The following is a 144,179-nucleotide window of genomic DNA, read 5'->3' as shown; positions in this document are numbered from 1 at the left end:
GGACATTTAATATCAATATGAAACAGGGAAAAATTAAAAGAATGCACTAAGGCTTTCAAAATTATATTTAACACTGTCAAAATCTTTTCACTATCATTAAGAGCCTGATGAAATTATTCTAGGCTAAGCCTTTTACTTGGGGAGGAAATAAACCTTTGCTTTGGCCTCCGTCTGCCCATTCACTGGATTTGGAAACTTTAATGTTATGGAGAAAAAAAACAGAAGGCAAAGATCCATATTAAATTAATTACTTCTGTCTTATCACATTTACAAAAATAAAGTATATTGTGGAGAAAATCATCTGAAATGTTTTGAAGATTTTCTGTGGATTATGATTACTAATACTGTCACTTTTCCATTATCACACATGGAAAGCATTTTTCAGAAATAAATAAGAAAAATGAAGATCATAGACTTTTAATTTACAGTGAAGAGATAGATTTGGCCAATGTTTTCATCATTGATACTCATATTTCTCATTTAAATAACTTATCAGTCCTTATATTATAAACATCAGTTTTTCAAAGTGTTGAGTAGGGAAACGTCATGATTCTAATTACTTGTATTTAAAAAATGTGGAAGAATGAGAATTCTGTATTTTAAAATAGAATTTCAGTCCTTTTCAATGTCTTCTAAGGGAGACCAACATCCTGAAATGGAAATTTTCAAAAGTCTGCTTTAAAGAATAATATTTGTTTAAATAAACATAATTACCACTAACTAACTGAGTAGTGATCACAAAAACATAAAACTTTCTTTAAAGAAATAAAGAACATCTACATCCAAATGCAGTTATTCTTCAAAACAGCTCAGAAATAGGTAATATTATCAACATAACACATTTGTGTTTTTATTTTACAAGGCACTTTCTCGCATATCCTCTTATTTAAATCTTGTTGTAATCCTGTGGGGTAGGTTATAATAACCTTCATTTTAAAGATGAAGAAAAGGAAATTTCGAGCAAGCAAATTGCTTAAGGCTTCACAGAAAGTAGCAGCAGAGCCGTGACTTTTAAAATGTTCTTACACACCAAGACCAGAATTATTTCACCTATTCACAGCAAATCCTTGGTCACTATAGTAGTATTGTTAATGCACAAAAGATTAGTAGGATGTTGTTTTTAGAATCGCCTTTGGAACCCATGTATGAATCACAGAGAAAATAGATTTCATTATTCTAGAGTTGCAACTTGTTATTAATCAGTTAAAAGTCCCCAAATGAACAACCACATCATCAAATCATACCCCCAAATCAGAGCCACTCTCAAATCATGAACATTTTTTCCCCTCAGAGGATTTTTTAAAAGACTATTACTTGATCTTAGCAAAAAAAAAAAAAAAAAAAAAAACTTTGAAAACTGAAATTCCTAAACTGTTTTAATGAATGCAGGGTGTTTGAAATGAATATATATATTCATTTTTATACCTTTTATAAAACGTACCCTTTTATAATGGGTACGTTTGAGTTACTTAGAACATTTTAGGCTCTTCGACGAGAATAAATAAACCCTGTTATTTCACCTGTATTATTTGTATTTTAAATGTAATGTGTGACACACACAGACAGAAATAGATCTTGTTCAGGCAAATTCTACCAGAGCAGAGTATCATTTTCTTGTTCTGAACACTCCAGAAACTGGAACTTTGAAAAACAATTAATCAAATCCAGTGGATTAAAATATCTCTTTTTAACAACACTTGAAACTGTTTTAACCAGACCTTTAAAAAAGAGAGTGGGAGAGATCAACTAAAAGGGACTGAACTCAACAGAAATGGATAGTTATTCTAAGTATATATACTAAACTACACAATTACTAAGCAACTTTTACTACAAAGTTCATCTGATCTTAATCTTAATTCTATGTCCCCATTAGAGAACTGATTATATCTGGATCATTTTCCTCTGATTCTTTTTTTCATTGGTTGTAATTTCTGATTGTTCAAAAGCTAAAAATATTAAGGCAAAGAGTTTGGGATCTTTCTGTGTGCAGTTACTTAAAGCTGAGTTGTTAACATGGGGGGATTCACCACCTATAGTTTCTATAATTCTAGCTTACATTTTGTTTCAGTGTATAGTTAGCAAAGTGACTATATGAGAAGAGTGACTATATGCTCAGTCACTCAGTGGTATCTGACTCTTTGCTATCCCATGACTGTAGCCCACCAGGCTCCTCTGTCCCTGGGATTCTGCAGGCAAGAATACTGAAGTGAGTTGCCATTCCCGTCTCCAGGGGATCTTCCAGACCCAGGGTCAAACCCGGGTCTCCTGCATTGCTATATGCAAAGACTATATGACAAAATGAGAAGAGGATACAAGGCTTAACACCTTCTGACCCATTCTATTCTATATTCTGTAAGTAGACCCAAGATGCATACAGAAAATTCAGCTAGGGATCATGTTAAAAATGCAGCTTTTGGGCCTTACTCCCACAGACCTTGCTACAGTGGGTTTAGAGTTAAGCCCAGGGATTTACATAGCTCAGTCAGTAAATCATCTGCCTGCAATGCAGGAGACCTGGGTTTGATTCCTGGGTCAGGAAGATCCCCTGGAGAAGGAAATGGCAACCCACTCCAGTATTCTTGCCTGGAGAAGCTCATGGACAGGGGAGCCTGGCGGACTATAGTCAGTGGGGTCACAAGAGTGGGACATGACTTAGCGACTAAAAACCACCAGGCACTTTCCAGCCCATGTAGCCAGTCCCTGGACCACCTTTTAAAAGATACCGAATATAAACTTCTACTTACAATGTGTTGGTAAGCAGTTTAATTAACTCCCCTGGCTTTTCTCAGGAAAATAATTTCTAGATAAATGCAATCCCAAAGCCCTTTCCCAATAATTCTTAACTTTCTATATCCCATAACCAACTACCATATCCCAATTACCAAAACCTGAGATTTTTCTGTGTTATCTGCTCTTGCTTTTTTTCCCTTTTTTAGTTTATTTTTAATTGGAAGATAATTACCAATTGTGTTGGTTTCTGCCATACATCAACATGCATCACCCAAAAGTATACATATACCTCCTCTGTCTTGAAACTCCCTCCCACCCACCACCCCTATACCTCCCCGTACATTGTCACAGGGCTCCAGGCTGAGCTCCCTGTGCTATACAGCAACTTCTCACTAGCTATCTATTTTACACCTGGTAATGTGTACGTTTCAATGCTACTCTCTCAATTCATCCCACCTTCTGCTTCCTCAGCTGTATCCATAAGTCCATCATCTACATCCACATCTCTATTCTGGGCCTGAAAATAGGTTCATGCTCTTGCTTTATGGAGCAAAAATATTTTAGGCCAGTCTCTGATTATTAACAAGAGTTGTTAGTTGGGTTTCTGTGGTGGCTCAAGCGGTAGAAGAATCCACCTGCAATGCAGGAGACCCGGGTTTGACCCTGGGTCTGGAAGATCCCCTGGAGACGGGAATGGCAACTCACTTCAGTATTCTTGCCTGCAGAATCCCAGGGACAGAGGAGCCTGGTGGGCTACAGTCATGGGATAGCAAAGAGTCAGATACCACTGAGTGACTGAGCATGCATGTTATATTAGTTAAGGACCTCTAACTGGAGGTGACTATGATGTTTTCCTATGCAAACGTCTTTGAAAAGTTTATCTACACTTTACTGTAACAGTGGCGGAATTCAACAATTATTCTAAGTCTAGAGATATACATGGTGTGGTTTAGTCGCTAAGTCGTGTTCGACCCTTGCAAATCAATGGACTGGAGCTGTCCATGGGATTCTACAGGAAAGAATACTAGAGTGGTTTGCCATTTCCTTCTCCAAAGGATCTTCCGACCCAGGAATCGAACCCAGGTCTCCTACATTGCAGACGTATTCTTTACCGACTGAGCTATGAGAGAAGCCCCTAGAGAGACACATAGGATACTTCTTTTGTGGTTTGATAAAAGCATGTAGATATATACCTGACAGACTAATGCAAATGGTAGGGAAACTGAATTTTAGCCACAGGAAAGTTACTGTATACGGCTTCATAGTTTTAATAAAGACATCATTAATATATATTGATATTACATTCTTCCTCTTTTATAAAATAATAGAAATTGGACAATTGATTACTTGGAGACTTAACCTCTGAAAATTATTTTTCTGGTACTATCTGGGCAGCTGAGTGAGAATCTCTTTGGACCTGCTCCTTTCTTTCCTGTTCATTACTGAGGTTAATCAAACCCTAGAACTTCCTCTTGTCTCAAACATAACTGCATGAGAAAACTGACAGGCATAAGGTTTTCTTTGATTATCCAGGCTGTCGGTGTTTGGTAAAAAGCAAGATACAGAAGACAAAGACATTATGAATGAGAGCTACTTGCAGGCCTATCAATCTTGCGCAAGATTCAACTCAAGAATTTGCACAGTCTTAAAGACAAGAATGCATAGTTACTGAAGGTCAAGTGCTTGCTCCAACAAGCTACCCCTTTGGTGACGCTCTCTCTGCCCCACATTCTAGAGACATGTCTTTCAGCCTCTTGGCCGTCTCTCAAAGGAAGGCCTCTCTAGATAAGAATGCTGGATTCGTGTGGTCTTGTTGTGAGAGCTACATTTTGGCTGTCTACCTCTTGACTGTGCTAAAAGTAAAAATATTTGAAAGTCCATGAAAGAAAAATAAACCCCAAACCATGCCAGGTAAGCCCCATTTTTCTATCATTATAATTAAAAGTCCAGCACAATGCAGTTTCACATTCTTGTCACCTACCTAGTTTAAAATTTTCCTATGTAATATTCACTGTTTAAAGCATTTGCCAGAGATCCAAAAGACATTTCCCTTTGTATGATGCTTTGAGTTTCAATCTGCCAAAATACCCACACAAAAAAATTCTCTGTACTTTCAACTGTTTTTATAAACCTAAAACTGCTCTAAAAACTAGTCTGTTCAATCTTTTAAAATCTACCATTACATTGACATAGTATTTATGAATATGCTAAACTGTATCTTGAAATTTTATCTAATGAATTATTTAATTGTATCTGTACAGACATGCTGCTCTTGAACCAAAATTTGTCAGGAAGAATTCTCTGCAAAAGCTTGTGGGCATGTAAATAAAGTAGATCTTTATAGGGTTGACAAGTGCTAGAGAAATAAATGAATGGAAACAAAAGTAGAAGGGAAATTATGATTTATTTTATTCTCAGGCACTTGGAAAGATTTAGAATGACATACTTATACATGAGCTCACTATAAAATTGAGAAGTTAGAAAACCGAGAGGTCAGACACATGATACAATTCCTTCAAGGCTTCTAGAAACTCTGGCCAAAAAATCATTCAATGAGTAGTGACCTGGAAAAGTTTGAAGTACCAATATAAAGTACACATAAATAATAGTAGCAGGAAGCTGTGAGACAATGATCCCTGGAGATACTTTGAGATATGAGTTGAGGAAAAGATAAGTATTGGGTGGGCCAAGAAGTTTGCTCGGGTTTTTCTGTAAGCTGTTATGGAAAAACCTGAACGAACTTCTTGGCCCGCCTAATACTACAGCATTTATTTTTTCATTCACCTGCCAAATGTTTACTAAGCATGTGTTGTTGAGGGCTGTGATTCTCAAACTTTGTTACACATTAGAATCACCTGGGGAGTTTTAAAAAATTCTGATGGCCCGCTCCTATCCCATCCCATCCCAAGGTACTTAGAGTGCCTGGGGATGGGGGTCAGGCATGAGTATTTTCTAAAGATCACTGGTAAACGCCAATGTGCAGTCAAGGTTGAAGACGCTTACCCATTCAAGAGAAGTCAATTGTGCATGTATTTTCCTCCTAAGAAACTTGAAATCTAGGAAGGAGATTAGTCATGTTGACAAGCAAATAGAAAGCAGAATTCAACAACACATGCTTTCAACGTGCCATCTCATTTTGAGGCTGGCTCAATGCTCTATCATCCCTCTAAGCAAACAGCTCTGGGACTCCAGAGGACTCTGCTAGCGAATATATTTGTAGTGATGCAGTCATTTTGGGGAACCTCAATTCCAGACACAGGCAGACAAACTGGAAAGGTCTCAAAGAAGAATAACAAAATGATTACAGGCCTGGGGGGATGAACTTGTGGGGAAAGATAAAAAGAACTAAATATGTAAAACCTGGCTAAGTGATGATTAAAGCAGGGCAGAGGGAGGGGGGGAGTTGCAGCGGAGGTGGGGGGGGGGGTTGTGATAACAGTCCACTAATACCTGAAGGCTGCAAACATCAAGAAAAGAAGTGAATTGCTTTGGATAATGCAGAACACGTTAGTTAAAAGTAACAGGGTAGTATGAAAGAGAACATGAAGACACCATATTCGATAATCCGTGCCAACTGAGCAAGCTACTGAGCCATGGAGCTGGCTCCCAAAGGAGGGGTAGGAGCCACATCATCTGAGCTCCCATAAAACAAGTTTGGACAAAAACTTAGGAGATAGAAGAGCAATTCTGTATGACCTGCACCATGGCAGGCAGCGGGGGCAACTGAAGGGAGGCGAGAGAATGACTCAAAGCTTTTTTGACTCTAGTACCAAAATGATGGGAGAAGGCAATGGCACCCCACTCCAGTACTGTTGCCCGGAAAATCCCATGGATGGAGGAGCCTGGTGGGCTGCAGTCCATGGGGTTGCTAAGAGTCAGACACGACTGAGTGACTTCACTTTCACTTTCCACTTTCATGCATTGGAGAAGGAAATGGCAACCCACTCCAGTGTTCTTGCCTGGAGAATCCCAGGGACAGAGAAGCCTGGTGGGCTGCCGTCTATGGGGTCGCACAGAGTCGGACACGACTGAAGTGACTTGGCAGCGGCAGCACCAAAATGATATTATTAAAATTTCACCAAAAAACAGAAATGGAGAAGAGTCTTTCTCTTTAAATGTCATTACAAATGAGGTTGACCCATTAGTTCTTATTAATGTATTCATTATATATTCAGAAATTACACCCTGAGCTACAATTTGTATATGTTTTACGTGATACCTTGTCAGCTTTTCCGTTTATTTTGTTCTAATATAAATATAGCCATTAGTGTATGAACAGTTGCTTCAAAGACATTTAAGTATAGACATTTCTGCTATAGTTTTATGATGTTCCTAAACTGGGACATCTTGTTCCCTTTCACCAAGCACAGAACATTTTGTTATTTATGCGCTGCTCCTAAATGTTACAAAACTGAGGGCGGTCATCATAACTAATATTTTCGGAGCATTTCTCTGTGCCAGACACTGTGTTACAATAATTTTATACCCACCATTTAATCTAAATTAGTGAGCACCACAACCCTGCGGGTAAGCACTGCTGCTTTTCCCATTATTTACATGAAGAAAACAGTTTTTAAGGAGGTTAGGTAATATATTCAAGGTCACACTGCAAGTGATGGTGCCATGAGAAGTGAAAACCCAAGCCTGCATGGCTCCAGAACCCACACCCTCTTTCTCCTATTTTTACAAAGTGTGTTTAAATAACATAAAACTGGAAACCAAATGAAAGTTGCCATCTTACAAATGGCCCTCATATATCTTATCATAATAATAATATATCTACTTTCTAGAGTTATTGTGATGAGTATGTATTTGTTAAAAATAGTTAGCACCACCTGGCACATAGTAAGTTCTTTAGAAAATGGAAAAGAAACAAATTAAAACCTAAAACCCACAAAACCATCCATTTTGATGCCAATTTCTTTTCTCATACCTTTTACATAAATCTAGTCATCATTCTTTTCTCTCCCTTTTACTCCCTGAGTTTGTACTATTTTCAGACAACCAGGAGGAAAACAAACTGATATATTAATTTTCAGTAGGCTTTCATGTCTTAACATTTGTGCCTTGATGTTTAAAAGAAGAATCATAAACTCGTAGAAACAGTAGATTGGTGGTTGTCAGGGGCTGGTGGGTGGGGAGATGTGATGGTAGTCAAAGGTTACAAACTTCTACTTCTAAGATGAGTAAGTTCTGGGGATCTACTTTACAGAATGTTATACTGTATGCTTGAAAGTGACTAAGGAGTAAATCTTACATGCCCTCACCATATATACACACACAGACACACACACAGTGGTAATTATCTGCAATGGTAGATGTATTAACCAACCTTATTGTGGTAATCTTTTCACAGTATATGCCTATATAAAACTATCATGTTGTATATCTTAAACTTAATTTTAAATGCCAATCATATATCAATAAAGTTGAAAAGAAGAAGAATCATAAGAAAAGACATGGTCTGTCTAAATAATTCATTCATCTAGGAAATACTCACCAGGACATGTGACTGCCAGACCTCCTGGAGGCTGCATTCATGCAGAAAAGACACCGTAAACAATGAACTAACAGTGACTAGACAACCAACCATCAATACAACACTATAACATAAAGAACCTGATGTTATGATTGGTGTGGAGGACAGAGAAGCAGACTGTGGTTAGAGAGGATGACAGGGAAGTCTGCTTTAAGGAGATGATTGTTAAGCCCACAGCTAAAGGACAAGAAGAAACCAGATGTACACAAAGTCTAGGGAAAAAAAAACTTTCACATACAGTTTAACAGTGACTGCCAAATTCCTGAGGTAGGAAAGAGTTTAGAATATTCTAGAAACAAAAAAGCTTCGAAGAGTAGTGAGTGAGGGTGAAGATGGCATGAAAAGAAGTTAGAAAGCTTAGAGTGAGGTCACATCCTGCAGGAACTCCAGCCCAAGGTCAGGAACTGGGCCTCATTCTGAGCATGAGTGAAATCTTACAACCCAAAGATTTTTAAGTAAGGGAGTGATATACTCTGCTTAATATTTTGAAAAGTTTACTTTAGCACAGACTGGATAATAGGTAGTGTCCTGTGTTGCAGGACAGTGATGGCAAAAGATTGAGGAGAATGAGAAAATCGAAAAGTAGAGGACGTATAGTTTGTAGCTTTTATATTCACTTGTTGATTTTTCTGTTTCTTTAAGTGTGGTCTTTTTGATTGTCGATTGTATCATCTCCATATTGAAATAAGAAGTATTGCTTTAGACTAGCACTGCAGCAGTGGCTATGACAAGAGATGTATAAATGTGATATATATTATAGAACTAAAAATGAAAGCAGCGGCAGATGGATTGGACATGGGACGCAAAGGGGACAAAAGGCGCTATCCAGGTTTCTAGCTTTATTTTTAGAGGCAGTATTTACTGAGACGGTGAAGCCTGGAAGGGCCAGGTTTACAGATAGATGGGTATACTTTGTTTTAGGCAGGTTAATTCTGAAATGCCCTACGGCATCTAAGTGATGATGCCAAGCAGCAGCTGGATAGATGAATATGCATGAAAAGGAGGTCTGGGCAGCAAATCCCAACGCAGGGGATTGTGTGTATGAACTATGTTTTCTTATTTTCTGTACTCTTGATGATCTGCCATCTGAGGCTTCACTGACCAGGGACAGACTGCCCTCCCAGGGCGAGGCAATCCTACAGACAGCTACCTAACATCTCCCCTGTGAGCACATCTTTCATACGCAGACCAAGTAATCAAGAGCTCACACCCCAGTGACCTCCTTATCAGGCGCTCATGTATCAAACCACCATCACCAGGACTTCCCCGGTGGTCCAGTGGTTAGGAATCCACTTTCTGATGCAGCGGACACGGGTTCAATCCCTGGCCAGGGAACTAAGATAGCACATGCTATGGGGCAACTAAGCCCGCAGAGCAACTTCCAGGCCTGCCTGCAGCAAGCTACAGACCCCGCACGCACCACGAGAGAGCCCAGATGCCACCACTGGAGAATCTGCACGCCACAACAAAGATCCTGCAGGCTGCAGCTAAGACCTAAGGAAGCCAAAAATGAATACATAAAAACCCACCATTCTCTGCCCTAATCAACCCACAGTTAGGTACCAGGCAACTAGGGCCCACCTCTAAAGCTCAGAGCCCACCTAAATTATTCAAACTATCCAATCATAAGCCTGCTAAGTTGCCTTCCTGCCTCCTCCAGTCCTTCCTAGGAAAACCACAAAAAAGCCCTCTGCCTACACGTTTTCCTTGCTTCTTCTGCCTCCTGACTGACCCGGTGCTCTCCAGGTAACCTTTCCAGGTAACAACGACACGCCCTTTCTCTTGGGAACAATGAGTGACAAACAATGTTCTAACGCCCATTGTCTTCTCATCTACTGACCTGACCATATATGTAATAAAAAAAAATACTGGGTACATTTTAAAACAGGTTGTCAGCATAACAATGATATATAAAGCCTTTAGAATGATGGTGATGTCTTACGCGGAGAGTGTAGGTGGGCAAGAAGAGACAAGAGGAACCTTCAGGGAGTCCAAAAGAATAAATATCCATATTTGGGGGTTTCAGGCTGTGTAGCAACTGAGTGGAAGAGTTATTTCCAAGCTTTCTCAGCACTCACAAATCAGGCCATATAAGCCACTGCCTACTCCATATAAGTGTAAGATTGATCCCGTTTCACTATGAGAAATCTTCACTAAGCCCACAGGCACAGTGGAGTTTTCCTCCCAGAAAAATAACATGAAGTTAAAAGCCATCTACAAGAGTCTGTACCCATTAGGCAGAATTCTCCAGATAGAAAGCAACTATCCCTATGTGCTGATAAAAGGGGGAAAACACATCATCTAAACTCCTACACTGATACACATCTGTGGTCTGTATTGTCAAAATATAAGGCATCCAGACAAAAGCTGAGCTATGTCCCCAAATTAAGTCTCAGACAGGTTGAGCTAGAAAACAGTGTTCTCACAGTTCTGATGTGAAATGAGAAAAATAGGCGGTGTGTTTTCAGCGAAGTATAATGGATTCATTTAAAAGAATTCTCTTTTAATCTTAGATATGACCCTTTTTTGATACATATGGATCTTCTCATTTATAAAGTGACTGCAAAAGCAAGCAGAGTTTGGTCCTTTTTTAACTGGCAAAAGTAAAAATAGGCAGTCCTACAGAAGCCAGTCACATTTTTCACTCAATTAGACTTACTGGACCATGAATTTGAGAATTTGGGGACTATGATGTCAATCTCCAGATATTTGAAAAAATATCTCATCATTTATAATCATCCAGATTTTCACTTTCCATTTTCATCTTGACTGGAGTCACAGGGAAGCAATGTCAGTGAGATTTCCCAATCCCAGTGTTTCCATTCTGCCAGATTGGCCATGAATAAGGAAAATCTTATCACAGTGATGGAGAAAATGAGTAGACACCATGAACTGAAGTGTACGTTTTCTCAGAGACTAACAAGTAACGACAAAGGTTCAACAGTGACTAATGGATAAAATGTTAAGGTGGAGACAGCTCGTAATTGTTCAAATGCAGTCACAGGAGTCATGGAGCAGCCTTCACTTTGAAACCCAACCAAGTTACTGATGATGTGGAAAGGAAATACATATTTTTGTTCATTTAAACAAACAAACAAACAAAAAACCTTAATGCTTAATCAAAGGCCAGTCACTGCTTCTACCTCGAACAGCTGCTAAAAGAGGGTGTAGGACGAACATGTTTGATAGTTTTAGGAGTAATTACAGGATCAGATTTCTGGGCATGTTCTTCAATAAATAGGTCTGACTCAAAAACGTTTGGAAGGAGAAGCTGGTCCTGAGGAGGTTGGCAAGAGGGGGCAGAGGGAGGCAGAGCCAGAAGCAGAAACAAATGATGAGCTATGCAATAATCAAGCCATCCCGCCCTCTTCCTATTGTGGTTAAGAGACTGAAATATTAATCTCACACTGGGCATTTTATCAGAGGAGAAGCAGTGAGAAAGGATATCTTCTGCTGTTTCCTGTGGAGGAAGTGATACAAAGTTTGAGGAGTTGATTCCAGAATTCCCTCCTGTCGCTTCTGCATTCACCCAAAGTGACCACTGCGAACCAAGACTATCAGAGTGAAAGGCAAGCCATTTGTCCCTGGGATCTAGACTTCTGACTTCCCTCATGTCCTCATGGGCCAGTATGGAGACTGCAGACAGAGTTACCAGAGTAGGTCTACTGATTCTTTATAAAGAAGGACAACACTCTGTGATCCTGTTGGGGTTTTTTCAATTGTAGTTACAAAATACTGATATCACACTAAAGAAAAATCACATGTTTTATGTGAGTACAAGCATATTTGTAAAGGCATGTAAAAATAATATTTACATAGACATGTAAATGTATTTATTTTTAGAGAGGGGCATGGGAAGAAGAAAAAACATAATCTCACTAGAAATCTGGAGTAAAAATTATTCTGTTTAGTTATAAGAAATAAAAGGCTCATACAGAATTGGTTCACAAACTAAATGGTACTTCAGCTTAAAGACAGCAGTTAACCATTCACTTCCTAAGATAACTGTCTTGTCTTCCATAAAATCTGAATGAGAAATGTTTAATTCTTAAGGCTATAAAATCTTGTCATTTGATCTCATCATATTCTTTGCTTTCAAATCTGTTGTTGATTCTATTTATTTTATTTTTATATAATTTTCAAGGTTATTTTTTCATTTACACTTATTACAAAATATTAGCCATATTCCCTGTATTATATCCTTGAACCTTTCTCATACCCAATAGTTCATGTCTCCCATATCCCAAACCCCTACACTGCCCCACCCCTTGCTCCACTGGTAACCACTAGTTTATTTCTTATGTTTGTGAGTCTGCTTCTATTTTGTTATATTCCTTAGTTTGTTATGTTATTTAGATTCCACATAAAACAATATGGAGGTTTCTCAAAAAAACTAAAAATAGAATTTCCATATGACTAAAAATAGAACTTCCACATGACCTAGCAATTCCACTCCTGAGCATATATCCAAAAAAAAAAAACCCAATAATTTGAAAAGATAAATGCTCATAGCAGCATTACATACAATTGTCAATATATGGAAGCAACTTAAAAGTCCATCAACAGATGAATGAATAATCATGGAAACACACACACACACACACACACACACACACACACATGCAGTGGACTACTACTAAGCCATAAAAAATGTTTGCCATTTGCAGCAACATGGATAGACTTGGAGGGCATCATCATATATTTTAAACAGAATTATACAGAAAGAAAAAACTCAATTTTACCACCCAAAACCTCAATCCTGACTGAATCCTTCTTTAGTTTTGAATCATCTCTCTTTTCTTACAATCCCCCTCTCTCTTCCACTCACCTATATCTTATATAATTTCAAGTGCCACACTCAGGAGACCTAAAAGGAAAGAAGTCACTGTTGGTATACATTTCTCCCCAGAGCTGAACTAAAGCTCTGGTAGTGTGGAATGGGGATCTGCTATAGAAAAAAAAATAAATAAATAAACTGTTCCACTCACTGAGGAAGAGGTAGAGAAGAAGTAATGAAGGTGCAGAATTCAAGTTAAAACTGAAATCTCCACCAGGCACATCCTAATTTAGAAGTCCATATATGCAGAATACCAGCAAAAGAAAGAACAAACAAGAGTAAATGCTATCTCTTCTGGCAAACTCCTGGGGGCCTAAAGGATTTATTATGATCAATTAAGGATGTGGTGACCTGGAAGAACAGAAGTTGTAGTTTTGGCTACCCAGACACAGAACCGAACGTAACAAAACACCTCATGTTTAGAACCCCTCAAGACAAAACAGCCTGTGAGTGCATTTAAGCATGTATCTGTATATCCAAAAGACTTCAATTCTCTCATCTCAGAATTAGAAATAAAAGTTTCTTTACAAAGGGAGGGTTAGGATAAAGCAGGAACTAGTTATGATTAACACTTAGAAAATAAAAACATTAATGCAATTTTAGTTCCCAAAGAGATAAAAGTCATTATTCCCACTTAACTGTGACAAGATAAGTTTTACAGAAGTAATTGAGAAGTCCAGAGGGATCTCAAAAGAGTCGTCAGGCATATGGGGTTTCAGTAACAAATCATTTTCAGAATATTCTTGCTATGTAGAATCTTTGAGAATTAGACCCATCCCACCTCATTTATCATTTTAAATCTGCCTAAATTAATCTCAACTAGATATTTCAGATTATTTTAGAATTGCTCTGGAGTTCTAAGAGTTTACCTTGTTCTTACATCATTAGAAAATGTATGATTCTCTTTTTCTGCCTCTTAAAAATGTGAAGGTTCCGCCAACACTCCCCACTGAAGCAAGTACAGTTTCTGCCCCATGTCCAGGTATCCCCAAGTAATTCTGCCACTGATGCTCCACAGACCAGTCAGATAAAGGGCTCCACTGTTTCTGAGCACCACTCCTCACACTGGATGCTGGCTGGCTGCTAAGTGCCAAGTAAGGAGCAATGAGGGCTTCCCTGGTGTCTCAGTGGTAAAGAATCTGCCTGCAATGCAGGAGCCACAGGAGATTCAGGTTCTATCCTTGGATCAGGAACATCCCCTGAAGTAGGAAATGGCAATCCACTTCAGTAATCTTGGCTGGAGAATATCATGGACAGAGGAGCCTGGCAGGTTACATTCCAGTCCATGGGGTCTCAAAGAGTTGGACATGACTGAAGCAACTTAGCAGCAGCAGCAGCAGCAAGGAGCAATGAAGAGGGATTCCCTTGTCCCTCAAAAAAATCAGAAAGCTCTAAGCAGAATGGGCTGACTCTTGCAGAGAGATTGGGAAGTAGACAGAAAAATAAATATCTTCTAAATATATATATATATACATATATATAAAGAGTAAACCTCCCATCATCTTAAAAACAGCAACACATAAGCACAGTCAACATGTCAGATACCACATGAAGCATTTTGTCAGTGTCATCTAACTGAATCCTCAAAACCCACCTAAGGAAACTGAAGATTCAACTATGACAATGAACAGATGCATTCTAACCTAATACCTAGATTCAAATCCTAGTTAACCAGACCCAAGTTGTTTAGAGGTGTTACTTTATTTCTCATTTTAATACATTTACCTTTGAATAAAATTATCTTAAAGCATTTATTCTGCCTTCAAAACCCACCCTAAATCTCTCCACTTTTCTCCATTTCACAGCCACCATCTAAGTCAGAGAGAAATCCAGGTCTTATAGGGTCCAAGGCTTATCCAAAGTGCGAGGCCATATTTAAAGAAAAGGCATACAAAGCTATGAATACAAAATCATAGGGAAAATAAACATGTGTTTAGAATGAGCACAGAAATCACACGTGAAGCTGTGGTACATATACACAATGGAATATTAGTCAGCTATTAAAAAGAACGCATTTGAATCAGTTCTAATGAGATGGATGGAACTGGAGCCTATTATAGAGAGTGAAGTAAGTCAGAAAGAAAAACACCAATACAGGATATTAACACATATATATGGAATTTAGAAAGATGGTAATGATGACCCTATATGCTAGACAGCAAAAGAGACACAGATGTAAAGAACAGACTTTTGGACTTGGGAGAAGGCCAGGGTGGGATGATTTGAGAGAATAGCATTGAAACATATATATTACCATATGTGAAATAGATCGCCAATCCAAGTTCAATACATGAATCAGGGGACTCAAAGCCAGTACACTGGGACAATCTGAGGGATGGGAAGGGGAGGTAGGTGGTGGGGGAGGTTCAAGATGGAAGACACATGTACACCCATGGCTGATTAACATCAATATATGGCAAAACCACTACAATATTGTAAAGTAATTAGCCTCCAATTAAAATAAACAAGTTTTTTTAAAAAATCACACATGAAATAAATTTTAATATTGAAAAACACTACAAACTTTATAAAACTCAGAAAAATGATGTACTGCTTTTACTGGTATGTTCACACACTTGCCTAATTTTCCATGTTTTTAGCTCCATACTCTCTGATCACCTCTTCACATGAAAACAATTTTTGGAATATTTCTTCATAAAGACAGTGGATAATCTAGCTTTTCCTCTAGCGAGCAGAGGATCATTCAGATCAGATCAGTCGCTCAGTCGTGTCCGACTCTCTGCGACCCCATGAATCGCAGCACGCCAGGCCTCCCTGTCCATCACCAACTCCTGGAGTTCACTCAGACTCACGTCCATCAAGTCAGTGATGCCATCCAGCCATCTCATCCTGTGTTGTCCCCTTCTCCTCCTGCCCCCAATCCCTCCCAGCATCAGAGTTTTTTCCAATGAGTCAACTCTTCGCATGAGGTGGCCAAAGTACTGGAGTTTCAACTGTAGCATCATTCCTTTCAAAGAAATCCCAGGGCTGATCTCCTTCAGAATGGACTGGTTGGATCTCCTTGCAGTCCAAGGGACTCTCAAGAGTCTTCTCCAACGCCACAGTTCAAAAGCATCAATTCGTTTTTTGGGCGGAAGCGGCTGTGAAGCCTAAGAGCAGAAACATGGGGGTGAAGCTTGAGGTGTTTCGGATGACCATCTACCTCACCTTCCCTGTGGCTATGTTCTGGATTGCCAATCAGGCCGAGTGGTTTGAGGACTATGTCATACAGCGCAAGAGGGAGCTGTGGCCCCCTGAGAAGGAGGACCAGCACCGGGAGCTAGAAGAATTCAAAGAGAGGAGACGGAAGCAGCGGCAGGAGAAACTCCCTCGTGTGCCCAGCAGAGCCCCTGAGGTCTCTCCGTGCCGGAATTCCAGCCTGCCCTGAAGAATAACACACACACGGTTCTTTGTTTTTTAAAAAAAAAAAAACAAAAAACAAAAGCATCAATTCTCCGGTGCTCAGCCTTCTTCACAGTCCAACTCTCACATCCATACATGACCACAGGAAAAACCATAGCCTTGACTAGACGGACCTTTGTTGGCAAAGTAATGTCTCTGCTTTTGAATATGCTATCTAGGTTGGTCATAACTTTCCTTCCAAGGAGTAAGCGCCTTTTAATTTCATGGCTGCAGTCACCATCTGCAGTGATTTTGGAGCCCAGAAAAATAAAGTCTGACACTGTTTCCACTGTTTCCCCATCTATTTCCCATGAAGTGATGGGACCATTACTGAGAGCTTAAAATTTCTATTTCAGCATTACCACACTTTATTGCAGTGCTCCATAAATAAGGTCTCTGTCAAATTTGGAAAAATCACTTTCTACTTTCTTCTGTAGGTGAGGTATAAGATTTCAGAGCATTTCAAGTTTTTCTATGTAGATGACTAATCTTAAATACGCTTTGAATCAGCAAAACTCACTGAACAGTCTGCTGTTGATTTTTTTTTCTTTTTTAATTTTTATTGGAGTATAGTTGACTTACAATGTCACATTAGTTTCAGGTGGACAGCAAAGAGAATCGATTATACATAAACATATGTCAATTCTTTTTTCAGATTCTTTTCCATATAAGCCACCCTGTGCTTTACAGCAGGTTACTAGTGGTTATCCATTTTATATATAGTAATGTGTATGTTGCTGATGCTCTAACTGAGAATGGTGGAATGGTGTACTATGAGTTTTATGTATCTTCGCCTTGTCAAAACAGCAAGAAATTTAAATATTTTCCTAATATGTCATATGACTCATTCATCTCAGTTAGGTTATCAAACAATCAACAAACTCTCAACTCCACTCATAATATGTCTCCTTAATAAATTAATGAAATTTGAAAATATGAGGGTTATACAGTTCACTTCCAGATGTCATAAAAATTTCTAGTGAATTTACAGTTAATCTTTATCACTTTGATTTCATGTCTCATTAGTTTTTAATCTGTATTTCTTTAGCTCTCCAATAAGTGTAAAGATTATGAAAGAAGTAGGCTTCATTTGTGTGATGCAACCACTGCAAAACACCTTTCCAAACTCTAGTTAAAATGACATAAGCCCAACTCAACTTCTCCCTGACAGACCCTAAAAATGCACACCATCACACCTCTATCACCCCACCCAAGTGGAAACACGGTGAAAGGAGTGGAAAGAAACAGCTGTCTTAACAGTTAACAGGCAAAATACGCTATGTCTGCAAATATCACAAATACATAAGGACATCATGAATACATTGTGCAGGTTCTTACCCAGCTGAAAAGGGGCTCCTATGAGCAAGGGGCCCTGAAGCGAAAGCTTCACTAGCTTCAGGGTGAGCCCACCCCAGGCCACCACCACCTCTCACCCAGGCAACTTTAGTAACTTTCTGACACCCTGTCCTCCTAGAATCTATTTCCATGTGGCAACCTACGAAACTTTCAGAAATAGAGATGAATTCATGTCACTCTCTTGTTTAAAACCTTTCAGAGGCTTCCCATTGCATTTATGATAAAGGCCAAACACCTCATCCCCAAATACTTGTCCTACGACCTAGATGCTGTCCAGCTCAGACTCAACCCATACCTCCCCCAACCATTACTCACACACTATCGTTACCCTGGCCTTGTTCCCACAGTTAACTGTCTCACAGTCCCAGTGGAAATTATGCAACGGTGTTTCATAAACTCAAAGCACTATATCCATGTTAACTATTCCTACCAGTAGAGTCAGGGGTAGAACGCATGTGATTAGGATGGTTGAGGGAGAAAATTTGTAGATTTTGATTCTCGCCAAAGCTATTCCTGCTCTTATCTTTCTTACTCCTATAAACACTGTTCTGAACCTCCACAAATGGAACTGCTACGAATACAGATCCAAGTTTTACAGCCACATAGAGAGTCACCATATGTGTGCATATGGTCCACACGTATACATACAATATGTATAAGCACATGGCAGGGGTATTTAGCTATACTAGCTTGCCTACATTACAGATATTTTATCAAATTACAGTCTACATTTAGAAACCTAGCTAGTAATTAAAATACAACGTATGGCACAGTGTTGCTTAAATTAAAATGGCAATGGAAAGTTTTAAGATTTTAGTCAGTGATTTCTAACAAGCCTCCTTTATCAGAGAGAGTCACTGTTTCTCAACATTATCTAGCAGTAATGTGGCTGCTCTCTTCAGGTCAGAGATGAAAAGACTGAGGAATAAAGAGCTGATTCAGGTCATGTGTAATCAATAGAGCGACCACACACATAAAAAAAGGTCTTGTTATTCCAGGTTTTAAGTGTGTTTGCTCCCTCACCACACTGGATTTATTCCCTGGAGACAGCAACATCAAGCATTTTTCAGCAACATGAAACAACTCAAAGACATACAGGAAAATTTAGTGACCAGATGAATATAAAGAGAACTGATAAGAAGAAGAGGGGGAAAAAATGGCAGAAGACCACACAGACAGGAGATCATTATAGCTGTTCTGTTATCTGCCCGAAGATGAAGGCTGGTGGGGGCGGGTCACAGGATGCAACCGACATGAAGTTTGAAAACATCTAAAACATCTTTCATTTCATATATCATATGTAACAGGCTTATCACTTTTCAAATGTGGTGTCTACAACATCAAACCACTTTGCATTGTCTGATGATTATTTCTTTAGATGATTCAACACTTTTACAGCACTGTTCTGGTTTGCCCAAACTGGTTTCTCTCTCTCAGTTTTGAGGCTCATCTCAAACTTAATATTCAAGTATTTCCACAGTCTCATCCAAAATTGGGTGCTGCCTGACTCACACTTCCCCTATGTACGTAAGTTCAGTAAGTTTCATTACGGTCCCTTTTCATAGGTCATGATCATCCTGTCTTTCTCCTATTGTTCATATGTCCACTGAAACACCCTTCTACTACCTGTTAATTCAAAGTCTGCTCATCTTCCAAGACATACCCAAATCCTTTTCTTCCATGTCCCCAAACAACTCACTCCATAATGTCATTGTCTAGAAGCACCTAGAACTCTGAAAGCACCAATTTGTGCTGTAAGGTATATATTTCTCATGTTCCTAAAACCTTTTATTCTCACAAGAGTCTAAATGCCAAAAGAATACAGCCTTTTTAAATTCTCTGTTCAGTTCAGTTGCTCAGTCGTGTCCAACTCTTTGCGAACCCATGGACTATAGCAAGCCAGGCCTCCCTGTCCATCACCAATTCCCGGAGTTTACCCGAACTCATGTCCATTGAGTTGGTGATGCCATACAACCATCTCATCCTCCGTCGTCCCCTTCTCCTCCTACCTTCAATCTTTCCCAGCATCAGGGTCTTTTCCAATGAGCTAGTTCTTCTCATCAGATGGCCAAAGTATTGGAGTTTTTCAGCTTCAGCATCAGTCCTTCCAATGAATATTCAGGACTAATTTCCTTTAAGATTGACTGGTTTGATCTCCTTGCAGTCCAAGGGACTCTCAAAAGTCTTCTCCAACACCACAGTTCAAAAGCATCAATTCTTTGGCGCTTTGATAAATCCTCTGTATCGAGTCTTAAACTAAGCTTATACTAGGGAGAAGACTCTTGAGAGTCAATCCTAAAGTAAATCAACCCTGAATAGTCATTAGAAGTACTGATACTGAAGCTGAAACTCCAATACTTTGGCCTCCTGATGCAAAGAGCCGATTCACTGGAAAAGACCCTGATGCTGGAAAAGATTGAAGGCGGGAGGAGAAGGGGACATCAGAGGACGAGATGGTTGGATGGCATCATCGACTCAATGGGCACTAAGTTTGAGCAAACTCTGGGAGATGGTCAAGGACAGGGAAGCCTGGTGTGCTGCAGTCCATGGGTCGCAAAGAGTTAGTAGGGACTGTTTAAATATTAGTGCATCTAATACACTAATACCTAATGCCTTGGCAAAGTTATGCCCATCTCTACATTTTTATTTTCTAAATTTAGATACCTCATTTTCTCACTCAGTCTCTGGAGTCAGATTGCAAGGTTTAGAGTCAGATTGCAAGGTTGTTCAGGTTTCTCCATCATTTCCTAACTTTGTTACCTTAGACAAAATACTTTACTTTTACATGCCTCAATTTTGTTAACTACAAAAAGAATGATACTGAGAGTATTTATGTTACAAGTTTAAAAATAATTAAATGATTTTTGTTACTGTTTTTTAGTTGCTCAGTCATGCCCGATTCTTTGCGACCCCATGGACTGTAGCCTGCCACGCTCCTCTGTCCATGGGATTTCCCAGGCAAGAATACTGGAGTGGGGATTGCCTTCTCCAGGGAATCTTCCCAAATTAGGAATCAAACCCACCTTTCCTGCATTGGCTGGCAGATTTTTTTACCACTGAGCCACCAGGGAAGCCCTACCAAGCGATATATCTGTGATCTCAAAACTATTTTCATAAGAGCTCTGGAAATTTGGCCTTTTTCATTCTCACTCTCTCAGTGGAGTCTTCCAGAAGCTACATGGCATGGGTTATTAAGAGAGATTGAATGAGAAGATACGAGAATCCAACTGTCTACTATTAAGCCAGACAAAGTTGCTCAAATGTAAAACAATGCCTTTACTGTTTCACTTCAACTGTTCTTTCTCTCTAGTTAATTTAAAAATCTTTATGGTCTTGATGTTCTGCAATTTCACACCATGTCTAAGCATGAATTTCTTTTTCTTTATCCTGCTTAGGGAACAGGGTGGTTCCAAAATCTTAGGGATTTATGGTTTTTCATCAGTTCTAGAAAATTCACATCCACTATATCTTTAAACAGTACCCCTCTTCCATTCTCTGTTAGACCTTTTCTTTCTAGCCTTGGCTCTAATATGCTATCTAGCAATCTTTTGAGTTTCACTTCATCATCTCAACAATGTTTTTCATATTTAGTATTTTTCCTTCTACATTTTTACTTGTTCTTTCTAATGTGTTTTTAATTGGCAAATGTTTTGCATCCTTTACATCTTTAGTCATTATATGTAGAGTTGCCACATGTAACATTTTATGTAATATTCTGTGTATATTCTGTATTTGAAAAGTGTAAATATCTCAAGGTTCTAACTCTATCATCTTTTGGCCCTAGATCTCTAAGTCAAAGTGGCTAGTTCCTCATATATATAGGGATCTTTGTGAGATTAGGGTTTCCCAGGTGGCTCAGTGGTAAAGAACCCACCTGCCAATCCAGGAGATGTGAGTTCAATCCCTGGGTCGGGAAGATCCCCTGGAGGAGGAAATGGCAACCCCCTCCATCCAGTATTCTCGCCTGGGAAATGCCATGGACAGAGGTGCCTGGCAGGCTACAGTCCGTAGGACTGCAGAGTTGAACATGACTGAACGATGTGCACCCACGCACGTGAGACTACTCCTTGATCTTAACTGCAAAAGTTCTGTAATCCTTTTTAAGAACTGGGGAAACTTTTCTGCAGAGAAGATTTGCTCCTGCAAATAGACAAGGAATGCCACTAAACTGGGTTTGCTTCAGGCCCCTTGAGCATTTCGTCTCATCACGGGAGATCCAAGTTCTCTCATTATGTATCATGATGCCTGGAAATTCACCATCAGAAAACTACATCCAAGCATTCTGAAGACATGTATTTTTAGGAAGTCTGTTAAAATGCAGATACTTCTGGGAGGGACAATACCTTTGAGTTATGAGGTGCCTTTCAAAAAAGGACAAGTTGAAAGATTAATCAGAGCAATGTCCTGCTGTTAAGGCTTCTTAAAGCTGATTTTCAGAGGACTTCTCTCATGACAGTAGAAAAAAAAAGATCTTTTATGACTATATAGAATACAGATGATAAATTGATTTCAACTCACATGCTGCTCCAGTTTGGTGATAGGGGTTATCTGGAATGCTATATTAAGAAGGATTCAAAGTGAGATATACTTTCTCTCTCTCTCTCTCTCTCTCTCTCACACACACACACACACACACACACACAGAGTTTGACTGATTCGGTTTAACAAGTTATTAAAACAAGCTCCCAGGATAAAAGGAAGGGGAAAACTGCAGGGACAAGATGATTTCCTCCAACTGATTCTTCACCACTTCAGAAGTATTTTACATTTGCAATTCATACTTAATTTTGAGAAATTTAAAACAACATAATTTCTTTTTTAAGCAACTTCTTTTTTATTGCTACTTAGATGTAATATTGTCTTTAGGAGCTATTTTTTAACTTTAATTTTATATTGGAGAATACTTGATTAACAATGTTGTGTGAGTTTCAGGTGTACAGCAAAGTGATTCAGTTATATTTGTGTGTATACACACACACACACACACACACACACACACGTATCTATTCTTTTTCAAATTCTTTCTCATTTAGGTTGTTACATAATATTGAGTAGAGTTCCTTGTGCTATACAGCAGATCCTTGTTGGTTCTTCATTTTAAATACAGCAGTGTGTGCATGTCAATGCAAAACCCCCTAACTGTCCCTCCCAGTCAACCCAACCTTCCCCCTGGTGACCATAAGTTCATTCTCTAAATATAAAAAAATATATATTTATTGGCCACACCACACACCTTCAGGATCTTAGTTCCCTGATCAGGGACTGAACCCATGCTCCTTGCAGTGGGAACACTGAGTTCTAGCCCCTGGTCCTCTAGGAATTTCCCTGCCGCTGCTGCTGCTGCTAAGTCACTTCAGTCGTGTCCAACTCTGTGCGACCCCATAGATGGCAGCCCACCAGGCTCCCTGTCCATGGGATTCTCCAGGCAAGAACGCTGGAGTGGGTTGCCATTTCCTTCTCCAATGCATGAAAGTGAAAAGTGAAAGTGAAGTCACTCAGTCATGTCCGACTCTTTGCAACCCCACGGATTGCAGCCCACCAGGCTCCTCTGCCCATGGGATTTTCCAGGCAAGAGTACTCGAGTGGGGTGTCATTGCCTTCTCCAGGGATTTCTCTAAAACAGCATAATTTCTTGTTTAAAATTGTATAACTATGTGGCGGGATATAGTCATCTTGTTTAAACTTTTTTTTTAAGAGCCTGGGATCATTAAAGCGCACACGCACACACACACACGCAACTTAAAAATGGAGAAATGCACACACATCTTTGGGTTTCCAGCATCACAAAAAGCAGCCACGTGCTTCTCTGATGTGTCATGTTAAATCTCCAGGGACATATGTGGTATGTTTCCCACACTTACAGCACCTCTCTTCAAGTTATTCATCGGGTTTTTCTATATGTAGGATACATATTTATAGCTCTGCATATCCATTCATATCATTTATTCATATATATCTTGAATAATAAATTGGCAAGTATTTTGTTTTTCTCATTCATATGGTGCTTGCATTATGGCATGTTCCCCTTTGGCAGAAGTTTCACAATTACAGGCCCTCAAAGATATAAACAAAAAAAATAATACATTTATAAAATATATACTATATATAAAATATATATAAAAACAAAAGTATATTTATAATAAATACATACATATATGTATACACAGTTTTTTCCCACCCTTATGTCACTTGAAGATGTACATAAAATTCAATTATCCAGTCACAAGAAAATTAGTGATCTTGATAAAAACTGGACAACTAATGAAAATTTTAGCTAATAAAAAACCATGTTTTTAGAAGTACTTATGTTACTTCCTGCCCCCTAAAACTGATTCTGGTGGACATAATTTAATCTTCTGTTTGTAAACTTTAAAAGAAGACTGCTTACTCCTCAGTCACCCATGACCTAATTTACTTATTCAATAACTGTCTATTGATTGTCTCTTGTGTTCAGTGGACAAAGTTAGACTCATTATAAACCATCCCTGGCTCAAACATCTCACAATCCAGCAAGGAACAGAGCTATGCCTCCCTAGTTATTTGTGATATGAATACAATAGACCATACATTAAAGAAAAAATTTAGAAGATAATTCTCCATTTCACCTGATCCTCAAAAAAAAAAAAAAAAAAAAAATCCAGAAGATAGAGGCTTCCCTTGTAGCTCAATTGGTAAAGAATCTGCTTGCAATGCAGAAGACCCAGGTTCAATTCCTGGATTGGGAAGATCCCCTGGAGAAGGAAACAGCAACCCACTCCAGTATTCGTGCCTGGAGAATTCCATGGACAGGGGAGCCTGGTAAGGCTACAGTCCATGGGGTCACACAGAGCAGGACACGACTGAGCAACTAAGTTTCACTTTCAATGAACGTGATGCCTAGAGTTGAGGTCTCAGAACCCAGTGAAGAATATCTGAGGCTACTGTTATTGATGCATTATTTATGTTGCCATTGTAAGAAATGACCCATAGCAGTGTCTCCAGGGAGAGGTCTCCAAAGTCAGTATCTCAGAGACAGCTCTCTTGCCCCAAAGGAAACTTTTTCCACTCTTGCCCACCCACCACCAGTACAATGGGTCCCCCTACCAATGCCTATTAGGCCTAAACACTGCTGAATCAAATACTGACCTAACTTCTATTTTGTCAAGGCTCTACTTTCAAAGAAAAAGTGACAAAATTAGAAAATAATGAAAACCTATTTATGTTAGAGTAAAAATAGGTTTCAATTGAATTCACTGTTCCTATAAGAAATACCCTTGTAGGATATTTCTACACATTTGAAACGTACTTTTACTGAAATGACGTCTTAGACAAGAATTTGCTGTAATGGTGAGACTTTCAGATACAACGGCAGGCCTGAGGGAGAAATAAGATTTCCACATGGACATTTCCAGGCCCCTCTAATGAATGATGAGTAGATGGCTTCCTCTACCTACTGAACAGCCATCCCTGCACACAGTGCTGCAGCTGGGCTCCGGTTTTGCATTCCATGCATTTCCAGTTACGTGGGTGGAAGATTTCTTGGCACCGTCCAGTTTATTCTTAGCATGTGCGGGTCATGCCTTATTCAGCATGATGAGACATCTCATTGAATAATAAGGTGAAGATTATTTTTAAGGCCACGGCTAGCAAAACTGTAAATATTATCTAAAAGACAGAGCAGATGAAGCCATAATTACTCACAAAACACAAGCAACAAAGTCAAGACATTTTTATAAGGGAGCTAAAAAGAGCCAAGGGCTTCCTCAGTAGCACTAAGTGGTTAAAAAAAAAAAAACAAAAAAAAAAAACCCACCTGCCAATGCAAGAGACATAAGAGACACAGATTCGATCCCTGGGTTAGGAAGATCTCTTGGAGGAGAGCATAGCAAACCACTCCAGTATTCTTGCCTAGAGACAGAGAAGCCTGGCAGGCTACTGTCTATAGAGTCGCATCACAAAGAGTTGGACGTGACTGTAGTGACCTAACACGCACACAAGAAGAGCCGAACTGGTTCCTCCAATCTGGGAAATTCCAGATCTCGTTGCACCTGAAGGCCTTGGAGGGCCCTGTTGTTGCCAATACATCCTTCTGCAGAATTTCGGAGGCACGCCAGGTGCCTATACTTGATTCTTTATTAGCAACATCTCCAAACAACATAGGAGTTTTCTAAGATCAGATAAATGTGTACACATGTATGCATAAATATGAACTTCTTAATATGATTATGGGTCTTGCTTGGAGAGAGGAAGGGATGCAATTGAGTGATCCTCAGCCTGCTCATTAAACTAAGTCAGCTGCACATTGCTTAATATAGGAGACTGCTCCCCCACAATCTCTCCAAAGGAAGACTGGGCAGCCAGAGATGGTGGCTGATTAATAACGTGACAGGTGTGGCTGGCTGTCTCTGTGCTTTCACAAAATATGTGTTTGTGCTAAAGTCACTATTCATTATAAGTTAACACAAGGGTGTGGTGTTTCAATGTTTCCATGTTTAGCAATTATAAGCTGAAACTATTAAGTGTTTTGAAAACTTGCCAGAGAGCAGACACACTGAAAAATCCTAGCTACACCTCTCTTTATGGACATTCTTTTTGCTGATCTTCTGTTACAGCAAAAAATAACTCCAATCCCTCTCGCCACTGACACATTGTAATTTAACTTGTAAACCCTAAGCAAAAATAAATACTAAGTTTGATAACCTCTACTTCAAATAGAAAAGAGTGGTATTGAGGTGTTTTTTTTTTTTTTTTTAAGTAAACTGTTAAAAGTAAAATTAAATCTCTCCAGGAACATTTATTTTAGAAAGGTTGGTATTCAAATTTTGATTCCTCATGTTGAAACAGATGGGCAGAGCAGGAATAATCTTTACTGTATATTACTGAAAAATTCACTATTTGTGTGAAGGATTTATGTTTCTAACATACCAGCAAAATGTCTTCACTCTTCTTTTCCCACATGTCTTTGAACATTTCAACCCCTTTTGTGGCCTGAACCATCACCCCAAGGTGAATTATTTCTATTTCCACATTTCCTCTCCCGCTCACTTCAGTTTAACAATGTTTCTGCCTACTGGCTCTGCCAGCTGTCTCTCTCACATTAACCTCAAGCTCAAGCTGGTTGGAATGATTCATCCCCTTATCCAATAATTCAGCAAAACTTCTGGGCTTCTAATTGCTCTCGATGAAATCTCCATGTCTACAGTCACAGAGACTCAGATTTGCCAAGTCACCTTTTCTCTCCCTTTTCCCTTGTTTCTTTACAGAGGAATTTCTTCAACATCTGAATTGTTGGCATTCTGAGCATGAAAATTATTTGTCCAGAGAGGGAGGTTAGAAGTGTTTTGTGCATTTTGCAATGTTTGGCAGTCTCCCTGGCTTGGTCCTATGAGTTGCCAGCAGCAGCGCCCTCTCCTCAAGCTCTAACAACCAAAAGCGCCTCCAAACTTTATCAAATAACTGCTGAGAAGAGGGAGGCAAAACCATTCCCCTCCTCTAGCCAATTATGGGTAACTTAGAGCCCATTCGTTCTATCTATTCTTCTCTTATAGGCCCCGTGCATCATTTCTTTCTATCTCACTTTCATTTCAAGCCCTCACATGGACAGTCAAGATGTGTGCTGTTTTTTTTACAGGAATTCTTTAAGATGAACCAGATGTGACTTGACCCAAGACATGTCAAACTCAACAACCAGCAACCAATCCAGCAGGCAAGAAAATCTAAAGAAAATAAGTCTGAGAAATAGTTCTGGTGACTCCAAAAAGGTGGGAGTCTGAGGGCTTCAATGTTGATTTCACCTCTCACAGTTTAAGTTACAGGATTATTTTAGAATAGGAAAGACCCGAAAAAGAACTCATCACTTAACTACTAATATGCAGACAATCTTGAACCATGGTGTTGTGAACAGGGACACTGGGTTGTAGCAAAGGATGTAAGTATGTGCAGTGGAAAGAACATAGGATTAGGGCATTCAGGGGGACCTGGTGTGAATCCTGCCTTTGATAACGTGATGCTAGGAGATAAGAATATCTAACTTAGAAGATTAAGGACTAGTCTTAGTTGTAAGAACTTAGACTAGTCTAGTTGTAAGGACTAGAACAAGCAGTTGTTAGTTGTTATTTCCATATTATATCTTTAGCCGGAAGGGAGTTGACATAATTAGAAATCTCAAATACCTGGCACATAGCAAGTGCTCAAGAAACGTAAGCTGATCATGACAATGGATACTTCACACCGATGCTATTACAATACCTTTAAATGACATTAAGGGTGATATTGTGACGGTTCCATGAAGAATCCCACTTAGACAAAAACAACAGAGGATACATTCAGAATTTCCTGGGGAAAAAAAACAGGGACAAGAGTAAACCCAGAGTCAAGTGATAGACCCTTCTAGGTCTACCACTATAAAGTAATGATAATAATAAGATAGCTTTAAAATAGATGGTATGGGGAAGGAGGTGGGAGGGGGGTTCAGGATGGGGAACATGTGTATACCCGTGGCAGATTCACGTTGATGTATGGCAAAACCAATACAATATTATAAAGTAATTAGCCTCCAATTAAAATAAATAAATTTAAATTAAAAAAAAATTTTTTTTAATAAAATGATGCTCAAAAGTTTATCATCCCATAGATATGCACTGATAGTCTTTTAATCTTTTTATTGTGAACATAAAATTAAAACCATTACACTGGATCTTTGACAATCAGCCTGAATTATCTTTCTAAATGCAACAAAGACCAAGAAGGACAGGTTTCTTGGGAGAGTCAGAAAACCCCAACAGCAGAGTGATGTCACAGACACCTAGGGAGGAGTTACCTCAGACAGAACAGTCTGTAAGATTAAGTGGTGCTGAATGATCAAATAAGTATTCAATGTGTCTGGCTGGATTAGGAGTCATGGAACTCATTAGTAAGAGCAATTTCAGTCTAATGATCATGGTGGATATCAGACTCCAGTGCGCGGAGGACAGAATGGGAAGGAAAGTAGTAAATGTCAGGTATGAGCATTCAAATGAGTTTGATAGTGAAAGATAAGAGAGAGTTGAAAGATACTGTGGGATTGAGGGAGGTTTTCATGTAAGTTGGAGGCTTTCCTGGTGGCTCAGACGGTAAAGAATTTTCCCACAGTGCGGGAGATCCAGGTTCAATCCCTGAGTCAGGAAGATCCCCTGGAGAAGGAAATGGCTACCCACTCCAGTATTCTTGCCTGGAGAATCCCATGGACAGAGAAGCCTGGGGGGCTACAGTCCATGGGTCGCAAAGAGTCAGACATGACTGAGCCACTAACAACTTTCACTTTCCTACAAGTTGAGAAAGACTCATGTGCTCAGCTGTTCAGTCGTGTCTGAGTCTTTGTGACTCATGGACTGTAGCCCATCAGGCTCCTTTGTCCATGGGATTTCCTAAGCAAGAACACTGGACTGGGTGCCATTTCCTTCTCCAGGGGATCTTCCTGACCCAGGGATTAAACCTGAGTCTCAAGCATCTCCTACGCTGGCTGGCAGGCGGAATCTTCACCACTGAGCCACCTAGAAAACCCTGTGAAAGGTTCGATCACATTTAAATATGAAAGGGAAGAAGCTTGTTGAATTACAAAAGAGGAACCCTGTAATAGAATATGGTTCCTGAAGAGGTAAAAGGGTACCTGACCTAGAAGAAAGGCAGAAGAGTTAGGCTGAGATGACAGAAGAAGAGGGCAGGTTCATCTTTCATAAGAGCAAGTGGGAGGGGGAAAGGGTGGCTCCTTGGGCACTGAGTCAGCCACGGGAAGTTGAAAAAGTTCCCATCTGATGACTTCCATTTTAACAAATAAAAGAAGTTGCTATGTCATCCTTGCCTCTGACTCTATTATAAGTTAGATAGTATTTTTTTCTTTTATCCATTTTTCACTTGAAAGAATAGAGGGACTAAAATGGCCAATGGTTAAATAATATTATTGGTGGTATCCTTTAGATAATTCATAGTTCTTTTTTTTTAATCTAAGAGCCCTCCATCTCACACACACACACACACACACCAATCTGTACACAAAACAATGTCTAAGCTGTGTTGTGACTCACCGGTATTTTCTCAAATTGATAACATGTATATTTTAGTTACAAGTTGGTACAGGATCCGCTTAAATAATACGTGATCTCAGAGTTGAAGTGTTGAAATAAACGCCTCATGCAAAGATTTAGAGCTTTCTCATCAGGACACGGGGTACTGGAAAATCACCTGCTAAAATGTGGCCATTACTGTAGGTTTTGTGTGCAAAACAAAGGTGGGTGATACTGTACCTTGGCAGAGCTGCCTGCCTGCCTGACTGCCGGGTGTTTCCCATACCCGTGGAGGACTCAGGAGGTGGAGGAGCCTGCCAGACCAGTTGCAAAGTGCAGAACAAGCCTCGGGGCCTCCATAGACAATCCAATTTGCCTAGAGTGACTGTGCCCAGCCTTCGCACCGCAAAGCTGACCTTTCGACACAGGTAAGTTCAGCAACAATCACTTGGCCGCAGTCATCGATTCTGGCTCGTGCCAGAAATTCTACAGTCTCCTGGGCAGCGGCCACTTGGCAGCAATTTTCAGGAACTTTGCTCTGGGTGTGTGTGTGTATGTGTGCGCACACACACGTGCACTCTGGTTGCGTGTGGGTGTGTGCTCTGGGTGTGTGTGTGGGTGTTTGTATGTGTGTGTTCTTCATAGTTAACGTGATGTTTGCAGGAAGGGAGGAGGAGAAAAGAGGTTTGAAAGCATCTCTGTTTCCTCTTTCTGGCCATTGTCATGACACATTAGCTGCAACCCAACTTCAACAAGGGTATCTACAGATGAGGAAAAGGAAGGAAGGGGAAAAGAGAAAAGGAAGAAAGAAGAGAGAGAATGCAAAAACTGGGAAGCAAGGAAAGGCAGAAATGAGAGACTGAGTTAAAATCATCCTGGAGGGGAATTTTTGCCAGTCTAGCAGTTAGGACTCCAAGCTTGCACTGCAGGAAGCCCAGGTTCAATCACTGGCCAGGGAACTCAGATCCCTTAAGCTGCACAGCACAGATAAAATGAAAAAAAAAAAAATCATCCTGGAATGTACCTTTATATGAAACATCATTTCTTTTTTCCACCTTTACTTTCTTCAATTCAAACTTTGAACTTATTTAAGTGGATACAAAGAAACCTCTTTTTGTTATATTTTCTTATGTATTACATTATATTAAAATATATGTTGATATGTTACATAAACAATTATGTGTTATACTATTTGTTCTATATTTTGTTTCATAACTTTCAAAACTTCTGTATTTATGATATTTACATTCCTGTAATAAATTTCCCTATACCAATGGGATAACAAGGATGCTTGGTGGCATTTTCAAAGATACTTTTTTACTCAGGTCTACACAACACAAGGATAATTCCTTATTTAATATTACCAATGTGGACAGATAAGTGGCTAACTTGGGCCAAAATCTTTATCAGATGACCAGAACTTCACTTAGCATTGGGCTGGGAAAGAAACAAAGAGACAAGTACAACAGTCAGAAGCATCTTCTTTGAAAACATGCTCCTTCCTCATAATCTCCAAACGTGGTTCTACAGGAAAGACCATATCCACTGTACTTAATTGAAATGACTGTCTCCGTGAAAACAAGTTCCTCTGCTCTTTTTTCATGTTAGGGAACTGCACCTGCCACTGGTTTCAAGATGGAAGAGGATAAAGTTAACTCCCGTCACCCAAGCCCAGCACTGAAGGAGCCCTTGCTCTAAACTGGGAGAGAAAACTTGAAATAGCATCTACTGATGCTTTTAGTGCAGTCTCTGGCACAGACTAAATGGTCACTAGCTTTTAGCTATTGCTATTTAATTGGAAGAAAAAGTCAACTGTTACTAAACGAAACCAAAGGCTTGTGAATGTGGGGGTAAAAAAGTAGAGGGATAAAGGAAAGGCCAATGGCTATTTGTAAGTAATGAAGATTTCTTAAAGCCACTAATGAATCCTGGAAAATGGAATCCAAATACCAGAGAATTAAATAGCAGTAAACATCCTAGAGTCGGACATGACTGAGCGACTTCACTTTCACTTTTCACTTTCATGCATTGGAGAAGGAAATGGCAACCCACTCCAGTGTTCTTGTCTGGAGAATCCCAGGGACGGGGGAGCCTGGTGGGCTGCCGTCTATGGGGTTGCACAGAGTCGGACACGACTGAAGCAACTTAGCAGCAGCAGCAGCATATACACATACACACACACATATATATAAATATACCCCATCTTCTTTGTCCATTCATCTGTTTATGGACACTTATGTTATTTCCATGTCTTGGCTATTATAAATAGTGCTGTCATTAACACTGGAGTGAATGAACCTTTTCAAATGGGAGTTTTCACCTTGTCCAGATATATGCCCAGGAACAAGATTACTAAATCATATAGGAGCTCTATTTAGTTTAGCTCTATGAGTTTTTAAGGCACTTCCATACTGTTTTTCATAGTGGTTGCACCAATTTACATTCCCACCAATGGTGTAGGAGAGTTTCCTTTTCTCCATGCCATTTCCAGCATTTCTTATTTGCAGACTTTTCGATGACAGCCATTCTGATTGGTGTGAAGTGATACCTCACTGTGGTTTTTATCTGCATTTCCCTAAAAATTATCAATGTTGAGCATCTTTTCATGTGCCTGTTGGCCATCTCTATGTCTTCTTTAGAAAATAACAAAAGCGTTTTTCATGCTGATAGACTCCATAATTATGAATTTAATAGTTATGTAATGTGCCATAATATCAGCTACCTTATTTCTGGACATTTAATTTATTTCCAATTACTTACTAGTATAAACAATGCTGCTAGGCATATACTGGAAGGTACAGCTTTTCTTCATATATATTGGACTATTTTCTTAAGATAACATCCCAGCAGTGGAATTAATTGGATACAAACACATATTTCCAAATTATCTTCCAAAAGTTGTATGATCTGGCTACCATTATGTGAGTTTACTAGTTTATCTACAAGAGCATATAATAAATTAATGTGTAATTAATTAATTAATGTCTAATATATTCATATTGTACTCCATAGTTTTTTGAGCTAAATTTATCAATCTGATGAAATTTCAAAATTTTTCCATGTTCATTTCAACATCTTACAAACTCACATTCAGGATGTTTGCCCTAACTAAGTAATGATGTCAAAGAAAAGAGATAAAATCAATAAAGTGTTATTGCTTTATTACAGTTTTTAAAAACTTCAAGATATGGTCTTGCTTATCACCTATGTATAGAGCAGGGACCTTGTTATTCGTATTTTCTCTTCTATGCAGCTATTATCAGGTGTAAAGCTCCATTTAACTAACCTGAGTAATTAAAGCTTTATCAGTTAGAAATGACAGATATGATATGTTTAGTATAAAGACACTATAAAACCCAATACCCCTCAGTCTATCATAATGTTTTATTACATGAAACACCTCAGTAGATGAACCAAATCTTTTCATTGTTCTTCAGGTACTTAAAGGTGATTAAATCACATAAATGTGATATTTCAAATTGTGGCTATTCATTAGCCCCGTCAGTGGTCACTCACATGCCAGCTAATGGCCAGTAGTAGTAGGCACCAGCCCTCAGTGGTCTTCATGTTGTATTTGTAATCTCATAGCAATATCTGAATCAACATACAAAAACTTATTTTCTGTATCTCCTTATGTATTAACATGAGAGAGTTAAGTCTATTAACTCTCTTTCTTCTAGACATGATCCTACTTAAATCATTCTAGAAAGAGTTATCCCATTCTCCAGGGGAGTGAATTTCATACTGTATTTAGAAGAATATGACCATCATATAAGTAACAAGATAGACTGACACAGGCCACTTTGGAGATTACAAAATCCCTGACATTTCTTAAAGCTGAATTACTATAGGAAAACAATTTGAATGAATTCATTGACATTACCACTTTGAATCACCTACACAATTTCAGTATTTGAATGACAACTACAATAGTTTCAGACTCTTGTAGTTTCTGGAAAGAAATACCATTTTTTGCACTTTATTACGGAGAAGGCGATGGCACCCCACTCCAGTACTCTTGCCTGGAAAATCCCATGGACGAAGGAGCCTGGTAGGCTGCAGTCCATGGGGTCGAGAAGAGTCGGACACGACTGAGCGACTTCACTTTCACTTTTCACTTTCATGCATTGGAGAAGGAAATGGCAACCCACTCCAGTGTTCTTGCCTGGAGAATCCCAGGGACAGGGGAGCCTGGTGGGCTGCCGTCTATGGGGTCGCACAGAGTCGGACACGACTGAAGCGACTTAGCAGCAGCAGCAGCACTTTATTAACCTCTTGATTTGTACACACATGTAACAGTCTTCAATTTCTCCAATACATTGCTTGACAATCTCTCCCACTTCTCACAAAAGGCTAAGGCTATTTTCCTTTTAGTTTCTGGAAGGAGAAGATTTCTTGACAACATATAATACCTATTGAATAACTCACTTGGTCACCTGGTCTGATACCAGAGTTTCCTCCATATCTTCTTTTCTTTCATAGGCCTCATTTTTAGGCAGAGAGTATACAGCTGTTCTCTGGTGTTTCTTTCACTAAAGAAAGAGTTGCCATAGAAATGCATAGATAAATAGAATTCTTATTCTCAATTTGACTAATACCTTCATTGTTACCCTGTCATTGACTCTGCCATATTTCTTTGAAGGGTGTTTCATGGTCAAGTGAGCTAGTAAGTCTAAGACATATCCATAGGAATAGAAGAGCAAATACAGGAATCAGTGACTTCTACTGGCCAATTGTTTCTGCATCAAGACCATCATTCAAGACTTCCAGGTCCTCAACACATTTTCACAGATAGACTGGTGCATGAAATGAGAAGAAGCAAAATTCCTAACTTTGTAAACAGTGTTGGATCAGTTGATTTAACATTCCTTGGACTTCCCTGGTGGTCCAGTGGTTAAGAAGCACCTGCCAGTGGGGGACACAGGTTCGATCCCTGATCAGGGAAGGTTCCACACACCACAGGGCAACTAAGCCTGTGTGCGACTACTGAGCCTGCACTCTAGAGCCCAAAGCCACAGCCACTGAGCCCACGCATCACAACCACTGAAGCCCACATGCTCTAGAGCCCAAGCTCTGCAACAAGAGAAGCTACCACAGTGAGAAGCCCACGTACCACGATAAAGAAAAGCTCCCAGTTGCCACAACTAGAGAAAAACCCACACGCAGCAATGAAGACCCAGCAACACCAAAGATAGAAACGCATAAATAAGTAAATAACATTCCTTGGTGGTCAGGAAGGGGGAAAACTCCAAAAGAGCTCCTTCACTGGGTATAGAGATTTAATTATCATGTGCATATTTATTATATTCTCAAATCTTAGTAATAGAGCCAAGGATATCCCCATTTAAAGAGCTATAAACTGAAACTCAAAGAGATAGAGCCTCGTATCCCATAGAAAGTCATCCGGGGGAACACATGGACCATGATTTCTTATTTTGCAACTCACTAGATTATTTTCCTTCCCATATGGCTGACTTGGTTGCTATCCAAATGAAGCAGAATCTTTTACCTAAAAAACAGCCTTTTCCAATTAACCAAATATATAAGAGAGGGAAGAGATTCTTTTGAGGAGTCAAGGACTGATCTCTCCTGGAGGCAAGCTACTGGATTTGATGGACCAGAGGCCAAATGGGTAATGACAAGTTCCAGGTTTTCATGTTTTGGTTCCTTGAGTGCCTGAAAGCATATGGAATGAGATTCTTTTCTGAGATGCTGCAGTGATGACAGGGAGAACAGAAATGTTCAAACTCACAGGATTTTAAGGAATGAAATGTATAGGGAGCTTTCTGGAGAACAATGGTAGAAAAAAAAAAGTAATGTAAGATCTGTCAGAAAATATCCTCAACTTTTACTATACAAATTGCCTTCTAGGAAAAATAGTCTTGACTCACACAAGATGGCTCATAGAAAAGAATAACTGGTATGTAGAACTGATAAAGGAAAAATTGTAAACAAGTACACTAAAATGAAAGGGGAAATTAAGATAAAGAAAGAAGGCAAGGTTTAAAGGAAGTGTATTGGTTTCCAAAATAGATTAGAGGAGATCAGCCCTGGGATTTCTTTGGAAGGAATGATGCTACAGCTGAAACTCCAGTAGTTTGGCCACCTCATGCGAAGAGTTGACTCATTGGAGAAGACTCTGATGCTGGGAGGGATTGGGGGCAGGAGGAGAAGGGGAGGAGAGAGGATGAGATGGCTGGATGGCATCACTGACTCGACGGATGTGAGTCTCAGTGAACTCCGGGAGTTGGTGATGGACAGGGAGGCCTGGCGTGCTGTGATTCATGGGGTCGCAGAGAGTCGGACACGACTGAGCGACTGAACTGATCTGATCTGACAGCACTCCTAGTTTTCTGTGTGTGAGGATTTTGGATAAATCACTTAACTTTCACTAGTGTCCTTCTACCCAAGGTGAAAATTAGGTTAGTTGGGGAGATGATGGGAGGTGATTTTGACAACCACTTAGCACAGTGCTTACAATATATTTAGTGGCCAAAAAGTATTAATTTCTCCTATGATGTGAGTCTAAACTATAACCTCGTTTAATAAAATGACATATCTTATACACATTGTCCATTGAAGCATGTATCTGAAATTTAAAATGCACTAATAAAGATGAGACAATCTTTAAATAATTATGAAATTCACTAAATAAAATAATAAATTGATTCCAGGTTTTAGTTCTTACAATAAAAAGCTTGAAACGTAATATAGTTATTTTAAATGCAAAAACATTTTTGGATACAATTCTGGATCTCTTACAGCATATTCTTTTCTTCTATTACGGTAGGTATAGGAATGCATGCACACATGCTCAGTCACTCCAGTTGTGTCCCACACTTTGCGACCCTATGGACTGTAACCCGCCTGGCTCCTCTGTCCGTGGGATTCTCCAGGCAAGAATACTGGAGTGGGTTGCCGTGTCCTCCTCCAGGGGATCTTCTTGACCCAAGAATCAAACCTGTGTCTCCTGTGTCTCCTGCATTGCAGACAGACTCTTTACTGCTGAGCCACCAGGGAAGCCTAGGTATAGGAATGGGCCTACTTCAGTTGGACCTACTGATCTTTGAAAAGTATCAGATTAATTCAGTCATTTAAGAACTTACAGGTAGAACAAACGAGACTGGTTGGAATTAACCAGACTTCAATTTGAAACTGCATTTGGCCAAGGGAATGTGGATTGATTATTTCTAGATTACTCAACTTTTTTGGAATACGACAAAAATCCTTATTATTAGCCTTAAAATTCTTGAATCAGTAAAATCCACTGATTTAAATGATTTCTCAAATTTTTTTTAACAGTCTGTGGTATGAAATACGCCAAGCAGTGTACTGAATTTAGTTGATGCATCACTGCTTTGAAATCTATGGTGTGATGTGATTCAAGGAAGGATGAGTTGTGTGGAGGTGCAGTGAAACTCTAAGGTTCTGAATCACTACCATAGATAGGACATGAAGTTTAGCAGCCTTTGAAAATGAAGAGTTAACATCACAAATGGTTTGGTTACCCTTGAAAGGAAATCTCGGTAATTCAGTTTGCTTTAGTAACTCAGCATTTGATTCCTGGGTCGGGAAGATCCGCTGGAGAAGGGATAGGCTACCCACTCCAGTATTCTTGGGCTTCCCTTGTGGCTCACCTGGTAAAGAATCTGCCTGCAATGTGGGAGACCTGGGTTCAAACCCTGGGTTGGCAAGATCCCCTGGAGAAGGGAACGACTTCCCACTCTAGTATTCTGGCCTGGTGAATTCCTTGGACTGTAGAGTCCATGGGGTCACAAAGAGTCAGACACAGTGAGCAACTTACTCTTTCACTCAGTAACTCAGAATTTAACTTTCACTCAGTAAGTCATCTTGTTAACTATGTGAACCTTTCTTATTGCCAAGGATCCTATGATCCACATACCTAAGAACCTATGGTTTGTCTTAATTACTCTTAAAACTATTAAATTATTAAACTATAGTTACTTCTCACAAAGAGATAGTTGGCATATTTCAATACTAATCATTTATACATATTGAATATTTAAGAAAGTATTTTTAAACAGAAAATTGCTATAAAAATATTAAGTATTCAGATGCAGGTTCGATCCCTGGGTCAGGAAGATTCCCTGGAGTAGCAAATGGCAACCCACTCCAGTATTCTTGCCTGGAAAATTCCATGGACAGAGGAGCATGGTGGGCCACAGTCCATGGGGTCGCAAAGAGTTGGACACAACTGAGCACTCACACACATGCTATTATATTTCAATGGCCATTCAAAAAGAATTGAGGATATCAGAGCACAGCTCCAAATTTTTCCACCCAGTTTTCCCTGTTAATTCTATTGATTTAACAGTTCTAGGACAACTCAGCAAACATCAGCTGGCCAAAATCCAATTCACCAAAAAGCAATGGGCTGAATGAATACTTTTTTAAATTTATGATCTAGATAGAGTGAGCACACTTTTCCCTAATCCTCCCACAACCACAATAACAACAGAATACAACATATATGTGTGTGTGTGTATACATACACACACATATATATAACATAAGAAAACAGTGACAGATAGAAGTAGGCTGAATAGCTAAGGACTCTGAAATTGCATAGTGGTGAGCTCCCTATGCTTTCTTTTGCCTCATATACCCAGATTTGGAACTGAAGATGCTAACAATCTAGAAACACCAATAAGTGCAGATAATTTTTTTTTTAAAGAAAGTCTCTTCTACTAGACCACCATCACCCTGATACCAAAAACAAACAAAGATGTCACAACAAAAAGAAAATTACAGGCCAATATCACCGATGAACATAGTTGCAAAAATCCTCAACAAAAAGTTCTAGCAAACAGAATTCAATAACACATTAAAGGAACCATACACTATGATCAAGTGGGGTTTATTCCAGGGATGCAAGGGTTCTTCAGTGTACATGAATCAATCAATGTGATATACCATATGAACAAATGGAAAGAAAAACCATATGATCATCTCAATTAGATGCAGAAAAAGCTTTTGACAAAGTTTAACACCCATTTATGATAAAACTCTCCAGAAAACTGGCAGAGAAGAAACCTACCTCCACACAATAAAGGCAATATATGACAAACCCACAGCAAGCATTATTCTCATGATGAAAAACTGATAGCATTTCTTCTAAGATCAGGAACAAGACAAGAGTGTTCATTTTCACCACTATTATTCAATATTGTTTTAGAATTCCTAGCCACAGCAAAAAGAGAAGAAAAAAAAAAAAGAAAAGGAATTCAGACTGGAAAAAAAGAAGCAAAAATTTCACTGTTTCCAAATAACATGATACTATACATAGTATACCTTAAAAACACCACAAAAAATTAGTAGAGCTAATCAATGAATTTAGTAAAGTCACAGGATATAAAATTAATACACAAAAATCCTTTGCATTCCTATATACTAAAATGAAAAATCAGAAAGATAAATTAGGGAAACAATCCCATTTACCACTACAACAAAAAGTAATAAAATACCTAGGAATAAACCTACCTAAAGAGACAAATGACCTATAAGCAGAAAAATATAAGATACTGATGAAAGAAATCAAAGATAACACAAAAAGATGGAAAGATATACACCATGTTCTCAGATTGGAAGAATTAATATTGTGAAAATGACTATTATACTACCCAATCTACAGATTCAATGTAATCCCTATCAAATTACCAATGGCATTTTTCACAGAACTAGAACAAAAAAGTTCACAATTTGTATGGAAACACAAATGACCCTGAATAGTCAAAGCAATCTTGAGAAAGAAAAAGAGAGGAATCAACCTCCCTGACTTCAAATTATACTACAGAACTACAGTCATCAAGACAGTATGATACTGTCCAAAAACAGAAATGTAGACAAATGGAACAAGGTAGAAATTCAATTCAGTTCAGTCACTCAGTCATGTCTGACTCTGCGACCCCATGGACTGCAGCACACCAGGCCTCCCTGTCCATACCTACTCCCAGAGTTTACTCAAACTCATGTCCATTGAGTCGGTGATGCCATCCAATCATCTCATCCTCTGTCGTCCCCATCTCCTCTTGCCTTCAATCTTTCCCAGCATCGGGGTCTTTTCCAATGAGTCAGTTCTTTGCATCAGGTGGCCAAAGTATTGGAGTTTCAGATTCAACATCAGTCCTTCCAATGAACATTCAGTACTGATTTCCTTTAAGATGAACTGGTTGGATCTGCTTGCAGTCCAAGGGACTCTCAAGAGTCTTCTCCAACACCACAGTTCAAAAGCATCAATTCTTCGGTGCTCAGCCTTCTTCACAGTCCAACTCTCACATCCATACATGACCAGTGGAAAAACCATAGCCTTGACTAGACAGACCTTTGTTGGCAAAGTAATGACTCTGCTTTTGAATATGCTGTCTAAGTTGGTCATAACTTTTCTCCCAAGGAGTAAGTGTCTTTTAATTTCATGGCTGCAGTCATCATCTGCAGTGATTTTAGAGCCCCCCAAAAAATAAAGTCTGTCACCATTTCCACTGTTTCCCCATCTACTTGCCATGAAGTGATGGGTCTGGATGCCATGATCTTTGTTTTCTGAATGTTGAGCTTTAAGCCAACTTTTTCACTCTCCTCTTTCACTTTCATCAAGAGGCTTTTTAGTTCTTCTTCACTTTGCCAAAAGGGTGGTGTCATCTGCATATCTGAGGTTCTTGAAATTTCTCCCAGCAATCTTGATTCCAGCTTGTGTTTCATGCAGCCCACCATTTTTCATTATGTACTCTGCATATAAGTTAAATAAGCATGGTGACAATATACAGCCTTGACACACTCCTTTTCCTATTTGGAACCAGTCTGTTGTTCCATGTCCAGTTCTAACTGCTGCTTCCTGACCTGCACACAGATTTCTCAAAAGGCAGGTCAGGTGGTCTGGTATTCCCATCTCTTTCAGAACAAGGTAGAAAGCCCAGAGATAAACTTACTCACCTATGGACAACTTATATGACAAAGGAGGCAAGAATATACAATGCAGAAAAGACAATCTCTTCAATAAGTGGTGCTGAGAGAACTGGACAGCTACATGTAAATGAATGAAACTAGAACAATTCTTAAGACCACACACAAAAATAAACTCAAAATGGATTAAAGACCTAAATGTAAGGTCAGAGATTATAAAGTTCTCAGAGGAAAACACAGGCAGTACACTCTGATGTAAATTGCAGCAAGATTCTCTCTGACCCACCTCCTAGTGTAATGGAATAAAAACAAAAATAAACAAGTGGGACCTAATAAAACTTAAAAGTTTTTGCACAGCAAAGGAAACTATAAATAAGATGAAAAGACAACCTTCAGAAGGGGAGAAAATGATTGCAAACAAAGCAACTAACAAAGGGTTAATCTCCAAAATAAACAAGCAGCTCATGCAGCTTAATATCAGAAAAATAACCCTATCAAAAAATGGGCAGAAGATTTAAACAAACATTTCTTCAAAGAAGACATATAGATGGCCAATAAACACAGGAAAAGATGATCAACACTGCTCATTATTCTTTACCAGCTGAGCCACAAGGGAAGCCCAAGAACACTGAAGTGGGTACCTATCCCTTCTCCAGTGGATCTTCCCGGCCCAGGAATCAAACCAGGGTCTCCTGCATTGCAGGCAGATTCTTTGCCAACTGAGCTATCAGGAAGCTCATTATTAGAGAAATGCAAATCAAAACTACGAGTATCACCCCACACCAGTCAGAATGGTCATCATCAAAAAATTCTACAAACAATAAACACTGAAGATGTAGAGAAACAGGAACCATCCTGCGCTGTTGGTAGGAATGCAAACTGATGCAGCCATTATGGAAAACAGTATGGAGATTCCTTAGAAAGCTAGGAATAAATCTACCATATGAGCCAGCAATCCCACTACTGGGCATATACCTTGAGAAAATCACAATTCTAAGAGACACATGTACCCAGTGTTCACTGCAGCAATATTTACAATAGCCAGGACATAAAAGCAACTTCAACGTCCATTGACAGATGAATGGATAAAGAAGTTCTGGTATATTTATAAATGAAATATTACTCAGCTATAAAGAGGAACAAATCTGAGTCAGTTGTAGTGAGCTGGGTGAACCTAGAGCCTCCTACACAGAATGAAGTAAGTCAGAAAGAGAAAAATATATATAAGGAATCTAGAAAATGCATATTAATGAGCCTAGTAGAAAACATATTTGTGGACACAGCAGGGGAAGGTGAGGGTGGGACAAATCGAGAAAGTAGCATTGACATATATACACTGTCACGTGTGAAATAGATAGATAGTGGGAAGGTGCTAAATAACTCAGGGAGCCCAGCCTGGCACTCTGTGATGACCCAGAGTGGTGCGATAAGGGGAGGGGAGGGAGGCTCAAGAGGGACGGGATATATATATATCCTCAGATCATTATGATATGCATATATCATTATGACTGAGTCATGTTGTTACACAGCAGAAACCAACACAACATTGTTAAGCAATTTTCTACCAATTAAAAAATAAAATTTTTTTTTTTTTTTTTAAAGAAAGCCTCAACAAAGCCAACTCTCTCTCTAGCCAAAGGGGCAGCCTAGAGATAAACGTTGTAACTTTTAGACAACAGTCTCTCTACTTCTGCTGAACACCACAGGGGGAAAAATTGTGCCCACATCCCCACCCAAACTAGAAAAGGCCTAGAAACGAGTCTGTTTCCATCCCAACCTGAGAGTAAGGAGGCACCCTGCCTCTTTCCCATTGAAGTGGTGTCGCAACACACGGGATGACTAGTAGAATCAGGACTTTGACCACCACCCAGTGGTAATGAGGCCACTGCCTATCCAGTGGTGTCAGTGGAAACCATGTGGCAAGAAATCATGAGGAACTCTGACCTCTGCTGGCCAGGGAATTATCATGGAAGTCTAGTGTGCAACAGGAACTCCCAATCCTTTTCACTTGTATCCAGGAGATTCCCCATCCTTGCTCAAGTGTCAACAGAGGCCAGTAGATAACCTGGACTTCTACCCTCACAGAGCAAGCAAGGGGTGGCACCTCCTCCCTCTTTCCCTGCTGAGCAGAGTCAAAATAATCCAGTTAGAACAGAAGGTTTAAATAATATTCAGAGTCTTATAACCCCAAATGTCCAGGTTTCAACTAAGGATTACGTGTCATAGCAATAATCATGAATACCACAGAGGGAATGAAAAAAGACAATCATTAGATGCCAACACTCAGACAAAAGGGATGTTAGAATTATCTGAAGATCTTTAAAGGAGCCATTATAAAAATGTTTTCATGCACAATTATGAATACAAGCATACCTCAGATACTTGTGTGTTAATTTCCAGACAATTGCAACAAAATGAGTCACACAAATATTTTGGTTTCTCAGTGCATATAAAAGTTCTACTTACACTAGACTGTAGTCTATTAAGTGTGCAATAGTATTATGTCTTTAAAAAATGTATATACCTTAATTAAAAAGTATTTTCTAGCTAAAAAATGCTAACCATCATCCAAGCCTTCAGCAAGCTGTAGTAGGAACACCAAAAATTACTGATTATAGATCACCATAGCAAATACAATAATAACAAAAACATTTGAAACACTGTGAAAATTACTTAAATGTGACACAGAAACATGAAGCAAGCGAATGTTGTTAGGAAAATGGCACTCGTATTAATAGTTTTGCTAAATGCAGAGTTACCACAAACCTTCGACTTTTAAAAAATACACACAATATCTGCAAAGCACATTAAAACAAGTTATACTTGTATACTTGAAGCAGAAAGAAACTGGAAAGTCTCAGCAAAGAAAGAGTTAACATAAATAAAACCAAATAGAAGTTTAGGAGCTGAAAATTTCAAGAACCAAAATAAATAACTGGATAGATAGATGAACTCAAGAGTAGAATGAAAGAGATAAAGATAACAATCACTAAATTGGAAGACAGAAGTTACCCAATCTGGAAAAAAAAAAGAGAGAGAGAGAAAATAGACTGAAAAAATTAACAGAGTCTGAAGAACTGTGGGACTATAACAAAAGATGCAACATCTATGTCATCAGAGACTCAGAGGAAAAGGAGAAAAAGGGCAGGGCTAAAAAGAATTCAAATAAATAATGGCTGAAAATTCCCCAAATATGGCAGACACAAATTTACAAATTCAAGAAGCTGAGTGAATCTCAAATAGGATGAATCCCAATAAATTTATATCAAGATACATCAGAATCAAGTTTATGAAAACTAAAAGCAAAGAATAAATTTTAAAAGCAATGACAGAGAAATACCTTACCAATAATTGGAAGGGGAGCAAATTTCTCATCAGAAGTACTGAAGACCTAATAGAAGTAAACAAAAGTTTCTCAATGGATGAATTAAAAGAACTTCCTTGACAGTATCCTATACTCAATGAAAAATCTACTCTGGAAAATAGTTTCTTTTTTTTTGAAACAGTTTCTTAACAAATAAAATATGTAACTATAAAATAACACAGCTGTTGCATTCCTTAGCACTTTTACCCTCAAACTGAAAACTATGTCCACCCAAACACCTGTACTCAAATTTCACAGCAGACTCATCTGTCATAGACTAGAATTAGAAACACCCCAGATATTCTTCAGTGATTAATAGCTAAACCATAGCACATTAATGCTGTGGAATACTATACAGCAACAAAAAAGGAATAAAATATTGACACATATTTTGTCATATGTGACACATATGTGTCACACATTGTCACAATAAAATATTGACCTGGATATATCTCCTGAGAAGTGTTCTGAGTGAAAAAGGCCAGTCTCAAAAGGCTATGTACTAAATGTTTCCACGTATGTGTCATTCACAACATAAAATATTACAGAAATGGACAGCAGATTAATGTCTGCCAGGAGTTTAGAAGCTGGTAGGGTTGGAGGGATGTGGCTACAATATGGCAGCATAGGAGACAGGATTGGCGACAGAAATGTTCTGTGTCTTTGCTGTATCACTATCAACATGAATATCTTGGTTGTGATAACATACTACAGTTTTGCAAGACGTTAACCACTGAGGAAAACTAGATGATGGGTCCATTAACCTCATTGAATCATTTCTTAGAAATACATGTGAATCAACTCAAAATAGTTTAATTTTTAAAAATTAATCTGATAGGCTAAGATTCTCATTCAGATGACTTTTCCTGGTTTTTCCTAATACATTTTACAGTTAGCAAGTCAATGAACACTTCACATAGGGGCCTGGCAGACAGTGGCTGTGGATAAGTACAAGTTAGAGCAGGAGGGAAAAAGAAGAAAATAAGGGGCCGAGTGACAACTATAGCTGACAGACTGGTTTACAAGGACACATGGACCAACCCTTTGGGGACCTCTAAAAATAATTGGGAAACACTCTGACCACAGACTCTTCAGACAAGCAAGGACTCACTGGATCATTAAAAGTAACTGTGACCCTGTTTTAAAACCATGGGCTAGTAAAAACTGAAACATTTACGTTTTAACAATTTCCCCTGACCTTGAACGGCAGATTCATCTAGTGCTTACTTCATTTTTCTAGTTAAATAAATAAAAATCTTCAAGGGAAATATTTCCCAGAGAAAAGTAACATTGTAAATTCTCCAAGGTGCAAATCAACAATTTCATTTTGATGCCCATAAGTGTTCACCAGCTCTTCTCCGCATGTGGTATAAAGTCAGGTATAGTTGAGACAATCCCCTGGAGAAGGGCATGGCAACCCACTCCAGTATTCTTGCCTGAAGAATCCCTTGAAAACACTTTTGCAGGCTACAGCCCGTGGGGTCGCAAAGAGTCAGACATGACTGAAGCAACTTAGTACACACATCCACTGAATGTAGAAAACTTTGAGAATTAAAAAAATATATATATATAAACGTGAAAAGATACAGGAAAGATATAATCAACCACCTAAACAGCAAACTGTGCTCTTCCACGTACAAATCACTACCAATACCACCAGTAGCCCATGAAACTATACACCCCACCCCCACCACCCCCACCCCACCCCCGCCACTCCAGGTTCACCTCGGACTTAGTCCCTTCTGTTCCTGCCTGAGCCACCTGGGCTTCACACCCATCTGGACTGCATACCTGAAGCAGAAGTGAGGAACAGTCATTTGTCAACACAACAAAGCTCTACTCAGGGCTCACTGTGTGTCATACGCCATGGTAATTATTAGGGTCATAAAGAAGCATGAAGTATGGCCTCAGCACTCAAGCCTTGGTGTAGAGGAGACATGTCAACAAATAATGCAAATCAGAGTGATTAGTGCAACAGGACACAGCTGGGCAGGGTGGACTAGATGCATGAAAACGAGGGAGAGATTCTGCACACAAGGAACATTCAATGTGGGAGTGCTATCACCTTAGGCCAATCTCTTCCCTTGAAGCAGTGAGGCAAAACGGGGCTGTCATCCATTTGATATCAGGGTACCTGCCTATTTCCCAGGAGGTTATGGAGTTCAAGTGCATAATCTATATAGGGGCTGAGATGTATGTCCAGTTGCCACAGATTTATTGGTGATGTTAAGCAAGTCCCGTGGCTTTTCTGAATCCCATTCTTCTCACAGGTAAAACAAGAGAGTGCACTGGGCTCTGAAAGACCATCCCAGCTGGAAGTCATTGCTATCTAGTGTTTAAAAAGGGCAATCAGAGCAATCACAACTCCTCTACCTTCTAGCGACGTGAACTTGGGCAAGTTGCTATCTCTCAATGCCTCAATGTTCTCACCTGAGAAGTGCCTCTCATAGGACTGTCAGAAAGATTCATTGGGTTCATATGTGCAAAATGCTTAGAAGAGCACCTAGCTTACACCAAGTGTTGTAAAAATATTACCTACTGCTATTACAATAGTTTATTATAGATTCCCATTGGAGAAGGAAATGGCAACCCACTCCAGTGTTCTTGCCTGGAGAATCCCAGGGACAGGGGAGCCTGGTGGGCTGCCGTCTATGGGGTCGCACAGAGTCGGACATGACTGAAGCGACTTAGTAGTAGCAGTGATATTTAATTATTACATTTAAAGCATTGAAATATTTGATTGTAAATGTACAAACTCTTTACATACTCTTTCCAAGCGCTAACATTAGGAATTCAAAAATTAATACATCAATGACTCAGATTCTGCCAAGAGCATACTCTTCAGAAATAAAGTTTTTGAGAACTTATATAACTTAGAGGATGTTTACTACATGATTTAATCATATTTCTAACGAAGAATTGATGCTTTTGAACTGTGCTATTGCAGAAGACTCTTGAGAGTCCCTTGGACTGCAAGGAGATCCAACCAGTCCATTCTGAAGGAGATCAGCCCTGGGATTTCTTTGGAAGGAATGATGCTAAAGCTGAAACTCCAGTAGTTTAGCCACGTCATGTGAAGAGTTGACTCATTGGAAAAGACTCTGATGCTGGGAGGGATTGGGGGCAGGAGGAGAAGGGGACGACAGAGGATGAGACAGCTGGATGGCATCACCGATTCAATGGACGTGAGTCTGGGTAAACTCCGGGAGTTGGTGATGGACAGGGAGGCTTGGCGTGCTGCAATTCATGGGGTTGCAAAGAGTTGGACACGACTGAGCGACTGAACTGAACTGAACCACACACACAAGAAAATGCATACACACTTCCAAAGCTGTCTCACCTCAAAATGACTTGAACACCTAATTTAGGACCCACTAGGTGCTTGCTATTCATTCACAGTCAGCAGGCCAGCAGCAGAGTAGTTGATGCAGTCAGTCTTATCTGGGGTTTAAGATTTTGCATTTGTAGAAGCTTCAAGTGCTGCCAATGCTGCCGGTTCACACAAAATACTCAGAGTAGCAAGACACTAAGCTACGGCAATCAGAAACAGACTTCAAAATGACTGAAATGATTGAATTAGGTATGCCAAAGTCCTGTTAATTGACCAAATCTGGAAAATGTCTTACTCGACACATTGTACAATCACAATCATGTCCATTGAGTATCTCGGGACTTAAATGGAATTCTGACAGGAGTATATATATAAACATAAGAGGTTCCATATTGGCAGGCATGCAGCTTGTGACTTAATTTATATAAAAAAATCTTCACAGTTAGAGATAAACTGACATGGTCTTCATAAGTGGGTGCACATGACAGGGACAATATCCCCTGATTTTAATTTGGATAACTGTCAGAAGGTCTTCACTGAAAGACGTATCACAATCATTGTGAAAGTAGAATCTCAATATAAGCGTGGCTTTAAAAAGAGACCATAGTATAGTTTCTGCTTTTAAGATTGGTAGTAGGGGCTGTGGTTTTCCTATGAACAGAGTGAACCTGACCCTCAGAACTCTGCGGATCTCAATAGTTAGCTGTACAGAGTTTAAAGATTTAAATTAAAATTACATGTATCTGCAAATGAACTTATTTACAAAACAGAAACAGACTCACAGACTTAGAGAATGGTCTTGTAGTTGTCAGGGGCGAAGAATGGAGGGAAGAGACAGGGAGTGTGGGGTGGATGTATACACTCCGCTATTTTTTAAATGGACAACCCACAAGGACCTACTGTACAGCACAGGGAACTCTGTTCATTGTTATGCAGCAGACTAAATGAGAGGGGAGTTTGGTGGAGAATGGACACTCATGTATGTAAGGCTGAGCCCCTTTGCCGTCCACCTGAAATTATCACAACATTGTTAAACGACTATACTCCAATATAAAATTAAGTTTTGTAAAAAATTGTATGCATCTGTTCAAACAGAGTGGCTGGATTCCCAGCAGCTGGAACAGAGTACTAAGAGGCTTTATTTTTTGAGGGGACTTAAAATTAGAATTAATACTTTTTTATGAAACACATGAAAATAGAATGTTGTTGAAGTGAAGGCACACTGCAAGAGCGTGAAAGGTGGGCCTTTAGGAAGACGCGAAAAACAAAGTGATTGACAGCGGCAGCTCTTTATAACCGGCCAGGAGAGAAAAGAGCAAATTGTTAGCCGCCTGCTACAAAAGACACAGCAAAGCTACTGCTCTCCAAGTTGCTGAATAAAGGCGATGCCTGGACAAACGCGCCTCCAAACCTTGGAAGATGTATGACTCTGGGATTTCAGGGTTTTCCAAAAATACACGAAATGCAGAAAAACTTCCCTCCTTTGCCAAAACACGTCGGCCCTTTGTTTACATTACATTTTCCCCTTCTATATGTTGAAAATAATAAGACTCCTCACAGCATTGATAAGATTGAACGAAGGGGAAGGCAAGTGGGAGGCAGCTCAGTCAATTCTGTCTTGAAATCTTCTTTCACACCTCTCTCTGAAATGTAAATATGGACTTGGTCCAGCTCTCCCGTCCCGAGGACTCTGGCTGAGGGCAGTCGGTATGGAAGTCATTTCCCTTCTAGGTGCAGTAGCTGCTTTCCACAGACTCAACAAAGACACGAAATATCATTAACATCTGATTCTGAAAGGTTGACAACTGCTTCTTTGTTGTACCCAGCAGTCTGGGAAAGTTACTGCAGATGACTCTATCATGAGCAAAATTATACCTATTAGGCTCTGATAGGATATTGGAATATTTCTCCCACTTGTGCACAGCGTTGTAGCTTGAATATGCCTATTGTTTTTGCAGTATCCATTACATATTTTAAATGGCATGGAATGATCATATATGTAAACATTACTTCAGCTGAAGCTGAGTGATGCTTGGCAAAGCAAGAGAGGCTGTCTGACCTCCTTGGGCCTTGGTTTCAAAGAAAGAGGTGCCAACGGACTTTAGCAGGGGGTGGTGGATTGTTACAGAAAGGAGTGAAATGGATGGACCAATGGGTGCCAGCATGTTAGAGAAATCTGGATCCCTTCTGTTGACATACACAGAAAGCTACAGGCCGCAAACTAGCTTCTCTACTTTGTGACATACAGAAGGAGGAGGAAAGGCTTGCCTAAGGGTCTGAAATAGCAAGAAGGAAGAGTCTGGAAGAAAAGAGAGAAGGCTTACTGGATGCAGCTTCAAGATTCATAAATAAAAAAAGGTGGTGGTGGGGGGACCCTCCAAATTAAAAAACACTTCTAAAATAGCCATTAATAATCACATACTCTAAGATAAAGCAAGACTCCTCAACTGTTTTTTTAAGCATTGATGTTTTTCTTTCTGCCTTCAGAAGAGGAAATGGAATTAGCCTAAAAACATGAAACGGGCTGCTTAAGAATTCTTCAAACTTCCTAGGGTGGTGAGGCATACAAATGGTGTCAATCTCTTCACTGTAGGCAGACTAGTGAGCAGAAGCACACGGGACATTAACGCTTCAAACAACCTGTAATCTGAATTGTTTATAGAGCGGAGTACAAGCCTTCACCCCAAGATCTAAGTCCTGGAGCCCTGGATTCATGTCAGAATGTTTATTGATATTTTCCTAAGAGACACTCTGAAAATTATCCTTGCATTTTACTCACCATTAGTCTACATTTAGAGTGCATTTTCTGCCTTCTTACATTAGACTTTGATTTCCTTGATAACCAGGAACATAAACACAGGGAATAAGGACTAAGTCATTAGGTGAAGAATTGGGGCCATACAGATAGACAACAAATTTCCTCTAGGCCAAATGTACACCCAAATGTTTATTGTGTTAAATAATTCTGTTTTCTTGATAGAGGGCTCACACTCAGTTTTAGGCTGAAAACTGGGCCTTAGGCAACCTTACAATAACAAACTAATGGCTGTTTACTGCTGTGGAAAGGAGCAAAATTGCTTCTTTAACTCTACTGAAGTTATTCTCCAAGAATGAAGTCAACAAACATACTTTTTAGCACCTACCCTGTTTAAGTTACTGTGCAAAGCAAACACAAGGTACATGAGAGTATTATCCCCAACTAGACTGTAAGCTTTACTTACCAGCAAAGACAAAGTCAAACTGCAGCAAAATATTTCAATGATGAGCACCAATCATAACAAGACACTGGCACACGAGAGATATAGACAACAGAGGCCACTGGACATCAGAAACTGAAGCGATCCCATTAAGGAGACAGGGGAGGTTTGAACAAGGACGTGAGGTTTGCCCACCAATGAAATCATTGCTACTTATCAGAATTAAAAGATTAGCAAAAGGTAGTAATGTTCTCCAGAACAGTATTTTTTTTCTTTAAGTCTGTCTGGCTTTTTTCTCAATTGAGATTAAAAAAAAAAAAAAAAAAAGCCATTCTGCTTGTCAGTAGGCTGTCTCTTTTTAAAAACTAGAGACATCTTAATGATCGATCAATCCACTGACATTGAAAAGGATAAGCTACAGCACTAGCCATTTGGGGAAACTCAGCTGTGCTGTCTCCTGCCTATTGTGTTGAAATGAGCTGGAGACAAGCTGTCCTCACTACAACCAAACACACTCCCATGCACATCTGAACCTCAAGGTTCCAGACCTTCCAAGTTGTATTTTCTCTTTATGGAACTGCACACTCATTCACGTCCACACATGTGTGCATGCACACATACACAGACGCACACACACTGCATAATCTTGCTCAAGAAATATTGTGGCTACAGCCATTAAATGTAAATAGATGCTTTCTTCTATTAGTAACAGAAGAAAGTTTCCATTTCTCTCCCTTTTAAATGCAGACATTATTGAGTATATGCCAGAGTCCAATGGGTAAGCACCATACTTTCTAAAGATGTTATGAGTTTATTAGTCTCAAATAAAGGGTTATTGCACAGTAACTCTACAATTAGCTCAACCCACCCAAAGGACAATGGTGGCAGTGTTTCCCAAGAGTTGATGAGGATTCCAGGTGTTTTGAACTTGGGTGATTATTCTCGCAACTCCAGCAACTAGTCAAGTGTAAAGAATTTGTTGTTTGTAATGTCCAAGCAGGGCAGTATCTAAATTATTTGGAAAGTGTTTTGCAATTTATTAACTCTTAACAGGTGTGAAACAGAACAGTGCGAAATCACCAATTTATTACTCAACTGAGCCTGCCCTAAACAGGGAGAATTGTACAAAAATCTACTGCAGTTCAGAGGAAATAACTCAAGGAGTTTGTAAATCTTCACCAGTTCTTAAGCAATCTAGTCACATTTAGGAGATCATAACACTCACTGATCTCTTTTCCATGAAATGAAATCTGAGCTAAATTCCATTAACACCTCTTCCCTAAGTCGACGTTTCTCTGCCCCTTGGCTCTCTCCTCTTTGGAGCTCTTTCTCAAACTTTGGGTAGGAGGAATCCAACCTGGGGAGCAAAGATGATACGGGATTCCACTTGGAAGATGATTTCACCCACCTTTGCTCCTGATAAAAAGCTGCTGTCGATTGATTTCTTTGTCATGCTGGATGAAAGGATCTCCTAGAATCCTTGAGATACTAATCCGTCTCTTGATACTTCTCTGAAAAGTATTGTATGTCTTCTCATCAACCTTTTCCCCATTCTTCTTGGAATCTCTGGGCATCAGAATAAAACTACCTTAGATATCACCTCTTGTACCTGGGAAGCCAAACAGAACTTTCCTCCATCTCTCATCTTCACTAGTTTGCTCAAGGCTGAAATGAAATGCACAGATTCAAAAGGTCAAGCAGTAGCAAAACTATAAACTCACCCAGCCTGGCCTATGCAATTAGTATATAAAAGAGCAATGATTAAAGATAAAGGGTAGCTTGTAATGTTTAAAACTGACTAAAGCGGAAAAGCATGTGAACTTTCAAAGACAAGTTATAACAAGGATTTGATATATTACATTAGGATCAAGCAGTGTCTCATGTATTTAGCAGCCAGTAGTTATACACCAGAAAGGAAGTTAGAACTCAAAGCCCTGTAATGCAGGAGGAGGGTACCTGCTTAGTTTATTTTCTCAGATTAAATATCCAGCCCTAGAATGATGCAATCATAATTGACATTTTAATAACAATCCAGGCAGAATACCTTTTGCATGTTGGATAATATACAGTTATTTGATACTACGGGTAATAAAATTGTATTTAAAATACCATAGATGCCAAAGAAAAAGAAAGCTTCTCCTTAAAAGTAGACCTCAACCAGGAAAAAAAAAAAAAAAAAAACACCCTCTAATTTTTTCTGTAAGAAACTCTCATATTTTAAACCCAGTGAAGGGATGATAAGATGCCTTCTTATCTAATTACAATGCAGTTTTCTATTTGCCTTACATTGGTTTAAGTACAAGCTTTCTAAAACTTTCCATACATAACACAGGAAGGCACATACACACATAAAAAGACATGACTACCCATCCCAGAAGCTCTGTAAAATGGAAAAAAAAATAGTACCTAATAGAGAGAGAGCAGAGAAGAAAAAATGAGCATCAACATCTTTGACTTCAAATACCTCATATGTATGAAGCATCTTCACTGAATGTCTGTAGGATGCATATTCAAATGCAATGGTGATGGTTATAACTGTGATAATAATTACAACTTCAAGATGGTCACAGTTTATTAAATATTCTCATCTGATTAGCCAAACAGAGAAGGTGGTCTTCTCCCCATTTTATTTATTTTTAATGTATTTTTAAGTGGGGGAGGATAATTGCTTTAAACGCAGTATTGGTTTTCTGCCATACAACAATGTAGATCAATCACAATACATATATCCCCTCCCTCCCACCTCCCACCCCATCCCACCCCTCAGGTTGTCACAGAGCACCAGGTGGAGCTTCCTGTGTTATGCAGCAACTTCCCACTGGTTACATATTTTACATACAGTAATGGACATGTTTCAGTGCTACTTTTGCAATTTGTCCCACCCTTCTCCCCATTTTAAAGATGATGAAAGGGTCAGGTAGCCCAGCAATTCTCAGGCCTCCATGAACAGTCAGTGATGCAGCTGAGACCGTCACTCTAAGCTTCCAACTCCTGGTCCAGCACTCTCCCCACCACACCCTGCTGTGTATCCTCTCCATAAAAACGAAAAATGCATTCCAGGATTCCCAGTCTCTGTCCTTACAGCAGCTCATGAGAAGCTTTGGAAGAACTGGGCGTTCCCACTGTGTGCCATTTGACTTCTCACCTGTCCAGAGCCTGTCAAGGGTCTACTCTGCTCTATGACAATTTGAAAGATGGAAGGTGTTTCAAGTGCTCTATCCTATTCAAGCTTCCCTTGAAGCCCATTTCTCAAAATAAAAGTTAAGTAATATACAGCTGTTTTCTTCCTGTAGGCCAGGACACCACTAGCCACCTTCCCCTCCAAAAAATAATCTGGGTCCACATGAGATGTGAAATTTTGGCTGCCTACTGTTTGTATTTTCCTGTCCTACTATTTAACAGCAAATGATGCAAAGAAGTAGTCACTTCTCAGAGACCCCCATGGTATCTTTAGATATAGTCAATTCATACAAACCAACCGCTAAACATTTAATTTATGCTGCGTACTGGCACCCTTGTTCCATGATCACCACCATAAAAAGGCAAATTCCTCCTCTCTTACCCCTTACCTCCCACTGGATCTAACCAATCAGAAATCTCAGTCACACCTAAGTCTCATTCAGCCTCACTCCCCAATCTGTGACTGCCCTATCTAATCAGCTTCCAGAGATTCATTTTGTTTGTTGACAATTCTTCATAAATTTTAGTGATTCAGCCCTTCCTCTCCAACTTCATGCACAGAAACAACCCTCTAAGGATTTTCCACATTTGTTCTCAGTGGGTCTTCTGAGCAAAGGACAGGTTTAAAAGCTGACAGCTTAGAAAGAGAGAGAGAGACTTAGAGATGCCTCTCTCTAGAGGTATTTATTTACATCCCAGGATACAAACCTAGAGAGGCCTTTCCTCTCTCTCCTGATACATAATGAATAATCTCTCTCTGGAAAGGAGATGAAAGATAGGGTAGGGACCTTATAAAAGTTCAGAGTGTCCTCAAAGCCGGGGTCCTCTTCTGTGGCACACCCCATTACACATGATGGTAACACCCCCTGCTCTAGTCACACTGTGGACAGAACTGGACACCCTGGTGGACAGAACACACAAGGATGCTGCTTTGGCTACTGATTTTGCTGTAATAAAGCATCTGTCACTAATCCTGGGTCTTCTCTCTTCTGTCAGTATTTGTCTGTGAAACTGCAGCAGATGAACTTGTTAACTTTCAAGTAAGATACAATGCAGATCCTTCACATTTTTGGACTTAGCACCTACTGCCGATGCCTCAGCTTCAGTCAGGACTGTCTGCTTCCAGATTTCCTCTAATTCTCCTCAATGGTCTCCCACCTTCATTCTCTCTCCTCTGTTGAATATTTCTTCCTTTCAGCTATCACAGTGATCTTCTAAAACCCCTGTAATGTTCACTCTTCCTTGCTCCTCTCCCTTTTGGACAATCATTCACTTTAGGAGAAAGAAAATATTAACTTTCTTAGCCCAGCCTTGCATCACTTGAGCCCTCTTTAACATTTTTGTCAATGCTCTCCCAAGCTCCATCATCCTCTCTGCCTGGAATGCCCTCCTCCACCAGTCTCCTCAACCCATCACATCACCAAGTCTACCAGATGAATGCTTACTCAATATCTCACTGCATGCACGTGTGCTAAGTGGCTTAGTTGTATCCAACTCTTTGCGATCCCATGGACTGTAGCCTGCCAGGCTCCTCTGTCCATGGGATTCTCCAGGCAAGAAGACTGGAGTGGGTTGCCATATCCTCCTCTAGGGGATATTTCAGATCCAGGGATTGAATCTGTGACTCTTCATGTCTCTTGCATTGGTTCAGTTCAGTTCAGTTGCTCAGTCATGTCCAACTCTTTGCAACCCCATGAACCACAGCACACCAGACCTGCCTGGCCATCACCAACTCCAGGAGTCCACCCAAACCCATGTCTATTGAGTCGGTAATGCCATCTAACTATCTTATCCTCTGTCGTCCCCTTCTCCTCCTGCCCTCAATCTTTCTCAGCATCACGGTCTTTTCAAATGAGTCAGTTCTTTGCATTAGGTGGCCAAAGTATTGGAGTTTCAGATTCAACATCAGTCCTACCAATGAACACCCAGGGCTGATCTCTTTTAGGATGGACTGGTTGGATCTCCTTGCAGTCCAAGGGACTCTCAAGAGTCTTCTCCAGCACCACAGTTTAAAAGCATCAATTCTTCAGCGCTCAGCTTTCTTCACAGTCCAACTCTTATATCCATACATGATCACTGGAAAAACCATAGCCTTGACTAGACGGACCTTTGTTGACAAAGTAATGTCTCTGCTTTTCAATATGCTATCTAGGTCATAACTTTCCTTCCAAGGAGTAAGTGTCTTTTAATTTCATGGCTGCAATCACCATCCGCAGTGATTTTGGAGCCCAAAAAATTAAAGTCTGACACTGTTTCCACTGTTTCCCCATCTATTTCCCATGAAGTGATGGGACCAGATGCCATGATCTTCGTTTTCTGAATGTTGAGCTTTAAGCCAACTTTTTCACTCTCCTCTTTCACTTTCATCAAGAGGCTTTTTAGTTCCTCTTCACTTTCTGCCATAAGGGTGGTGTCATCTGCATATCTGAGGTGATTGATATTTCTCCCAGCAATCTTGATTCCAGCTTGTGCTTCATCCAACCCAGCATTTCTCATGATGTACTCTGCATATAAATTAAATAAGCAGGGTGACAATATACAGCCTTGATGTACTCTTTTCCTATTTGGAACCAGTGTGTCGTTACATGTCCAGTTCTAACTGTTGCTTCCCAACCTGCGTACAGGTTTCTCAAGAGGCAGGTCAGGTGGTCTGGTATTCCTCTCTCTTGTTATTGTGATCCACACAGTCAAAGGCTTTGGCATAGTCAATAAAGCAGAAATAGATGTTTTTCTGGAACTCTCTTGCTTTTTCCATGATCCAGCAGATGTTGGCAATTTGATCTCTGGCTCCTCTGCCTTTTCTAAAACCAGCTTGAACATCTGGAAGTTCACAGTTCACATATTGCTGAAGCCTGGCTTGGAGAATTTTAAGCATCACATTACTAGCATGTGGGATAAGTGCAATTGTGCAGTAGTTTGAGCATTCTTTGGTATTGCCTTTCTTTGGGATTGGAATGAAAACTGACCTTTTCCAGTCCTGTGGCCACTGCTGAGTTTTCCAAATTTGCTGGCATGTTGAGTACAGCACTTTCACAGCATCATCTTTCAGGATTTAAAATAGCTCCACTGGAATTCCATCACCTCCACTAGCTTTGTTTGTAGGGATGCTTCCTAAGGCCCACTTGACTTCACATTCTAGGATGTCTGGCTCTAGGTGAGTGATCGCACCATCATGATTATCTGGGTCATAAAGATCGTTTTTGTACAGTTATTTTGTGTATTCTTGCCACCTCTTCTTAATATCTTCTGCTTCTGTTAGGTCACTACCATTTGTGTCCTTTATTGAGCCCATCTTTGCATGAAATGTTCCCCTGGTATCTCTAATTCTCTTGAAGAGATCTATAGTCTTTCCCATTCCATTGTTTTCCTCTATTTCTTTGCCTTGATCCCTGAGGAAGGCTTTGTTATCTCTCATTGTTATTCTTTGGAACTCTGCATTCAAATGGGTATATCTTTCTTTTTCTCCTTTGCTTTTCACTTCCCTTCTTTTCTAAGCTATTTGTAAGACCTCCTCAGACAGCCATTTTGCTTTTTTGCATTTCTTTTTCTTGGGGATGGTCTTGATCCCTGTCTCCTGTACAATGTCACGAACCTCTGTCCATAGTTCATCAGGCACTCTGTCTATCAGATCTAGTCCCTTAAATCTATTTCTCACTTCTACTGTATAGTCATAAGGGATTTGATTTAGGTCATACTTGAATGGTCTAGTGGTTTTCCCTCCTTTCTTCCATTTAAGTCTGAATTTGGCAATAAGGAGTTCATGATCTGAGCCACAGTCAGCTCCCGGTCTTATTTTTGCTGACTGTATAGAGCTTCTCCATCTTTGGCTGCAAAGAAGATAATCAATCTGATTTCGGTGTTGACCATCTGGTGATGTCCATGTGTAGAGTCTTCTCTTGTGTTGTTGGAAGATGGTGTTTGCTATGACCGGTGTGTTCTCATGGCAGAACTCTATTAGCCTTTGCCCTGCTTCATTCTGTATTCCAAGGCCAAATATGCCTGTTACTCCAGGTGTTTCTTGACTTCCAACTTTTGCATTCCAGTCCCCTATAATGAAAAGGACATCTTTTTTGGGTGTTAGTTCTAGAAGGTCTTGTAGGTCTTCATAGACCTGTTTAACTTCAGCTTCTTCAGTGTTACTGGTCAGGGCACAGACTTGGATCACCATGATATTGAATGGTTTGCCTTGGAAAGAAACATTGTCATTTTTGAGATTGCATCCAAGTACTGCATTTCAGACTCTTTTGTTGACCATGATGGCTACTCCATTTCTTTTAAGGGATTTCTGCCCACAGTAGTAGATATAATGGTCATCTGAGTTAAATTTACCCATTCCAGTCCATCTTAGTTTGCTGACTCCTAGAATGTCGACGATGTTCACTCTTGGCATCTCCTGTTTGACCACTTCCAATTTGCCTTGTTCATGGACCTAACATTCCAGGTTCCTATGCAATATTGCTCTTTATAGCATCAAACCTTGCTTCTATCTCCAGTCCTATCCACAACTGGGTATTGTTTTTGCTTTGGCTCCATCCCTCCATTCTTTCTGGAGTTATTTCTCCACTGATCTCCAATAGCATATTGGGCACCTACAGACCTGGGGAGTTCATCTTTCAGTGTCCTATCATTTTCCTTTTCATACTGTTCATGGGGTTCTCAAGGCAAGAATACTAAAGTGGTTTGCCATTCCCTTCTCCAGTGGACCACATTCTGTCAGACCTCTCCACCATGACCTGCCCATCTTGGGTGGCCCCACACGGCATGGCTCAGTTTCATTGAGTTAGACAAGCCTGTGGTTCATGTGATCAGATTGGCCTGTTGTCTGTGACTGTGGTTTCAGTCTGTCTGCCCTCTGATGCCCTCTCTCAGTGCCTCCCGTCTTACTTGGGTTTCTCTTACCTTGGATGTGGGATATCTCTTCACGGCTGCTCCAGCAAAGTGCAGCCACTGTTCCTTACCTCGGACGTGCAGTAGCCGCCCCTTGCTTTGGTTGGTGGTTTCTTTACCACTAGTGCTACCTGGGAAGCCCAGTATCACAATACCCAATTCAAATACTACCTCCCCTGGGAAGCTTTGTCAAACTCCCCAGAATATCTCTCTTTTCTTGCTTCATCTGGAACACCGTGTGTATGGTTCACACAACACACTAGCGAATATTCCCTGCTCACAGGTTGCTGTGATCCACTGGATTGTGACCCATCTCGCATGTCATGTATGTCATCCACGCCCCCCACCATAATGCAAAATGTGCATTCTGTTAACAATTGTTGAATAAACAAATACACAAAAGAACAATCGTTGAAACGTTTTCAGAGACCTCAGTTCTCATCCTCTGCCTCATCTACTTGGGCCTCTGCCCTCCTCCCGAATCCTTGAGGATTTCCAACGAAGTCACACACAGCCTCTTCCCAGGCTCAGTGGGCACCTGGCAAAGAATGACAAGCAAGGCGGCTACAGTGCTTTTCCTTACAAAGTGCACTTCACATTCCACACTTCTGCCGCCTCTTCAACCACAACCCTCCCTCTATCACCAAAATGAAAGCAATCTCAGAGATTTGGAAAACAGCTCTCAGAGTAACAGTTAAGTTAGATAACTGAGTCATGTCTGAAACATTTAAGGCTTTTGTTTGTTAACATTTTATTTACAAAGACATAATGACTCCTTCTCCCACTCTGTCAAGAAAATGAAGCTATTTCATCGAGGAATCCAATCCTATCTTCTAGACTTCAAATCTGAAGTATCAGTGGGTTTGATGAACCTGATTTTTAAACAAGAAGATCAGCCGGTTTGGTTTCATTGCTGGCTGCCAGAGAAAGAATAATTTTCTCTGGAAAAATGATGAACGAGGCCACCAATCATGAAGGTAAAAACAGAGCAAAGATAGAGAAACTGAAAATAAGGGGAGGGTATCAGGTAACATTTTCATTGGGACTGAAATTTTAATTGGGAGGATAAGTCTTCATTACAGACTTTGTCCCTGGAATACTTGGCTCAGAGATTCCAATGAGTGTTAAAATCATTACTGAATGGCCTCAATCTAAACAAACACCCACCTTTTCCATTTCACACTGAGATAAAATTACTTCACTGTGTACAACTGGAAAAAAAAAAAAAAACAACCCTGGGGTTGTCAGCTTCTCCTTTCCCAGAGGAGTTGTGAAATCTTTTTCTCTTTCTCCTTATTCCTCTGCTTTTCAAATTTAGATGGAAGTCTTCTGAGAAAGTTTTCTGTCAAGCACTTAGACGAGTACCTGACTTATGTGACACAAGCATTTCTGCCCAGCACAGAACCAATTTCCCATGTGAGCACACACACAGCCATGCCATCTGAACAGAGGAAGCTCTGACCAGCGCCTTACTGGGGTAAACACAAGCGCTTGATGTTCGGCTGCTAAGTCGTGTTCGACCTTTTTATGACCCTGTGGACTGTAGCCCACCAGCCTCCTCTGTCCATGGGATTTCCCAGGCAAGAATACTGGAGTGGGTTGCCATTTCCTTCTCCAGGGGGTACTCCCGACCCAGGAACTGAACTGCATCTCCTGCACTGGCAGATGGATTCTTTACCCCTGAGTCACCAGGGAAGCCAAAACAAGCACGGGAGAAGCAGCCAGTTTAGCTGGAGAGAACAAAGCAGCAGGAACTGACAGAGAAGATGATACCTAAGATGTAGGAAAGGAGTGATTTCACTGGGAGAAATGCCCCTCCTATATTTTCAGTCACTCTGGCTGTCTGTGGCTCATTCCTAATTGGCAGATCAGGAAATGCAAAGGCTTTCTTCAGCCGGGATCATTAGCATGCAGGAACCTGAGGGCTTTGTGCCTAGAGCAACTTTTTATTATAAAGAAGATAAAAATGATGTATTGTGTATTATATTCCATCAGCAGAGATCATGAAGATCATAATACATGAAATACAGCCTTGCCTCACCCCACCTATCAATAGATAGATTGCACGGTGCAGTTCCAGGGCTACAGCTTGCCTTCCTTCTCATTTTATTTTTCAAGAAATGCACATAATGAAACCTGTAAAGCAAATCACTCAAAAGAGTGATTGGAAACAAATTAAAATGAGTAGTGTTTAAATAATTAACACCTGCCAAATGAGGAAGAAGGGCCTTATTGCTGATATTAAATCACATCCTTTAATGCCTGAAACAGATGACAGTAAGTAATTCCAAACAGTCAAGACAAGAAGCTAATTTTTAGTTCTTGGAAAGTTGAATGAGTTTCAATAAAATTGACCAAAAAACAACACCCAAATTTATAAAGTCTCATTTTGATTTAGTTAATTCTACTGCAGAAAGCTGGGCTTACATTAAACTCTTTCTTTGGTTTAATATACTATAAATGAACAGCTTTAAGTCAAGGTTTGAAATATATTCATTATTCAGTGAGCTAATGATGTATGTTCCACCTGGTTGCTGTGGAGTCTTGTGTGTAAAAAAAAAAAAAGTGAGGATAGTGTCTTGTTACCAAGAAAAAATACTAGACTTGCCAAGTTTCCAGTCAATAAATATAACTCACAATAGGGCTGCCAGATAGGCAAAGAAGGATGCCCCCCTGCCTGCCCACCCACCCACCAGCAGGAGGATATCGAAAGAGGAGTATTATCCTACTTTGGGCCAAAACTAAAAATTTCAGCACTAAGCAAATAATTCTTAAGTCTCTCTATGCTTGAAGAAAAAAAAAAGCTGTAACATGTCTGGGTTTAACCAGTAACTAAGGAAAACTCCAGCAGCTCTTTGCATTCCTATCTCACCTGGGGCTTTATGCCCAATCATTGAACTAGACTTGAGTGACAGTCTTCGTGGCCAAGGGCTCCCTTGGAACTCAACCCCTCGTGCTGCAACAGTGAGAACTACAGTGAAGTCCTTGGCTCAGAAGTCACCACTTTGCCTAACCCTGCCTCTATACTAAGCAACAGTGGGACTGTCTGTGGTCATGTTTCACTTCTCATTCTGTTATTTTTAAAATTTTACTGAAGTATAGTGCTGGAGAAGACTCTTAAAAGTCCCTTGGACTGATCAAACCTGTCAATCCTAAAGGAAATCAACCCTGAATATTCATGGAAAGGACTGATGCTGAAGCTGAAGCTCCAATACTTTGGCCACCTGATGCAAGTGGGTGACTCACTGAAAAAGACCCTGATGCTGGAAAAGATTGAGCACAAGAGGAGAAGGAGGTGGGGGTGACAGAGAAAGAGATTGTTGGATGGCATCACCCAATCAATGGACTTGAGTTTGAGCAAACTCCGGGAGATAGTGAAGGACAGGGAAAGCCTGGCTATGGGTCACAAAGGGTTGGACACAACTTAGCGACTGAACAACAATAGTTGCTTTACAATGCTATGTTACTTTCTGCTGTACAGCAAAGTGAATCAGCCACCTGTGTACATATATCCCTTCTCTTTGGATTTCCTTCCAAATTAGGTCACCTAATTTCCTTCCAGTTAGGTCACCACAAAGCACTGAGTAGAGCTCCCCGTGCTGTACAGTAGGTTTGCGTTAGCTATGCTTTATACATAGTATTATATATATATCAACTCCAATCTTTCATTTGTTCTCTACATCTTTGTCTCTGTTTCTGCTTTGTAAATAAGATTATCTATACCAATTTTTTCAGACAGTCTTCATGACCAAGGGCTCCCTTCCAACTCAACCCCTTGGGCTCAAAGAGTAGAGGGCTACAGTGAAGTCCTCGGCTCAGAATTCACCACTTTGCCTAACCCTGCCTCCAGACCAGGCGGAAGTGAGACTGTCAGTGGTCATGTTTCATTTCTCATTCTGTTTGGTGGAGGCTGATGAGGAAAAATAAGAGATGGTGATGAGGCTAACTCCCCTCCACGTTAATGTTAACATTTATTTTAATTAGAGTTGACGTTGTAACCACCTGCCTATCAATCAGTGAGGTTCTTTGACAACACAGATGCTTTATATTAAAACAGGTTTAAAATACAACCATTCTGCACCTTTGACGGTCCACTTGGGGCTTCCCAGGTGGCACTAGTGGTAAAGAACCTGCTTGCCCACTGAAGGAGTTGCAGGAGATGCAGGTTTGACCCCTGAGTCAGGAAGATCCCCTGGAGGAGGGCATGGAAACCCACTCCAGTATTCTTACCTGGAGAATCCCATGGACAGAGGAGTCTGGTGGGCTACAGTCCACAAGGCTACGAAGAATCGAACACAACTGAAGCAACTTAGCACGCACACAATGGTCCACTTGAAGTGTCTCAGCTATTTGATAGGTTTGCTTGTTTGTTTCTCCCCAAACCAAACAAGAGCATTGTCTCCAACAAGAACAACCTACTTATAAAAATCTTAGCCTTGTTAGAATCAGGACAATGACAATGCTTATGACATGAGAAGCCATAAGCTTGTTTTGCTGCTTTTCTGCAGTTCATTCCTAGAGCATCTTTTGAGAGAAGTTGTCTTCTGATCTAAAGGCATGTTCCCCAGAAAATGAGTTGGTGCCGGCTGACCTATAATCAGAAGTCTTTGGTAATCTGATTATTCTGGGGGAAAAATATGACAAGAGCTCCCTTCTTTTTTTCTTCTTCTTTTGTAAAACCAAAACTTTTTAAACAATAACATTTTAAACATTTGGAGATTGTGTTCTTGGCAAGAGACCACAGAAGCCAAGGAAACACTTCTAACTAAAGGTTCCTCATTGACCACAGAGTCTGAAGAGTTTATCTTCCCCCAACACCCAAGCATATTTTTTTTTCCTCCTATCAGGACGAGTTCACAAACACTATACAAAACCCTGATATATGGGAATAGTCCCATAAAATAGATGAACAGACAAATGAGCTACCTAAATTAAACTATAAGTCAATTAGGGCTTCCAAGCTAGCCTTCATTTTCTTTCACTTATACACTGGTGGCTCGGATGGTAAAGAATCTGCCAGCAATGCAGAAGACCTGGGTTCCACCCCTGGCTTGGGAAGATCCCCTGGAGAAAAGAATGGCTACCCACTCCAGTATTCTCGCTTGGAGAATTCCATGGACAGAGGAGTCTGGCAGGCTCCATGGAGTCACAAAGAGTCAGACACAACTGAGCGAATAACACTTTCACTTTCACTTAGTAAATGCATCATTATTCATCATATTCTGTGAATCACTATCTGAGGTCGAACCTGAGATTTTCCTTTGGGACTTGTATCAAAAAGCATGAAGACATTTGAAGTTAGGAAATGCGGGTTTCTTTCCATCCTCACCACAAAATTCACAGATTACATAACGTCAGCGATGACTTAGTTTTTCTGGTGTGTAGAGTGAGTACAATTACGTCTACATTATCCACATCAACATTACAAGGTTACAATGACAAACTTGGAAAAGGAAAAATACGTTTTAAAAGTAAGAGGGAAAGAAGGGTAGGGGAGAATGAAAGAGAATGAAAGGGAAAGAGAGAAAAGAGGACGGAGAGAAGGGGGAAAAAAGGAGAGGGAAAGAAGGGGCGGTGGACACTGATTCACAAATACATCCAATACCGCATATTTGAGCCGTGTGCTTCAGTAAATAGAAACAGTGGCCATTTGGATTAACTGAAACCAATTAAAACTAGCATGAGGGCCATTGTCATACTGATATAATTTCAGTTTCCAACATGGAAATCTGTAATTTTCAAGTTTCATGTCTGTGATTCCAAAGAGGGCAAGCTCTGGAGTAGACAGAATGAAATGAGATGCCATCACACTTCATTTATTGTACTGCTGACTAATTATTCCATGAGAGTCCTGCCAATGCGCTCCTTTAGAGGGCAGTGAATTGGCATTGCTATAGTTTTCTGTTTAGCCCCAAAAAGCCTAAGACACATTCAGCCATGTGGAGAGGAGACCTGCTAATTCTGCTTTCTTTATTAACAGCTTCAGCGGGGTTGCTTCTTCCACACAGGCCCTTCTTATGTCCAACCTCCTATTTTCATCTCTTCCCCACATTCCATTCAGGTTAACTCACAGCGCAGCATAGTAGTTAAAGCTTTGCAATCACACAAACTGCATTCAACCCCAAGATTTGTTATTTGCTAGCTGTATGACTTACAGAAATTATTCCATTCTTTCATTGAACAAATGTTTGCTGTTCATCTACCGTTACCAAGTACTGCTCCAGGAAAATTCAAGGGTGACAAGAGAGAAAATTGCTGTCCCTGTGGGGCTCACATACTGGTATTAACATACTCTGATCACCACCAAAAACAAAAAATGAGTTTTAAAGGAGGAAAATCTGGGTCATTTACTTAGCTAGGAGACAGACCATAACAAGCACTCCATCAATGGCAGTTTCAAAATTATGTCACCACGGACAACAGCTGACACAAGGAAACTCTGTCTGTTCCTCTTCTCTCTCTGAAGAGCATCAGGAGTTATATAACCGTGACTTTCATTTGAAGTGACTGAGTCAGACATACATCCAAAAGAACAACCTCAGCTGGTCATTTCAAACAAAAGTTCCAGCCTGGGATATAATGTAGTAGCCTTGCCATGACATTAACCACAGGTCTTGCCTGTCTCTATATGCCTATATCAAGCATACAGAGACATGGGTCTTTTCAGATAATGATACTCTGGAGACATTCAATAAGAGAGAATACACCATAGTGGAGCCAGCCAAGTATATTTAGGCTTCCTATTAGCTGTATGAGTTTAGCCAAAGTTCTTATTTTCCCTGAAACCCCACTGCCAACACACCAATTGCATGCCATTTTTTGTTTACTGGAGAACTTTCCCCAAACATCTCCCTGCCTTTCTTCTATTCTGTTGAAATGTCTGCTCATCTTAGACAACCTCCTTGATCAACTGTATAAGACAGCAGGACTTCACGTCCCAGTCACCGTCTATCTGCTCATCACCTTTCATATATCGTCACAGCACGAAATCACCTGCCGATAAAGACTTGGTATTTGTTTGCTGCTACTTGCCTTTCCACTCTAGAAGGTTAGCAAAGATTTTATCTTTTTGACCACTGCTAAAACCCCAGCATCTCCAACAGGTCTTGACTCAAAGTGCTGCTCTATATTTGTTCAAAAAGTAAATAAAAATACTAAAAATTGCCTACAATGTCACTGGAATCATAGGTCTACTGAATTACAGCTAATGGATGTTTTGGTGGTTAAGGGAGTCCCTTGGCCCCAAATTACAAATCTCTGCCTGAATTCTGGCTTGTCTAATATCCCAAATGGTAGACAATTCACTCTAGCATATCAAATATTGCTTTCAGGTTTTTTGGTTGAGGTTCTTCCAAATATGTAAAGATCTATAATCCCCAATACCTTAAACAAGAGACTCGAAAAAGACAAGAAAGCCGGTGTTGCCACATTTCCTTTGTTCTCTAAACCAGTAAGTCTCAGACCAGAACCGCCTGGAGGAAGTGCAGATGGTGGATCCCCCACTTCCAGGGTTTCCAGCTCAGCAGTTCTAAGTGAGGTCCATGAATTTGCATTTCTAACTAATGCTGATGCCACTGGTCAGGAAAACCATTTTGAGATTCTTTACCAACTGAGCTATCAGGGAAGCCCTTGAGAATCATAGCTGATGCAAAAACAAAAACCTCTGCTACAGCCCTTCACACTTTCGCCCTACATTTGCCTCGGTTGACTTTATTGGGAAAGCAATGATTGCATTTACTCCCTGATTTTACAAACTTGAAAGTTATGCTCTGGGAGTATGGGCAAGTTTTACGTTTTAGTTCCATAATGAAATCTAGGCTTCAGCATCATTAACCAATCTGCTTCATAATGAAAATTAATTATTATGGTCATTAGACTAAATGGCTTCTGTCATCTGCAAAGACATAATTGGTACAGAAAATTGTTTCACAAGTATGAAATAATCAATCAGCTAAGGCTGGCTGTACCCATGCTTTTTCTATCTACCATCTTCCAATGGACCTACCCAGAAGTTACTGAAAATGGGAAGAGCTCATTTTAAGGAGGGATGGCATGGGTGGCTTTAACAAGGAATGGAAGATGTGTGGTGTATGCATTCTAAAATACACAACTTCATCTTCAGAGTGCACTTTTCATAATTCCAGGGGAAAGCCAAAACCATAGGGAGACCCCTGAGATGGGATTGGAAGAAAACACTTTCTCACCAAGGCACACTACAAAAAAGACAACCTTCCACAGATGTAAACTAATATAAGAACATGACAGTAGAAAAGATGGTAATGAAAAGTCAACAGAGGATGCAAGGCATGATTGAAAAATGCATAATTGAAATGTCAGAAGTAAAAGCATGAGACACTTAGGGGAAAGAGTTTTGGGAGAACATCTATTCTATGGACTCACTAATATAGGTCCCATCACCTCCATTCATGCTGCTAAGCATGCTTCTTCTGACACCTACACCTCTTCTGGGAATGGGGAATACCAGAGGAACCATGCTTGGCGATCAATATCCTTCAACAGTTCAAAACTGTTTTTCATTTTTTAAAATTTTTGTTGGAGTATAGTTGCCTTTCAATGTCATGTTAGTCTCTACTATACAGCAAAGTGAATCAGCTATACATATACCTATTAATATATATGCTCTTTTTTGGATTTCCTTTGGTTTCTAAGACTCAACCTACTTGGAACTAGACTATGCCTCTAAGGTTATTTTCTTGCTTTCTGAATATACAAATCTATCAAGTTATTTATTGAACATTTATTTAGCACCTATTTCTGTAGGGTGCAAAATTTTAAAAGCATTTACTGATGACTGGGATAGGGAAAAGAGACAAGGTTATAAAAGAAATTTTGTTTTCTACGCTTAAAAGTTTAAAATCTGGTTGGAGAGACAAAAATAAACAAAACCAATTACATTAGAACAATACTAATTCACATATCTCCCAGTAAAAATATAAAAGCAATTTAATAGGAGAAATATTTTTCTTTATGGATTAGCATGAGGCAGTATTAAATGCACACTCAGATGCATCTGTGGGTACAGATAAATATTCCTATGAATGAGAAGCTGATTTTGACCCCAATATATTCACAAAACAAATGGATGTTGACATATGCAAAGATGACTGGGATCATTTTAAGCTGATAAATAAATTACTAAATTAAGCAGCCTCAATCAAGCATTATTTGTAGGGGTACCATGCTACCAAAGTTTATCATGTTTGCTTTGAAGAAAAGTTCTTCATGCAGAAATGTGGCTAATTGGATATTGTTCTAAATAATATCAGATGTAGAAGGTAGCAATTTAGGGAAGATTGCCTCCTAGGATAACAATATTGAACAAACACGTAATAATAATGGCCCAGCAGGAATCCAAAAATAGGGTCAGCCATTCTCCATATGCTTCCCTCCCTCCCATGAGGAGCTAAGAGAGGATGTATTGAACCCAAGACAACTGAGCCATGTGCTTTCCATTGTGAGTCCCTTCTTGCCCTGCTTGCAGTGTAAGCACTTGACATTTTTATGAGTTGCTTCATCAATACCAACCAGAAAAAGACTTTAATACGAGTGTGCGGTGAACATGCAAAGTCAAATAGTCTTCATCAAGATGAAGGAACTGATGCATCCATCTATCTCAGTGGGAGTTAGCTGCTTACACATATCTGAGGGATTTGGCTGAGTGCAACTTTCTTTTTTCCAATTCCCATTGTTTATAACAAATCTTTTATCATCTTGAAGTCTGAATTAACATTTCTGTCTCTACCAGTTCAGTTGTTTTTCCATTTGGCAAACTCTAGGTTTTTCCTGTTGTCTTCCCTTTGGGGCAAGAATTAGCATAGTTGCGCAATGTTTATGGTTTGCTGTTCCTTTATTTTTTGATGTCATCCTTGACGATGTCAAATCTTCACTGAGTTGTATTGGGAAAGCCAAAGATTTCCATGAAGGGGGAGTTTGGGAACACGGAATATTCAATAGCAGCCTGAGGTTTTGCTGGTGAAACTGCTTTGTTTTAAGCGCATTCAGCAAGCTGGACTCTCAGGGGCTATTTCAGTAGACTCCCCTCCAATTCCCAACCCTACAAACACACACATACACACACTCCATTGTTCCAACTGTAGAGTCGGTATAGCAGCTGTCGGTAACAGAGTTCCACATTAGGGAGGCAGTAAGCAATGTGGTTACAAGGTCCAACTTCAAAATGAAATATCTCCTGGATTCAAACCCCAGCATTGCCTCTTACCAGCTGTGACCCTGGACCTCTTACTCAACCACTTGGATGGTGATAGAGCCTGAGTTTTTCACTCTATGTAATAAGAGAAAAAAATACCATCCAGGAATATCATGAGGAATAAATAAAATAGTATCCATAAAATGTTAGCAGAGTATCTACTGAGCACACTACTAGGATATACTGTCAATAATGATAGCTTTTTAACAATTAGAATAAGACTTTAGGACTCAGTGTCAATGTCTGATGATCAAGGGGTAGATTCTTGTTTGTAGATTATTCAGTAGCCAGATTCCTTATCCCTACAACCTCTCATTGCTCTGTTCATACAAACCATCTAATTTCTTATTCCTAAAGCCTTCCCTAGGCTGTTAAAGGGACAGGAAGGAAAATCATTTCTATTAGTATTTCATAGCTCTAATACAGGTGGATTGGGGAAGCAGTTGAATCAAAAAAAAAAAAATTGGACATTAGTTATTAAAGATTCAATCACTTTTATTTTTCCTTCCCCCATTTCAGGAAAAGTTAGCAGTAAGGGGGAAAAAAGACTACATTATAGTACTTTAGGAATGTCTTGGGGAAAATAAATATGCCATCTAAATGCGAGGTATCATTATATTATTATCACACTGCATTCACTTAATAAGAGATTAAAGTGTTCTGGTTCACAGCAACTAAACTTGTTTCAGACTTTCCCATGGTTTCTTTGATATTCTTTATCTGAAGGAAGCTCCCATTTAGAACAATTGTTGCAATCTGTTGGTTTTAAACTAAAATCCTCTTGGAGATCGGAAGTATCTTTAAACCAATCATAAAATTAACAGATCACTTGTTTCCTCAGATTCATATCTTCCCAAGCTAAGGCAATCTTCCCTCATCCTATTAGGCCAGTAACAACTGGGTCCCTTATCCTGCTATATTCTAGGATACATTCATTGACTTCCTTCTTCTTCTAGAATTCCAGGGGGTAAGTGAACTTGCTGCTGCTGCTGCTAAGTCACATCAGTCGTGTCCGACTCTGTGCGACCCCATAGACGGCAGCCTACCAGGCGCTCCTGTCCCTGAGATTCTCCAGGCAAGAACACTGGAGAGGGTAAGTGAATTCGAGCAATCCCCAAAATGCTGAGAGTTCTGAAAATTCCATGGCACTGTATTACAAGTTGGCTTCTCCAAAGCAATCACTAAGAATGAGGTTGGGGTACAAGATTTTTCTTAGAAACCACACTTAGGAAGGGGGAAAAAAAGAAATAGGATGGGGCAGGGGAGAAATCAAATTGCGTGACAGATTCCACAAAGCCTTGGTCAACCTAGCAGAGCTCTCGAGAGCAAGAATTTTTCCATCAGAGTGTCTCCCATGGTACAAAATGTCTCAAATGTTGTATCCCCATCATGCTCAGTCATTCCAGATGCTGAGGGCTGAGGCAGCAAGTCCTTCCTTGAAGCAGATCTGGGCCCCTCCATCCCTTGCTCCTCATCTCAATTCTGACCTCCTTCTCCTAATAGGTAAGGTACAAGAGGAAAGGAATATATAAGTAGGTAGCCACATATTTTCATCAGAGTCCAAGATTATGTTAATATCCCATCTAGTTATTAAACACTCTGCCAATAGGAAGAATGACTATTAAGAAGTGGAGATAGAGGAGCAATGGCCATTCCTAGAATCATCATCTCTCTTTGTTTCTAAGCTTATTCCTTTTCCATTAATTCTTACATTGCCAAACAGGTACCACCCCTTATCCAACAGTCCAAGGAAGAAATTTCTGAGGCATTCTCCACCCCCTTCTTCTCCAGCACTCCGCATTCTATTAGTCACAAGTCTTACAGAGCCTGTATTCCTAACATTCCTCTTGTCCTCCTCCCCTCATCTCTTCACCCACTAACACAAGTTAAGATTAGGTCGTATCACTTATAATTATACCTACTTACTTGCCAACAAAGGTCCATCTAGTCAAGGCTGTGGTTTTCCCAGTGGTCATATATGGATGTGAGAGCTGGACTATAAAGAAAGCTGAGCACCGAAGAATTGATGCTTTTGAACTGTGGCATTGGAGAAGACTCTTGAGAGTCCCTTGGACTGCAAGGAGATCCAACTAGTCCATCCTAAAGGAGATCAGTCCTGGGTGTTCACTGGAAGGACTGATGTTGAAGCTTAAACTCCAATACTTTGGCCACCTGATGTGAAGAGCTGACTCATTTGAAAAGACACTGATGCTGGGAAAGATTGAGGGCAGGAGGAGAAGGGGATGACAGAGGATGAGATAGTTGGATGGCATCACCAACTCGATGGACATGGGTTTGGGTGAACTCCGGGAGCTGGTGATGGACAGGGAGGCCTGGCGTGCTGCAGTTCATGGGGTCGCAAAGAGTCGGACACGACTGAGCGACTGAACTGAACTGAACCCTTCCTTCACAATTCAACTTGCACTGCCTCTTCCAAGAAGCCTTTCCTAACTCCCAATGTCTGCAGCTCTCAAGAAGACCTCTTGCCATTCTGTATACAAACACTGATCTATGTGCCTCTCTACTGGACTTTCAGTTTGCAGAGACCCTGAGCAACATATTTGAATTTGTATCCCAGCATCTAATTAGGTGCTTTACACTCAAAACATCCTAAGTATTTGTGTGCTGAATGCATTCATTGCCCACCTGTGCTAACTTGAGCTTTGGGGCCACATAAAAACAGTCTCGAGGAACTTAGATTCAATCACATCAAAGGAAAGGAGGAAAGGAAAGCAAGCCTCAAGACACTAGAAAGGAAACCAACATGGTATCAAAAAAAATTCTTTTGAAAATCTAAGGCAACTTCCCTCTTGGTCCAGTGGCTAAGACTCCATCCTCCCAATGCAGGGGGTGGGGGTAGGGAGTGGGGGGGCCTGGGTTCAATCCTTGGTCAAGGAACTAGACCCCACATGCCATAATTGAAAAAAAAAAAAAAAACAAATCCTGCATGCTGCAACTAAATAGTCCACGTGCTGCAACAAAGATTAAAGATCCTGTGTGCCACATCTAAGACCTGGCACAGCCAAAGAAATATTTTTGTTTTCAAATGAGACATTTGAAAATGAAACAGAAATATACATGAAAATAGGAAAACACAAAATTAAAGCTGAGTAGACAGACAAGGGAAGGGAGTGTTATAAAGCCTCACTTCTCAAATTATCAATTGAGTAATGTCAAGCTGATGTGAAAGAAAGCCAGAGGAAAGTGTAACCTAATCTAGCTATATTTTAAATGGCCAGAAAGAAGAGTAAATGAATGAACAATGCTAATTAATTAACTAACATTAAATAAAAATTTAAACATCCAGAAAATACTAATCAGTCATTTAAAATTTTTTTAAAGAATTGTTTTTCATGTGAACCATTTTTAAAGTCTTTATTGAATTTGTTAAACTATTGCTTCTGTTCGATATTTTGCTTTTGTGGCCATGAGGCATGTGGGATCTGGGCTCCCAGACCAGACATCGAACTCGAACCCCCTGCATTAGAAGGTAAAGTCTTAACCCTTGGACCACCAGGGTAGTTGCCCATTTGCAAATTTTTACCTCATCTTTTATTACAGTTTGTTCTAAGTATGACAGGAGATAATAGAGTTAGTGATAAGGACATGCTTCAGTTTGGAAAATAAATAAAAATACCATTTAAAATTTAGGAAAAAACCTATTCACAGTTCAGTTTCATGTTTCATGAGACAAGATTGGAAGACATAATACAAAATTTTACCGAGTAGAAGCAACAACAGAAGAAGGCTCCAGCCCTGTAAGAGTGGGATAGTAGTATTTTGAACAAAATGAAACTCATATGACTAATTAAGGAGAAAAAAATCAGATGACTCATTAAGGAAAAAAATATCAGTTTTTCATATGTAGATACATACATATTAGTATGTATCTAATATTAGTCTCCTTGCTGATATTAGATACATACTAAATGCACAGGGAGATGAAGTATCTTATTTTACATCAGATCATGGTTTGGTTTTGGATTTTTTTATCTTGTTCACCTATATGACACCACACTGACTCAGAGACAGACATAATATGAAGCCACCTGATGGAAACCTGTGAGCAGAGACAGACCCTAACGTGGCACATAAAAATAGGACATGTGAACAATGCGAGGGAAACTGCTATGTTCCTAGAAGATGAGTGACGTGAATTATCATATCAAGAACCTTAAAAATATAAGGGATGTGAGACCACGTTCAAATGTTGAAACAAAAACGACCTATTATTATTAGAATACTCTCTTTCTTCTTCAAAACTCCTTATTTCTTATCGATTTCCTCTAGTATATCTTCCTGTCTCGATTCCTAACCTCAGACATTATTCAGTTCTCATTCCTGAACTCACTTTTCTCTTTGACCAACCATAAAGTGAAGCGAAAGTCTGACTCTTTGCGACCCCGTGGACTATAAAGTCCATGGAACTCTCCAGGCCAGAATACTGGAGTAGGTAGCTTTCCCTTCTCCAGAGGATCTTCCCAACCCAGGGACAGAACCGGAGTCTCCCACATTGCAGGTGGATTCTTTACCAGCTGAATCACAAGGGAAGCCCAAGAATACTGGAGTGGGTAGCCTATCCCTTCTCCAGCAGCTCTTCCCAACCCAGGAATCTAACCGGGGTCTCCTGCATGGCAGGCAGATTCTTTACCAACTGAGCTATCAGGAAAGCCTTTACCAACCATAAATTCCATTTAAAATAATTCTGGAATTCTTATAATTGCTGCAGTGTAGCTCTTTCACAAACACAAGAATTTCATTTCATATTGAGTCTATTCATATGAAAGTCACATAGAGTGATATCTTTTAAACCCATTTCTCCTTTTTTGTCTCCACAACCATGGTCTAATTTTGATGTACAGCATCTCTCCTATGGATCACTGCAAGACTGAGCCTTCCCAGACTCTGGTGCTAAATGAGTCTGCTTAAAGGTTCTCTCTCTCTCTCTCTCTCTCTCTCTCTCTCTCTCTCTCTCTCTCTCTCTCTCTCTCTCTTGCCTCCTACTCAAATGCTTTTATCCTTCATCCTCATCTACAAACTTAGATTCCAACTTTGTCTCTAAACGTGGACACCAGACACCAAACTTCTCACAGGTATTCAAGATTCTCCATGATCTGGTTCCACCTACCAACCCCACGTCGTTAACTGCTCCTGAAACAGAGCCTTCATCTAACCACTCACCGAGTCTGTGCCCATCCAGTAGCTGCAAAGCACTCAAGTCATACTGCTAATGGTGAATCAGACCCACTGTGCAGGGTGAGTACAGAAGCTTAAAGATACTAGGTTCCTTAACCAAGGACATACTGTGAAAACAAAAATGGGATTAAAACTCAAGTTTTTCTCATTCCAAAGCTACCTTATTAATCACCCTTTACTCATAAGTTTCATCCAAAAGCTGGTTCTCTTAATCACTGTCTTTCTTCTGAACCAAAACATGTATAAATTGCACACACGCGGGCACACACACACACAGAGAGTCTAGCTCTGATTAATGATGACATTAGCCAAGACTTTTACACTGTGAAAATTCCAAAGTATATAATTAGCCTTACTTATATATGTTAAAATAGATGAAAGTGTATTTGACTGATCCTAGTTCCTCAATATAAAACTAAAAATATATAAACCAAAGGTCACTGTGAAATTAGAAAATATTTCCATGAGCTTATGAGGACTTTTTGAAAAAGCTCCTGGGAGGAAAAAAAAAAACTAAATAGATATATAATTCCCACATTTCTCTGCTCACTAAGACAATGAACTAGAGTCTGATGCAAATTCTAGTTTCTCTTTCATGCAAATAAATATGTGTCTGAGTTTGTCAGTTTCGTTCTCCTTTCATACTGAAATCAAAGCATATGAATGGCAATTTCTCCTTTCTTGGTGGCACTGAAGTCCCAAGAGCAGGGATCTATCCAAAGCCTATAATACAATGTTTGTCAGAGGTTGCAAAGTGGTGGCCTGAAGACTCAATCTGGCCTGCACGTGTGTGCCATTGGCCCATGCAATGTTTTTCCTTTAATTGAACTAGTCCCCAGCATTCAAAATTCAAGAAATTTCACACAAAAAATCCAGATTTCCAGATTTTCTTGGAAAAGACAGAGATCTGGAACACCAAGCCCACATTCTTCCCAAATCGCTGCTGCTTCCTGGGGGCCGGGAGGAGGGGGGTTGTCTCTGGAACTCCCCATGCTTGGCCTGTCTTTACTCACGGCTTCTGTCTTGTCTTGTAGGTATGTCATTCTACACTCTGAGGATATAAAGGTGATAAGAATTTCAGAAAGCATTTGTGGAAGGACAAAGTGCATCAAAGAACATGGGAAGAACAGAAATGGGAAATCAGAACATCACTCCAGGTTTTCTGTTTTGTTTGTGTGTGTGTGTGTATTTGAAGTTATTCATTGAAATGCTCCTCTGTTAAGCTGAGAAGTCTACCGAAGTTTCTTCCACACGTCCTGCTCTCTTTCTCATTTCATCTACAACTCCTAAAATACAAAGTTTTTAAAAAAATAACAAAAACTAAAGTGACAGGAGAACCATTTAAATTTCTTTGCCCTGAGAATATATGTATGTATATATTTATGTATATATACACATACAGAATATATGCATATATATGTATATACATATACACACACATATATTTATGTATATATATGTATATATGTGTATATTTATATATACATAAACATATGTGTATATATACATAATACATAAATATATACATATATACTTATATACATATATGTATACATTGTGTATATATACATAATATATACATTGTGTATATATACATAATATATACTATGTATATATACATACATATATATTCTGAATCACTTTGCTATATACCAGAAACCAATACAGAATAGTAAATCAACTATGCTTTTATTTAAAAAATAAAATAAAATAAGGTCATTTAATGTCTGGGTGCAATAATAAATGTGATCTTCTCTAAGTTTTTTTTTATTGTTTTTCCCACCACTCTCACGTCTGCTGCCCTGACTGGCAACACTCAGTTTTTGGAAGACAATTATAGTTATGAGGTGATCAAATATTATAGTAATATTTTTTAAAGTTTGATATTTTAATAGTAACTTACAGAATAAGTTAGAAAAAATGGCAGAACAGTTTGAGGAAAATACAAATTATAGGCATGAAAAGTAACCAAAACAATGTGTTCAGTCATGTCCAGCTCGTGACCTCCTGGACTGTAGCCCATCAGACTCCTCTGTCCATGGAGTTTTCCAGGTAAAAATACTGGTTTCCTACTCCAGGGAATCTTCCTGAGTCAGGAATTGAATCCGTGTCCCCTGGGTCTCCTGCATTGTCAGGCAGACTCCTTACCACTGTGACACCGGGGAAGCCCAAAACAAAAACAAATCCTGATAATCAAACAGAGCACTGGGGAGCGAGACGGGGTAGTCTTAAAACTAAATCACACACTACTATACTTAAAATAGACCATCAACAAGGGCCTACTGTAAAGCACAGGGAACTCTGCTCAGTATTCTATAATAAACCAAATGGGAAAAGAATTTGAGAAGAATAGATACATGAATACCTGAATCACTTAGCTGTACACCTGAAACTAATACAACATTGTTAATCAACCAGATGCCAATATAAAACAGAAATTTTTTAATTAAAAAAAAACTAAATGAAGCAACAGAGTAAAGATCTTTGGTTTTAAAGATGTCTTTAGGAAAGATATTTTATTTCATATATATATTTCAAAATAAGCAGTCTCAGCAATTTCCAAAGGCTTATTATGTCATTTTTTTCTATACTGCTGAATAAAAGTAACCTGTGATTAAGTAGCAGTTCATGATTTAAGGAACAGATAGAATTCATTGAACATTTTATAAGAGCATTTCTAGTGCCTTCTCACCTCTTAGGAGCTAGTTTCGATTTATACACTGTAATTAAACAGATAGCCAGAGCCAGAGAGAATTCATCAAAGAAAATGGAAACTTATTTTTGGGTAATTAGCTACTCTGGTGATTGATCAGTTAGTTACTTCTTTATTTTTTCTGTTCACTGCCAATTCCAACTATATACTTTATCTTATTATCTAAGAATCTCCAAGTGGAAAATGTCTAATAATTTCTCAAACTCTGCCCAAGTGTCAATGAAAAGAGTAATAAAAGAGGAGCTCTTTCTTTGCAGAACTGGTTTTCCAAACTTTACATGTGAGCTCCTTTGAAATACTGGAGCTCTGCTCTGCCATTCCCATGGAAGTGGCTCTGCGTGAAAATGCAGGGCTAGAACAGCAGAATAAGTAATAGACCAAGGACTTATTAGACAATCAGGATATTAAAGAGAAAAGTGGATATTCTGGCTTGAGGTTAGGATAATCCATTTAAAATCTTCTGGAGAAGAACAAAGAGGAAACTTACTAATTTGAAAATTGCCATTCTTTTTTTTTTCAGAGCTACCACCAATTCATTAATGCCCCTTTTGAAAAATCTCTCAAATTTTTCATTTGGCAAACAGATTTTCTTCATTGCTTCATACTGATGGAGGGTAAGGGGGAGTGATGTCTTCTTATGTATAAAATAAACCATATGAATGTGCAAATTTAGACAAATGGGAAAATAAATGGATGGTTATTATGCAAATAGCAAAAGCCAAATGGATATGTAAAATGTCTTAGACCACAGTGGCGCCTTCTCAAAGAAAAGTTCTCTTTGCTCTTGCCTTTGAGCCTCAAAACCCTTAAGAACCCAAATCAACTCAAGAGATCTAGCTTTCAGCCTTTAGCTTATATTTATTTCCGTTTCTTCTTTGTCTAAACCAGATTGGACAGTCCTACTATATATAGGCAACTATAGGGAAACATGAAAGAATTAAGAAATAGGATTTTCTGTAAAATAAAGTCTACCAAAGATGAAACCACTAGTAGAAAAGTACCTTGCACCTTCGGAGAATACACTCAGCACCTCCTAGCATGCAAAGGACTTTTCCACGATGGAATTATCTTCTTGGAAAATGAGAAGGTCTTAGCAAGTAAACTGGAGCTGTACTTTTCAGCGGATATGTTTTACAGGAATTATCTTCTTCAAGGATGACAACCACTAAGTTTAAATTCTAGAAACTGGAAAGTTTCCTAAAACTCCCGTTGCCCTTTTTAATTGTAAACTGGCTGTCTTCTCCTTTCCTGGCCATCTTGTCAGGTGGAATTTGCTCGGGATGCTGGTGTGTGTGATCCAATGAAAGCCTTTTAGGTCTGTGGGCCTAGGAGTCTGCATTTCCTCCCCTCTCTCTGTAAACCATGTAAGTCTAGCTTCTTTCCTTTGGGTCCATTGAAATTGTACTATATGGATGGTCACTATCAATTTTTTAACAACCAAATCCAGAAGTCTTTCCTAGTCATCATGATCCTATGTCAAGTGTCTCTACTCCAAATCACTGGTCTCCCATACCTTCCAGCCCCTCTGGTAATATCAGAGGTTTCAATATATCAACATATAATAGATTATAGCATATATTATTAATATTTTATATTTCCCCTCTCTGACCACTAGATAATTTTTCCAGTCTTAACTACCTATTGTTCAAACAATAAATGATTTATCCTTTTAATTGATGGGTATTTGTTATAACCCTCTACACCTAAGATGAAAGTAAGTCTCAATCTCAGGCTCAGGAAATAGCCCTCATACACACGAGGCTTTCCTTGTTCTCCCTCTTCTCTCCTCTCTGCCCAAGATTTACAAATTTTGCCATACTTCCCCCAATATATCAATAGAAGGGAAACCAGAAGCTAAGACCTATTGCTGACATTGGAATCTGTGGTCCCAGACCCCAACCATTCAACTAACTTCTTATGTGGGTCAATTTTACACCTTTTGTGGACTAAAAATGAAAGTGCTAGTCACTCAATTGTATCTTTTTGTGACCTCATGGACTGTAGACTGCCAGACTCCTCTGTCCATGGATTTCTCCAGGCAAGAATATTGGAGTGGGAGGTCATTCCCTTCCCTAGAGGATCTTCCCAACCCAGGAACTGAACTCAGGTATTCCATATTGCTGGAAATCCCATGGACGGAGGAGTCTGGTAGGCTGTAGTCCATGGGGTCGCTAAGAGTGGGACATGACTGAGTGACTTCATTTTCACTTTTCACTTTCATGCATTGGAGAACGAAATAGCAACCCACTCCAGTGTTCTTGCCTGGAGAATCCCAGGGACGGGGGAGCCTGGTGGGCTGCAGTCTCTGGGGTTGCACAGAGTCGGACACGACTGAATCGACTTAGCAGCAGCAGCATTCCACATTGCAGGCAGATTCTTTACCAGCTGAGCCACCAGGGAAGCCATAGTCTGTGGAACTAAGAGACATCTCGAATACACCCGAACCCTCATGTGTTCATCAGTGAAAGTTGCTCAGTCGTGTCCAACTCTTTGCGACCCCATGGACTATAAAGTCCATAAAATTCTTAGGCCAGAATACTGGAGTGGGTAGCTTTCCTTTCTCCAGGGTATCTTCCCAACCCAGGGATTGAACCCAGGTCTCCCACATTGTGGGCAGATTCTTTACCAGCTGAGCCACAAGGGAAGCCCAAGAATTAATGGAGTGAGTAGCCTATGCCTTCTCCAGTGGCTCCTCCTGACCCAGGAATCAAACCAGGGTCTCCTGCATGGCAGGCAAATTCCTTACCAACTGAGCTATCAGAGAAGGTCTACCTAATTGATGTGATCCATACTGGTTTCCCTTCTATTGATATATTGGCAGAAGTGTGGTAAAAATTGTAAATGCTGTGCAGAGAGGAGAGAAGAGGCAACACAAGGGAAGCCTTGTGTGAGAGGGGTGAGGGGGAGGCAGGGGAGCAGGGAGGTGGGTATCTCCTATGCCTGGGATTGAGACTTGCTTCCATCCTAAGTGTATTCATCAGAGCATGTGACAAAATTGTCCCTCCAAATGACTGGCAGCCAGTCAAGGGAGTTAGTAGTGTCAGCTATGGTCTGCCATGATGACCTGAGGGCCTGGGCAGTCACACAGAGTTGTGTTTAAAAGTATTATCCATGGAATACGAGGAGAGACGAGGCCAAAGTTCTTAAGCATGCCTGTATCACTCTTCAAGGTGTCTTTCGTTTGCCCCTTCAGATTTACTCTTCCTTTTTCTCCAGTCTGCCCTAAGCCAGGAGGATGACTAGTATGGATGGCATCAATAGGACTCCAGTGTTCCCTGTTTTCTGATTGGGTCTGATCAACAGGGCCCCTGCCAGACAATTAAGAAAGGGAAAAAGCAAAGTTAGCGTATTATTGCCCCAGCTCCCTTCCTACAAGGCTGTTTCCGAGTGATGGTTCATTCAACACCACAGGCATCGAGCTGATTCTCCACTGACTCTCCCCTTCTGGATTCCAGTGCCCCTTTCGCCCCGACCCTTGCAGGCCCAGCAGTAACAGGTCTTCTGTTGCTAGTCCTGGGTTCCTGCATTCTTCCTTATGGCTCACCTGTACCCCACCCAGGTCTTTCTAATTAGTGCTCCCATAAACAAAACTCGGTGAGTTGTTCTAATTTTAGTGTGCTTCTATTTCCATTGGAAACCTGACTTACATTGCCAAAAAAATCACCAACAGGCATACCTCGTTTTATTGCATTTTGCTTTCCTGTGCTTCACAGACACTGTGTGTTTTTACATAGTGAAGATTTTGGTAACCCTGCATCAAGCAGTCCTATCAGTCTCATTTTTCCAATGGCATTTGCTCACCTCACGTCTCTGTGTCACATCCTGGTACAAAAAGCAATATTTCAAGCTTTTTCATTATTATTATATTTATTGTAAGCTGTGTTCAGTGACCTTTGTTGTTACTACTACTGCTCACTGAAGGCTCAGATGATAGCATTTATTAGCAATAAAGAGCTTTTATTTAAGGTATGTTCCAGGTGGCTCACTGGTAAAGAATCTGCCTGCCAATGTAGGAGCCAAGGGAATGCAGGTTCCATCCATGGGGTGAGAAGATCCCTTGGAGAAGGGAATGGCGACCCACTCCAGTATTCTTGCCTGGAAAATACCATGGAAAGAGGAGCCTGGAGGGCTATAGCCCACAGGGTCACAAAGAGTTGGACATGACTGGGCACGCAAGCACAAACATTTTTTAAACATAATGCACACTTACTAGACTAAAGGATAATGTAAATGTAACTTTCAAATGTACTGTGAGTTTTTTATGTACACAAAAAAATTCATGTGATTCACTCTCTTGCAATATTCACGTTATTGCCGTGATCTAGAACCAAACCCACATTATCTCCGAGGTATGTCTCTCTAGGATTTTCGAAAAACACATATAACAGACCTCAGCCCAGACCTTCTGAATCAGAATCTTTAGCGGTAAAGCCTGAAGAGTCATTTTCAATAAGCTTTCTCATTGATGTTTACACAGTGATTGTAACGCACTGGTCTAAAGCAGGGCTGACAAATACGGCCCGTAGACCAGATCATCCACCCTGCCTTCTGTTTTGCTGTAGCCTGTGAGCTAACAGCGTTTTTTACATTTTTAAATGATTAACAGAACTCTAAAGAATGTGATGATCTGAAAATTACATGAAATTCTGTCCATAAAGTTTTATTTGAACACAGCCATGTTCATTGGTTTAGATATGGCCATGGCTACATTTGCGATACAACATCAGAATTGAGTAGGTGACAGAGACCACGTGACCCACATATTGTCTGGCCATTTAAAGAACAGAATTGCCTACTCCTGGTCTTTAGAGAAAGATGCATTTTTCACTCTTGACCTCTTGCTGAGATAGTCCCCTATTATCTATTTGGACTGAAGACTAAGAATGTTTCTCAAGTCATACAGACCAGTCACTGTGCAGAGTAAAGCCCTCTTACGCATTAGGAATGACAATTCCAACTGTTACAGGTTGTTGATCTATTTAATCATATGGATATTTACATGAGTACATACTGTGTTTTAAATGTTTGAACCAGAGCTAATGGACACTACAATTGGATATATTTAAGCATTCAGACTTAGGATCCTTGTAAGTCGCTATTTTCACATTTATATGATTTAATTCCTGCTCTCTAAATAGTTATGAGAAAGAAAAGAGAAAAAATTTATAACAGAAGGCATATATCAGGTAGTCCATAGCTATTAATTCCTTTCCTCTACCCCTATCTACCCCTTACCTCACTACATTTTTATTCTTTCACATACAAAAAAGTCAAGGAATAAGGACATCTCTCTCACTGGGAATTTCTCCAACGATCTGAAAGTTTCCAGGTTATTTGGGAAGGCAAAATAGGCCTTAGAAATGCACTAATGAGGAAATGAGCATCACAGAGGTCTTTATCTCGTCAAATACAATAGCCCACACCCTGTGGGCACTCCATAAACACTAACTGAATTGGATTTTATTATGCTGTTAGGCCACATTCAATTCTCTGCTGCCTCCATCATCAGAAAAGCTGGTGTAAAGTATATGGAAATAAAAATTTACCCATTGGTCCATGCTTTGAAAGGAAAACTTGCATGCCCAGCTGAGACATTAGGCTTTGATAGATTCTACCCTTAGGGTCTGTTTTTAAAGTGTAGCTTTGTTTCTCTTGTATCAGTATACAAAAGTTTTCTAAGAAACATGAAGACTTTAAGATTTGTTACACAGCATATATTGTATTGTACAATCCCCACAGTCCTACCAATCGAAATTGGCTTGAAGGCAAACGAAGCCTTGTCCCAACCTTAGAGAGGAAGACCAGAAATGAGAGGTAAACCTATCACTGACTACTTCTCCACATATGCTGAAGAATAAGGAACTGTATGTACAGTTTCAATACCTTGGAGATGGTTTCTTCAAAGGATTTTTTACACTGGGGCCCTGGGGGTCTCTGGAGAGCCAAACTGGAAGAATCCCTTCAGCCCCAACCAATTCTTCAACCACAGACACTTTGTTTTTGTCTATTTCGTGTATTAGAGTGAAAAATGGGTCTCACAAGTTCAAAAGTACTGAAAATGGGTGACCCATTGTCTCTTACATTGTATCAGGAATCAGCAAACACTTTCCTTAAAAAGCCAGACAGTACACACGTTAGGCTTTGCCTGCCCCATTGGTCTCTGCCACAACTACTCAACTCAACCATTGCAGGTGAAAGCAAACACGAACGATATGAAAATGAATGGCAGTGGCCGTGTTCCAATAAAAGTTTATTTGCAAAAACAGGTGTCACGCTGGATCTGGCCTGGGAGCCATAGTTCATTAACTCTTACTGTACATGATAAAAGTCAGTTCTGAATGAGTTAAAATGACTAATCTAAAACCCCAACCGGGTAATAGCTATGAGACCAGGATTCTTTCTACTACAGTGCTAATTAAGATCAGAAAAGGCAAAAATATCCAAGATACCTTATCTTCTGAAAGGTGGTAGATTGTATCAGAAAAGGTTCTATTCAATAAGTAAATGCCTAGCCTGTGGCTTGTACTACATCCTGCCATAATTTCAATCAATACTTTCATTATAATAACTTGTCTATTACTATATCTAAAAAATATGCCTTAAGGTGAAAAAGAAAATCTGTAATGTTCTTATGTAATATGACTCATTTGGTTTTTCCAATGTCATTCAGTAAAAGGATATGTCACTTAATTAACTATTGATTTGATCAGTCTATCTGTAACAAAATGGCATACATTTTACAACTTAAAGTGTTGTAAGTAAAAATTTATTTGATGTCTGCAATTCAGTGAATATAGCTTGATGTGGTCATTAAGTCATAAGCAAATGGGAATGAATTTATTCTCTGTCTCCCTTTCCATTCTGTTATACCTCTGGCAGTGATGTCAACATAACAGACTCTGATTCCCTTCATTAAGGTACCTTTCCTAATAACAGGGAGACACCCCACTGTGTCTTCCAAGTCCTATTCCCGACACTGCAGGAGATTCAGCCATTGCTCTTGGGATCCGATCCCCACATTCTTGCCTCTGCAGCTTTCATCCAAATACAGGGGAAGAGAAGAGGCTTCCCAGGTGTCTCAGTGGTAAAGAATCCTCCTGCCAATGTAGGAGATGCAGAAGACTCAGGTTCAATCCCTGGGTCGGGAAGATCCCCCAGAAAAGGAAAATGGCAACCCGCTCCAGTATTCTGGCCTGGGAAATCTCATGTACAGAAGAACCTGGTGGGCTCCAGTCCATGGGGTCACAGAGTTGGACACAACTGAGCAACACATAAGAAAGGCAGGGGGAACGAGAAGGCCCAGAGAGCAGTGGCAATCAACGAAACTTCATCATGGATGCTTTCTGACACTCCTTCTTTACCCCAAATTCCGTACTGTTTTGACCTTTCCCACATCATTAGTTTCAGTTGCTTGTTACGCCTTCCTTGTTCACAGGTTAGTAAAAGCCCAACTGGAAGGAGCAGTAAATCAAATCCGAGCATATGGGAAACAGCACATACCCCTGTAATTCACACAACATACGAGGCAATAAGGAACAGGAGAAACTAAAACTGCTGTGATGCACATCTATTCTTATGACAGCTATAATGAAAATGGAAAATAGTTTTAGCATAGCATTCCAGTTAAGTCTCAAGATGGTTGTGTTGTGGTTTGCCTGGGCTCATCTGCCCACAGAAAACAATGGAGACCTGAAATTTCTTTAGGAAATAATTACAAAGATTCACAACTCCCAAATGTCCATGAAACATGCATCAGAATTTTAAGACAATTTAAAGGGACAGTTCTCATACGTGAATTCCCATCACCGTAAGCAATGGAAACCAGGACTACATCCTACTTCTCTAGCCAAAAGCCATAGAAAAATATTTCCCAAAAGAAAACCAATCTTGTGCATCCTGTTTATTCTTTAGAATGATGGGGTCTTGAAGCTAGAAAAGATCTTACAAAGCAGCTGCTCAAACACCTTGATTTTATTCACAAGGAAACTGAGATACAGGAAGGTTAAGAAGGGTTTCCCAAGGTGACAGTGCTGGTTGGTAGCAAACTCAGGTCTTGGCCCCAGGTTCTCTAATCCCCACTCAGTTCTATCTGCTACACCCTTTGGCCTCTTCATTCTAGTTCTATTTACCATGCTGCTGCTGCTGCTGCTAAGTCGCTTCAGTCGTGTCCAACTCTGTGCAACCCCATAGACAGCAGCCCATCAGGCTCCACCATCCCTGGGATTCTCCAGGCAAGAACACTGGAGTGGGTGGCCATTTCCTTCTCCAATACATGAAAGTGAAAAGTGAAAGTGAAGTCGCTCAGTCGTGTCCGACTCTTTGTGACCTCATGGACTGCAGCCCACCAGGCTCCTCCGTCCATGAGATTTTCCAGGCAAGAATACTGGAGTGGGGTGCCATTGCCTTCTCTATTTACCATAGTTACAGTGTTAAACCTTTTAAAGCTTCTTTTCGTTTTAGAATGAAGCAATCAGTTAATACTTTCCATCTCTTTTCATGGGGGAATGACTGGCACAACAAAGACCTGGTGAAAATTGCTCAAGATTACTCGAGAAGTTTACAGAAAAGACAGAAAAGATGGTTTTGCTTGTATTTGTTTTCTGGTTTTGCTTTGTTTTCAATTTTCTGCCCATACCTTGCGCCAAGCAATCACCCCCTTCTAAATGAGGAATCTAAAAAGAAATGATACAAATGAACTTATTTACAAAACAGAAACAGACTCACAACTGTTTAGAGCAAGAACTCTAAATTTAGAGAAAGAACTTATGGTTGCTGGCGGAAGAAAAGGGGGAAAGGATAGTTAGGGAGTTTGGGATCAACATGTATGCACTGCTGTCATTTAGAATGGATAACCAACAAGGATCTGCTGTATAACACAGAGAACTCTGCTCAATGTCGTAGTAGCCCAGAGGGGAGGGGAGTCTGGGGGAGAATGGAAACATGTATATGTATGGCTGAGTCCCTTCACTGTCCACCTGAAACTATCACAATATTGTTTGTTAATCACCTATGAGTGAGTGAAGTAGCTCAGTCGTATCTGACTCTTTGTGACCCCATGGACTGTAGCCTACCAGGCTCCTCTGTCCATGGGATTTTCCAGGCAATAGTGCTGGAGTGGCTTGCCATTTCCAGACTGGTGTTAACTCTCACATACAGGAACCTCTGTTACATGTAACAGTCCTTCTTAGGGCAGGGCTTAAAGATTCTGTTTCCCCTGAAACTTAACTACAAGGTCTTCATTATCACATTTCCACATTCTTTCTTCTTGGCTCTAGCCTTTTGTTAGCACCTAGTTAGTGCCTCATTATGTATCTCTGCCCACCTTCCCCTCACTGCAGTTACTTGGCCTCAGAAAGAATCCGGCTCACAGGAAACACCGGATGGTCCAATCAGGCAACCGGAAAATATGTGGTTGGGGCGGGGCCAGTGCCGTGAGCTAAGGCGCGGGATCCCATTTCAGCTGAACTAATATAGAAGATTCTTTTACTCTCTAGAAATCAAAGATTATTAATCCCCATCCCCCTGCCTATTGTGTTTGGTTTTTGAGTCTTGTTTTAATGAAGCATAAAACCTATGTGGCCTCTTTTACTGCCAAACCCAATATTATGTTTTTAATGAAAAGGTGCTCTGGCTTCCAGAAAGAAATTGAGTCATACTCAGGAGTTAGTTAACTCATAAGAGAGGTTGTTGAGATAGTGGTCATAGAAAGAGCATTGGAATTAAAGTAAGCAACAGAGATTAACATTTCTTTCAAAACATTCAGTGCTTATTATGTGAAAAGTACTCTTTTCATAAAAAGTACTGGTGAGGATGTGAAGCAACTAAATTCTGACATCCTACTGGTGGGACAGAAAATGATAAAGCCACTTGAGAAAACAGCTCCTTATACACTTAAACATACACTTAGCATACGAACCCAAAATATTAATACCATTCCTAGTTATTTATGCAAGTGAAATTAAAACTTACAATGAGGCATAGACCTGTACATAAATGTTTATAAGCAGCTTTATTCATAATTTCCAAAATCTAGAAATAACCTAAATACTCTTCAACTGGTAAATGGGTAAACAAACTGTGCTATACCCACACAGTGGAATCAGTTCAGTTCAGTTCAGTCGCTCAGTCGTGTCCGACTCTTTGCAACCCCATGAACCGCAGCACACTAGGCCTCCCTGTCCATCACCAACTCCCGGAGTTTACCCAAACTCATGTCCATTGAGTTGGTGATGCCATCTAACCAACTCAACCTCTGCTTTAAGTCCCTTGGATCACCTGCTAAGCAATGGGATTAGGATCACTGTGGGTTGTAGACTGGGGTGTTTGGAGAAACTGGAACTTCAGGTCTTCAGAGGTGTTTCTAGGGTTCGGAGGTGGGCCCATATGTGGCATAAAATGAGTAAACTTTTATTTCTCAACTGGAGTAGGAGGTTTTAAGTAAATAATAGAAGATTGCATTAACATATTAGGGAAAGAACAGTTTGTAGAAGACATTCAGTGGTAACCTGATAACCCTGAAATTTGCTCTGAGGTTCCCTGACATCATACCTTAAGAGATGTTTGCAAAAAGGACAGCTAGTCTGGACAGAGGTGACTTAAAGATCCAGGTGAAGTAATCCTTTTAGAAGACGAACCAGACAGCAGTGTTGGGGCTGCCATTTGGGCCTCCTGGCTGCAGGGAGAAACCATCACCCACAAGTGGTCGCTGCTTACTCTGCACTATCTCACTTCAAGTCCACTTCCATTCCCTGGGATAGGCCTTATGATCCTCATTTTTTTTTTAATGAGATAACTGAGGTTCAAAGAGAGTAAATGATGTGCGTTAAAGTCAACTGCCAGGTCGAGGCAGATCTTGAGACTAAAGTCCAAGTACACAGTACATGTAACACAGTACACACACAGGGCACTGGCTCCAGGACCACCTTGGATTCCAAAACTGGAACATACTCAAGTCCCCCATACACAAAGGCATAGCATTTGCATATAACCTACACACATCCTCCTGTATACTTTAAATTAGCTCTAGACTACTTATAACACCTGTTGTTGTTGCTCAGACACTCAATTAAGTCTGATTTTTTGTGACCCCATGGACTGTAGCCTGCCAAGTTCCTATGTCCATGGGATTCTTCAGGCAAGAACACTGGAGTGGGTTGCCACGCCCTTCTCCAGGGGATCTTCCGTATGCAGGGATAGAACCTACATCTCCTACACTGGCTCCCACCTGGGAAGCCCATTATAATGCCTAATTAATACAGGGCTTCCCAGGTGGTGCTAGTGGTAAAGAACCCACCTGCCAATGCAAGAGACATAAAAGACGTGGGTTCGATCACTGGGTCGGGAGGATCTCCTGGAGGAGGAAATGGCAACCCATTCTGATATCTTTGTCTGGAGAACCCCATGGACAGAGGAGCCTGGCAGGCTACAGTCCATGGACTCACAAAGAGTTGGACACAGCTGAAGTGACCTAGCAATATAATATAAATGCTAAATAAATGGTGGTAAATATAATGTAAGTGCTATGTACTTAGTTGACCATGCACAGCAAATTTAAGTTTTGCTTTTTGGAACTTTCTGAAAATTTTTTTCAAATATTTTTGATCAAATATTAGTTGAATCTGGTGCTGCAGAACCCAAGTATCCAGAGAACCATGTGTACGCATAGCTCTTGGAGGTAAGAAAATCCATTAAAATTATTCATAGTAGTCAGGAAGGTTAAATAACGCTTCCTAAAACAGAAGAAAAGATCATAACAGACAAAAGACAAAAGAATTGGCTATACTCCTTGACTAATCGGATATGGGACAAAGGAAGAATCATAGGTGTTCACAGGGCCTAGGGAATCTGAAGTCTTATTTATAGAAACATGCACTGAAAGGCCACACAAATAAACCTTGACACAACCTGAAAGTCATGAACAGACTGTTTTTTAAGTATTGAATTACTATTGATTTTGCAACTGCAGAATGGCCTCACCTGTGTATCCAGAGTTTTTATCTCCCCTTTGCCATCCTTAGTGCCTCTGCCTAAACAAGGATGCTGCTGCTGCTGCTAAGTCACTTCAGTCGTGTCCAACTCTGTGCGACCCCATAGACTTCAGCCCACCATGCTCCCCTGTCCCTAGGATTCTCCTGGCAAGAACACTGCAGTGGGTTGCCATTTCCTTCTCCAACGCGTGAAAGTGAAGTCGCTCAGCTTAGTGACCCCGTGGACTTCAGCCCAGCAGGCTCCCCCGTCCCTGGGATTCTCCAGGCAAGAGTACTGGAGTGGAGTGCCATTGCCTTCTCTGAAACAAGGATGCTAAGACAGCGCAAACCATTTTAGACCAATACACTTGGCCATCAGCAGTCTACTGTACAGAAGGGAAGGGCTATATCAGGTCAAGATCTATACCCAAGACCTAAGATCCAAGGTATCAGACCAGAGTAGGTTGACCTTAATGATTTCTTAGAGCCACAATTTCTGCATTCACCTCTACTCCAAGAACTTATTTGCTTATTAACACTGGTAACAAGCTTAATAAAGAAACACTTTTAGGTATCATTCACATGTTGAAGAAATGAAACATTTAGAAATGACAATATGCCCCTTCCCTTTAATTGTAATTATCTGTACATTCAACAATTCAATTGACTGGGCATTTACTATGGATCAGGCACTGTGCTTTTATTAGTAAAAAAAAAGAAAGAAAGAAAGAAAATATCTCACCACTCTTGCCTTCACAGAGCACACAGTTTGGTTGTCAAAAACAATTACAAATAGAACTTTTGAAAAGCCAAAATCTTAAGTGTTCCAGAATTCTTCTAACCTTCCCTCATATGAACAGGCCAGTTTGTTGACCATAATAATGAAGCATGTAATTTTATCCCTAATGTTCTTGCATTTTGCCAAGAATCTTTGCTGTATTTTCGTTTAGTCCTTACTCTTGACAAGATGGGAAATGAATGCTGTACACATCCATGGTGACTATGAAAGCGCACCCTCAGATCTCCTTCCATAGGGAATATAATTGACAGACCAGCCGCAGCTGCTGTGCTCTGAATACACCTCCATGCTCATGTTGGGATCACGCTTCCCATGGGTCCCTCCCAGCCAGTGGCTGAGCCCAGCAGGGTTACAAACACAGACTCCATCCTGCAAGATAGAGGACCCCTCTATGGGAGATTTTGGCCTGAGGGCTCCCAGTCAGCCTGAATGCAAACTTCCTTACAACTGGGCTACAGTCTGAGACTTCCTGTCCACCCATCAACCCAACTTACTTCTCTCCTTCCCAGGGGTCACACCCGCATCATGATCTGAAGGATTTTCCACCTCCTCCAGCTCCCTGCCTACCCTTCTTCCTTCCCAGGCATTTCCCTAATGAACTTCTTATACTTCTAATCCTGGCTTGATGTCTGCCTCTCAGAAGACTCAAATGCAATATGCACAAGCAATAATTTCCAAACTTGTCTTCTACAGTAAACCCTTCCTCACTAACATTCTGTAAATGTGGGACTTGCCTGGTGGCCCACTGGCTAAGACTCTATACTTCAAATACAGGGTGTGTGGGTTCGATCCCTGGTTGGGATACTAAGATTCCACAGGCTGTGTGGCATGGCCAAAGAAATGAAAAAAAAAAAAAAAAGATAACATTTTTTTATAAAAACTATCAATTTAAAAAAATTACCTAAAGGTGCACCCTAAAATCTTAAGTACTCTACTCATAGTCGCTGTTCTATTGCTTTATAAGTATTTTTGAGATAGTTTCAACAGTGTATACTTTGATACTATGCAATAAGAATCCTTTCTAGAGAAAATCACCTTATTGTTTGGGTTCTAGTCCAAAGCAGAGTGGAGAAGCATAGTGGCTACTGAGCAGCTGTGGACTCTGACCTCACACTCTCTAATCCTGGTTCTTCTTACTAATCATGTGACCTCAGAGCAGCCATTTAACCTCTCTGAACCTGCTTCCTCTCTAATATAAAGATGATAATATCCTCCTTGCTGACATCAAAGGACTATTTTAAGGATCAAATGATATAATTATGTGAAAGTGCCCTGGAAACTAGAGCACTATACAAAAGTAGCTATTATAATTATTGTCTTCTAAATAATAAATGCAATTAACCAACTTCATCCATATTTCCTGAGGGACATACATGGATATAAAGTATATATATATATACACCTCAGTAGAAGTGTGGGAAAAGTCAGAAAACTGTGGAAGCTTTCCACAGCAAGTTCTGCAAGCCAAATCTTACAATTGAAGTAGGCTATAAAATTACAAAACAAAAGCCCTACTGAAATTATCTCAACTTCTACAGATGAGAGTGAATACAAGACGCTGGTTTAAATGGAAAAGAAAAACTTCCAAGTTTAAGGTGATTTCCAAACCACTGTGATTTGGATGAACCTTGGCATCAAATATAATCCTTCCAACCTACTTGACTTTGGGTAGTAATAATAAATCTCACCACACCAGTAACTTGAGGTTTTCCTTGATTTGGTTATAAATCACTTTTCATAGGAACAAAAGAAGAAAAACATCCTCAAGGGTCCTTGGGTATATGTGAATATATGTCTGTTTTCACCCTCTATATTCCAGAATTCAGGTGTTTCTGTGTGTGATGAAGTTGGCATAGAAAAGGAAAATAGCACAAACTAACAGGGGTAATCTTTTGTGTAAGTATCAATCATCCCAGATTTTATACAACTAAAACACTGAGACATTTCTTTGCAATGTGCTTAATCCTGAAAGCAGTAACTTCTATTTAAATGACAAGGCCTCAATCAAAAAAGGTTCAGAAAAATTTTCTTCTTCCTGGTTAACTGCAAAATAAACAGATATCCTGAAAGAGAAAGAGGCTGCCTTCTCTGTTGACTGCCTTGAAATGCAGGCAATAGTTGGGTGGCGTTTGGGACTGTACTAAACCAACCATTTCTTTCCCTCGGTGTTTGCTTTGAGTTTCCTATTTCATTACCCATGTCAAGTGTCTCTACATAAGAAGTCTGTGAGGTATATATTCATCCATTAAATACGGACACCACACAGCCCTGTTGGATATGAGAAACAGAAATTGACTTCTTCTTGTTCTTTTTATTTTATTTTTCAACTCCTGCCAACAGAGGAAATACTTGTAACCCAACAAACTAAGAGCAGGCTGCCTCACTTTCTGGATAGAGGCAACTCTGTAATAAAGCAAAAGGGAACCTCTTGTTCCACACCCCACTTCTCACCCCCCACATTCATGACATTTTTTTTTTTTTTTAGGAAATCAGAAAATAAAGGCAGCCCATTTTTTAGAGGCAGCATAAAGTTACCTCGATGGATTGGTAAACACTGAATTTCACCTGAAGGGTTCTGACAGGGTGATCTCTCTTAATTGTTAGTAATCTGGGCATGTCAGTTCTTGCAAATGCCCCTCAAACATAACTCACTGACCACCAGTAAATTCCCTTCAAACATACTCTACCTAACCACCAGAAAACTTTTCTTAAACACCAAAGGAAACACTGTATGACCAGTCTATAAAAATCAAGACAAAAAACTGAAGAGGCCTTGGAGAATGTTCTGGAACAAAAATAAAAAGAGGTCAAAGGGTAAATAAAGGTTACATTTTTTCATTCAAAAATGCAGTGAAGAGAGAACTAGCTTTTATCCATTTTCCCAAGCTTTCATGTCCTAGATCACCCCCATGTGCCCATCCAAATAAAGCTTCTAAATAAATATAGACACATGCACTCTTAGTGGGGTTGCAGTTCCAAATTAAACTCTGAACTCGCTTATGTGTATGCAAATAAAATGTCACGCTCATCAGGGGAGCATACTTTGGCATCATGCTGTATATGGTAAACGGCACAGAATCTGATCGAGGGAAAACATTTCTATGCCCAAAGAGCGTCAATTTGGCTGGATCTGCTTGTGATGGAATCGACTTGTCACAGATGCCACAAGTAGAGACAACCTTACCTTTTCACATGCAATGACACACATGCCTTTCTCTACGACCGTAGTCAGCCCTGCATATTTTTTTTATCCATTCATTCATCCATCAAATATAGTCTGAGTACCTACTACATACCAGGCACTATTTCAGGTAAAACACCAATATAAGTGTATGTAACACTGCTTCTACCCTCTAGGAGTTAAAAGTCTCTTAAGAATTACACAATCTGTACAAAGAAGCAACTAAAAGCAAAAATGCCCACAATACACAGGAGCTTACATAGCACAAAGCCTGTCAAGCAGCAGGTGTCCAATAGCTATTAGATGAATATGAATCTGAATAATTATTAACAGAGGGACAGGCAGAGTGCTGTAGTATACAAAGCTAGAATCACTTCTAGCGTATAATAGGTGCACAATGAATTTTTTGATTGAATGAATGAAATAATAAATGCTATGGCCTAACAAAGGCAATGACTTCCCCATGAAGGGAACATTTAAGCTAGATGAACAAGGTGTGAAAGAAAATGCTAGGCAGGGAGAATAATCGTAACTGGCCTGTTAGACTATGCAACAAGTCACATGAGCTGAAGTATTAACTTCAGAATGTGGCTGCAGTTACTCCATGCTGCTCATTTATATGACTGCTCAACACTCTGAATCAGGACTAGGTAGTTAGTTTTATAGAGGCCAAGAAGAGAACCCAAGCCTACACCTTCAGGAAAAGGTAATAATCAATATGCCTGTGACACCTTCCTTATCATGAAGGTCCATTTGTTAATGGTGAAATGCAAAGTACATCAAAGGGAACAGGGTTATGAGTTTTCCAGGAAAAAAAAAAATAGCCCACTAACTCACCAAGGAGGTAAGAGGCAGAAAGAAATTATGGACAGGGCTTCCCTAGTGGCTCAGTGCTAAAGAATTCGCCTGCCAATGCAGGAAACATGGGTTCTATCCCTGGTCCGGAAGGATCCCACATGCCACAGAGCAACTAGGCCCATGAGCCACAACTACTAGCCTGTGCTCTAGAGTTCCAGAGCCGCAGCTACTGAGCCCTCGTGCTGCAGCTACCGACGCCCACGTGGCCTAGAGCCTGTGCTCCACAACAAGAGAACCCACTGCAATGAGAAGTCCATGCACTGCAACTAGAGTACCTCCTGCTTACTGCAACTAAGCACAGCAACGAAGACCCAGCACAGCCACAAATAAGTAAATAAAATTATATAAAAAAAGAAGGCAAAGACGATGAAAGGCAAGAAAGAACTGAAGGAAGATGCTTGTCTTGAGTGGTTCTGTGAACTGTATAGAAGAGCAGGGAAAAAATAGAGACACTAATATTGAACCAAAATATCCGACAGCATAAAATCATTTTATGGTGCTTCAAATACTTCAAGGATGTGCTTCTGTCAAGAGAACACACTACAAAATGAAAACGGGCTTCATGAAATTAAAGCTCAGATTTTCAAAGAAAATATTTAACTTGGAATAGAAACAAGACTGTAGAACCAGATATTATTCCAGATTCTGTGAGATGAATGTTAAAAGACAGGAATGGGTCATATATGGTCGGGAAAGGCTTTCCTGCAAGCAGTTTTAGATTCTGATATAACTACAATGTATGCTGAGGATTTATCTCTAAATACATAATAGAATCAAATGAAACAATGCAATCCAACTCACCAAAATTTGCTTTACAGACAACCAGTCAGGTAAATATAATTATGCCACAAAGTTAAACTTGCTCTATTTCTTTTCTCAACAGAATAGCAATTCTCAGCAGTTGTCTCAGCCATGTGATACACTGACCTGTTAAAGCACCCCCTGGTCACCACCATACTATCCACCCCTTGGTTTAATGCTCTCTTCACAATAATGCAGTCTCTGACATTGTCTGATGAAATAGAAAGCAGATCTATATTAATACAAAAGTAATAATTCTGCTTTAATTCAAAAGGAACAGTGCTCATTAAGCCTATTTCTCCTGGACTTCCTGTTTACTGTTTAATTTGAAGTGGGTATCGGTCTTTCTGGCATTAGCTCATCTATGTCTGTATAAAGTATTTCTTTCCTTTTGTGCTGTTCCATCATGACTATTTCACTTCACTAGTTACTTGCAATGAGGAAACAAAAATAAACTTAAAACCCGCCATCATTAATGACAAGCAGAACTTTTCATAATTTCTATAATATTAAAAACTAATAGAAAATAACAACCTATTAATTTTCTGCTTTATAGTTTTAAAACAATTTCTCCATCATTGTCTCTCTTAATCTTCATTAAATACCCCCCAGTAGGCGCTGACAGTTAAAAGAAAGATAATAAAAAGTACTACTTAACTTCCATTTCCAGGAAGATGGAGTAAAAGCACTTTTCTCAATTTCCCACTAAGCACAGTTAAAAGCCCCGAACTTTACATATAAAACAAGCATAATAAACTCTGAAATACAGAAAGAATAAAGCAGACCAACAAGGGACCTCAGAAAACAAGGAAGGGGATAGTGGTGAATTAATTGCATTTTCATTTTCCCTTAAATACCCCAGACTTAACAGCTGAAGAAGCTGGCAATCTGGGAATATCTGCAGGTTCAGAAAAAAAAAAAAAAAATTTAAAACATTCTCTGTCTAGTCAAAAAGGCATCCTAGCAAAACAGAAAATTCTGAGACAATAACTCAATCTAGTCCAGGCAAACATAGACCAAAAAAGAAAGGGAAAACGTGCTCCCACTTCCACCCATGGCCACACAGGTCAATACAGGAAACCTAGGATCTGCCTTCACCTGACTGCACCACACCCCTCACAAACCATCTACTCATCAAGGTGGTATGAAGGAGGGTGAAGAGAAGGCCAGGAATTTCATGCCCATCAGATCTCTGCCAAAGTGTCAGTGGAAACCAAGTGGGGAACTTGGACTTCTCACCCCGCCTTATGCTGGGGAGTAATGATAGAGAACTAAAACTGAGCAATCTCAAGAATGAAAAAAAAAAAGGCCCTAATTGCAGAATCTGCAGACATCAAAAGGATAATTAGGAAATACTATAAATTCTAATCACATAAATTTGACAACTTAGATAAAATGAACCAATTCCTTGAAAAATATAAACTGCCACAGCTCACTCACATGAAATATTTTGAATAGCTTTATGACTACTAAGGAAATCAAATCATAATTTAAAGTCTCCAAAAAAGAAATCCCCAAGCCCAGAAGTTTTCCCTGGAAAATACTTCCAATGTTAAAAAAGATTTAACCAAGTTCAACAAAATCACTTCCAGAAAATAGGAAAGAGAATACCTCCCAATTCATTTTATGAAGCTAATATTATCCTGGTATCAAAACCATCAAAAAGAGTAAAAATATTCCTAATTAATATATACAAAAATTCTTTTTAAAATGTTAGCAAACAAAATTCAGCAATATATGAAAAGACCTACATACCATACTCAAACGGAGTTTATTCCAAAATACAAGACTATATATTTCAATATTTGAAAATCAATGTTATCCATCAAGCTAACCATTTAAAAGGGAAAAATTACATGGTCATATCAATTGATGCAGAAAAAAAGATCTGATAAAATTCAACATTAGATCACTAGATCAGAAGTCTCACAAAAACAGAAATAGAGGAAAAATGTTCTCAATTTCATAAAGTGCATTATAAAAAATCTACAGCTAACATCATATTTAATAGTAACATTCTGAATGCTTTCCTTCCAAGGAGTAAGCGTCTTTTAATTTCATGGCTGAAGTCACCATCTGCAGTGATTTTGGAGCCCAGAAAAATGAAGTCTGACACTGTTTCCACTGTTTCCCCATCTATTTCCCATGAAGTGATGGGACCGGATGCCATGATCTTCGTTCTCTGAATGTTGAGCTTTAAGCCAACTTTTTCACTCTCCACTTTCACTTTCATCAAGAGGCTTTTGAGTTCCTCTTCACTTTCACTTCACTTTTACTTCACCACATAAGGGTGGTGTCATCTGCATATCTGAGGTTATTGATATTTCTCCCGGCAATCTTGATTCCAGCTTGTGCTTCTTCCAGCCCAACGTTTCTCATGATGTACTCTGCATAGAAGTTAAATAAGCAGGGTAATGATATACAGCCTTGAAGTACTCCTTTTCCCATTTGGAACCAGTCTGTTGTTCCATGTCCAGTTCTAACTGTTGCTTCCTGACCTGCATATAAGTTTCTCAAGAGGCAGGTCAGGTGGTCTGGTATTCCCATCTCTTTCAGAATTTTCCACAGTTTATTGTGATCCACACAGTCAAAGGCTCTGGCATAGTCAATAAAGCAGAAGTAGATGTTTTTCTGGAACTCTCTTGCTTTTTCAATGATCCAGTGGATGTTGGCAATTTGATCTCAGGTTCCTCTGCCTTTTCTAAAACCAGCTTGAACCTCTGGAAGTTCAAGGTTCACGTATTGCTGAAGCCTGGCTTGGAGAATTTTGAGCATTACTTTACTAGAGTGTGAGATGAGTACAATTGTGCAGTAGTTTGAGCATTCTTTGGCATTGCCTTTCTTTGGAATTGGAATGAAAATGGACCTTTTCCAGTCCTGTGGCCACTGCTGAGTTTTCCAAATTTGCTGGCAGCACTTTCACAGCATCATCTTTCAGGATTTGAAAGAGCTCAAGTGGAATTCCATCACCTCCACTAGCTTTGTTCATAATGATGCTTTCCAAGGCCCACTTGACTTCACATTCCAGGATGTCTGGCTCTAGGTGAGTGATCACACCATCAAGATTATCTTGGTCGTGAAGATCTTTTTTGTACAGTTCTTCTGTGTATTGCCACCTCTTCTTAATATCTTCTGCTTCTGTTAGGTCCATACCATTTCTGTCCTTTATAGAGCCCATCTTTGCATGAAATTTTCCCTTGGTATCTCTAATTTTCTTGAAGAGATCTCTAGTCTTTCCCATTCTGTTGTTTTCCTCTATTTCTTTGCATTGATTGCTGAAGAAGGCTTTCTTATCTCTTCTTTCTATTCTTTGGAACTCTGCATTCAGATGCTTATATCTTTCCTTTTCTCCTTTGCTTTTCGCTTCTCTTCTTTTCACAGCTATTTGTGAAATCTTCCTTGGAAGGAAAGTTATGACCAACCTACATAGCACATTCAAAAGCAGAGACATTACTTTGCCAACAAAGGTCTGTCTAGTCAAGGCTACGGTTTTTCCAGTAGTCATGTATGTATGTGAGAGTTGGACTGTGAAGAAAGCTGAGCACTGAAGAATTGATGCTTTTGAACTGTGGTGTTAGAGGAGACTCTTGAGAGTCCCTTGGACTGCAAGGAGATCCAACCAATCCATCCTAAAGGAAATCAGCCCTGGGTGTTCTTTGGAAGGACTGATGCTAAAGCTGAAACTCCAATACTTTGACCACCTCATGCGAAGAGTTGACTCATTGGAAAAGACTCTGATGCTGGGAGGGATTGGGGGCAGGAGGAGAAGGGGACGACAGAGGATGAGATGGCTGGATGGCATCACTGACTCAATGGACATGAGTCTGAGTGAACTCCAGGAGTTGATGATGCACGGTGAGGCCTGGCATGCTGCAATTCATGGGGTCGCAAAGAGTCGGACACGACTGAGTGACTGAACTGAACTGAATGCTTTTTCCCCTATGATAATGAACAAGAATGTCTATTCTCATTGCCTTTATTCAACATACAGCTATAAGTTCTAGCCAATGCAGTAAGAAAAGAAATGGAAATAGAATGCATAGAAATCAGAAGAGTAAAAGTAAATCTGCCCTTAACTGCAGATAGCACTGTCTCCATAGAAAATGCCAAGAAATCTACCCCAAAACCTCATATAAACTATTAAGTAATTTCAGCAAGACATGAGTTAAGCACAAAAACATTAATTTTATTTCTATATACTAGCAACAAAGTCAGGGAAACTAAAATTATAAGATAAACACTTATAGTCACTCAAAAATGAAATTCTTACATTAAATCTAACATTACATTTACAGGACTTATCTGCTAAAAACTATAATATGCTAATGAAATATATACCAAGGAAGATCTAAATAAATGAAGATACAACTATATTCCTATATTGAAAGACTCAATATAACAAAAATATACTTCTCCCTAAAAGACACACAGATTTGACATAATTTCTATCAACATCCAAGCAAGATATTATGTATATATGGAAAAGATTATTCTACATTTTATTTGGAAAGGCAAATAAATCGGAATTTTTAACGTTTTTGAAATACATGGATAAAGTGAAATGAAACCATCTACCCAATATCAAGACCTACCATATGGCTACAATAATCAAGATTCTGCAGTAGTGTTATAGGATAGTTACACAGATCGATAGAATAGTTAGAAACAAACTCACAAAAATATGCCTAATACAGAGAGTAGTGAACCAGAAATAGACCCACACAAATATTCCCACGTAATTTTTAACAAAGATGCAAAAGCAACGGAATGAGAGAAAGTCTTTTCAACAAATGGAAATACATTTGTTAGAGCAACTGAATATCCAAAGGCAAAACTTGAACCTCAAACTAAGTCTCACACTTCATAAACTGATTCAAAATGGATAACAGACTTAACTATAAAGTGTAAAATTATAAAAGTTTTTTAAACATTTAGGATACAAAGCTAGGAAAGGTATTCTTAGATTTGACCAAAACAAGGCATAAATCATGAAAGAAAAAAAATGGTAAATTAGACTTCATCAAAATGTAAAACTTCTACTCTTTGAAACACCCTGTGAAAAGACAAATTACAGTCTGAGAAAAGGCTAGTATCTAAAGAACTCTCGAAACTCAACATTAAGTAAATAATCCAAATAAAAAATGGACAAAAGACATGAAGAGACATTTCAGTAAAAATGACAAATAGCACAGAAAATTGACAGATAACAAATAGCACATGAAATGACATTCAACATCATGACACATTGGGGAAAAGAAAATTTTAAAAATAATGAAATATCACTACATGCTTACAGAATAGTTAAAATAAAAAAACACTGAGAATACAAAATGCTGGCAAGGATGAGGAGAAAATGGATATTTTAGACATCGCTGGCAAGGATGTAAAATGCTATACCCACTCTGGAAAACAATTCAGCAGTTTCTTAAAATAATAAACATGCAACTACCATAAGATTCATCAGTAACACTCTGAAGCATTTATCCCAGAGAAATGAAGATTACTTAAGAGCTATGCTCAGAATCTTGCACATGAATGTTTACATCAATTCTATTTGCAACAGCCCAAAGCTGGAAACAAACCAAATGTTCTTCCATAAAATGATTCTCTTCCTAGATTCCTGGCCAGTTCTGGTAGTACCTGACTTGGCATATGTCCTGGTCATCATATTCCTGGTTGCCCCTACAAAGGCTTCCAGTCCCCTTATATGATGGCTCTATTCTGCTTAGCTCATCTGCATACAGAAGTTGCCGCCTGGGTCCTGGACAACTGATACTTGAACATTACTTTAAAATTTGAGTTTCCTCTAAGTTTTTCCTCTAAGTCTTGGGCAGTTAGCAATTCTGGTACACTGTGAGCCCTGACATTTAAATAAATAATGCTAAACAAGTTTACATTAATTATTTTAATTTATGTGTGGTCTTATATAACAATAACCTAATAAAGTATGTTTTTGTTCAGTCATGAAGTCATATCTGACTCTTTGCAATCCCAAGCACTGCAGATGCCAGGCTTCTCTATCCTTCACTATCTCCCAGAGTTTGCTCAAACTCATGTCCATTGAGTCAATGATGCTATCCAACCATCTCATCTTCTGCCACTCTGTGCTCCTCTTGCCCTCAATGTTTCCCAGCATCAGGGTCTTTTCTAATGAGTTGGCTCTTCACATCAGGTGCCAAAGTATTGGAGCCTCAACGTCAGCATCAGTCCTTCCAATGAATATTCAGAGTGGATTTCCTTGAGGATCTACTGGTTTGATCTTGCAGTCCAAGGGACTTTCAAGAGTCTTCTCCAGCACCACCATCAATTCTTTGGTGATCAGCCTTCTTATAGTCCAACTCTCACATCCATACATGACTACTGGAAAAACCGTAACTTTGACTATACAGACCTTTGTTGGCAAAGTGATGTCTCTGCTTTTTGATATGCTGTCTAGGCTTGTCATGGCATTTCTTCCAAGGAACAAGCATCTTTTAATTTTGTGGCAGCAGTCACTGTCCACGGTGATTTTAGACCCCAAGAAAATAAAATCTGCCACTTTTTCCCCATCTATTTTCCATGAAATGATGGGATCAGATGCCATGATCTTAGTTTTTTTAATGTTGAGTTTTAAACCAGCTTTTTCACTCTCCTCTTTCAACTTCATCAAAAGGCTCCTTCGTTCCTCTTTTCTTTCTACCATTACAGTGGTATCATCTGCACACATGAGGTTGTTGATATTTCTCCTAGCAATCTTGTGAGTCATCCAGCCCAGCATTTCACATAATGTATTCCATATATAAGTTAAATAAGCAGGGTGACAATATACAGCCTTGACGTACTCCTTTTCCTATTTGGAATCAGACTGTTGTTCCATTTCCAGTTTTAACTGTTTCTTCTTGACCTGCATACATATTTCTCAGGAGGCAGGTAAGGTGTCTGGTATTCCCATCTCTTTAAGAATTTTCCACAGTTTGTTGTGATCCACACAGTCAAAGGCTTCAATGAAGTGAAGTAGATGTCTTTTTGGAATTCTCTTGCTTTTTCTATAATCCAATGGATGTTGGCAATTTGATCTCTGGTTCCTCTGCCTTTTCTAAATCCAGCTCATACATCTGGAATGTCTTGGTTTATGTGCTGTTGAAACCTAGCTTGAAGGATTTTGAGCTTTATGTTGCTAGCATGTGAGATGAGTGCAACTGTGCAGTAGTTTGAACATTCTTTGGCATTTCCTTTCTTTGGGATTGGAATAAAAACTGATCTCTTTCAGTCCTGTGACAACTGCTGAGCTTTCCAAATTTGTTGACATATTGAGTGCAGCACTTTCACAGCATCATCTTTTAGGATTTGAAACAGCTCAACTGGAATTCCATCAGTCCACTAGCTTTGTTTGTAGTGATGCTTCCTAAAACCCATTTGACCTCGCACTCAAGGATGTCTGGCTCTAGGTGAGTGACCACACCATCATGGTTTTCTGGATCAATAAGACCTTTTTTTGTATAGTTTTTCTGTGTATTCTTGCTACTCTTCTTAATCTCTTCTGCTTCTGTTAAGTCCTTGCCGTTTCTGTCCTTTATTGTGTCCATGCGACATGAAATGTTCCCTTGGTTATCTCCAAATTTCATGAAGAGATCTCTAGTCTTTCCCATTCCATTGTTTCCCTCTATTTTTGCATACAATAAAGTATGTATTATCCTCATTTTTAATAAGAAAATTTAGGATCAGCATGATTGAGTAGCCTTCCCAATGTCCTACAGTTCTGTTCCAAAAAGTGACAGAGTCACAAATTCATGTGGCTCCAAGTTCATACTTTTTCTGGAACCCAAATTGCTGTCACTTTATGGGGGGCAGTGGAGGAGTAGGAATTGAGGAATTTACCATTTCTGCCCTGCTACTAAGTAGCACCTCTTCTATTCAGCATTTCCCACCTCAACTGTCACAATCACCTAAATAAATGGCATTTGACTCTTTTTCTAATTGACATTTCCACTGAAATTTCATCTTTTCAATCTTCCCATATCTGCTGGGGGCAAAAACCATGTTCTTTTATGGTCCCATTGGTGCCTATCCAGGCTTGTATAAAGGACAGCACTTGAAAATTACTGGTGTATGAGACAAATGAATTCCCTTCTCACCCAGAGAAATAACCACAATTCAGAAAAGATCTATAAATGGGGAAGAGGAAAGGAATGTGTGCATAAAGCATCCTTTCCACTGGGCCTGCTTTCCCAGCGCTTCTTCCACCTGCTTATTCCCTGTAAGAAGCTATACATCAGTTCTGCTCCACTTGCACTATCTGAAGACTAGAGGGGGAACTTCATGCTCAAATATCTTTTAATAATATTGTATTCCCTCAAAATAACCTAGCTTTCCAATGGCATTTTATAAAGGCATCTTTCCTACACCCAGCACAGATGTATACATATGGATAAACCTATATTGAGATCTGGTACTTAATTATAGGGAGAGGAAGTAGAAGATTTTAAAACATTTACTTACTTAGCAGATATTTTCTGGACACTGAATATGTGACCCCCTCTCTTGGTCCTGGAACAAGTCCTTGCTCTGAGGAGTTTATGGTCAATAGGTGATGTGGACCAGGGCACAGGAATTAAGATACACCTAAGTCACACAGAGTCGGACACGACTGGAGAGACTTAGCAGCAGCAGCAGCAGCAAGTCTTAAGATACGCCTAAGAAGAGGGCAGCAGAGGATGAGATGGTTGGATAACAACACCATCTCAACGGACATGAACTTGGGCAAACTCCAGGAGATGGTGAGGGACAAGGAGGCTGGGCGTGCAAGGAGGCTGGGCGTGCTGCAGTCCACGGGGTTGCAAAGAGTCACACATGACTTAGCAACTGAACAGCAACAACAAAGAAGTCTTGTGCAGAAATTGAGTACAAGGCGCAGGGGTGGACCCACTAACTCAGTCTTGGCTTGGAGTCTAGAGTGCCAATCAGGTAGGAAATTACAATTTCCAAAGAAAATTATATCCTAACTGAGCCCCCAAAGAAGAATGGATTTTAGCCAAAACAGGAAAGATTTCATCATGGCTATAGACTAGAAAATGATTAGTGAAGCAAGCTTATAAGTCACAAAGGAAATAAGGAGACTGTAGTGATAATCCAAGCAAGATATGAGAACAAAGCAATGCTAGACAGATGTGAACAACTTTAAGATTAACCAGTCTTGGAGATCCATTGAAGATGGAGATGGAAATGAAGGAGCGAAACAGATTAAGAATGACACGAGAGCTCTGGCACTGTCACCTGGGTGGATGCTGGTGCCACTCACTGAACTGGGAAACCAAGAGGAGACGCAGATTTGGGAGCTCAGAAGTGCAGTGTGGAACGTGTGTTTCAGGAGCTGATTCTGAGTTACTACCAGCATTTAACCCGAGATGATGGTGGTAACAACAGCCCAGGAGTCCCTCTTTCTCCTTGTCAGGTGTCCCAGAACCGACTTTATAGCCAGGGTGCCATCTCTTCCACTTCCGAGGCCCATTTGCCTAATTGTTTGATGTGACTTGACATTAAACGTAAACGTGTTTGGGTTCAAAAGACCTTACCTCGCAACCAAAATGTGAAATCAAAGCGCTGTATGAGTTAAGTGCGTCTGTCTGCACAGATGTTGTGCCCACCACATCAAAGGCGTTTTGCGCTTGCCATAGGGGATGGCTTCATGACCTTGGAAATAAATTTGAAATGTATGGGCTCCCTGAAACCACTGAGTTGACTGAATACGACTTGAATTATGGCAATGCATTATATTCACCATGGGGGGAAACCCAGTGCAAATTGTTGAATTTGAGGGATTTTTAACAAAAGAAATAAGAGACCCACAACCAAAATTATTGGATGACAAAGTAGACCACTTTTCAAATCCCCAGATAACAAACCATATTTATATACATATGTTGCTCTACAAAAATGTCCACTCAAACCATATATTTTTTTACTAGCTTTCCTCACATTTACCAATACCAGTCGCACTTCTTTATCATACTCACATTTTCCTACTGAAACAACGGTTGTGAAAAATGCTTTGACACTGACTGCACTGAATCACACTAAGTTTAGCTATAATATTAACCCAAGACCACAGTTACTTGTTGGTAATGTAAATAGTAAGTTTCCTTTTAAAACAAAATCTATCTGGTCTCACCTCTCCTAAATACAGTATTATGTGTACTATGTATAATGTTCCCTTTTGCTCTTCTTTCTGTCATGGTTTGGAGAACTATGAAATATATTGTAACACCAAGAGAATAATTCCATGCAGTCATGAAAATGACCCACAAGATCCCACTGACTACATAGAAATTATATCCATTCTTCTAAACACCTTAAAAGAACTGTTTGGATATTTACATGATTTCCATACATGAAATAACCTTGTAAATATCTCATCCCTCTGATCAAATTATAGTTTTGGGTTCCCTATAACCTTTTTAATAACAAACACTATTTGTTATTTGACAGTCACAGGCCAAGCAGAATCTCCCTTCATCTTTAAATAATTCTATAGTAGATTTTGCTTTTATTTCCTACATAAGGAATACTGAGGCTCATAGAGGCTTAATCTAAGGTCATGCAGCTGGAAGAAAAAAAGCCAAGAATCAAGCCGAGGTTTGTATGACTCCAAAGCTCCTCACTCATCCACACTGTTGCTCATCTTGATTTGCTGCTCTTTAGGATAGATATGCAATCTCAAAATAAATTTATTTCGTGTGTGTGTATGTAAAATAAAGCTAACACTGGGCATAAAACTTGAATAAAACTTGGGTGTGCCCATGGCTGATTCATGCCAACGTATGGCAAAAACCACCACAATATTGTAAAGCAATTAGCCTCCAATTAAAATAAATTAATTAATTTTTAAAAAGTATGTGTGTACAACTACTTAAAGCTAATGCTGGATATAAAACTTGACATTTTATTTTATAAAATTTTAAAATATTTTTATAAAATATAAAAAATTCTCATATTTTATATTTTAATATCTGATATTTAGTAATAACATTTGAATAAATAAAGGTGAAATATACCTGTATTTTCTGTCAGACTGGGAGAATTCTACAGCTTACTCTATAAAAAAATTTTTTTAAAGTGCTCACTTTGGAAAGATGAGTTAACCCACCATACAAACAACCCACTGTCAGAGTCAAAACATGCAAAAAAGTTAAGCATGCAAAACAACACACTAAACTCACTATATTTGCTTTAACCTCTGAGAAAATTAATAATTAATTTCAAAATACTAATTAATTTCAAAAGATTCATATCATATATAAGAATTAAATGATAATCATAATGCTAATATCAGACTTCCTTCACAGAGTGTCTAGTTATATGAAGGGTACTATGTCAAATATCAATACTTCACCCATATTGTCACTTCTAACGTTTATGAGGCCCTGTAAGAAAGGTATTATTATCCCCATTCTAAAGCTAAGAAAAGCTGGGCTCAGTACAATTACATAGGTAGCATAAGGTCTCTCAACCAACAAGAAATTGCCCTCAGACTTGAAAGGGAGAGATTTTTGATTCCATGAACTTGTGCTCATGCAACCTGATGCTACAGTGTACCCTGAAAACAACATTTTATAATGCTCAGGTATTTCCCTGAGACACTGTTGAAAACTCGAGGTAGTTGAAAGTCCATTCTATGCCTTCCATGTGTTAGCAACACTATAAAAGTTAAATTCATCGGCATCTGTAATATAAGAACTAATGGGATCAGTGTTCTTTGAAAATTATGCTTTTTTCCCAAATGTCACCTTATGTTCCACACGTATTTTCAAAAATGAATGTTCAGGTTTTAAAGAGGGACTAAACAAAACTGACAATGTAATTTTATCCAGGTACCAAAACACACACACACACACACACACACACACACACACACACACACTCTTACCTTCTGGGTTACTCTACCAGTCAAGTCGTGATAATAATTTACTATTCTGGAATATAGTTATTCTTCCAATTTTGACGTAACTGCCATGTTATTTCACTCACATATTCCTCTGTCTATCCCAGTAGCCAGGGGCCATTTTTCATGCTGTTCATTTGCATCAGAAATTACAGGTTTTGATACCACTGCCACAGCCTGTGTTTTAAGTTTGAAATATATTGTAGCTAAACCTCTAATGTGGCTAATCTAGTTCATGATTCAATATGACTGCAGTTCTGGTTCCCTGAAAGGGCTGAGGCTGACAAGAAAGCTGCCCTGTGCTTATGCTGAGCAGCTCCTTGGATTCAGAGCCCCCCAGCTCAGGTTGAAAGAGCTCCCTGAGTAAATAGTCGTCTGAGGCTCTTCCTATCCCGGTCACCAATTTATTCTATGACCTTGGCACCATGGAGCCTCCTCTCCATGCCTTTTTTTTTTTTTAATAACTAACCATAAATTAGGAAGGCACGGGCACAGTTTTCTTAATTTCCTTCTCCTTTCTGCCATTCAGACTCCCACAGATGTGAAGAGACCTTTCCCTGGCACAGAGAATGGACGGCATCAACAGCTATTTCATCAGCTCCATCTCAGGACCAGGGCTGCCCTTTGGTGCTCACAGAACCCATTTCCGTCAGCCAAGAGGATGGGGAGGAGTGGGGAGGAGGAAGCAGAAACTGCCCAAGACAGGAAGAGACAGAGGCTGGGAGATTGGAAGGACCCTGAAGATTACTGGTCTCCTGCTCATTTTCCAGCAGTACCAAGAGCTAAAGCAATTTGCTCAAGGTCATCCAACGTGTCCTGCAACTAGTTCATTCATAAGTTCTTTCATTCACAAACTATCTATCGAGCACCCACCACCACGTCCTAGACTCTGTATAGAGTGCTGATGATGTAGGAAGGAGACAGACGCTCCTCCTGCTCTGGAGAGAGCACATTCACAGGTGTGACTAGAGAGGTGGAATAAAGTGTCAGGGGCAGGGTGACTTACATCCTGGTTGGTGTATGAAAATCCCAGTCAATATCTGCTGTTCCAAATTAATTGTTAGTAGCACTCCCTTTTTCTCTCAAAAGTATCTCTGTTTGGATACTTGGATGATAATTAAATAAGCATGTCAGTTGCAGATGATGAGAAAGGAGAATGTGAGATGGAGGCACAAAGGTAAGGCTTTGCATAGGTTAATCCCTAATAAATCCTGCATGACTGTTGTGTCATAGAGGGGAATGATCTCCTCATTCTCAAGGAGTCCTTTCTGTTTTCTCTGAGAACAAAGGAATTTCTCAGAGAAAAGGAGGAAAGCGTCTTTAAGCAGACTTCAGAGGAAAGAGCTTCCTGAACTGACTGGGCCCACCCTGATACCTGGATTTGGCTGTTATCCACAGCCACACAGGAGGTTTTTGACAGACCCAGGGAGTAAGTCAGCTGTCTTGACTCCCCATCCAATCCTCTGCTATTACGCTTCACCCAACTGACCACCAAGGATGGGTTTTTAAAACTGAGTGGATGGACCTCGTTTAACAAGACTCTCTGCAGCCTCTACCCAATGGTTCTCACCACCAGCTCTGCCACCAGCCCGTTGCCAGTCTTGCCAACACTCATCCCCGAGCATGGTATAAAACATAAATACACAAATTCTCACTTTAACAGACTCCATCCTGACATTGTCCTTACAACAACTGTGATAAAAAATAATAATGGCAACCAATTTTAATACATAATAATAATGATAAAAGAGTTACCATTTCCTAGCAACAAATTTCAGCTCCTAGGCTAAATACTTTATTCTGTAAGACAATGATTACATCATTCCTAACAACAAATTTCAGGTTCTACGCTAAATACTTTATTCCGTAAGATAATGGTTATAATTCTATAAGATAATGCTATCATGTTCTTATGATTATTCTGCAAAGTAATATTATTGTGCCATTTTTAAAGATGAGAAAACAGAGGACCTGCCTAAGGCCACACAGCTGATTAATGTCAGGGCGAGAACTAGAACCCAGATCTGTCTTGTCTCAAAAAGTCATCCTTTCCAGGACAGTACACTACTTACTCTGTTTCATTCCACTCTTTGAAGGGAAAAAATTGTTAAATTCTGGAAAATCAATTAATCACCAATATCTATTGAGCCCTACTATGATTAAGGCATCCATAGAGATTATAAATGCTCCAGGATTTGAATGTGGAGGAGATGGTTCACAACCAATTCATGCTTAGGGAAGGTTGCAAAGAAAAGGCAGGGTTTGAATCACAAATGAAAAGGAGGACAGCTCCAGGTGGCTAAACCCTGGGGTTGAATACTGCCACTAGCAAATCCAGTAAATAACAACTGGAGGTGGAGAATGAAGAGAATGGAGATGATGGGGGCCTTGCAGGGGTACACAATGATGGGTAGGAGTGTGAGTGCAGCTCATCACTTATCTCTTGGATCTTGGACTTATCTGGAAAATGGGAACTGGGGATATATAAAGCCTATCTTACAAGGTAGTTAAGAAAACAGGGGCTGATAGAAAAGAAACACTTTAGCACAGTAGATGCACAGGGTGTTCATTTGGCAAACTGTAGCTCTTACGATTACCTTAAGGTGCTGACAGCCATCTCATTGGCTTCCAGTGTCTTGCTGGTGCTGCAGGTAAAATGAAAATAGTCTTCAGTCAAGAAATACCTGGAGACTCCAATTCAGATGGCAGAGTCGAGGGACATGGAACTCACTCCCCTCCCACAAATACATCAAAAATATATCTAAGAATGGACTAACTCTCAGAGAACACCTATCAAACAAACACTAGCAGAAGACCTCAAACACTGCAAAGGACAAGAAAAGTCTCCAGGTAACCGGGTAGGTGAAAAGGAAAAAAAAAAAAAGAGGAAGTGGGATGGGACCTGCACCCCTGGGAGGGAGCTGAAAAAGAGGAAAGGTTGCTGCACGCTGGGAATCCCTTCATAGGCAGGGAAACCAGCCAGGACAGAAAGGGACATTCAGAAGCTCAGAGAAGAGGGCGACAACTGGACTGTGGTGGCAGGGAGGATGAGGCCCTCACATACGGTCATGTCACCACCCTGTGCCCCCCAGCCTGAGACTCGTGTGGCTGGGTGCAGGAACACAGGGTTTAGAGGACAGACCCAGAGACAGGACTGTTGCTGGCTGCCCAGAGACAGCCTGAAGGGGCAGAAGTGTGCTAAGGTCACAACTGGGGTGTTCACGGAGGAAGCCGACACCACCGTGGAAGCAAGGTCCCATTGTGAAGTGGCGAAGAGGGAGCAGGGCCACCATAGCAGCCTCTTTCTCTGCAGGCTTCCACACCAACCACTGCCTGGGCCAGCTCCAAGGCCTTCGCAGTGGTGGGCTTTGTGAACATATGCAAGCATGAACACATCACACAGGGCCTGAGCTGGGGCCAGGGTTGAGCCCTCTCCATAGCTCCCACAGCGGGTGCAGGCATGTGACTCACTGCACTGGTGGCCTTATGAAAACAACATCTGAGGGACACCAGGGCTGATTGCTGCCATCCTCAGGGTTGAAGCGGGGCCGAGCATGGTGCCAACAGCAGTGTGAGCCCACGAAACATGTGACAAGTAACACAACAGAGCACACTCACAGGTGGATAGCTCCAGCAGAACACCACTCAATGGCTCCTCTCCCAGTGGGAGCAATCTAATCCCACCTACTTCCCACCACAGCTCAGAAGCATAGCTCAGAAATCGATCTGGGGGCTCCTACTCCAACAGCCAGGAAGCAGACTGGCCTCTGACAGGGCAGTAACACCCACAGAGCAAAGAGGAGGCCCCACTCAACATTCAGGGCGGTCTCTGGTCCCCACACCAGTCACACCTCCTATCAAGGGAATAACGGCCAACGTATACTGAGGAAAGAGGTGGCAGACATCCACGCTAAAAACAGCCTTCATACCAAAAATATTAAAGCCACACAACCTACACAGGGACACTCCCACATAAAAATAGTCCTCCAAGACCACAGTAGATAATTGTTCCTTCTAAACTCACAGAGCAAGAGAAATATAAGTAAAACGAGGAAGCAGAGGAACTACTCCCAATGAAATGACGAAGAGAATGCCACTGAAAGAGCAAACAATAAAACAGGTCTCTTCAGTCTAACAGACACCAAGTTCAAAAAGGAGATCATGAATATACTGAATGAATTAAGGACTACTCATAGAAAGGCCAATTGCTATAAAAAGCAACTAGAAACTATAAAAGGAAACAAGAAAAATTAGAGAAATTTCTTTCTGACTTACTTCACCTAGTATGATAATCTCCAAGTCTATCACGTTGCTGCAAATGGCATTATTTTATATTTTTATGGCTGATACTCCATATATGGAATACTATATTCCATATTTTATGATTTAGTATTCCACTGTATGTGTGTATACATATATATATGTATAGACACCACATCTTCTTTATCCATTCATCTATATATGAACATTTCGGCTGTTTCTCTTCTTGGCCATTATAAATAATGCTGCTATGAACATTGGGGTACATGTATCTTTTTTAATTATAGTTTTTGTCTGGATATTGTGCTCATAAGTGGGATTGCTGGATCATAAGGCAACTCTTGTTTTTATTTTTTGTATGTGGAATCTAAAATATAACACAAATGAACATATCTATGAAAAAGAACAGACTCACAGACATACAGAACAGACTTGCGGTTGCGGGGTGGAGGGAGGGAGGGAGTTTGGAATTAGTAGATGCAAAGTACTATATAAAGGATGAATAAACAACAAGTATATAGCTTGTTGTATACCCTACTGTGTAGCACAGGGAACTATATTCAATATCCTGTAAAAAACTGTAATGGAAAAGAATATGAAAAAGAATATACATATATGTAATTGAGTCAATTTGCTGTACAGCAGAAATTAACACCGTATGAATCAACTATATTTCAACAAAAGTTTTGAAAAACTAGAGAACTCATTCAGCAAGACGAAAGCTAAGCTGAAGGCAATGAATAGCAGAATGAATAATGCAGAAGAATGAATAAGTGATGAATAAATGATCCAGAAATAGAATAATGGAAATTACCCAATAAGAAGAGCAGACAGAAAACCAAATGAAAAAAAAAAAGAAAGTAATATAAGAGACCTATGAGATAATATAAAGTGTGCCAGAAAGAAAAACGGAGAAAACGAGGATTGAAAATGTATTTGGAGAAATTACTGCTGAGAAGTTTCCAAACCTAAAGAAGGAAATAGATATCTAAGTACAGGAAGCACACAGGGTCTCAAACATGATAAATCCAAACAGACCTACACCAAGATATATTATAATTAAAATGGCAAAAGTTAAAGACAGAGGATTCTAAAAGCAGCAAAAGAAAAACAGAGTTAATTACAAGGGAACCCCCATAAGGCTATCAGCTGATTTCTCTACAGAAACACTCAGGCCAAAAGAGAATGGCTAGATATATTCAAAGTCCTGAAATGGAAAAAATCTTCAACCTAGGATACTCTACCCAGCAATATTATCATTTAGAATAGAAGTAGAGACAAAGAATTTCTCAGACAAGAAAAAACAAAAAGAATACAGCAATACTAAACCTATTCTAAAGGAAATAGTGAAAGGTCTTCTCTAAATAGAAAAGAAGAATCTATAGGAAAGAGAAAATCATAATTGGAAAATAAATCACTAAAATTAGCTGGTACATAGATTTTTTAAAAATCAAAAAATTTCTGTGAAAGCAATGAACGGCAAAAGGATGAGCACAAAAATGCAAAAACAGACATCAAAATCATAAAATGTTGGGGAGGAGGGTAAGAAAATGTAGTTTTTTTCCCTAGAATGTGTTGAGCCTACATGACTACCAGTCTAAAGCAAGTAGATTTAAGAAGTAAACATACTTGAAAACCAGGGCAAGCACAAATCAAAAACACAACAGATTCACAAAAACCAAAAAGAGAACAAAAGCATAATACAAAAGGAAATCATCAAACCACAAAAGGGAAAACAGATAAAGAGAGAGAGACAAAGAGGAAATAGAAAATACCTAGAAACTCTTGCAAATCTTCCAGTCTTTCAGGGACAAAATGCCACCCATTTCCCACCAGATAGTGACTCCTCAGTTGGGGCAGCTAGGCTGCAGCCTCAGTTGTTCAGTTCAGTGTCCATATCAAATATTATTTCCTCAGGGTACCATGATATAAAAAGAGTCAGGAGGCACTGTGTGAAGGACCAAGCCAAGGGGAAAAAGTTCTATGCAAGGTTGGTGCATGCTTGTTTGCGCATGCTGGGTCTCTATAAGTTATCTGCATTTTTAAGGAAGAACATAAGGATTTATCGTTCATTTACTTCTTATCAGGAACATTTAACTGTATATTTTTCACTCTGCAGGGGGTACACAGAAATACTACAAGCAGCGTCCTGTGTACTTGCTTGTCTCTGAAATCCCAAAGATGCATTTCCACCTTGATTTGAGAAAATTACAGCTCCCAGCTAGCCTCCCTCTCCATCTTCAGTTTTCTTCCATTTCCTATTTTGTAAAGCAGAGGTTCTCTACCCTGGCTGCACATTAAAATTATCTGGATGGCTTTTTTAAATGTCTGGAGTCTGGATGTCACCCAAAATTTTGATGGTAAGGTTTGGGGTTTGGCATAAGCATCAGTGTTTTCCAAAAGTCTGCCCCACCTCCCAGGTGGCTCTAGTGTATAGCCAAGGGCTGGAATCTCTGCAAAAAGACTCTACCTTCTTCAAGAGTGTATATGATCAATTTCTCCAGGAAGATTGATTATTTAAGACTGGTCAGTATCTGAAACCTGGAGGAACATTTGAACAGAGAGGCCACTTTGCAATATAAGGAGACAGCAGTCACCATTAATTCTCCTGAGAATTTTTGCAAATACTCAAATGGAGACTAAAGAAAAATCTATATTCCTCCCCCTAACCCCCAATACACACACCATTACCAAATGCAGGAGTATGCAGTATAGCCACAGCTTACATGCCTCTAAGTAATAATGTGTTGATTTATAGTTTGCACAAATTGCAATAAATGGCATTTTCTGTTATGTGGAGAGTAATAGATTGTTCTGGAGTGGGTACAAGTCCATAACTCATTCGAGGGCTATGCTGATGCTATAAACTAAAGCTCACCATTTAAGCAGCTAATCCATGGTGTTTAATGCTGAGAATGGGTTTCAGGCTGGTATTCAATTTGGTGACCATCCATTATTTTAGTTGAAGCATAATTAACCTGATAGATATAAGAAGAAGCAAGAGAAATGTTTTCAGAGACTTTTCTCCTTTTTCTTCCCTTCCTAACCTCTCGCTGTATCTCCATGTTGCTCTCCAGGATGGTTCATTTCCTGCTCCAAAGGCAGACTGGGAACAAGGAAAGGTTGTTTCAGAAACCACTGGCACTGTGTCATTTCCACTGCTGAGCCATGAGTTAAGTGGAACAGGCTGGAGACTGTTGTATTTGCCACATACCATCAGATCATTAGTCTATCAAAAGTGCAATGGAAGTGAGTGACCAAAACTTAAGGTTGCTGGGGAAAATTTAAAAAAAAAAAAAACCTTTCTTGGGTTTGGTTTTCCTCACTTCACAGATAGATATTTTCTCTTTCCTAGAAACTATGCCTCTCTTCTCAGAGACAAGAGATGAAGGAAAACCAAAGCAGAAAATCCTTGGACAAGAATCCTGGGTAGTCTTCACCCACTCAGAATCCATCAACTGAAATTAAGTCTTTTGAAAACAGACAATTCCTCCCCTACAGTTTAAGAGAAAAAAACAGTAACCCGTTTGTCCTGGCAAATGTCTGTGACCTCACTGCCCTAGAAGATTCTTGATGACAAGCTCTTCTAACTTTTCTATATTTAAGACATAGCCAAGCAGGTGCTACTGCCTCAACTAACATCAAAAGAGTCAAGACCTTTACAAATCAGCTTTATAGAAACAGCCAATATATTCAGGAATGAGTCTACATTCAAGAAGCCATGATGCCCTAGATTTATTTTTCTCAGATTCCATATTCAGATGAAAAAATTAAGTTAAACCATGCACCTACAGCGATATTACATAATGATAAATGTATTAGTTCATCAAGAAGACATAACAATTTTAAATGCGTATGCCTCTAGCTTCAAAATACATGAAGCAAAAACTGGCAGAATGAAAGGGAGAAATAGGCAAATCCACAATTTATCCAGAGACTTAAGACATTCTTCTCCATGTAGGCAGAACTAGTGGGTAGAAAATCAGCAGGAATATAGAAGTGACTTCACCATCAACCAACTGAACCTAGCTGTGGGAGAACTCCACCCAATGGCAGCTGATAACATATCCAAAAATGTCTTCAAAAATAGACAGTTCTTTTCAAGTTCACATGTAACTTTCACCAAGATGGAAAATACTTTGAGTCATAAAACAAACTTTAATAAATTTAAATGAATTGGTATCACACTGTATCCTCAGATTTTAATTGAATTAAGCTAGAAACTTTTTTAATAATTAGAGTGAACTTTGAGTTTTGCATAATTCCAAACTGAATTTGCAAAATTCTCTTCAAATACAAATAAAGTTCCCCTCCAATATATAACAGAGAAGGCAATGGCACCCCACTCCAGTACTCTTGCCTGGAAAAGCCCATGGACAGAGGAGCCTGGTAGGCTGCAGTCCATGGGGTCGCTAAGAGTTGGGCATGACTGAGCGACTTCACTTTCACTTTTCACTTTCATGCATTGGAGAAGGAAATGGCAACCCACTCCAGTGTTCTTGCCTGGAGAATCCCAGGGACGGGGGAGCCTGGTGGGCTGCCGTCTATGGGGTCGCACAGAGTCGGACACGACTGAAGCGACTTAGCAGCAGCAGCCAATATATAAAAAAGAAAAAAAAAGAAATTAATTACAGAAATATGACAAGAAAGTCTTTCCACACTTGGAAATTAAAATTAAATTTCCAAAGAAGCCATGGATCAAAAAGGGAGTCTAAGGGAAAATTAGAAAATATTACAAATATTTTGAATCAAATAAAATGAAAATATAACAATAACAAAATTTGTGTAATGTACCTACAGCAGTGCTTACAGAGAAACATATACAACTAAATTCTTATGTTAGAAAAGAATAAATATTACAAATAAATAATCTAAACTTCCAACTTAAGACAAAGAAAGCAAAGAAGAACAAGGGAATTAACAACAATAAAATTATATCAATAGAATTGAAAACAGAAAATCAATAGAGAAAATAAATGACACCAAGAGTTGGTCACTTGAAATGGTCAATAAGATTAATAACCTTCTACCAAGACTGAGAAAAAGAGAGGAAAGTCACAGATGACCAATATCAGGAATAAAACAGGAGGTATCACTGTAGGGTTCATGGCTACTAAAAATAAAATGAGACAGATTATGAACAGTTCTATGTATATAAATGTCAACTTATATAGAATTCTTCAAGACTCCAAAAAAATGAAAGCTCAACCAAGATAAAACAAATAAGCTAAGTAGTTCTAAGTAGTGGTGGTTTAGTCACTAAGTCGTGTCTGACTCTTGAGCCTGGCAGGCTCCTCTGTCCATGGGATTCTCCAGGCAAGAATAATGGAGTAGGTTGCCATTGCCTTCTCCAAAATAGTTCTATAACTGTAAACAAAATTGAATCTGTAATTTGAAATCTTCAAAAGAGAAAAATACAGGCCTCAAAGCTTTCACTTGTCCATTCCACCAAACTCCAACTCAATACAAACTGCTTCAGAAAATTAAGGAAACATTCCCCAATACATTTTATAAGGCTGGCATTACTCTCATACTAAAAACAAATAAAATTGGCACAAAGGACTAAAAACCAATATCCCTCATGGATAGAGATGTAAAAATCCTAAACAAAATGTTGGTAAGCTGAATCCAGTGATATATAAAAAGAATAACATACCATGACCAAGTGTAGTTTATCATGGCAATGCAAGATTGGTCCTATATTTGAAAATCAATTCAATATACTATATTAACTATCTAAAGAGGAAGATGAGATAATTATATAAACTGTGCAGAAAAATCATTTGACAAAATATAACAACCCTTAATGATAAAATCTCTCAACAAACTAGCAACAGAAGGGAACTTCCTTAACCTGATAACAGGATGCGTAAGAAACTGACAGCTAACATTACACTTAATGATGAAAGATTGAATACTTTTCTTCTTAGATCAGGAACAAAAACAAGACAAGGATATGCACGCTTATCATTCCTATTCAGCACCATCCTGGAAGTCCCAGCCAGTGCAGAAAAGCAAGGAAAAGAAATAAAGGGCACACAGACTGGAAAGGAAGAAATAAAACTGTTCCTAGACAGATGAAATATATAATTGTCCAAATAGAAAATCTCAAGGAATCAACAGAAACTCCTAAAATTAACAAGCTGGGGAAACAATGGAAACAGTGACAGACTTTATTTTCTTGGGCTCCAAAATCTCTGCAGATGGTGACTGCAGCCATGGAATTAAAAGACGTTTGCTCCTTGGAAGAAAATCTATGACAAACCTAGATAGCATATTAAAAAGCAGAGACATCACTTTGCTGACAAAGGTCTGTATAGTCAAAGCTATGGTTTTTCCAGTAGTCATATATGGATATGAGAGCTGGACCATAAAGAAAGCTGAGCACCAAAGAATTGATGCCTTTGAATTGTGGTGGTGGAGAAGACTCAAGAGTTCCTTGGACTGCAAGGAAATCAAACCAGTCAATCCTAAAGGAAATCAGTCCTGAATATTCATTGGAAGGACTGATGCTGAAGTTGAAACTCCCAATACTTTGGCCACCTGATGTGAAGAACTGACTCATTGGAAAAGACCCTGACACTGGGAAAGATTGAAGGCAGGAAGAGAAGGGGACGACAGAGGATGTGATGGTTGGATGGCATCATCGACTCAATGGACATGAGTTTGAGCAAGCTCCGGTAGTTGGTGATGGACAGGAAGCCTGGAGTGAGTGCTGTAGTCCATGGGGTTGCAAAGAGTTGGACACAACTGAGCGATTGAATTTACTAACTGACTTTATCAAGGTCACAGGCAGCAAGATCAATGCTCAAAAACTGATTCTATTTCTGTATACTAGCAATGTAAAGTTGGAAAACAAAAAAATTTAAGTGCCATTAATAACAACTCCAAAAGAATTAAATACGTAGAAATAAACTTATAAAACACATAAAGTATCTTTATACTATACTATTGAAAGTATAATACAAAATGCTGGTAAGATAAATCAGAGAAGACCAAAATAAATAAATAAATAGTGTCATACCATTATTCATGAATTGGAAGACTCAATAAAGATGTCAGTTCCCTTCAGATTAAACCACAGATTTAAGTCAATTCTAATCAAAATCTCAGCAGGATTTTTTTTTTACATATAAACAAGTTGACTTTAAAATTCATATAGTAAGGCAATGGAGTTAGAATAACTAAAACAATTTTGAAAATGAAGAATAAAGAAAGAGAAATGTTTTTACTATTTACTATAAAGCCACAATAAGCAAGAGAGTATGGTATTGGGGAAACGATTAAAGGGTTTTATCAATGGGGAAAAAATGGAGAACTCAGAAATCGATTCAAAAACATGCTTGTTTTAACAAAGGTGCAAAAACATTTATGGAAAACTCTTTTCAATAAAAGATCTTGGAGCAATTAAGCATCTATGAGCAAAAAATGTAAAGATGAAAGTTTATTCAATGTGATCCAAAAATTAACTCAAATGGATTATAGAGCTAAAGAAAATGTAAATCTATAAAACTTGCAAGAGAAAATCTTTATGGTCTGGAGATAGGCAAAGAGCCCTAAAGTATGACACCAAAAGCACTATTTTTTTAATGATAAATTTGCTTTCATCAAAATTAAAATATTTTCTTTGTGAAAGACACTTTTAAAGAGGATTAAACCAACTGCAGGAAAATATTTATAAGTCATATTTCTGACAAAGGATTTATATCCAAATACAAAATGAACCCTCAAAATTTAGTAAGAAAACAGATAATTCATTTGTTAAAAATGGGCAAAACGAATAGCACTTCACCAAAATGTACAGAAGATACAAAAATGGCAAATGATCATACGAAAAGATGTTCAACATCATTAGCTATTAGGAAAATTCAAATTAAAACCATGATGAAACACCATCACTCACTTATTAGAATGGCAAAAATAAAAAATACTGACAATAGCAAGTGCTGGCTAACATGTAGAATAACTAGAACACTCAAACATTACTGGCAGGAATGCCAACTGTACATTGTGACAGTTTCTTATAAAGTTAATACACTCATTCTGGGCATTTACCCTAAAGAAATGAGAACTATATTCACACGACAACCTGTACAGAAAAGCTGAGAGCAGTAAAACTACCAAAAACTGGAAAGAACACGAATGCCTATCAAGAGTTAAATAGATAAGTTATTGGTATATCCTTACAACTGAATAGTAAAATAAAAAGAAACAATAAAAGGATCAATTGAAAGAATCATGCCATAACTTGGAGAATTGCAAAGGGAGTATGCTACATGCAAGAAACCAGTTTTAAAAGATTACATACTGTAAAACTCCATTTTATGACATTTTCAAAAGGACAGAAACTATAGAGATGGAAAACAAATCAATGGTTGCCAGGTTACAGGAGAGAGGAGGATGTCATTTAAGGCACAGCTCAAGCAAGTTGTCTGGGGTAAGCGATCTCCACCCTATCCTAAATGTGGCCATGCTTACACGAATCTATATGTGTTAAAAATCATAGAACTATACACAAAAAGAAGTCAATGTTCTTTGTTAATTTAAAATCGATTTAAAAGCATGCACCTATGAAGAGCAATGTGTATATTAAATAACAAATACGGAATGTTTTAAAGTTTCCTTCTTTAAAGACAGGACAAGCAACAGTACGTCCTTCCTTAGAAGTAAACTGAAGGATAAAAATTAGACTAGTGTTGTCCACCAAGCCTGAATTCCATAAACCCCTGAGCTTCTCTAACTTCTTGCCAACAGTCAAAATTGGCTACAGAGAAGACAGACTATGTGGCAGACTCTTCTACTTGACAGAAAGCCTCAAGTGGTCTAAAGGCTGAGTTGCTCGGCCTTACCATGCAAGCCTGGGTTAAGAGGCTGCATGAACACCGGCACAGTCAAGAAATTAGACCAAAACTCCTCTTTCAAAATGGCAAAGCTCTAAAAGAGATATGCACAAACTTTGAACAGTGAATCACGACTGGGTCTGAATCAGCTCATGATGCATGTCTCCTGGGGCAACTAAAGAAATGAGAGCTAGAAAAATAGGAAAGAACTAGGAAAGTTCATTTTGAAGCATTAAGTACAGTTTCAGGAAAGCAGAGCTGAGTGTAATTCTGCAGCCAAAACAATCAGACGGTAGGGAGAAAAAAATGGGCAGAAGACTTGAAAAAACGCTTCACAAAAAAAATTCAGATGGCCAAGAAATACTGGAAAGGACAGTGAACTTCATCAGTCATCAGGCAACTGCTGATTAAAACCACAAAGAGATACCACTGCACACTCCCCAAATTTCTAAAATGAAAAAAAACAAACTCCTCAAGTGTTGGCAAAGACCTAAAGTAACCAGAACTCCCCTCTCCTGTAGTGGTGAATATATATCGGTATAATCACTTTGGAAACACGGTGGACATTATCTACTCAAGCTGAAACATGCATATCCTGTGACTCCACAATATATACTTCCTCAGGATGTATATACTCAATACTAAGGTATGTTCACCAAACTACATGTACTAAATGTTCATGGTGACTCTACCCATAATGGCCCTGGATCCATTTCCTATTGCTGCTGGAACAAATGACCATGAACCACATGGATTAAAATATTACCAATGTGCTAGTTTACAGTCCTGGAGGGCAGCAGTCTAAAGGGGGGTTAACTGGAGAAAATCAAGGTGTCAAGCTCTGGAGGAGCCAAGGGTGACTCTGTTGACTTGCCTTTTCCAGCTTCTCGAAGTCGACTGCCATCCTTAGACTGCACATTCAAAACGCATTCCACGCCTAGCGTGACCGTGATCGCTGTGGGCTGGTGGACCGGCGCTGAATATGTGAAACTCCACGCGCAGGGCTCCTGCCGCCCGGTCATCACAGTGACTGCCGGGACGCGCCGCAGCAGCGTAGGGTCGCAGGGCGTGGCTTTGAGTGACCTTTCACCTGTGCCCCTGGGTCCCTGCGGGCAAAAAGTGAAGTCAATCAGTCGTGTCCGACTCTTTGAGACCCCATGGACTGTAGCCCACCAGGCTCCTCCATCCATGGAATTTTCCAGGCAAGAGTACAGGAGTGGCTTGCCATTTCCTTCTCTAGGGGATCTTCCTGACCCAGGGATCGACCCCGCGTCTCCCGCATTGCGGGCGATGTCTGAGCCACCAGGTAAGCCCCAGTGCGGGCAGGGTGGGACACAAGACTGGAAGCCAGCAGGCACCGGCCTGGGCTCCAGCTGTTTTTAAAAAATACATCGCATTCCAAACTTTGCTTCCATTATCACATCTTCTCTCTGATTTTGCTTCCCCTGCCCTTTTTTTTTAATTAGTTAATTATTTTATTTGGCTGCAGCTGGGCCTTTGTTGCTCTTCACCAAATTCTCATTGCCGTGGCTTCTCTTCTTGCCGAGCACCATCTCTAGGTGCTTGGGCTTCAGTAGTTGTAGAACATGGGTTTATTTGCCCCCTGGCATTTGTGAGATCCTCCCGGGGACCAGGAATCCAACCCATGTCTCCTGCATTGGCAGGTGGATTCTTAACCACTGGATCACCAGAGAATCCCTGGCTCCCTCTTATGAGGACTTCTGTGCTTACACTGAGCCTACCTGGATAATCCAGGAAACTTTGCCCTTTTCAAGATCTTTAATCACATGTGCAAAGTCCCTTTTGCTCCCTAAGGTAACACATTCTCAGGGATTAAGATGTGGGCATCTTTGAGGGAACCATTATTTTGTGAACTACAAACACCAAACAGCAAAGTAGTCAATTTCCCAGCAACAGAAGAATGGGTAATTGCAGTGTAATTGCCCAATGCAATATTATGCAGCAGTGAGAACAATCATCAATGATTTGCAATATTGTGAGTGAACCTCAGGAACATAATGTGTGAAAAAAAGCCAGAATCAGAACACTGTAGGAGTTCTGGTGTATAAAGCAGAGAGAGGGGAAATCTCTCTATGGTAGAAGTCAGGATATAGTGATTACCCTGGATGTGGGGGTTCCCAACTAGGCTGGAATGTGAGGGCACTTTGGGGGGATAGTGTTGATCCTTTGTGTCTTAATCTGGGAGCTAACTTGTTTGGAAATGTGTCAGTCTGTGAAAAAATCCATTAAACTATACCTGTAAGGTACAAGCACTTTTCTGTGTGTATATTTTACTTCAATGAAAAGAATAACACTTGTCATGACAAGGGAGGAAGGATAGGGTCTTATGAGCACAAGGAGCCCTCAACTGCTGTAACTTGGGGTAGTGTGGAAAGCTGAGGCTTTAGACTCAGGTCTACAATCCCATCTCTTTCACTGATTCTCTGCTCTTCTGCAGATTACTTGAGCTTTTTGGTTAGGGGGTTCCTCCTCTAGAAAATGGGAGTAATAATACTTGCTGCCCAACTGAATGTGTTGCATATGTGAAATAACATATGTGAAAACAAGTGGAACATAACAAGGGCTGAGGAAATATGGCTTCTTCTCTCACTTTGTTCTTAAGTCTTTCTTTCAACAGAGCAAATACACAACATTAAAAAAAAAAAAAGGAAAGAAATAACCCCCTCAGAAGCTGCACTTTTTTTTCATCTTTCATGCCATGTTTAAAAATGTTCGCCAAGAACTTTATGAAAAGTTGCTCCACATCCTATAAAACTGATTTTAAAAAATCTTTGTTTCTTTATAAACAGTGCCTATTTCTTTGTAAAACTGCCAGTTTCATTGTGAAGGTTCTTTAACAAAGGGGAGCCACTTGAGATCATGAAAGCATCAGGTGTCACTTCCACGAGTCATAACTTCTTCAGGAAAAATTCCAGGAGCCTGGTGGAAATAGAGCCACTCTGCACTTCTTCCTACGAGGCAAACACGGCCTAGAGCATTTCACTTCTATCCTTGTGATCGGAAAGAATGTCTAGAGACCAAACCAAACTCACACGTCACTGGGCATATCTAGTCTTCCTTGCACTGCAGCAGGGCACGAGAAACAAAGATGAAATAAACATAGGTAGAAATGGTTTCCCATGAAACACAAGAACATGGCATAGTTGAAATTGGGATGGAAATCTGGAGCCTGAGAGACCATTTAAAGAGTTTGGGGCTCTTAGAATTACTGTGCTTGGTCAAGGTCACTCAGACCCACACACAGTCTGGTTTACAGTCCTCTTCCCAGGGGTTTTTAAGTCATGGTTTACATTTCCCATTGCAAGCCAGAATCTTTTATTTGCAAAGCTTAATTCTTTATTTGTATTTTTTACCCCCATTTTTATTGCCACTGGTGTTATTTCAACATCATTTAAATTTTGATCTCTATCTTGTACCCTCCCCTCTGCTGACTGCCCAGATTTCCCCATTCTATCTTTGCCCAGATGGCTCTCCACTCCCACTCCTCCGCGAGGCTTACTCCTCCCAAGTACGGACCTGTCTGCACCTCCACCAGGGTGTTTGCCCTGCTTCTTGTGTCGGTATCAGTTCATCACACCTTCAGGGAAACCTGGATCACTGTGTTTATCACCACAAACTATTTTTTTTTTAATTTTGATTTTTGGTTCATCATAGATTTTTTTAAATCAATTTTTATTTATTTTTTTGCCTTGTGGCATGCAGGATCTTAGTTTGCCAACCAGGGATTGAACCCATGACCCCTGCTGTGGAAGCATGGAGTCTTAACCCCTGGACCGCCAGGGAAGTCCCATAAACTATCTGTTTCATGCCCTATATCATGCACTCCTTCAGCACAAGAGCTGTGTTCTTTACTTCTGCCTTCCAAGTGTCTAGTTTAGAAAGGGTTCTATAAATGTTTATTGAGTGAATGAGATGGATGTCAGTCTATTGGCCACCAGCTAGAGGCAGCAAGAAGAGAAAGTCCTCTTCCTTTTTTGTTTTGTTTTTTGGTATCTTCAAACAGTCTTTTGTTACAAGTGCTTTCATTTTTAACATCACAGTGCTTTATTTGCCCAAAAAACTAATACCAGTAATTATTCTTAGCCCTTTGCTCTTTCGTGTCTCTCCCCTTACTCAGAGCACATTTCTTACTGTACAACCATTTCCCTGATACATTAGACCACTTTCATCTGTCAAGTCAGTGATGTTAAGCCACATATAGGAAAGAAATGAGTGGAAGAACTGCAGGTAACTGGTGAAGTACGACTGCCTTATTCTTACCTTAACATCAGAAAAATTGCTTCCTGGCAGATAGAGTGACCATCCCATTCTGTTTATACAGAGATTTTTAATAGAAAAGGCTGAAGAGCTGTGAATGGTAACCAACCATTATGCATAGATACGTTTTTCACTTTGCATGATGGTTGTTCTTTTCCTCATCCCCAATTAAAATCTAAATTTAAAAACTGTAAGTCATTCTCCTTAACAGTACATTAATACAAGCTCAATTTTATAGGAAAGACAAGTCTTCTTATCAGACAGGAGCTCAAATTTGAAAATAAAAGCAAACGAAGTATCTCTCCAAGTCAAGCTCCTATAAACTGTGAAACAGTATAAATTGGTGCTTGAAAAGGCAGTATTAAAGGAACGATCAGTTTTCCCCAGTCAACAGCAGAGTAGTGATGAGGACAGTCTTTCACTGGGACTGAACCCTGGCAGTCTGATTTCAAAGCTCCTGCTATCTCCCATGAAAACAAGAGCAGTCCAAATGATCAATGCAAAGAATCCATAAGAACAGGCTGCTCTTTCAGAATTTTAGCAATCACAGGGAGAGAGAGATGGGGAAGTCACATGAAAGAAAAGCAGGGTCAAGAAAAATATTTTCAGGGAAGGAGAGTTTTGAGCCTGATGTAAGCTTGACCAGAAAGAGCTAAGGGAGGAGGAGAGATTAAGACATGAGGCAAGGGGTGGGAGTGGGGCTGGCAAGTAGCAGAAAATCGCCTGTTGTCCAGTGCCCCGCCGGAAGACTGTAATTCATGGAATCCAGAGAAGGATGGATGGACTTGACTCTGAAAGGTGATGAAACTCTGAAACAAGGAAGAGAAGTGAGCAGAAAATGGATGAACATAAAAAATAAATTTTATGTCAGAGAGAAAGGAGATTGAGAGTTCACCGATTTTGGCTTCAAGGATCTCTGAGAAATAGAAAGTAATTTCTTCTGTTGAGAGGAAAGGAAGTCGAGGGCTGGGGTTTGCACAGTGGAAAAGGAGCTCAGAACACCTGATCTTAGGCACAAGGTATGGAGGTAAAAGATAAGTCTGAGACTTTCTGAAATTCACTTGAGACCACAATTCAGGAGCAATCTTTGTGCTGTGATGAGCAAGGGCTTGAGAAAAAGGAGTTTGGTGCTTGACACTTTATTCTGTTACATAATTACTGCTTGATATGAGGGAGTTTATTAAAGCTCTCTTGCTTCATTTCCCCTATAAAACAAGTTAATAATCCTTGCCCCCTTCCTACCCCATAGGACTTTAACAAGCATTAATTACTGTCTTCAAAGTGCCCCAAGTGCCTTGGGAAAGCCCTGGGTAAGGACTTTCTTCATCATTTTTATTGTGACTGCGATTGCATTGCCCCACCCTCTGTTTAGAAATGAGTTGAAATATAATCTTAACAACTTCCTTCACTCAATTCCAAAATGTGTTTGCTAAACCACCTGAAATTGGCCGTGGAGACATCAGATACAAAAAAAAGAACAAACTCCAAAATGTCTGGTGGCTTCTAAACTGAAAAGGAGAATTTCGAAGTTAAACCACAAATAGAATAGGCAGTCGTTTTAGAATGCATTGATCTATCCAGAATAGTGAACTCAAGGGAAGGATTTCAAACTGAACCTTCCCTCAAAGTACCAAGTGAAGACCAGAATGCCATCATAATGAATACCTTCATGCTTCATTTAGCAGTGTCTCAGTGCCAAGGCATCCATTGTTCTACACAGTTGGTTCTAGGTCATTATTTAACATAATCCCAATTCCTTCCTTCCTTCATTCCATTATTCAGTGAATGGATGTTGATCCTCTGCATGTGCCGACACCATGTGAGTCCTGAGACCATGTTAGCATCCGCTAGCCACACACACCTTTCCCCTTTGTATAATGGTTCTTCCATTATCTACGATGTTGTAGTATTTCTATTTTCATTTCTTTTTGATTGAAGCATAAAATAAACTAGAACTGAAACTCTGAGTCATCTGCCCATTGGCTGAGTTGACTATATTTATTGGTATTAGGGCATGGAAAGGACTGCATAATATCTCTGGTATCAAAAATTTGCTGACCTTCATCCAAATAACTGTTATCAAGTTCTAATTACCCCATGCATATTATGGGCCATGAAATCACTCGTGTGGGATTATCAGAACTTCACTTAGAAATGAAAGTTATTTTGCAAGTTCCTTTCTGATAATAGCAGCTACTTGTTATAGGATATGGTTGCTATAGTGATACAGGAACAATGAAAATTCTTACTTTTCTCCAAGTTTGCTTCTTTGAACTTAACTTGAGATGCTATGTGGTCTAGCTGATTCTCATGATACAGGTTGAGTTTTTCTGCTTCTTCAGACTGTATGAGATAGACTTATCTTTTATTCTTCTGCACTATCTGAGGACCTCAGAGAGGCTATAGTTGACAGGACGTTGGGATTGGAGGGGTGGAAGGAACAAAAGGAATTTCTCAAGACTAAAGTCATAGAGCTGTCAGTGCAGTATTTCTAGTTGACAGATTTATCATGGCTATGAATTAGGTTTTGTGGCATAGAGTTTGCTTTGAACCCCCAAAACAGGGTGGAGAGAGAATCAAGATTCTTGCAGCCATTCCATACTGAGAAATACCGAGAAGGTTGTTTATGTGGCTGTGTGCATGCTCACAATTCCTTTGACAATTCCTTATGTTTATATCATGTGAAACCATCAAAAACAGTTTTTTATGTGTCCTACATTTGAGTTTTCATATTGCTATATTTGGATCTAATTCTACAACCGCTTTAACCCCATCGGAAATCAATTTCAATTTTTTTCCCAAAATGCCTCACAAAATAAAGTGATCACCAGGGTCCAGGAATTTTGCCCCAAGAAAATGATAGGGAAGCAAATGTAAAGGTAAAGTGAGAGTTTACAGGGATCACAGCCTTGTCTAATTCAATGAAACTATAAGCCATGCCGTGTAGGGTCACCCGAGTGGACGGGTCACAGTGGAGGGTTCTGACAAAATGTGATCCACTGGAGAAGGGAATGGCAAACCACCTTAGCATTCTTGCCTTGAGAATCCCATGAACAGTGTGAAAAGGCAAAAGTGAGAGTTCAGAGAAGCCCAAATGTGAGAACCAATCCAAGAAGCCCAAAGAGCAAAGCCAATTATAGCCAATACAGTTTATATAGGGAAAGGGCAAAGATTTCCCAAGTCCCAATTTGTAGCCGACTGTTTTCCTATGACAGTAGCGACAATACTTTCCATTGCACGCATGTTCCTAGAACTTTGCCATTCTCCCATCAGGAAGTGAAGTCTGTCATAGACATAGAGAGCAGACTTGCGGTTGCCAAGATGGGTGATGGGGAGGGATAGATTAGGAATTTGAGATTAGCAAGTGCAAACTATTATATATAGAATGAATAAACAATGAGGTACAACAATATAGCACCGGGGAACTATATTCAATATTCTGTGATAAACCATAATGGAAAAGAATAGATGTGTATAACTGAGTCACTTTGCTGTACAACAGAAATTAACACAACATTGTAAACCAACTATACTTCAATGAAATAAATTTAAAAATAAAAGAGATGAGTCTATGTTCTATCCCTTGGAGTCTGAACAGGTCTTTGTGACGACTTTGACCAACAAAGTGGGTCAGAAGAGGTACTGTATGACTTCTGAGACTAATTTAAAAAAAATCACACTAATTAAAAAAAAATCCTCCTTGTTCCCTCAGGTAGCTCACAGAACCCAGGCACCATGTTCTGAAGAAGCCTGGACTGGGTTGGTTCACATGGAAAAGTACTGAGTTGCTTGCCCTCATCCTTACTCTCCTCCCATATTCTTTACACAATGAATTCCCATTCTGTTTAAATCATCTATTGGTCTTTTTGCTTTAATCATCACGGCTTTAAAAAATGTTTTAAAACCTGTTAAAGCAAAGTACCACTCAAGCTTCCTCATGAAATTATATTAGCCAGTTTTGGCATTTCAATGTGCAAATCAACCATTAAAAATCATATATATAAATATATATTTAAATATTGAGTGTTGGCTTCCAGGAGCTGCTGTAAACACAGTATGTCTTTTGGGAGGACACAAGTTATTCCATAACATATATATGTACACACAGTTATATGCTTTCTGGGAACATTGCTCTGTATAACAGCTGAGAATATTAACTTATATTTAAATGACAAAGCTATTCCCCCCAACAATATATTAATTAAATGACTCCCCTCCCTATAAATTAGGGTTACCTAATTTACCACATGTTAAGTTTCAAATATTCTATAATTTGGATTTTTACATTCCATTGTAACCTATTTTTCTGCCTTTGTTATTGTTGTTTAATCACTAAGTTTGTCTGACTCTTTGCAACCCCATGGACTGTAGCCCACCAGGCTCCTCTGTCCATGGGATTTCCCAGGCAAGAATACTGGAGTCGGTTGCCATTTCCTTCTCCAGGGGATCTTCACGACCCAGGGATCAAGCCCACATCTCTTGCTTGGCAGGTTGGTTCTTTACCACTGAGCCACAAGGGAAGACTTTTACTTATTATACTTTCATAATATGTGTTGTTAACTTTCAGAATAACTAGCCCTCATTACTCTTATTTATTAAAATTGCCTTATTCTTACCTGTTTATTGTTCCAGATATTTTCAGAGGCTTTTTTTAATTCCATCAAAAATTAGGATTATATTAAAATTGCATTAAGCAAATATTAAGGGAAGGTATAAATTCTCATTTAACCTGAAAAGACACACAAATAAGGTGGAGCAGGTGGGCCTGAACTTTTCCATCCACTTTACACACTAGAAACCTGCCTCTTATTTCCTGCCCAGACACTTGTTGGATTACCAGGTAGCACTGACAGCTCCAGTCTGCAGTTCATCCAGGATCAAGGCAGCCTACAGGGCATCCTTGGCCTTTGTGCCTGGGTGCCCTGTGAACTTTCAACTCATTAAAGTGCTTCCCTGATCCAAGGTCATCTGGATCCTCCCTGAGATAGGCCTGGTTTCCCAGTGGCCAAACCAGCCACCCAACTTTCTTCTTGCCACATCCTTTCATCCCCACCAGGATGCCTGAGATTACCTGACCCTGAGCCAGTTCATTGTGTATGTGGGGTGACTCCAAAGGCAGTAGGAGTCAGGCTCTGGGGAAATGCAGAGATAAAATAATCTGAACAGACTCAAAGGTCTCAGGGCACATGACACAACAAGGCTTACCATGGCATCCTTTTTTTTAACTACTTTATTTATGTGTGACTAACAACAGAATGGGAAAGACTAGAGATCTCTTCAAGAAAATTAGAGATACCAAGGGAACATTTCATGCAAAGATGGGCTTGATAAAGGACAGAAATGGTATGGACCTAACAGAAGCAGAAGATATTAAGAAGAGCTGGCAAGAATACACAGAAGAACTGTACAAAAAAGATCTTCATGACCCAGATAATCAAAACAGTGTGATCACTCACCTAGAGGCAGACATCCTGGAATGTGAACTCAAGTGCGCCTTAGAAAGCATCACTATGAACAAAGCTAGTGGAGGGGATGGGATTCCAGTTGAGCTATTTCAAATCATGAAAGATGATGCTGTGAAAGTGCTGCACTCAATATGCCAGCAAATTTGGTAAACTCAGCAGTGGCCACAGGACTGGAAAAGGTCAGTTTTCATTCCAATCCCAAAGAAAGGCAATGCCAAAGAATGCTCAAACTACTGCACAATTGCACTCATCTCACATGCTAGGAAAGTAATGCTCAAAATTCTCCAAGCCAGGCTTTAGCAATACGTGAACCGTGAACTTCCAGATATTCAAGCTGGTTTTAGAAAAGGCAGAGGAACCAGAGATCAAATTGCCAACATCCACTGGATCATGGAAAAAGCAAGAGAGTTCCAGAAAAACATCTATTTCTGCTTTATTGACTATGCCAAAGTCTTTGACTGTGTGGATCACAATAAACTGTGGAAAATTCTGATAGAGATGGGAATACCAGACCACCTGACCTGCCTCTTGAGAAACCTGTATGCAGGTCAGGAAGCAACAGTTAGAACTAGACATGGAACAACAGACTGGTTCCAAATAGGAAAAGCGGCACGTCAAGGCTGTATATTGTCACCCTGCTTATTTAACTTATATGCAGAGTACATCATGAGAAATGCTGGGCTGGAAGAAGCACAAGCTGGAATCAAGATTGCCGGGAGAAATATTAATAACCTCAGATATGCAGATGACACCACCCTTATGGCAGAAAGTGAAGAGGAACTAAAAAGCCTCTTGATGAGAGTGAAAGAGGAGAGTGAAAAACTTGGCTTAAAGTTCAACATTCAGAAAATGAAGATCATGGCATCTGGTCCCATCACTTCATGGGAAATAGATGGGGAAACAGTGGAAACAGTGTCAGACTTTATTTTTGGGGGCTCCAAAATCACTGCAGATGGTGACTGCAGCCATGAAATTAAAAGACGCTTACTCCTTGGAAGGAAAGTTATGACCAACCTAGATAGCATATTCAAAAGCAGAGACATTACTTTGCCAACAAAGGTCCGTTTAGTCAAGGCTATGGTTTTTCCAGTGGTCATGTATGGATGTGACAGTTGGACTGTGAAGAAAGCTGAGCTCCGAAGAATTGATGCTTTTGAACTGTGGTGTTGGAGAAGACTCTTGAGGGTCCATTGGACTGCAAGGAGATCCAACCAGTCCATTCTAAAGGAGATCAGTCCTGGATGTTCTTTGCAAGGAATGATGCTAAAGCTGAAACTCCAGTACTTTGGCCACCTCATGCAAAGAGTTGACTCATTGGAAAAGACTCTGATGCTGGGAGGGATTGGGGGCAGGAGGAGAAGGGGACGACAGAGGATGAGATGGCTGGATGGCATCACTGACTCGATGGACGTGAGTTTGAGTGAACTCCAGGAGATGGTGATGGACAGGGAAGCCTGGCGTGCTGCAATTCATGGGGTCACAAAGAGTCGGACACGACTGAGTGACTGAACTGAACTGAACATATGAAGAGCTGTACATATTGAGGGTACACAACTTGATGAGTGTGGGATTAAACACATACCTAAGAAACCTAGTCAAAGCTATGGTTTTTCCAGTAGTCATGTATGGATGTGAGAGTTAGACTATAAAGAAAGCTGAGCGCCCAAGAATTGATGCTTTTGAACTGTGGCATTGGAGAAAACTCTTGAGAGTCCCTTGGACTGCACGGAGATCCAACCAATCCATCCTAAAGGAAATTAGTTTTGAATATTCATTGGAAGGATTGATGCTGAAGGTGAAGCTCCAATACTTCGGACACCTGATGTGAAGAACTGACTCATTTGAAAAGACCCCGATTCTGGGAAAGATTGAAGGCAAGAGGAGAAGTAGACGACAGAGGATGGGAAGGTTGGACGGCATCATCTACTCAACAGACATGAGCTTGAGTAAGCTCTGGGAGTTGGTGATGGACAGGGAAGCCTGATGTTCTGCAATCCATGGGGTCACAAAGATTCAGACGCGACTGAGTGACTGAACTGAACTGAACTGAAGAAACCATCACCATCATCGTTCCCCACTTTTGTTGGAAGAATAATTACCATGAGCTCTTCTCTCTTAGCAGTTTTAAGTATACAGTATAATATTGTTGGCTATAAGCTCATGCTATAAAGTAGGTCTCCAGAACTTATTTATCCTATGTAACTGAAACTGTATCCTTTAATGGTCATTTCCTCCTCCCTGTAGACCCCAGAAACCTCATTCCACCTTCCGTTTCTATGAATTTGGCTATTTTCGATTCTATACATTAGTAAAATCATACAATGTGTTTTTGTGTGTCTGGCTTATTTCACTTACCAGTGCTACTCAGGTTCATCCATATTGTTGCAAATGGACAGATTTCCTTTTTAAAAAGACTGATCAATATTGCACGGCATGTATGTATCACATTTTCTTTATATAATCATCCATCAATGGACATTTCAGCTATTTCCATATCTTGGCTATTTTAAGTAATGCTGCAATGAACATGGAAGTGCAGCTATCTCATCAAGATCCTGATTTCAATTCCTTTTGGATAAATATCCAGAAATGGGATTACTAGATCATGTGGTAGATCTTTTTTTAAATTTTGTGAGAAACCTTCGTACTGCTTTCCATAATAGCTGTACTAATCAACATTACCATCAGCATTACAAGGGCTCCCTTTCCTCCACATCCTGTCAGCATCCTGTCAGTAGCCATCCTAACAGGGTATGAGGTGACACCTCATTGTGGTTTTGATTTTAATTTCCTTCATAATTAGTAATGTTGAGCACCTTTTCATGCATTTGTATGTCTTCTTTGAAGAAGAAGGTCCTTTGCTTATTTTTAATTGGATTTTTTTTGTGTGTGTGTGTTTTTTTTTTTGCTATTGAGTTGTATTCCTCATATATTTTAGATATTAACCCCTTATCAGATTATGGTTTACAAACATTTTTTTTCCATTGCATAAGTTGCTTTTTCGTTTTGTGGGTTCTTTCCACTGTGGTGCAGAAACATTCCAGTTTAATGTGTCCCTATTTTATTTTTGCTTCTGTTGCCTGTGCTTTTGGTGTCGTATCTGAAAAATTATTGCCAAGACCAATGTCAAACAGCATTTTCCCAGAGTTTTACAGTTTCAGGTCTTAAGATCAAGTCTTTAATTCATTTCGAGTTGATTTTTGTTTATGTTGTAAAGAATCCAGTTTCATTCTTTTGCATGTAGATATTCCATTTTCTCAACACCATTTATTAAAGATAATGTTCTTTTCTCATTGTGCATTCTGGCTGCTTTTGTTGAAGATTGATTGATGATATACATGTGGTTTATTTCAGGGCTCTCTATTCTGTCCATTGGTCTATATGCCTGTTTCTATGCCAGTACCATATTATTTTGATTACTATTGCTTTGTAATATAGTTTGAAATTCAGAAGGGTGGTGATTTCAGCTTTGTTCTTCTTGCTAAAAATTACTTTGGCAGCTTGGGGTCTTTTGCAGTTCTAAATACATTTTAGAATTATTTTTACTATTTCTATAAAATATCCATGGGATCTTTTCTTGAACACCTGATGACATAGGATTTCTGAAAATTACCAAGTGCCTGTCACTTCTCCATTCTTGTTACTGCTAAAAAGAGAAGAAAAGAAAAATCAGTATCCTATCAGACTCCAAGCCATTTTCTCCCTCTTTCAAAGTCAGTTTCTTTATCCCAGAAAAACACTGCAGAGATAACTAATGAGTTGTTTATTTGCTGTTCAGGCTCTGCTACAACTGCTATGACCTGTGAAGGGATATATCTTTGCAAAGCCTGACTGCTTTGTTGCAAAAGCCTGAAGACCACATATTCTCCTGCCTATAGACTAAGCCAGACAACTGATCACCCAGACAAGATATTTTTCTTTTTCATTTCTTTCTTTTGCCTTCTCCTCCTTTGTTCGTTTGATTTACAATTCTGTGCTGCTGAATGAACAATACACTTCCCAGCAGCCATAAAGCAAGAAAAATTCAGTTAGGATTATAATCACAATTTCAATTATTTACACATGTTAGAAAATATTGCCATTGGGTTCTCAGAGTTATTTACTCTGGTGTTTTCTTCTATTTGGAAGTGCTAAAATATTAGCTCTATTCATTGCAAACTGGTTGTTTTTAACATGATTCTTCCCCCTCCCTTGACCCTGTCTGAAATCCAATTTACAGTCTGCTAAAGGCCTCATAAGTTTTTTATGGATTATTTCCTGGGGTCACATTAATCTGGCTCCTTGTTACTTTGCACTAATTTCACTTTGCCACAGTAAAGTAACGACATTCGATCTCTTGGGAATTAATCCATAGAGACCTCTTAATGAGACAAAGCCAGAATGGAATACATCTACTGTATTTAATTGTCCCAAGCACAATGGAGAAGAAGGAAGAGGTTGTTCTGCCCTTCTGGGCAATGTAACTTGGGGCTCAATTCTGGGGAGAGAGGGGAGAAGTGAACAGAGAGAAACAGAAGATGCACAGTGAGAGCAGCCAGAAGCTGGGTATGGCCAAGGCTCAGGACTCTTTTTGCTTCCAGTGGGTTAGAGCCACGACCAGCAAACCAGGCAGAGGAGAGGCAGAGAGAGCAAACAGAACAGTGAAGAAGGACAGGTGGGAGGGGAGAGACTTCCCTGCTTTCACTGAACATATGCTCTCACAGGACATGACTTCTCTCCTCCAGTCATCTCGCTCTCAAAGCCCACTTTGTATACTCATTACAGGCACTTTTGTCTTCAGTGGAAACTTAAGTGATGAGAAGACAGAGCAAGATTCTGCTCCCCTTTTCTCTTGCGGAGGTCTAGGGTTGTTAAGATTTCCTTTTCCAAGAAACAAAAGCAACAAACTCTTGCAAAGTTTTGCAATGCGTTAAAGCAAAAACTTAACATTTATTTGAGAAGAAAAGAAGAGTTTCTGTCAAACTGTAAACTGACGATAAGAATGACTTGCAACTATAATTTTATGATGAATTGATACAGAAAATATGAAACAGTACCGATGAACCTATTTGCAGGGCAGGAATAGAGATGCAGACGTAGAGGATGGATTTTTGGACATAGCGGAAGTAGGAGAGGGTGGAACAAATTGAGAGAGTAGCATTGAAATACCCACTCCAGTGTTCTTGCCTGGAGAATCCCAGGGATGGGGGAGCCTGGTGGGCTGCCGTCTATGGGGTCACACAGAGTCGGACACAACTGAAGCAACTTAGCAGCAGCATTGAAATATATACAGTACAATGTGTGAAATGACTTCCCAAGTGGCTCAGCAGTAAAGAATCTGCCTTTAATGCAGGAGACACAGGAGACACAGGTTCAATCCCTGGATCAAAAAGATCCCCTGGAGGAGGGTATGGCAAATGACTTCAGTGCTTTTGACTGGAAAATCCCATGGACAGAGAAGCCTGGCAGGCTACAGTCCACAGCGTCACAAAGAGTCGGACCATGAGTGAAGTGACCATGCATACACGCATCCACATGTAAAACAGATAGTGGGACATATGGCTTGGTGCTCTGTGATGACCTAGAGGGGTGGGATGGGAGAGCAGGGAGTAGAAGAGAGGTTCAAGAGGGAAGGAATATATGTATATTATGGCTGGTTCACATTGTTGTATGGCAGAAACCAATACCATATTATACAGCAATTATCCTTCATTTAAAAATTTTTAATAAATAAAAATAAAAAGCATTTAAAGAGAATATCTGTTGAGAGAATGTAGAGAGAATGCATGTCAAGCCCCTAGCATGGTGACTTGATATGAAAAGTCATCTAGAAAGGGCAGCTGATATTATTTACATTGCCATTATATTCTTCAAGCAGATTTTTGTCATTTAGCAACAACTGGCCACTAAAAACACACTTAGGAATAAATTACTTTTTTAAAATGCACACTCATCAAGTGTCTTCTTACTGAATTTTCATATCAGTCAGGTAAGATGAGCAGGTAGTATAATTCTGTTTCACAGATAAGGGAACAGGCTATGGAGGTTAAGTGAGTGTATATAAGCTCAGTCACTAAGTTGTGTCCAGCTCTTTGCAACCCCATGGACTATAGCTTGGCAGGCTCCTCTGTCCATGGAGTTTTCTAGGCAAGAATACTGGAATAGGATGACATTTCAAAGAGTCGGACACAACTGAGCGACTGAACTGAACTGAACTGAACTTCCTACTCCAGGGGATCTTCCTGACCCAGGGATCAAACCCACGTCTCCTGCACTGGCAGGCAGATTCTCCACTGAGCCACTAGAGAAGCCCCATGGGGGTTAACTAACGAATGGTAAATAGTTGCTCTGGGATGAGAACTAGCATGCTTCTCTCAGTTCTTTCCTATCTCCTCTCTTCTTAATTATCTTCCTGCCAAATGTGATCTGAACTTTTCCTGCTGTGTCAGAGACTGAAGGGGAAGTGGATGGAGTCTGTCTATCAAGACTGGAATATTAGCAAACTCCCTTGGCCAAAGCATACAAGTCACATGCTCCAAATTACTTTATCAGTAAAAGAGCTGATACATTGATCTCCATCTATATTGCAACCAGATCCAACTCTTGAACTGGAAAGATAAGAAAAGTGTGTTATATCCTGGTACCTTTCTCTCCGCCCACCCACAAATAATAAATAATATGTAAAGGAAAAATATCAATAACCTCAGAAATGCCGAGGACACCACCCTTATGGCAGAAAGTGAAGAGCAGCTAAAGAGCCTCTTGATGAAGGTGAAAGAGGACAATGAAAATCTGGCTTAAACTCAATATTCAAAAAACTAAGATCATGGCATCCAGTCCCATCACTTCATGGCAAATAGACAGAGAAACAATGGAAACAGTGACAGACTATTTTCTTGGGCTCCAAAATCACTGCAGATGGTGACTACAGCCATGAAATTAAAAGACGTTTGCTCCTTGGAAGAGAAGCCTTGACAAACCTAGACAGTGTATTGAAAAGCAGAGACATTACTTTACCGACAAAAGTCCATATAGTCAAAGCTATGGTTTTCCAGTAGTCATGTATGGATGTGAGAGCTGGACCATAAAAAAAGCTGAGCACCGAAGAACTGATACTTTTGTACTATGGTGTTGGAGAAGACTCTTGAGAATCCCTTAGACTGCAAGGAGATCAAACCAGTCAGTCCTAAACGAAATCAACCCTGAATATTCATTGGAAGGACTGATGCTGAAGCTGAAGCTCCAATACTTTGGCTACCTGATGTGAAGAGCCAACTCATAGGAAAAGACCCTGATTCTGGGACAGATAGAAGGCAGGAAGAGAAGGGGACAACAGAGGATGAAATGGTTGGATGGCATCACTGAATCAATGGACATGAGTTTGAGGAAGCTCCAGGAGATGGTAAAGGACAGTGAAGCCTGGTGTGCTGTAGTCCATGGGGTTGCAAAGAGTTGAACATGACTGAGTGACTGAACAACAACAAACTATCAATGAAAATGAGGCAACACTGGGGAACTGTATTCTATTGTGCAGATGAAAATTGCAAGTTGTCTGATCTTTATGTTAATATGAAGCCAGCATACAAAGTGGGAAAATTGCATTACCCTAATTGTTATCTCAGAAGATAATTTTATTTTGAAGAGACATTAAAAAGGGAAAATATAATTTCTGGACTTGGCAGAAGAGACAGTTAAATTGTGTGTTATAGATAGATGTGATCAAAATCAGGAGTTCAAATCATTGTGTAACAAAAAAGTTAGTGGCTGACCCTAATATGATACTAAATTAAAAAGTCATTATAATGATGATAATTTCATATACAGCGTAATCAAGGGCAGTTTTGAGTAATGGTAATTCAATGACTTTTTCTACATCAATACATCCACTAACATCCTTCAGATAAGATTTAGGCTGGTGCTTAAATTGTGAAACTACATTTAGTGAAGTTTCCATTTGTCCTTAGTTCATCCATCAGTTCTTCCCAAAAGACTTCAATAGCAGAGCATTCATTAATCACTCTTTAATATGTTGGATGCATTACATGATATATTTCCATCTCCCTTTCATTTAGACTTAGTTGCCAATATACTTTCAGAATCAAAATTAATTAAAAGAAATCAAGTTCAGTGATTAGGCATTGTCCCTGGCATTTGATCTTGAGTAGTAATGTAATGGAAAGAAAAGTCAATAGCTGATGCATTTTTCTAGCCTTAAATATTTCAAACTAAAACAAACACTTCTCTTAAAAAACTTCAAGGCATAAAAGTCCTTCATCTGAAAGGAGATTCCCAATTGCCAGAGAGAAAGAGCGTTGTAATTTAGGCATGACCAGTTGTCCCATAAATCTATCCAAACTATAGTAGGAACTAAATTTTTCAATGTGGAACCTCTGGCACAGAGTAAACACAATAGAAAAATTGAAAATGGGTAATGTCTAGTCAGGGAAGAAGAAATATAAACAAAATATATTTGGGGGAAATTCAACCTTACCAGTAGTCAAAGAAATAAAGATCAAACCAAACTTTCACTTTCAGATTTTTTAAATCAATAATTGTCAAAATTCTGTCCATAGCAAAGGATCCAGGGCTTGCTGATAAGAATTAAACACCTTAAACAATTTTAAAAATCAGATTAAATAGGAGATCAACAGTTTTCAGAAACTGGACAACTGTTTGGTAGGATAGTCAGTCTGAGAGAAGGGAAGCAAACAAGATAAGCCCTGCAAGTCACCCAGCATAACACCTGGGGAACACTTATTGACCACAGCTTAGGGACCGAGGACCCAACCAGAGCCGAGCAGTCTCCTTCAGCTGAGGAAATAAAGTTTGAGATTCAGAGAGCCCAAGGCAGATTGTATTTTGGAGACAAATTCTGGAGACGGGAGAGCTTCATTGATAAAACTCTGGACATGGGCAGAGAGTGACCCTGAAGTCTTTGGTTAACTCTTGATTAGCACACGTGAGAAAACTATAAAGGCCAAAGAAAGGGAGCAAGTAAAACAACTTCAGGGAGAATAAGTATAAAGAAGAGTTGCGGATTCATTTCGATATATGGCAGAACCAATACAATATTGTAAAGTTTAAAAATAAAATAAAATTAAAAAAAAAAATAAAACAAGAAGAGTTGCTACTTTCATGAGCCAGAACAGAAAGAACTCCTAACACACAGGGCATTAAATAGAGTCCTCAGAGAATATTGTCTCAGGAGTATGGCCAAATTAACCCTAGACAAAAGACTGCTCTAGGTTTCCCTTAACAAAACTGACAACAAGTAACTGTGTCCCGGAAAGAAGCCCTGAATTATAATGTTTAAAGTGATTTTAAAAATCCAGCAACTAACAACAGAAAATTCACAAAATCTACTTTAAATCAAAAATCATTTTAAAAGCTATTAGTCATGCAAAGAAACAGAAAAATATGGCTCATAATGAGAAGACATGGCAATCAATAGGAACAGATTCAGAAATGGCACACACGATAGACTTAATAAAAGTCAAGGGTGCAAAAAAAAAAGTCAAGGATGCTAATCAGCGATAGTGAATGGACTTCTTACGTTTCAAAAAGTAGAGAAAACTTTATGATCAAGACGATGTGGAAAGTATGAAAACATACAAATTGTGGAAATGAAAAACAGTAATCTCTGAGATGAAAAATAACCCAGGTGGGATTGACAGCAGATTAGACACAGCAGAAGTAGATGGTATGGATAGAACAAAAAGAGTATACAACATGAAACACAAGAGAAAAGATATCATGGGGGAAAGGAAAGAATAGGAAACTACGGAACAATATTAAGTGGATTGACATATGTATAACTGGAGTCTCAGAAGAAGGGGAGGCAGTAAAATATTTGAAGAAATAATGGCTAAATCTGATGAAAATTATAAATTCACAGGTCTGAGAAACTGAGTGACTTTAAGCAAAAGAAACATAAAGAAAGCTGCATCAGTAATAAAAATTTTTTTAAATGACAATAAAAACAAAAGTAAACGAACGGGATCTAATTAAACTTGAAAGCTTTTGTGTAGCAAAGGAAGCCATAAACAAAACAAAAAGACAACCCTAAGAATGGGAGAAAATATTTGTAAATGAAGCAATTGAAAGATGATTAATCTGCAAAATATTCAAACAGCTCATGCAGCTTAACATCAAAAAAAACAAACAATCCAATCAAAAAAAAAAAAAATGGGTGGAAGATCTAAATAGACATTTCTCCAGATAAGACATACATATGGCCAAAAAGCACATGAAAAATGCCAGCATCACCAATTATTAGAGAAATGCAAATAAAACCTATAATGAGTATCACCACACATTGGTCAGAATGGTCATCTTAAAAAAAAATTCTATAAACAATAAATGGTGGAAAGAGTGTAAAGAAAAGGAAATTCTCCTACACTCTTTGTGGGAATGTAAACTGGTACATCCCCTATGGAAAACAGTATGGAGATTTCTTTAAAAACTAGGAATAAAACTACCATATGACCCAACAATCCCTTTACTGGCATATACCCTGAGGAAACCATAACTGAAAAAGACACATGTACCCCAATGTTCATAGAAGCACTATTTACAATAGTTAGGACATGGAAGCAACATAGATGTCCTAGATGAGTGGATAAACAAGATGTGGTACAGATATACAATAGAATATTACTCAGCCAAGAAAAAAGAACAAAATAATGCCGCTTGCATTATGGACCTAAAGAATATTATGCTTTGTGAAATAAGTCATACACATATATATACTATATAACACAGATAACTAACAAAAAAAGAAGTCAAAGACAAATACTGAATATTATCATTTATATGTGGAATCTAAAGAGTAATACAAATGAGTGCAAAACTGTAACAGACTCACAAATATAGAAAATAAACCTGTGGTTTTGGGAAAAGGAAGGGGGAGGGGTAAATTAGGGGTTTTGGATTAACAGATACAAACTACCGTATATAAAATAGATAAGCAACAGTATACTGTATAGAAGATGGAATTAAAGCCACTATTTTCTAATAACCTAAAATGGAGTATCATGTACCAAATACTGAATCACTATGCTGTACTCCTGAAACTAACTTGTAAATCAACTGTAGTTCAATTACACAAATAAATAAATAAAGTATTTATATTTTTTGAAAAGCATGGAATGGAACACGGAGCAGTGTTGTGAAATTCTGGCTAGAAAACAGGCCATAACAGGCTGACTGAAGGGAGCGGGATTGTAGGAAGAATCACTACAGTGACGATCACGTCAAAATCAACTTTAATAACACCAAATAAAAGTCGCTAGAGATGATTTCTGCCAAAACAGAAATCGAAAATCGCATCCCACTGAGGTCCCTTCGGCGTTTTTTGCTGAGCCTTCTTCTGAGGGTGGCGCCGGGCGAGGCATGTGAAGTAGACATGTATCACCAGAGCCTAGCTGTCTGCTCCAGAAACCCTTCTGTTCAACTGGGAGGATTGTCAAGACCACCCTTGAGTCCCAGCCTCCTACACCCGTGTTTCCAGAGCCCTGAAGTCACCCTCAATAATCGGAGTGAGATCAGTCAATATCCTTCGTGCCCACATGGATGAAAGTCATGGCACAAGAGTCAGTGAGCCCAGTGTGTCTCTACAGATTTGCAGCATCTGGCCTACATCTGGGCCCCCTCAGATGCTTTTCTTCTCGGAGCCGCCTTCTCCAGCCATCATGCCTCCAGTTCTTGCTCCTCTTTGTGGAAACATTTCTTTTTCTGTGGAAGCAAGTTACTGAGGAGATTCAGAAGGAAAAAAAAAAAAAACTTTTTCATTTCAAACAGGACATCCCCGATGGCTCAGCAGGTAAAGAATCAGCCTGCAATGCAGAAGACATAGGAGGCAAGAGTTTGGTCCCTGTATCAGGAAGATCCCCTGAAAAAGGAAATGGTTATCCATTCCAGTATTCTTGCCTGGAGAATTCCACGGGCAGAGGAGCCTTGGCGGCCTACAGCTCAAAGCGTCGGCAAGAGTCAGATACTACTAAGCACGCAAAGACAACACAGCAGAACACTCAGACTCATGCCACAAGCAACCATCCAGTGTCTCTCCTCAGACAAAGCAGGGCCACCGAGAACTATACTTGCTACCAACTGCTGAGCACTTACTGAGCTCAAGCACTGTGTGAGTATGTGATTTAATCCTCACAACACCACCTTGAAGCAGGTATTGTTATCTTCTCTTTAAAGATGTAGAAATTAAGATTGGAAGAATGATAATTTGGCAATGTTCTCACAGCTTATAAACACCAGAGTGAGGATTTGAACTCATGTCTATCTGACTCCACTAGCCTGAGGCCTTCTGACAGATAATGAAGAAAACTCCTGGATCCCTTGACATCTCTCTCTCTTTAAAAAAAAAAAAAAATTCCCTTGACATCTCTCTGTCTTAAAAAAGTCAAACTGTTAAATGTAAGGTTGAACCATGTATAGTCTGTAATGGAACTCAGGTGCCTTAAACAACAACTGCTGCTAAGTCGCTTCAGTCGTGTCCGACTCTGTGCGACCCCATAGACGGCAGCCCACCAGGCTCCCCCGTCCCTGGGATTCTCCAGGCAAGAACACTGGCGGGGTTGCCATTTCCTTCTCCAATGCATGAAAGTGAAAAGTGAAAGTGAAGTTGCTCAGTCGTGTCCGACCCTCAGCGACCCCATGGACTGCAGCCTACCAGGCTCCTCCGTCCATGGGATTTTCTAGGCAAGAGTACTGGAGTGGGGTGCCATTGCCTTCTACACCCTCCAAATTTCTCCAGAAAAGTATTCAGTGTATATTTGTTATCAGAAGCCAGGAGTCATGACAGCCAAGTTATCTGGAAATAAAGGACTCAGATTTGGTTAGAGAAGTTCATTTGTGGCTCAACTGGCACATTTGCACTTCTGTAAACCTGAGGGTTTCTTCTCATTTATCCACACCTGTGCAAGTGGTGATTCTTCCCATTTGAGTCACCATTAGTCCTGGAAATACACCCAGACAGCTATCAGTAATCTAAACATGAATCCTACTGGCAGAGTACAGGAAAACACATTCGAATAAATGATTTCGTGGAGAACAGACTTGGGTTCAAATCCCAGCTGTGCCACTTATTAGACATGCTCCCCCTGGGGAAGTCATAGCTTTCTACACCTCAGTTTTCCTATTTGTGAAATGAGGATAGCAGAGCTTCACAGGAGTGTAACAAGGACAATGAGGTCATGTGTGTAAATCTCTTCACATGGTGGCACATAGAGAGCCGTCAACAAATGTTAGCTGTTAGTGCCATTACCACATAGCCCAGGACACGAGTGGCGATTAAAGCCAAAGACAAACAATGCAGACCGGAGCAATAAGCCCTTTCACTCCCCGTGAGCCTCCAGAGAGATCTGAGCAGAAACTGAGCGGAAGCTGGGCCGCACAGAGGGGAAACTCGTCGTCAGCACCTCTAAAATGTTTCCAGACACTCCCCAGGTGTTGCACTCTAACTCGCCATAGTCTCACACTGGGCTCCTCTCCTGCCCTGGCCCCTGCTTCCTTTTCAGTGGTCCCTCCAGCAGGAGAAGACTGAGATGATCCATGAAGATAATTCACTGGGATAAGAAAAGAAAATACTAGGACTCCCATTTATATTTTTATGGGGTTTTTTAAACTTATATTTTAAAATAATCATAGGACTCCCATGGTGGTCCAGTGGTTAAGAATCCACCTGCCAATGCAAGGGACACAGGTCTGATCCTTGGTCCAGGGAGATTCTGCATGCCATGGGGCAATTAAACCCATGCGCTACAACTACTGAGCCCCAAGAACCTAGAACCCAGAGCCTGTGCTCTGCAACAGGAGAAGCCACTGCAGTGATAAGGCATGCACCACAAGGAAAAGTAGCCCCCACCTGCCGAAACTAGAGAAAGCTTGTGCGCGGCAACAAAGACCCAGAGCAGCCTAAAATGAATAAATAAATTTTTTAAATTTATTTATTTCTTTAAAAAGAAATAACTTTTAAATTAATTGAATTCTATTTGTACTGAATCGAGAGGCACATGTATAAATATATTTGGGAAACATCCTCACTGTTTTTTAACTAACAAGGAGTGAAATCTGGAAAAAAAAAAAAGTGAAGATGAGTGTTCTATCCAGCTGCTAAAGAGCTACAGGTTATAAGGTCAAGTGCCTGGCACACCTCATTTGGTCCACAAGGGTCAAGTTGGTAAGCACCATCTCAGGGCTATCCACTGATCATTCACTGAAAGTGAAGTGAACGTGTTAGTCGCTCGGTCATGTCCAACTCTTCGTGACCCCATGGACTGTAACCCACCAGGCTCCTCTGTCCATGGAATTCTCCAGGCAAGAATACTGGGGTGGGTTGCCATTCTCTTCTCCGGGGGATCTTCCTGAGCCAGGGACCGAACCTGGGTCTCTTGACCTGCAGGCAGATTCTTTACTGTCTGAGCTACCGGGGAAGCCCCTAAGTGCCAGTTAATGTGTTACCTTTAGAGGTCAGCAGAGTTCGAACCCAAGTTATCGAGGCAGCTTGGGTCAGACTCTGGACTGGGAGTCAGAATACTTGGATTCAAATCCTGCCTCTGCTTTTTCTTGTGTGATGTCATTGGGTAAGTCATTTAATTCTGAGAATGTTTGCTCATTTCTTTCTAGATGAATAATACAAACCTCAAAGGGTTGTTGTGACTCTAAGTGAGATGATGTCTCTCCAAGGGCTCCAATCGCAGTTGAATCTAAACCATTCATCTCTCATACTCTTAGCTGAGCTGAGAGTATCGATGATGGATGGGTTAACGCTAGTTGATTGTCTGCTCTGTGGAAGAGCAGGAGAGCTGTTGTGTGTCATCCTGGATGGGAAAATCAATACAGGGAAGAATCTGGGGGACAGAACTAAAAATCTGCACTGCCTTGTCAAATATTGGATTCCCTGTCACAGACATGGTCAAGCTGAGGC

This window comes from Bos indicus, chromosome 14 (assembly GCF_029378745.1).
Source record: "Bos indicus isolate NIAB-ARS_2022 breed Sahiwal x Tharparkar chromosome 14, NIAB-ARS_B.indTharparkar_mat_pri_1.0, whole genome shotgun sequence".
Taxonomy (NCBI): domain Eukaryota; kingdom Metazoa; phylum Chordata; class Mammalia; order Artiodactyla; family Bovidae; genus Bos; species Bos indicus.
This window is presented reverse-complemented; position numbering follows the sequence as displayed.